At 43.6% G+C, this 119,163-nt stretch overlaps 2 protein-coding genes and 1 long non-coding RNA gene across 11 annotated transcripts; 1 reads left to right on the plus strand and 2 right to left on the minus strand.

The window, feature by feature from the left end:
* Positions 1-33,643: 33,643 nt before the first annotated feature.
* Positions 33,644-41,104, minus strand: LOC148686927 (uncharacterized). The gene is made up of 2 exons (XR_015948227.1): positions 40,981-41,104; positions 33,644-34,290 (listed from the first exon to the last, which is right to left on the minus strand). It is a non-coding gene; the product is annotated as an uncharacterized LOC148686927 (long non-coding RNA).
* Positions 39,900-67,321, plus strand: NINJ1 (ninjurin 1). 3 transcript variants are annotated; one of them, XM_088662230.1, is made up of 5 exons: positions 40,515-40,704; positions 44,739-44,997; positions 53,517-53,748; positions 60,232-60,390; positions 63,976-67,321. In XM_088662230.1, exons 2-4 carry the CDS (start codon positions 44,974-44,976, stop codon positions 60,375-60,377), a joined length of 402 nt encoding a protein of 133 aa, XP_088518356.1. In that variant the 5' UTR covers positions 40,515-40,704; positions 44,739-44,973; the 3' UTR covers positions 60,378-60,390; positions 63,976-67,321. The 3 variants fall into 3 exon arrangements, with proteins under 3 accessions (XP_034962203.2, XP_088518356.1, XP_088518357.1); XM_088662231.1 differs by lacking the exon at positions 40,515-40,704 and adding an exon at positions 40,779-41,011; XM_035106312.3 differs by lacking the exon at positions 44,739-44,997 and having other exon boundaries at positions 39,900-40,704.
* Positions 67,322-78,078: 10,757 nt separating this feature from the next.
* CARD19 (caspase recruitment domain family member 19) lies at positions 78,079-115,670 on the minus strand. Of its 7 annotated transcripts, none has more exons than XM_035106313.3 (6): positions 115,523-115,670; positions 96,520-96,662; positions 92,350-92,503; positions 84,177-84,236; positions 80,711-80,782; positions 78,079-78,826 (listed from the first exon to the last, which is right to left on the minus strand). In XM_035106313.3, exons 1-6 carry the CDS (start codon positions 115,536-115,538, stop codon positions 78,711-78,713), a joined length of 561 nt encoding a protein of 186 aa, XP_034962204.1. In that variant the 5' UTR covers positions 115,539-115,670; the 3' UTR covers positions 78,079-78,710. The 7 variants fall into 7 exon arrangements, with proteins under 7 accessions (XP_034962204.1, XP_034962205.1, XP_034962206.1 ...); XM_035106314.3 differs by lacking the exon at positions 115,523-115,670 and adding an exon at positions 107,645-108,098; XM_035106315.3 differs by lacking the exon at positions 84,177-84,236.
* Between the last annotated feature and the right edge of the window lie 3,493 nt (positions 115,671-119,163).

The following is a 119,163-nucleotide window of genomic DNA, read 5'->3' on the forward strand; positions in this document are numbered from 1 at the left end:
GCTATAGTTCGCTATGGGTGCTGAGAGGTGTCAGAAGACCCCTATTCCCTTCCCCCGGTTACAATTTCCAGAGTGGTTTAACAGCCAGTCCCTCTTCACGTGAAACTCTGGGAACTGTAGGTCTGTGAGGAGAATAAGGGTCTCCTAACAAGTCTCAGGACCCATAGCAAACTACAGCTCCCATAATTATTTGGTGGAAGCCAGGACTGTTTAAAGTGGCACCAGGACTGAGGAGAAGCAGGTGGTTCAAAGCTCCATCCATTCACTGCAAAGCTCACAGGGCATGTGACCTTGGATTAATCACTCAAGATTGTTACAAGGCTAGGAAGCGGTGGGTGGAGGACCTTGTGTGCTGCCTTCAGCTCTTCAGAAGAAAGTGGGCAGTAAATAAACAATGAGATTCCTCACCCCACCCCTGACTTTGGGTTGATGCAGTATTTGCCTTTTTACCATGCTGTATTTCCTTGTGCTGTCTTGTCTAAATACTGTACAGCCTAGCTGTCATATGAACCATGTCTGGTATATGAACCGTGATGACGGGGGGTAGGGAGAGTGGGGGTGCATAGGAAAGAGCAAGCTTCTTTTCTCTTCTGTTTGCTGACTTGAACCGCGGCCAGATGAACGGATCTGACCAAACCCCTTCCCTCATTCTTCTTGGTTTATTCAGGAAGCAATAATTTGTCAGCAATAATTTGTCACTGGCGAAATGACATAATTGAGGACCGTGCCAGCAAATTCTCTCCGCTTGTGAAAGCTGCAGACTGTGCTCTCTGTGTTACAGCAGCTTCTCAGGGTTCAGAGCGCTAGCATAAAGGGAGAGTCCATCTTATGAACACATGAGGTTTCCATTTAAGCTCTAATGATCTAACGAAGGATTATCTGGAAGAAAATCCGATTGTCTCGAGCCCTTCAGTGTGGTAGGCGTTGAGCCAATTAATCTAGTTTATGTGTATCCTCTTATTTCTTTCCTTCACAGACTGGCTTCTTTTTTTAGTATTTGTGCAAAAGAGTGTTGGTTTTGACAACACTTGTGGTCTGAAACGCGCTCAGAGTATCGCAAATGCCGCTGCGTCACTCTGCTTGTGCATGAGATAAAATGAAATAATATAACATGAATAGGTACCGGTACTTACTAAACTAAAGCTTTGTCCTCCCTCTGTTCTCTGTGTTAATCCATGTCATGTGGGGATATATATGCAATCCTTTATTATGCTTATTCAGGGAAAAAAAGTATTGCTATGCTCAGTGGAACTTCTCCCTGGGTATGTTATATGTTATTTTTATTTATTTATCTAGGAGCTCAAGGAGGCATACATGGTCCCTCCCCCCATTTAATCCCCACAACAAGCCTGTGATCTAATAATAAGGTGGGAGGCAGTGACTGGCCCAAGGTCAACCAGTGAGCTTCATGGCCAAAGTGGAGATTTGAACCCCAATCTCTCAGGTCCTAGACTAACCCTCTAACCATACTGGCTCACACAAATGTCCATATACCAAAAACAAAACCAGCCTGAGGTTAACAGTGGTACCCCTTGGACATTCTCTGAACCTTATTGGTACCCTGCCCTTGCAATATATACTGTAGCATGCAGAGATAAGCACCAGTGTTTATTATGTGCTGTGATTATTATTTCTTGGTAGATGGTATTTAACACCAATAAAATTAGCCAAAATGTATAGAATGAGTAGTAAATCTTGCTGGAAATGTAAAGATAAAGATGGTTATTTTTATCATATGTAGTGGACATGCGAAAAAGTAAAAAGATTTTGGGAAATGATATATAATGAATTGAAAAAGATGTTTAGGTATACCTTTCCCAAAAAACCTGAAGCTTTTCTATTGGGACTGATGGGTAGAAGAAATAACAAAGGGAGATCAGAGACTATTTATGTATGCTACAACTGCGGCTAGGAGTTTATTAGCCCAAAAATGGAAACTACAAGAGACACTGACGATTGAGGAGTGGCAGACGAAAATGATTGACTATGCAGAGTTAGCAAAGTTGACCTGTGGGATCCAAAACCAGGGAGAGACCAAGTTCCAAAAGGAATGGAGTAAATTCGTGGACTATATGGAGAAGAACTGTAGAAGTTTAAAGACGCTTGCAGGACTGAAATAAATCCTACGAATTGGTTTTAACTAGATGGACTAAAAGGAACCGCGAGATAAGAGTGGGAAAGAAAACCAAATGATGGGAGGGAGGGAAGTCAAAGCTCGGCAGAGCAAAATGAACTGAGATAGGTGAATATAAGATAAAATGTAAATAAAAAAATTTTTTGTTGTTGTTTGGTTTTGTTTATCTGGAAAATTTAATAAAAATTATCTTTAAAAAAAGGATTATTATTTATTGGAAATTTATTTATTTAAAATATTTACTACCTGCTCTTCCTTGCCAAGGCAATCCTACAGACAGGTATGTTAAAATTGTGTCAAAATCCACCCTAAATATAATTCTAGACTCAGGCCTAGCCCAATGCAGTTTGCTGGCTGGCCACATTATTTTGGCACCTAAAACCAACACAACCAACCAACCAACCAAAAAACCCACAAGCACCACACCCTGGCAAGTAATTTACAATACTGTAGTAAGTAACAGACAATCTGCAGCCCTTTCATGACACCCCAGATCAGCTGCTTCACTCTTCCTAGTGGCAGACCTGAACCTGATTTCAGTTTATTTCTTTACAATTCTGGAAGAAGGATGCCAAGTTTGTAAGGCCCTGGGAAAGCTGCCATGTCCAGTCACACACATCCCAAGCTTTCCAAAGGAGAAAGAGAAAGAGTGGTATGTGTTTGTTTGTTTGTGTGTGTGTGTGTGTGTGTGTGTGTGCGCGCGCGTGCGTGTGCATGTGTGCCAGACAACAGGATGGATGAGCAGTGATGACTGTGTGGTCTTCTCCCAGCTTGGTGCTGTAAAGAAAAGTAAATGGGCAAGGCACTCACCAGAACCTTTCCTACAGCAGGGATGGTGAACCTGAGGCCCTTCCAAGGCTGCTGGACTCCAGCTCCCAGCATCCCTCCCCCATTGGTCATGCTCGCTGAGGCTGATGGGACCTGGGAGTCCGACAAGATCTGGAGGGCCAGAGGGTTCCCATCTACATTACCCATAATGCCTCTGGAAGCTGACTCCAAAAACCAGCAGGGCCCAAATATATTGGTTATAATGGCAGCTGCATCCACCTGGCCCCTTTATTGTTGTGTTTTTCTAAAAGGAAGTCAGCATTAGCCATGGCAGGTCAGACCCTCTAACACTTCTCCAATGAAAATAGGGTCGTCCTATTTATTATTATTATTATTATTATTATTATTATTATTATTATTTATACCCCACCCATCTGGCTGGGTTTCCCCAGCCACTCTGGGCGGCTTCCAACAAAATATTAAAATACAATGGTCTGTTAAACATTAAACGCTTCCATAAACAGGGCTGTCTTCTAAAATTCTGGTAGTTGTTTTTCTCTTTGACATCAGGTGGGAGGGCGTTCCACAGGGCGGGTGCCACTACCAAGAAGGCCCTCTGCCTGGTTCCCTGTAACTCGGCTTCTCACAGTGAGGGAACCGCCAGAAGGCCCTCGGCACTGGACCGCAGTGTCCGGGCAGAACGAAGGGGGTGGAGACGCTCCTTCAGGTATACTGGACTGAGGCCATTTAGGGCTTTAAAGGTCAGCACCAACACTTTGAATTGTGCTCGGAAACGTACTGGGAGCCAACGTAGGTCTTTCAAGACCGATGTTATGTGGTCTCGGCGGCTGCTCCCAGTCACCAGTCTAGCTGCCGCATTCTGGATTAGTTGTAGTTTCCGGGTCACCTTCAAAGGTAGCCCCACAGAGAGCGCATCTGAATGGGTTGCCCCAGCCACTGGGCAGCTTCCAACACTTATAAAAACATAATAAAACATTGAACATTTTTTTAAACTTCCCTATACTGTAACTTCTTCAGATGTTCCAAAGGTTGTATAGTTACTTATCTCCTTGGCTTAGGGGGTCCATACTCTTCAACATCAATCTGATTTCGATGCTGCCCATTTGGTGATATCCATGTGTAGAGTTGTCTCTTGTGTTGTTGGAAGAGAGTGTTTGTGATGACCAGCTTGTTCTCTTGACAGAACTCTATTAGCCTTTGCCCTGCTTCATTTTGAACTCCAAGGCCAAACTTGCCAGTTGTTCCTTTTATCTCTTGATTCCCTACTTTAGCATTCCAATCCCCTGTAATGAGAAGAACATCCTTCTTTGGTGTCATTTCTAGAAGTTGTTGTAGGTCTTCATAGAATTGGTCAATTTCACTTTCTTCAGCACCGGTAGTTGGTGCATAAACTTGGATTACTGTGATGTTAAAAGGTCTGCCTTGGATTCGTATCGAGATCATTCTGTCATTTTTGAGATTGCATCCCATTACAGCTTTTGCCACTCTTTTGTTGACTATGAGGGCCACTCCATTTCTGCTACAGGATTCTTGCCCACAGTAGTAGATATGATAGTCACCCGAACTGAATTCGCCCATTCCCTTCCATTTTAGTTCACTGATGCCCAGGATGTCGATATTTATTCTTGTCATCTCATTTTTGACCACATCCAGCTTACCTCCACTCATGGTTCTTACATTCCAGGTTCCTATGCAATATTTTTCTTTACAGCATCGGACTTTCCTTTCGCTTCCAGGCATATCCGCAACTGAGTGTCCTTTCGGCTTTGGCCCAGCCGCTTCATCAGCTCTGAATCTACTTGTACTTGTCCTCCGCTCTTCCTCAGTAGCATGTTGGACGCCTTCCGACCTGAGGGGCTCATCTTCCAGCGTCATAACTTTTATATGCCTGTTGTCTTTGTCCATGGAGTTTTCTTGGCAGGGATACTGGAGTGGCTTGCCAGTTCCTTCTCCAGGTGGATCACGTTTAGTCAAAACTCTCCACTATGACCTGTCCATCTTGGGTGGCCCTGCATGGCATAGCTCATAGCTTCTCTGAGTTATTCAAGCCCCTTCGCCACGACAAGGCATTGATCCATGAAGGGATCACAGTGGAAGTGAGGAACAGGTTTAAGGATTTAGATTTGGTGGACAGAGTGCCTGAAGAACTATGGATGGAGGCTCGTAACATTATACAGGAGGCAGCAACGAAAACCATCCCAAGGAAAAGGAAATGCAAGAAAGCAAAATGGCTATCCAACGAGGCCTTACAAATAGCGGAGGAGAGGAGGCAAGCAAAATGCAAGGGAGATAGGGAAAGATACAGGAAACTGAATACAGATTTCCAAAAAACAGCAAGGAGAGACAAGAGGGTCTTCTTAAATGAGCAATGCAAAGAAATAGAGGAAAACAATAGAATGGGGAAAACCAGAGATCTGTTCAAGAAAATTGGAGATATGAAAGGAACATTTCGTACAAAGATTACCATAATCAAGGACAAAAGTGGTAAGGACCTAACAGAAGCAGAAGACATCAAGAAGAGGTGGCAAGAATACACAGAGGAATTATACCAGAAAGATATGGAGGTCTCATACACCCCAGGTAGTGTGGTTGCTGACCTTGAGCCAGACATCTTGGAGAGTGAAGTCAAATGGGCCTTAGAAAGCATTGCTAATAACAAGGCCAGTGGAAGTGATGATATTCCAGCTGAACTATTTAAAATTTTAAAAGATGATGCTGTTAAGGTGCTACACCCAATATGCCAGCAAGTTTGGAAAACTCAGCAATGGCCAGAGGATTGGAGAAGATCAGTCTACATCCCAATTCCAAAGAAGGGCAGTGCCAAAGAATGCTCCAACTACCGCACAATTGCGCTCATTTCACACGCTAGCAAGGTTATGCTTAAAATTCTACAAGGCAGGCTTAGGCAGTATGTGGACCGAGAACTCCCAGAAGTGCAAGCTGGATTTCGAAAGGGCAGAGGAACCAGAGACCAAATAGCAAACATGCGCTGGATTATGGAGAAAGCTAGAGAGTTCCAGAAAAACGTCTACTTCTGCTTCATTGACTATGCAAAAGCCTTTGACTGTGTCGACCACAGCAAACTATGGCAAGTTCTTAAAGAAATGGGTGTGCCTGATCACCTCATCTGTCTCCTGAGAAATCTCTATGTGGGACAAGAAGCTACAGTTAGAACTGGATATGGAACAACTGATTGGTTCAAAATTGGGAAAGGAGTACGACAAGGTTGTATATTGTCTCCCTGCTTATTTAACTTATATGCAGAATTCATCATGCGAAAGGCTGGACTAGATGAATCCCAAGCCGGAATTAAGATTGCCGGAAGAAATATCAACAACCTCAGATATGCAGATGACACAACCTTGATGGCAGAAAGCGAGGAGGAATTAAAGAACCTTTTAATGAGGGTGAAAGAGGAGAGCGCAAAATATGGTCTGAAGCTCAACATCAAAAAAACCAAGATCATGGCCACTGGTCCCATCACCTCCTGGCAAATAGAAGGGGAAGAAATGGAGGCAGTGAGAGATTTTACTTTCTTGGGCTCCTTGATCACTGCAGATGGTGACAGCAGTCACGAAATTAAAAGACGCCTGCTTCTTGGGAGAAAAGCAATGACAAACCTAGACAGCATCTTAAAAAGCAGAGACATCACTTTGCCGACAAAGGTCCGTATAGTTAAAGCTATGGTTTTCCCAGTAGTGATGTATGGAAGTGAGAGCTGGACCATAAAGAAGGCTGATCGCCGAAGAATTGATGCTTTTGAATTATGGTGCTGGAGGAGACTCTTGAGAGTCCCATGGACTGCAAGAAGATCAAACCTATCCATTCTTAAGGAAATCAGCCCTGAGTGCTCCCTGGAAGGACAGATCGTGAAGCTGAGGCTCTAATACTTTGGCCACCTCATGAGAAGAGAAGAATCCTTGGAAAAGACCCTGATGTTGGGAAAGATTGAGGGCACTAGGAGAAGGGGACGACAGAGGACGAGATGGTTGGACAGTGTTCTCGAAGCTACGAACATGAGTTTGACCAAACTGCGGGAGGCAGTGCAAGACAGGAGTGCCTGGCGTGCTATGATCCATGGGGTCACGAAGAGTCGGACACGACTAAACGACTAAACAACACTCTTCAACATTTCTCTGATGAAAATAGGGATAGCCTAAGGAAAAGTGGACATTCTAGGATCAAATCAGAAACTGGGGCGGCTTCTGTAAATTCAGGACTGTCTTTGGAAAACAGGGAGATTTGGAGGGTCTGAGGTCTTGACATTTTCCTCTGCAATCTGGATGCTGATGGAAGACCTGTCAGAAACTCTGCAGATTGCTAAAATTCACAGAGAAAGAAAACTGGCCATTTTTCATTTCCATGTTAATATATTTCAATGCGTACAATTTTATACACTGCCCTTCAACTAACATTGAAGCTAATCTAAAAATAAAATGGCTGAGTGACAAAAAAAGAGTGGGGTGGGGGAGGAAACTGGTTTGGCTGGTTAAAAGCCAGACCGACGAGCCTTGCAACATCCCCTTTCATAGCCTTTCTCTGACAATCGACTTGGCCATGATTTCGTTCTAGTGGGGAAAGCCAGTTTTATTATTTGTTTTACAACAAATTAAAATATACACCATGGTTATACAATGAAACAGATTATGCAACAGAAAAATCAGAGAACAGCAGTAAAAAAATTAATACATCCATAAAACTGAGACCAACACAGAGATCTACAGAGCATTCTCTGAGACCAACAGCCAGCCTATAACACAGTCAGAGGATTCACAAAACCTTTGGAAACAAAGAAGCCATTGTCAGGCATCTAAACACCACCGGGGGCGGGGGGGAGACACATCTCTATTAGAGGAGTCTCAGAGTTTTGGTACCACCATTGAAAAGGCCCTGCCTGCAGTAGTCATTCATTTCACTGCTAGACAATTTAGCCAAATGCATAGCATAAAGCTGTTTCATTCCCTCCCCGCTCCCCCCAAAGAAATACAGTCACAGGAGTTGGACATTTTGAGGAGATGGATGTTGCATGTTCCCCACTGGTTACTTACCTTGTAAAATCACCACGTCAGTTTTCCACTCACCATGGTTTCCCATGCCAGACTTCTGAACTAGGCAGGGGAGCTCTCCAGACATGTCAGCAGTCCAAGAGTCTAGTGCTGAGCAAGAGAGGAGCTGTCCAGACAACTACTTGGCTAAGAGCAGGTCTATGAATGCTGTTGTGTTAGCAGCTTCCAGGAAGTAACTGAGGAAACACTGTCCCGTCCTCCCTGGTTCCTCCTCCCAAGCAAGATACTAACAGGGGGATGCCTTATATTGCCATGTGAGTGCTGACTGAGACTCATTGCTGTTGCTGTTCTTCATGATCCACTGATGGCTGTGGAGCATCCAGAGTTGGAGAATGAGCCCCGCTGGGGCGAATAAAGTCCTTCAAATTGTCAGCTTCCCTGTGTGACGTAGGGCAGTGACTTAGAGCAGGGGTAGGCAACCTAAGGGCCGGGGGCCGGATGTGGCCCAATCGCCTTGTCAATCCGGCCCGCGGACGGTCCGGGAATCGGCGTGTTTTTACATGAGTAGAATATATCCTTTTATTTAAAATGCATCTCTGGGTTATTTGTGGGGCATAGGAATTTGTTCATTTCCCCTCAGAAAATATAGTCTGGCTCACCACCACGGTGGACCGGCCAACGGCTGAAAAAGGTTGCTGATCTCTGACTTAGAGGTTACCTTTGAGTCCTTTGCTTTCCCCTGTTCCTGGTTTATGCTAGATAGTAGAAAGTTTTACATACTAGACACCAAGGCTGCAATCCTAAACTCACTGAATAGAGTGGGATGTACTTTTAAAAAAACACATAAAGGTAAAGGGACCCCTGACCATTAGATCCAGTCGTGACCGACTCTGGGGTTGCGCGCTCATCTCGCATTATTGGCCGAGGGAGCCAGCGTATAGCTTCCAGGTCATGTGGCCAGCATGACAAAGTCACTTCTGGCAAACCAGAGCAGCACATGGAAACGCTGTTTACCTTCCCACTGTAGCGGTTCCTATTTATCTACTTGCATTTTGACGTGCTTTCGAACTGCTAGGTTGGCAGGAGCTGGGACCAAGCAACGGGAGCTCACCGCGTCACAGGGATTCGAACCGCCGACCTTCTGATCAGCAAGTCCCTAGGCTCAGTGGTTTAACCACAGTGCCACCTGGGTTAAACACATACAGGGTGGCAAAATAAGGAAACCAAGGAAGTGGTTTGATTTAAAAGAATGGTACGCAGCATAAAAACATTAATTCCAGTAAAACAAGTCATTCAAAGCTTTCTGAAAATTCTGTATCAGCCTAGACAGCTGATCCTCACCCAGTAAGATGTTCCAGAGATGTGTTCAAAAGGATTCATTTGCATTGCCTGAGAACTGTTGTGTGGGATACGCGCTATATTGCCATTTGGGAGACTGTGGCTGTCTGAAGGATAATGGCTTTGCTGAGATCACATAGCTGAGATAGATGAGCAGATAACATCTAGACAAATATATCACAGTCTGTTCAAACATCCCACAGTCAAGAATGGAGGCAGGATTTCTGTTGCGGTGAATTATTCATCAGTTCCCTCTCCTAAGTCCATACCACCTGCCTAGGCACATAGGGCATAAAAAGACAACTGTGACTTGCTTCGTTAGTATTAAAATACCACCACCACAAAGCGGAAACTCTTGGTGAAGGAATATGCCCATTCTTACTTCCCATTTGCCCAGGGCATACACACAGGCTGAATTAATAATCGTGCTAAATATGTTACAGAGAAGGAATTCCCTGCCAATGCTTATGTACTGACTATTCTTCTGTATTGTATTCTTCTGTATTGTTCTGCAGTGAGTGATCACATAACCACAGCTGCACTCATATTCCTACATGTTGAAAGATTTCAAGTAGTCAGTTCATGAAGAATTGTGTTCAGTGTGGCCCTTTGCACAGCCTGTGCCATCACAAATTTCTGAATTTCTTGTTTAAACATCGTCCCCAAGGTTCCTAAACAGATGTTTTATTTCATTTTATTTCAAAAATGCAGATTGGGGGAAAGCCACCCAAAGTAAGACTGACGTGAAATGAGGGCAGCAAGCCTGCAAAATTAGACTTAAGACTCTGAATTGGATGAGAGAGGGAAATGCATATAAGTGCTAAAATGTATACAAGAATAAAATGGAACATTCATCCCACAAAAGGGCTGAACATATAATAAAGATATGGATAAAGTGGCTAAAATACAATACAATAAAATCAATTAAAATGAATAAATGTTACTGCCAAATTAATTTTGTCTTGCATTATAAGTCTGTTTGAAGAGGTATGCTGTTTGTCTGTCTTTGTTCACCCATCAGCCTGTGGTGGGGGTTAGGCTGTTAGGGGTTGGATCCATAATAAGACAATACAGGTCAGCCTTCACTCTTCACGATGTCTAATGAAGTGCATGCCATGCCTGTTCAGCTGCTTTTCATGCTTAAGGATCCAGCTATCTTGGGAGTTTAATACATTGGTACTTCGGTTTAAGTACACAATTGGTTCCAGAAGTCTGTACTTAACCTGAAGCAAACTTTCCCATTGAAAGTAATGGAAAGTGGATTAAATCCGTTCCAGACGGGTCCGCAGAGTACTTAAACTGAAAGTACTCAGACCGAGGCGTACTTAAACCGAGGTATGACTCTACTGGAAAACAGTATGAACCTCGTTGCAGCTTAGCATATTTCTGCATATATTTATCCACACATGTTCCAACAACAGAGACTGGATTTATATGCAAGTAGGAAATGAAAGATCTGTCAATTTCAGTTCTCTCCATTTCCCTGTTTTCTAAACGTAAATTCCATTATCTGCTTTACTGCAGTAATTTGTATTTTTTAACAATGTTATTTTTTTAAATAAAATTCTCATCACCTTTTAGTGCAGATTTCCCCCCTGAAAAACACATTTATGTATGCAGTTTTGACTAATGTACACATTTTTGCAAGCAATTTCACCTAATATAATGCATTTTTCTATTTAATTTTCACGAATATATATTCCTTTTTATACACACTTTCCCCAAATATATTCATTTTTAAAAAATTGGTTGGGGAACTGCCATGCAAAATTCAAATAAGTTCAAATTTTGAAGGATGTCTGCGTTTTGGTTATCATGGTTTTCAGATTGTTTTGGAAAATGTGAATTTGATAGACTGATCATTCCTCCCACCCCACCCACAGCAGCAATACAAGCTTTTTCTACTGTGAAAAAGATCCTCCTGCAATTTAAATGTTTAAAAACATCAGGAAATTTTTAGTGCTGTCATCGATCAGGGTTTTAAATACTGACAGCTGGGTGATAGATAAGCATCTTTAAAGAGGTTCTGATTACAGCTATCTAGACAAGAGATGAATAAAATACAAAGTCAGATTATTGACGGACCATCTTTTCTAGTATGACTGTGTGACTATATTGACTATTGCAGCAGGATTTTGATGGCTTAAGTAAGGCTTAACTGTTGCAGTATTGACAAATACCTCCAAGCTACAAACCTGAACCTTCATGAGGAAATGAGACCCTATCCAGAACTGGTCCTATTTCCAGAACAGAAATTCTATTGTACAGAAATGCTATTTTGAGAGGGATTTTCCTTGCTTTTTGTTGCCATTGCTAGAAAAACAGATCATGATTACCAACCTGATATCTTCTTCAATTCTTTGAACAAATAAATAAAGGGGGGGGGAGATGCTTTTAAGAACTGCTGTCTTTTTCGCATTCCAATCCCTGTTCTCTTCCTTCTAAGAAAATTATATCATGCCTGCTTTGCCAATGCCAATATTTACTTCTAAAGGCCCAAGAAACTCAAACAGTTTATCCTGACTCTGTTTATTTGGGCAGCATACCCTTTTGCTGCATAATCCACCTCCCTGCAAATTCTTGGAATAAACAGCAGATTTTAATTTTGTCTTCAAAGCCTGCACCTCCTTCAAATCCTTGTTCAATAAAAACAATGTTCTTTGCATTCGTTTCAAAATGAAATGTTGTGTCACCTGGAGCACCTAATCAGTTCCTCTGATGTTAGACCAGGCTTCCTCAACCTCGGCCCTCCAGATGTTTTTGGCCTACAACTCCCATGATCCCTAGCTAACAGGACCAGTGGTCAGGGATGATGGGAATTGTAGTCTCAAAACATCTGGAGGGCCGAGGTCGAGGAAGCCTGGGTTAGACTTTCTGAGAATACATCATGAAAAGACAAAAGCAGCTCCCAAACTATGTAAATTTACCGTTGTTTTTTTAAAAAAACCATTGTTACTTAAAATATCCAGAAGAGAGAGAGAGAGCACACTGTTGTCAGGTATGCACATTTTTCTAGAATGTAGCTTTTCCAGATGTACGGTGACTTCCCCACAAATAATGTAATACCGACTGAAATATGTCAGGCGCAAATGCAGCATTTGTAACAAATGCATTTTGTGAATGTGTGCATTGTACTAGCTGTATGTGCTTTTTCTAGACAAGGGATGCCAACGCCAGATGGTCACAGAAGCCTTCCCTGGCTCCCGCCGAAGTGTCTTCTCTCATCTCCAAAACTAGGCTCAAAGGATGCATTCTATTTGGCCAATAGAATAGGTTGTGGTGTGAACTTGGTTGTGGGGTGCACACAACAGTTTCTCTGACTTCCAAGTGAGCGCCCAAAAGTTTGGCAACCCGTGCTCTAAAGCTGTTGTTGGCATCCATCTGTCTTGAGAGACAGTGGCGTGGGTCTCTGTGGGTGAAGTCAAACTACTGTGTTAGCAACACCGAAATGGTCTCCCTGGGGTGCAAGCCTGGGCAGTGTATATGGAGGTTCTGGGCTGCCCAGATGACAAGTCCCCACTCTCACCCTCGCTGATGTGGTCCAAAGGAAAGCAGAGGAATACATTTGGCACCAGCTTGGCAGCAGGAGTTGACAGAAGGTGGCATACAAGGCACTATTCAACTGTCTTAGGAACCGTCTTAGGGTTTACTCCTTAACCTTTTCTTCTCCTGAAGATTTTCTGCAAGGCAACGGAGGTTTAGGATCAGAGTTTTCCTTCTCCTAGATGGGCTACCGTCCCAGGTTGATGAGCCCCATCTGCCCCATAATTCCCTCTCCAGCACGTGCAGAAACCAACTTCTTGACCGCTGGACCTACTACTGCTTTCATCTGCTCATTCTGCCGTAGCCTGTCTTTGCATGCAAGGGAAGTCCCTAACTTACCAAGGGTTTGAGACCCATCAGCTACCTTCACCCGGTTTAGCCGGCCAACTAAGCCATTCCCACTGTCACATGCTGACAGCTTCGAGGAGCTGCAGGTGAGAGATGAGTGCAGGGTGGGAATCAAAAGCAGACAGACTACCCCAGAAACAGCATGATGTGTCCCCCACCAGAGGTACTACCCCTCCCCAAAGACCCCATACACCTTGATTATTCTTATAGGATTACAAATGTCCCCTGATTATTATGGAAAGAATATGGTGTCATCACCTGACTCCTATTGAAAGCAACAGGTCAACATACTGATAAGCAATTTACGTCCCATTAATTTCAATAGGAAGGGGATGCTACCAAGATTCTGTGGATTGGAGTCACACTCCCCAAAAACCTAATAGGCAATTCAAATATGTGATGGAGCTGTAGGTCTGCTTCTTTGAAAACATACATATGTGAAAATTGCACCCCTCATTAAACCTTTCTCCTCTTGGGAAGAATGCTTTTAGCCAACTGTCGCTGAATCTTTCTGCTGGTTCTAAGCAACTTAACATGAGGAGCCTGTTCATGAAATTGTCCGGAGATGATGCATAGCTGCCAAGTTATCCCTTTTTTTAAGGGATTTTCCCTTATGCTGGATAGGCTTCCTCGCGAGAAAAGGGAAAACTTGGCAGCTATGAGATGATGGCATGCCTGTCATTCCTCCTTTGGTTACATTTTTATTCCTCTTTCAATTCATCTTCAGTGATCCCAATTCAATGCGGCCCTGCAGGCCACTGCAGACATTCTTTTGTATGGAATAAAGGATTAGCCACAAAGCTCATTTCCATCTCCTCATTATCCTATTGTACTAAAGTCAGCTGATACCAGCTATGGATGGAAGTGAATATTTTTTTTTTAGTTTATTAGTAACATGTTTTGGACTACTTAGGAATGAAAAGGGAAAGAAAGCCAAAGAAGCATACAGGTCGCAGTTAAAACACACACACACAAAAGCACCTCTGTAAGCAAAATCTGAACAAGATTAAAAACCGGAAGTGGAGGCAGGAGAAAAGCAACACAAAACTTTTCAGAATAATCCTATGATTTAACCAAAAATGCATGGAATCTTTCTTTGTTTATTATTTCAAATGTGTAACCTGTTTGACCTTCCCAAAGTGGTTCATAATAATAAAATTACATTAAAATAATTAAGAGCAACACTATAATATACTACAGGCAGCAGCTGAAACAAACAGTGTAAAAAAAATGCCACATGCATTAAAAAGACCTTTAGATGTTTCCTGAATGCAGGTGTAGAGCAGAAATTCCTGGTTTTCTTTGGGATGGAGTTCCCATAGCTGGGGTTTGGTCAAATGAGCAGATTGTAATGCCAAAGAACAGGACCAGCCCTACCATTAGCCAAGGTAGTGAGGTGATTGACTTGGCTTAGCAGGTGCTGGGAGTCAGGCCCTGGGTTTTCCTTCTGAGTCTCCCAAACCTTAACTCTCTGTTGCCACTTGGCCTGTACTGAGCCTGGTAAACTGGGGCTAAAAAGTTAAGGAGGCATTTCATTCCTTTTTCATCAGAACAAAAAGTAGTTTCTGATTGAAACATAGATATTGTCAACCCAACTGAAAAATAAGGTATTGTAAATCCTGGAAATAATGGCCATTGTTGGCTGTACAATTGAGTTTCCAACAAGGAACATTGCCTAGATACTTGTTGAACCAAAATGTAACTGTTTTGCAGGAAACTACAGATCTGGAGGTACTCAGAAGTGATCAGTCTTCGTAGCTTTCCATATAATGGTATAATTGGACTAAACTTAGCTCTGAACAGAAATCATTTTTCAGACATTCTTCCTATTTCAGCTCAAACTTTTTGCTCTACTTCTGCTTCAACAAATGTCAGGGCCAGAAAAAACTAGGTCTTTTTTGCTGAAGTGCCCTGTGAGAATAGAATTGCACGGTGATGGCAAACCACTAAGCATGGGTAGGCAAGAGGCCAATACAGTGGTACCTTGGGTTAAGAACTTATTTCGTTCCGGAGGTCCGTTCTTAACCTGAAACTCTTCTTAACCTGAGGAACCTCTTTAGCTAATGGGGTCTTCCCGCTGCTGCCATGCCACCGCCATGCGATTTCTGTTCTCATCCTGAAGCAAAGTACTTAACCCGAGGTACTATTTCTGGGTTAGCAGAGTCTGTAACCTGAAGCGTCTGTAACCTGAGGTACCACTGTAGTAGGCTGCCACTAGAAAAGAATAAAATAGTTTAATAGTTTAAATCAGCAGTTTCCAAACGTTTTGGGGCCACCGTCTGCTTGGTTGCATAAACTCATCCCCAGTACCCCTTCTCTGTGAAAAGCCTTATTCAGAACAGTGGTTTGCATGTCCCACTGAGGAAAATAATAACACAATAACATTCAAAACAGAAACAATTAATTCATAGCTGCCAAGTTTTCCCTTTTCTCGCGAGGAAGCCTATTCAGCATAAGGGAAAATCCCTGAAAAAAAGGGATAACTTGGCAGCTATGAATTAATTGCACATTTATTCCAAATTCCATTAAAAGTATTTCATTTAATCAGCAGAATTGATGAATTTGATCAGTGATACTAGCTCTCTCCCCCCCCCCCCCCCGGATAATCCTGCCATCCCCCAAAGTGTTGATTTTTTTTTGAAGTTTTAACTAATAGAAGCTTTTTTGCAATATTTTTTTCCCAAAATAATAAAACTTTCAACAACAATAACTGTGTACAAGTCTAGTTATATAATAAAATATTCACAATTGATTTTTCACTAATGTATGCAATTTTATGCATATTTTCCCTTAATACATGCACATTGTTTGGCTGGGAAAAACTGCATCACAACATTCTGAGAAGTGTGAATTAGGTAGTTTCTCATTAAATTGCAAACAAAATCAAATTTATCCTCCATCCTTAGTTACTTACCATATCTGTATTTCTTCTGAAAAGCTCACCATATATCAGATTGTATCCTTTTTATGCTAGCAGGAGCTGGACATTTCCCCCAATTTTTGAAATTCCACACTGAACATAGTACAGTCGTACCTTGGATCCCAAATGCCTTGCGAGTCGAATGTTTTGGCTTCTGAACACTGCAAGCCTGGAAGTGAGTGTTTCAGATTGCGAACGTTCTTTGGAACCCAAATGTCCGACGGGACTTCCACGGCTTCCAATTGGCTGCAGGAGGTTTCTGCAGCCAATCAGAAGCAGTGCTGCTTTGGTTTCCAAATAATAATAATAATAATAATAATAATAATAATAATAATAATTTATACCCTGCCCATTTGGCTGGATTTCCCCAGCCACTCTGGGCAGCTTCCATCGAATATTAAAAACAATACAGCATCAAACATTAAAAACTTCCCTAAACAGGGCTGCCTTCAGTTGTCTTTTAAAATAGTTGCTTATTGCCTTGACATCTGCTGGGAGGGTGTTCCACAGGGCAGGCGCCACTACCGAGAAGGCCCTCTGCCTGGTTCCCTGTAACTTGGCTTCTCACAGTGAGGGACCGCCAGAAGACCCTCAGTGCTGGACCTCAGGCTGGACGATGGGGGTGGAGACGCTCCTTCAGGTATACAGGACCGAGGTCGTTTAGGGCTTTAAAAGTCAGCACCAACACTTGTGTTGTGCTCGGAAACATACTTCCAAATGTTTTGGAAGTCGAACGGACTTCTGAAATGGATTCCTTTCGACTTCCAAGGTACGACTGTAGTCATAAAGCGGTTGTCTGCATGCTCTACAGTGGCTTCACTGCCCTAATTTAGCTATTCATGTTCCTAATCGCATGTCTTTGGGAAGGTTTTGCAACACTGTGATACCTTTTTGGGTGGGGTGGGGGGAATGGCCTTGTAGTAGTTCTGATGAGCACTTCGCCACCTAAACCTTCAATCTATACTATAAAAGAAAAACTACAATTAGAAGAGAAGGCTAAGGAGTTCCTGCTACGGAATTATGTGCAAACCATGAAATGTATATCCGAACTGATATCATGATCATTCAATGGGCACTTATTACCCCATAAAAACAAAGCAACATCAATGAAATAGCAAATGAGCAAATACTTTTAAAAATCAAGGACAACATCCAGCAAAAACTATCCATTAATCAACCAAAATCCCAATTGCCTCGCTCTATTTGGAAGCCATGCCTACACAAGGAACCCTACACATATGGGGGCAGGATCCTATCTCTCTCCCAACCTTCCATCCAATGTCTGGGTGGGGGTGGGGACAGTGGGAGGGAGATTTGACAATGGGGCTGGCAGGCTCAGCCCGGTAATTAGAACCACATGAGGAGATAATAACCAATTAAGGCTTCATGTTTCCTGGACTCTGTTCTTCCACCCCCCCACCCCCACCCCCACAAAAAGTTAAACTAAAATTCAATGTCAACATTTGCAGTATGTGTTGTTGTTTTTTAAAAAAAGCATTATATCTGCCTTTCTAATGTAAACACACACCTCCTATTTAATTCACAGGCTTTCTTCAGTTCGAATTTACAGAGTCATGCAGGAAACACACCCGTACAGTTAATTTGTGCGTTTGCCTAGCAACCAGTCTTCTTGGTGCTCAATCCTCTGAAGAATGACAGTTTCATTAACAACTAGGTTTACAGTTCCTTTAAAAGGAAAAAAAACCCCACCACTGGTGACAGTAGAGAAAATGGAGTATATGTTCACAGGGAAGGTCATATGAAGTTTATAATGCATTTTAATTGCTGCTGTGTGAACTAAATCACCATGCCGTAACTAATGACCTAATCCTCGGTGACATCACCAATTATTATTTTTAAAAAACCTGTTCCATAGTGCACTGTTTTTTATTGCTCTGCATTAGGTCAGAATGAAAGTCTACAATATCAAGTATCCGTAGAAAGTCGTATTTTAAATGATTTGCATTTAGAAATAATTAGAGGAATTCAGAGTCACGTTCCTCTGATTGTTCTATGAGCTAAAACATTTCAGCTTGCCTGTTGGGATCATACACACCCCTTCACCACCCGTGCGCTGTTCTGCGGGTTCACACATTCCCCCCAGAGTCATTTTTTTTGGGGGGGATAAGGGGAGGAATTCCTGTTGCGCAAGAAGAAGTCCATATTTGTAGCTTGAGGGGTGGCCAACTCCCAAGAGACTGCGATCTACTCACAGAGTTATAAAATGACAGTGATCTACCCCCTTTTTGGGGGGGGGGGTTAGGTCAAAGTTGTTGAGTTTTTTTTAGGAAGGAGGAAGGCCCATTTGGGGGGGGGGTTCGGGTCAAAGTTATTGAGTTTTTTCAGGGAGGAGGTAAAATGTTGAGCTTTTTTTAGGGGGAGTCATAGTTGTTCAGCTTCTTGGGGGGGGGCAATGATCTATCAGTGATCTACAGCAGACGTCCAGTGATCTACCGGTAGATCACGATCTACCTGTTGGACATGCCTGCGGCATAGTCTTTTATTCACATGTTGAGTGTTTCCCACAGTTCCGCAGGCAATATAATTCCAGGCACTTTACTACACCCAAACATAAAACTTTTTGACACCTTCTTCCCCTTTATACGCTGCTCTAATTTTTAAAATATATTTGGGCATGGTTCTGTTTTCTGGGAGGGATAAGGAGACATTCCAACAATTGGGCAAAATTCTTGGCAAGATTAAATTGAAAACAACCAGGATTTTTTAAAAAGAAATAAATAAATCCCTGCATATGCTAAGGAACAGGCAACAAATTACAGCTTCACATATCCAACAGTGTTTTCAAAATGTCTACCTGAAAATACATATCTGTACTTTACTGAAATAAGACTGTAAAAATAGATATTATACCTTTTTGAAGCACATGACCATCATATAACAGCATGCTATTTTTCTAGCAAAGTAGTGCTTCTTTTCATCCTTCCCTCCCGCAGCCATTTACAGAGCAATCCTTCCCATTACACCAGACGGAGACATACTCTGCCACTACGCCAGCACATGCTTCTCTTAATGTAAGAGCATAAAAACATCAGGATAATGTTGCCGGATCAGGCCAGAGGCCCACCTAGCACACAGCATCCTGTTCTCATATGGCCAACCAGATGCCTATGAGAAGCAGGGCCGGCCCTACGGCCAGGCTGGGTGGTGCAGGGCGCCCGCCCGCCAGGGGGGCACTGCACAGCTGCGCCCACCCACCCACTGCGGAGCTGCACCTCCTGCAGCCGCGCTGTGCGCTGCGCCCACCAGCCTGGCTGCGCAGCTCCGCCTGCCCACTGCGCTGGGAAACGGGGCGGGGGCGCCGGAGGGATCCGTCGCACCACGGCGCCAGGGCACCAAATATACTTAAGACGGCCCTGATGAGAAGCCCACAAGCAGGAGATGATTGCAACATTTCCCTCTCAACTTGTGGTTTTGTGGAGGTAGAGCATAGCCATAGCGGCCATTTTAAAGAAATCCAAGTTGATTGCTGTCACTACATCCTGTGGGAGCGAATTCCATAGACACTGTGTGAGGAAGTTCCTACTTCCGAAAGTAGGTTTTCAGGAAGTGATGGTGGGGGATGAGTGCTCAGACCCCTGGGCTCTCACTTGTGGGGTGCCTCAGGGTGCTGTCCTCTCCCCCATGCTTTTTAACATCTACATGCAGCCGCTGGGAGAGATCATCAGGGGGTTTGGGCTGGGTGTTCATCAATATGCGGATGATACCCAGCTCTACCTCTCTTTCAAATCAGAACCAGTGAAGGCGGTGAAGGTCCTGTGTGAGTGCCTGGAGGCGGTTGGAAGTTGGATGGCGGCTAACAGATTGAGATTGAATCCTGACAAGACAGAAGTACTGTTTGTGGGGGACAGGAGGCGGGCAGGTGTGGAGGACTCCCTGGTCCTGAATGGGGTAACTGTGCCCCTGAAAGCCCAGGTGCGCAGCCTGGGAGTCATTTTGGACTCACAGCTGCCCATGGAGGCGCAGGTCAATTCTGTGTCCAGGGCATTTGGTACACAGGCTGAGACCCTATCTGCCCGTGGACTGTCTCGCCAGAGTGGTGCATGCTCTAGTTATCTCTCGCTTGGACTGCTGCAATGTGCTCTATGTGGGACTACCTTTGAAGGTGACCCAGAAACTACAACTAATCCAGAATGCGGCAGCTAGACTGGTGACTGGGAGCGGCTGCCTGAGACCACATAACACCGGTCCTGAAAGACCTACATTGGCTCCCAGTACGTTTCCGAGCACAAATCAAAGTGTTGACCTTTAAAGCCCTAAACGGCCTCGGTCGAGTATACCTGAAGGAGCGTCTCCACCCCCATCGTTCTGCCCGGGCACTGAGGTCCAGCGCCAAGGGCCTTCTGGCGGTTCCCTCGCTACGAGAAGCCAAGTTACAGGGAACCAGGCAGAGGGTCTTCTCGGTAGTGGCACCCACCCTGTGGAATGCCCTCCCACCAGAGGTCAAAGAGAACAACAATTACCAGACCTTTAGAAGGCATCTTAAGGCAGCCCTGTTTAGGGAAGCTTTTAATGTCTGATGGATTTCTGTATTTTAATATTTTGTTGGAAGCTGCCCAGAGGACGTTGCTTGGGTAAGCTCAGCTTGAAGCCAAACTATTGCTGAACAAATATAAATCCTCCACTGACACAGAGTAAAAGCATACAGCAACTTACCAAGTAATAACATTGTGTTCATGTAACCGCTTGATAACCTCATCATTGACAGCTTCCTGTCAAGTGGTGAGGAAAATCTTGCTACTCCCATGATTGCCTGGATAACTGCTGAGATTTCCCTCGCTACTTGGATGGGCAATACAGATGACCAATTTACCGAGCGGCTACATTCTCAGCATGCTAATTTGCCACACGGTAAAGCAAGAGGAAAATGGCTGACCCTCACACTGTCGTTTCAAACATTTCAACTGTCATTTTCTGCTTTCTGCGCTACCTTGATTTCATTGTGGGTCTAAAGTTGTTTTTTTCCTGGCAACATCCCCTCTCCTTAGCAGTTGAGTGACTGGTATGCCCATGTGACATGCTCCTGACCAGTGGTGGAGCTTCATGGGGGGCGGAGAGCAGGCAGGGTGGGGCTAGCGCACATCCCGGGGGTGAGGGGCGGTGCCAGCAGGGGCATGGCATGCTGCCACCAGGGGCAGGGTGCCCAGCGCAGGTGGGCAGGCAGCCGTGATGGCATCCCACTGGGATTGCGCTGCCGGGGGCAATGCACCCCCCCTGTACTCCTCTTCCTCTGCCAGTGCTCCTGACACAGGAAATCTTAAGAGCTGCCTATCATATTGTGCTGGGTCGGAATCTGTGGTTGCTGTTGGATTCTGAATCTCTTCACTCCCCATCAGGAATGATGGGAGTTGTAGTCGCAACAATATCTGGAAGGCCACAGGATTCTGTTTCAAGCCATAAGAAAGCTCTCAAAATTCACTCATGTGAATGCAACCTGGAAAGGTTATATGCCAATATTCATTATAAATTTCTTCCCTGGTTTTAACAGGCTTGATAGGACTTGGTTTTAGGCTTAGGCCCGGAATGTGCTTTTTGTTTTGTTTTTTTGTCAACAGCATTGAGTAGGGATGAAGCCAGGAAAGGGCACTGCAAAAGAAGAGGTGTAAGAAATGGTAAAAGAAAGAGAAGAGAAACAAAAAGGGTGCAGTCTCACAGAGCCATTTCCTTGGGTCGATTGTTCATTGGCATTGTAGCCTTTGCAGGAACTCCTGATAGCACATTATCTTATTGACAAGTTTCCCCTTTTCTCACGAGGAAGCCTATTCAGCATAAGGGAATTTCCCTTAAAAAAGGGAAAAACTTGACAGCTATGGTGTGAAGGCAGGGGGACAGCTCAGTGCAACTGCTGTGAAGGGGATGCTGCTGCTGCTGCTGGGGCCATATCCTGCTGCTGTCTTCACTGGCAGCAGTATAGGATGGAGTTGGAAATGGACTTGCTGTCAAAAAGCAGGTGTGCTTCTCTTTCATCTGAATATGAGAGTTAATGTCACTTCGCTTATGCTCAGCGGTCTCAAAATTATGTACATGTTGGCAGAGGCATTTGCATTCTTTGACTGAGAGAGCTTTGACTCACTTGGTGGCATTCAACTAAGTTTTGCTCCGAGTTAGATCTGTTGAAAGTAATGGGCTTCACTTGGGGCTCATCCACACTTCCGCTTGTCATGTGCCTAGAAAGCACAGGTTCAAACCGTTTTCTGTTTGTCCCACTACTTTCCCTGCGGAAAGCTGCTCATTTGCTACAATTCAGAGTTAAAGAGCGAGTTTTCCCGGGGAAAAGCAGTGAGACAAGTGCCAGTCTGGATAAGGCCCCAGTCATGTTCATTCATTTCAGTGGGTCTAACTCTAAATAAAACGTAGTTGAATGCCATCCTCTTTTAGATATAGATATCAGTGACACAAACAATGTCCTTTTTCATAGCTCATTTGAAAATACAACTATTGATGGTGCCATTATTGATGTTGTTATTAAAAACAATCAGGCTTGTGATGTGCTGTTTGGCATTTTCTTTTTACGGATCTATTGTTTAGGAACTGTGGTGATCCAAAGGCCTACAAAAGCTATCAGTATGAAAAAATGCCCTTTTTTTGCATTTTTATTTACGGGTTATTAACCTTAAAGGGAGGTACATTTGTAAGCAACAGAGGAATCTGTTTTCCTCTATTAACAAAGCACGCACACACACACACACCAAGTTGTGACAAAAACATGTCCACAGACTGCAACGGCATTGTTCACTCTCCACAGATAACACAGCTGCGGAATAAGCTTGAAAGGATTATGGACTTGTTAGCACATTGGAGACAAAAATTGATGGAACAATGGAGCAGCCAAAACAATGATAAGCAGAGGCACATTCACAGGCAGCTAGAAAGAATCAATTCACACACATGATCATATTGCCATAAAAACAGAATAATGAAGCAGAGGATTCGCTTCCCTTCCCCACTTTCCCTAATGCCAAAGGAATCTTGTTTTTGTGTACAGTGAATTAGAGTAGACTTCACTGTTCGGACTGACCGCACTTCCTCAGCAACCTGCTAGAAGGAAGAGGAGGTTTGTACATTTGAGGGGGAAGTTGTTGTTGTTAATATTACATTTATTTGTGTTAGAGCTGGAATGTTAGTCGATTCATTAGTCCAGGGGTTCCCAACAAAATTTTCTCGAGGACCCCTCATCGAGCCGCTATTGTGACAAGGACCCCCATTAATTCCTAATCCTAAAATTAAAAAGTGAGAGCCAAATTAAGAGTCTTTTTATATTTTATATTTATACGTTTTTTACAGTTACAACAGAGTCCTCCATCAGTATACAGTTAGTTTTAATTTTCAGTTCTTAATGAGATGAACCACTTTTTTACCAACGGTCCATTTTTAACTACGCGAACTGTAGCTTCCACGAAAAACGCTTTGTTTACAAACACTACTGTTTTGCAAAGAGGCAGCGCGCGCCAGGGAGGAGGGAGGGGAATGGAGAAGACAGGGTACCTGCGCAGTAGCGCACAAATGAAGCCGACGCGCACAAAGCATCTTGGGGAGGTGAGCGTTAGTAGAATGTGCACGCTGCCTCTTTGCAAAACAGTAGTGTTTGTAAAGCGCCACCTAACGGCATACAGCAGAACTACTGCCTCTATCTAATTCTAGTTTTGCGCTAGACTCTGCTCATGCAGGAAGCGGCCAAAACAAAAAAATCTGTTATCATACGAAATATATTTAATATATTTTTTATTCTAATAGCATCTTGCGGACCCCTCTGGCATAGCTCGCGGACCTCTGGGGGTCCGCGGACCACCTGTTGGGAACCACTGCATTAGTCAATTAATGAATCGGAATAATCAAGCAAAACATTTTGAGTAAAATGGTGCCCCCAACTAATGGATTCAGGACTCTTGAGTTTTTGGTTCCCCTGAAGGAGATATGGATGCAGGCTTCTCGTTTCAGCGCAGCAGAAGTCTCTTCACTAGAGCACTGGTGTCCAAGTGTATCAGATAACCTCTGCCTCAAAGCGGCTCTTTGTGCTTGTTACTACAGTCCGTCTGAAGTCAGCACACAATAGGCCCTGTGGTAAGGCTAGCTCTGTATGACGCCTTGTTTTTTGTTTTGCCTCCTTCAAGGCAGAGTTTCAGGGTTTCGTTTTGGAACTTGATCCTGTAGCACCCGTAGCACTTGTATGAGACACAAGGAAGGCACCTAGAAAATAGTCCCTTAGTCTACAGAAAATTATTGCTCGGGGGCGAGGGATGGGCAAATCTGTCAGTGTTGGTTTCTCTCGGTTTCACATTTTTCCAGTCTTAAATTTGATTCTCTGCATTTCCACAACATTTTGATTTATTTTTTTAAGTCCTCATAAAAATTCATCGCATTGTCGAATGCACTTTCCGCTAATATACACATTTCGTGCAAAGTGTTGTTTTTCCCTTATGTAAAGTGTTTTTGTATGTTATTTCCACTAATATATACATTCACATGAACATTTCACCCTGGCATTTTTGTGTGCATTACTTGGCTGGAGAATTGCATTGCAAAATTTGGAGAAATATGACTCTGGAATGATGGCTGTGTTTCAGTCAGTATACTGTTTCAGAAAGTGCAAATTCACTAAGTTCACCTCTGAGCTAGTTTTTCCACCATCCCTGTTGGGGCACAATCCACCAGCACAGGTCCCATTAAAATACATGTGCAAGAGGACCGCCATGAAGCCTTTGGGGACATAAGCTACTCTTACATTCTGTAGCGCAAGATGCAGTGCAGTAAATGGGACCTGTACAAAAAGTCAGTTCATGGAGCAAGTTTAAGGTTTTGCATGTATTTGCATGTTTATTGAAAAGTATGCACAGTCCGCTTTTCAGTTTAAATACTTTCTTGCAACCAAAGACAAATCCTTAAAATATACTGAAGGCAATAAACTATAACAATACACCAGCCTTCGCCAACCCTGCAGCTGTTGGCTGAGGCTGATGGGAGTTGCAGTCCTAAACATGTGGAAGGCATCAGCTTGGCAAAGGGTACAATACTCAAGAGGAAGAAATGCAAACAATACATGTAAGCTTTCCAGTAGCTTTTATAAAAACCTTTACAAAAACTTCTTCATATATATATATGAGAGAGAGAGAGAGAGAGAGAGAGAGAGAGAGAGAGAGAGAGAGAGAGAGAGAGAGAGAGAGAGAGAGAGATTATAAAGATAAAGTTGTTGGCGGCGGAATCCGTCTGTCTCGAGAGACAATGGAGTGCGCCTCCAAGGGCTAAGCCTGTGTTAGCAGCACTGAAGTGACCTCACTGGAGTGAAAGCAGGTGCATAGCAAGGGAGGGGCATAGGGGGTGGGCCGCCCCTAGCTTCAGTCTGGCGGCCCCTGGTCCCTGGCCCCTAGCCCACCCCTTACCTCCTCCGCCCAAGCAGGAAGCAGAGCTGCGGCAAACCGCAAACCGTGAGGTGCGTCTTGCTTGTGGTTTGCCGGCACCGCCCCCACTCGGCAGCAACCCGCTCCATATGCTTCAGCGCCAACCCGGACGGACTGCGCATCTGTGGACATGCACAGTCCATCCTGGCTGGTCCTGGCGTGTGTGTTGTGACATCCCGACGCATGCATCAGGATGCATGTGCACTGTGCAGCGACGCCCCGCCCCCAGGGGGTGCCACCCCGGGCAGCCGAGCGGCACCGTTTGCCACTGGGTGCAAGCCTGGGCAGTGGGTATGGAGGTCCTGAGCTGCCCAGATAACAAGGCCCCCCTCTTGTCCTCACTGAGATGGTCCAAAGGAAAGCAGACCAAAACGTTTGGCACCAGCTTGGCTGCAGGAGTTACCGGAAGGAGGCGAATAAGGCGCCATCCAACCATCTTAGGGACTCCACTCTGGATCTGTGTGGCATTTATCCCTTAGCCTAAGTACACAGATAAAGAGAGTAAAGAAAATAGAATTATCAGGCGTAAGACCCATACCAGCAATGTAATGAACATTATTCATGGCATTAATCGCATTGTTTGCCCTTGAGTGCAAGATTTTTCTTTCGCAAATAGAGTCCGTTCCAGATCAGGAGCTTGGGGTGAGAAGTATCATCATCATTTTTACTCAGTGTATTTCTCGACTGCCTTTCAGGATCACAGCACAATTTTCAACCTTCATATTACAACAATAAGAGCATACATAAGCTAATAACGAAACCAACTCAACAGTTAAAAACACTTGTATCAAATGCAAAGCAGAAAACAGTGTTTCAGTTTCACTGAGCAGCTCAACTCAACATGCCCCCCAGAGGCCTAAGTGAAAAGGCCATTGCAAAACTATACTAACTAAGGCAGGCATCCCCAAACTTCGGCCCTCCAGATGTTTTGGACTACAATTCCCATCTTCCCCGACCACAGGTCCTGTTAGGTAGGGATCATGGGAGTTTTAGGCCAAAACATCTGGAGGGCCACAGTTTGGGGATGCCTGAACTAAGGTATCCTATGTAGGCTGATGACTCAAGCTGTTGTGGAGAGTAAGTGGAGGATGAAAGGGATACAAGACAAGAACATAATGTGCACATTTTGCAGCTTCGTGGAATAAAAATGCCCTTTATAACTTACCAGAATTGCCCACTTAAGTTTCCATGAGATCAAAGGACCTGGCATGTGAATGGAAGAGGGGACTGTTGTAGAGGGAAGATGAAGAGTGTCTGGTGTGGTGTCTTTGTCTGAGTACTGCCCGGTCCCCTGCACAGGTAATGGTTCACTTGGCTGCAGTCCTCAGTGAGTGAGCGGCCGCTGCCAAATAAAACACCAATGTCCACATGGGAAGAAATCTATTTTCCTGCTGCAGACAGTCTTAGGTGCAGGTTTGCTCCATCTGCCCAGTGCCAGCTTTTCTCAGTCACACTGTACATCAAAGCAATCCATTAATTTTCAGGAATGCACCAGCAGTTCTGTATGGTGAAGCATTTTGGGGTCTGCAATAAGCAGGAGTTGAACTTGCTATTGCAAGTAGAAATGTTTCAACCTTTTGCCCCTCCTGCAGTCCTGGTCCAGATCAGGCCACTCTCACCTGCTGCTTGCATTGGGGAAGGGGGTTGTTCAGGTGAGGGAAGTTCCCAATGGGCACGTGTTTTTCCATGCAAACAGCAGGCATGAGGGATCAGGATCTGGAACAGGATCACAGTGGGTGCAGGGTCTAGTAGAGGTCTCGGTCCATATCAGCAGCCCTGTGCTGGCTGCTTGTAGGAAAGAAAAATATTGCATTCAAAAGCAAGCCGCATAATTAATGTGGCATGGAGTTTGGTCTTGAGTAAGGCTACATCAAAGCTAAGAGTAAGAGAAAGGCTGACAAACCTAGACAGCATCTTAAAAAGCAGAGACATCACCTGGCTGACAAAGGTCTGTATAGTTAAAGCTATGCTTTTCCCAGTATTCATGTATGGTAGTGAGAGCTGGACCATAAAGAAGGCTGATCGCCAAAGAATTGATGCTTTTGAATTATGGTGCTGGAGGAGACTCTTGAGAGTCCCATGGACTGCAAGAAGATCAAACCTATCCATTCTTAAGGAAATCAGCCCTGAGTGCTCCCTGGAAGGACAGGTCGTGAAGCTGAGGCTCCAATACTTTGGCCACCTCATGAGAAGAGAAGACTCCCTGGAAAAGACCCTGATGTTGGGAAAGATTGAGGGCACAAGGAGAAGGGGACAACAAAGGACGAGATGGTTGGATAGTGTTCTCGAAGCTACGAACATGAGTTTGACCAAACTGCGGGAGGCAGTGCAAGACAGGAGTGCCTGGCGTGCTCTGGTCCATGGGGTCACGAAGAGTCGGACACGACTAAACGACTAAACAACAACAAGGCTACATCCACACTACACATTCAAAGCACACTTATGCCTCTTTAACAATCATGGCTTCCTCCAAAGAATCCTGCAGCCAGAGGGGCAGGCTATAAATATTATTATTATTATTATTATTATTATTATTATTATTATTATTATTATTATTATTATTGAGCTACAGTTACCAGCACCCTTAACAAATGGCAATTCCCATTATTCTTGGGTCAGGGAAACCATGACTGTTAACCTGATTTATATCAGTGCTTTGGATGTACAGTCGTACCTTGGAAGTCAAATGGAATCCGTTCCAGAAGTCCGTTAGACTTCCAAAACATTCGGAAACCAAAGCGTGGCTTCCGATTGGCTGCAGGAAGCTCCTACAGCCAATCGGAAGCCACAGAAGCCCTGTTGGGCATTCGACTTCCAAAAATAGTTCACAAACCTACAGTCACTTCCGGGTTTGCGGAGTTCGGGAGCCAAAATGTTCAGGAACTAAGCTGCTCGAAAACCAAGGTTCGACTGTACATGATTCAGGACATTCTCTCGGGGGATGCTGTGGCATAGCTTCACCAGTTGCCCACAACTGTGTATACAGGATCTGAAAACTGCCCCAGGCTGCATCCTCAGCAGCACTGGTATGGATGCTGGACTGCCCTTCACACATGTCACATGACTCGCTGGCACCCTTAAACATACTGTCCCCTCCGTGTGGGGTTGCCAAGGTCTGAGGTTTGTGCCCTTTCATTTCCGCTGCCTCACAAAAGCTGCTTTTTAATCCACCAGTTTAATCCACTTTGCCCCCAAGTTATTTATTTTCCTAAAGCTCTCCTGAAGGAAACTGTAGAAACCTTTCTGAACGCCTAATTAAATTACTCACACCAAGTACCTTTCTATCAGCTGATTGGAAATCCTACCAAAAAATGTTAATATACTCAAAGAGCGTGCTATGCTCCCAGTTATGCTACTTTGTCACCCTCCTCTTAGGTTGATTATGCAGCTATTCAAGCCTCGTGTTAATCTCTTCTATATTACACGTTTAATCAATTTCACAAGTGGAGCTAAACAAACCGCCCTGACAAGCAGGAATCTTAACTGTAACCAATGCAAGCACAGGACCCTTAAGCCAGTTTTATGACGCATCATGGTGAGTCTTTGGCAAGCAGGAGAAACTATTTCGGCACCAAAGAAAGTTGTGACTGTATGGATGGAGGCCAGTTCTTTCCATCTTCCCATCAGTGAGAAAATGCCTCATTTTATTTTTATTGATCAGGGATAGATCCATGGGTATGAGCCTCCCCAGCCTTCAATCAAGTGGTGTATAATTTTTATGAAACAAACAAACAAACCTGATGCCCTCCAGATTTTGACTGGGGATAATGTTTTAGATCAAAATATCTGGAGGGCACCAGGTTGGCAATGGCAACCATCCACGGGTGTTTGGTTGACATTACCACTTAGTATGCATCCGGTGCATAAATTCCAAGTGTCCCGATTTTCCAGGGACAGTCCTGGAATTACAAAAAAAAAAAAAAAACACCATCCCAGCTTCTGATTTGATCCTGGAAAGTCTGCTTTTAAGGACTGAACACCAGGTGACTGAACACCAGCCCTGAGCGCTCACTGGAAGGACAATACTATGGCCACCTCATGAGAAGAGAAGACTCCCTGGAAAAGACCCTGATGTTGGGAAAGATTGAGGGCGCAAGGAGAAGAGGATGAGATGGTTGGACAGTGTTCTCGAAGCTACGAACATGAGTTTGACCAAACTGCGGGAGGCAGTGGAAGACAGGAGTGCCTGGCGTGCTATGCTCCATGGGGTCACGAAGAGTTGGACACGACTAAACGACTAAACAACAACAACCAGGTGACATCTAACAGTTATCCTAACATCTTTTCCTTTTGCTAAGAGGTGCTGTGGGGTGTGTATGCGTGCATGTATCTGATCTGGATTGGGGCCATGGTTCTGGGAGAGAAGGAGTCCCATCATTGTCTCCTGATGCAAATTCTCCCTGAAGTTGCTGTTAACTGTGGAGGGGGGAAACATGCAGGCACAGTAGGACTATTTGCATCTGACAGTCCTACTGTCATTCTCTTTCATCGGGGCTATCGTCCTATGCACCATTCATCATTTTATAAGCCTTTATCACATTACTTATTTATTTTCTAAACTGAAAAGACCCTGGTGCTTTGGCCTTTCCCCATGAAAGTAAGGGAAACGTGAGCTGCACCTAAAACATGTGCAGTGTTACACTGACACTGCATAGCATAGGGCAGTCAGGACTACGTATGTGAGGCCTATTGCAAGTGCTGTCTTCCTTGCTGCTGCAAGTTTATTCCATCAGTGCCATCACTGGTGCTGTGAAACGCTTCTGTGGCATTATTTCCGCTCGTTATGTTAATTGCACAGTAGACGAGCCAGAGGGCGCTATGTTCTTTAAGCTTTTTTGCTAGCACTGCAGAAGACCTTTAGAAAACGGGGGAGAGGAAAATAAAATGTTTTAAGAGAAATGAGAAGCATGCTTTTAACTTCCTCATTCTAGGGGGGGGGGGAGCTGCACAGTTGCAGGCTATCTAGTATTCGTCATGAAACACAAAGGCAATAGTCAGCCTAATAGTTTGTCAATAAAAATTGGCAAAGCTCAGTCTTCCAGAGACACAGAAAAGAACAGCCAGCTTTTTCGAAATGGGTTCCCACTCCTCAAACACCTCTAGAATTACATGACTTCTCTAAAAACGTGGGCGATAAACACAAAGTGCTGTTTGGGACTCCAAATATTTAAGCGCCAATTTTAAACCTAATAAATAAAGGTAAAGGGGCCCCTGACCATCAGGTCCAGTCGTGTCCGACTCTGGGGTCCGCTCTATAGGCCAAGGGAGCCGGCGTTTGTCCGCAGACAGCTTCCGGGTCATGTGGCCAGCATGACAAAGCTGCTTCTGGTGAACCAGAAACGCCGTTTACCTTCCCGCCGGAGCGGTCCCTATTTATCTACTTGCACTTTGATGTGCTTTTGAACTGCTAGGTGGGCAGGATCTGGGACCAAGCAACGGGAGCTCACCCCGTCGCAGGGATTCGAACCGCCGACCTTCTGATCAGCAAGCCCTAGACTCTGTGGTTTAACCCACAGCGCCATCTGGGTCCCTTATAAATAGGATTGACCTATTTAATAGGAAACCTTATAAATAGGATTGACTAAAACCCACAGTGAAGGAGATATCTTAGTTGCACACCCTCCAACATTTCTCTGATGGAAATACGGATGTCCCATTCCATAATGACGATTTTACTATTTATACCCCACACATCTTACTGGGTTACCCCAGCCACTCTGGACAGCTTCCAACATTTATAAAAACATAATAAAACATTAAACATATTTTTTTAAAATCCCTATACAGGATTGCCTTCAGAAGGCTCGAGGGTCGGACAACTCCATACCCTCCAACATTTCTCCAATGAAAATAGGGACATCCGACCTAAGGGAAAGTGGGACATTCCAGGATAAAACAGAAACCGGGACAGCTTCTGTAGATTAGGTATGTCCCTGGGAAATAGGAACACTTGGAGGGTCTGTGGTTGTAAGGGGCAGCTAGAATGTCACACAGGAGTGGGAAAGATTTTGAGGTCTCCAGAACTTTTCTTTAACTGAATGTGAAGCCAAACAAGTAGGCAGGGAGAGTGAAAAGCCAGGAGGCCTGAGGAGAAACCTCCACACTTTGCTGTTTTGTAAGAGTCCTAAGATGGTGGGGTGAGAAGTTGAATCCATTTCACGTTTAAGGGAAAATCAAATCTAACACTTTCTGAAATAATAGGGAAACCAAAACACTGCTGCCCTTCAAAATTCATGCTGCTCTGCATTTTTCAATGTGGTTCCCCAGCCAAGTAATGTTGACAAAAATCCATATGGGATAATAACATGTGCATTAAAATGCTTATATTAGTAAAAAAATTACATTCAAATGGGTTAAATTAGGGGAAACTGCCTTGCAAAAAAATGGATGTATTTGGCAAAAATGCATACAAGCCTTCGAAGGCATTTGCTGGTGACTTTTCATGAGGACTATTTAAAAAGCGAAAAGCGAAAACCCAAACTGATGTGAGCACCCCCAAGGCTCTGCTGCGCCCAGTGCAACCAAACCACTCCCACTCCCCTAAATCTGCCTCTGAAACTATGCAGAGATGGGCTGGCTGTCAATAGACTGCAGTTTTGGTCCAGGGTAGGGGATGAGACAAAAAGATGCCCCTGTTCCATGTCACGTAGTGGCTCACATACTCTTACATGCACCCTTTGCGCACACGTCTATGTTGCCGCCATTTGTTCCTAAGTAAAGTACTAAAGTAAAGTAAAGTACTAAGTAAAGGGACCCAGGTGGCGCTGTGGTTAAACCACTGAGCCTAGGGCTTGCTGATCAGAAGGTCGGCGGTTCGAATCCCTGTGACGGGGTGAGCTCCCATTGCCTGGTCCCTGCTCCTGCCCACCTAGCAGTTCGAAAACACGTCAAAGTGCAAGTAGATAAATAGGTACCGCTACAGCGGGAAGGTAAACGGTGTTTCCATGTGCTGCTCTGGTTCTCCAGAAGCGGCTTTGTCATGCTGGCCACATGACCTGGAAGCTGTACGCCGGCTCCCTCGGCCAATAATGCGAGATGAGCGCGCAACCCCAGAGTTGGTCACGACTGGACCTAATGGTCAGGGGTCCCTTTACCTTTACCTTTAAAGTACTGCACTTGAACACAGGGCTGAAACCATGTTGCTGCCCACAATGACATTGACAAGGACCCAGCAGGGTGGGGGTGCATTGCATCACTGTGTGGCGAGTGTTCAGGCCACCCTCAGGGACTCCCCCAAAATATATCTCACTGCACCTCGCCTGCCCCTTACAATGCTGGCTTGTAAACAAAGAGCCTGGCTCGCAGAATACTTTTGCCAGCACTGCACAAACGCCCTTGTTTGCCCCTTGTTTGCCACTGCTCTCTGACCGAGCGTTTTCCAGCCCCACCCCCCTTCCCATTTTGTTGACGTGAAGTGGCTGCTGGCAGGCAGCTGAAAGAGACCTTTTCTTTGAAACTAATGAAGGCTTGGATGAGCAGGCGCTCTTCCCCCTTCTCCTTTCAAAGTGCGACTTGAGTCCAGCTGATGAGTTCTCCCTGAAATCCTCTGTAGCATTGTCAAGTGCCGTCTTTTCACAGGCATCTCTTCATCCTTAAAAACGTGGAGCAGTCAAAAGGCTGCGGTGGACGGGTGGCTATTTATATATCGATATGCACTATCAACATGATGGCCCTCACAGAAACATGCTGCTGATTAAAAGAGAGCAGGCCCAGGGAAAAGAGACCGGCAAGGCAAGCACTAACGTTTGCAGGAATGCAAGTTCATGCAAGGACAACATTCCCGGGGGCAATGGCTGCTTTCTTGCTCGGAGAACAGGCTGCATTATATTGTCCTGTTAAATAAATCAAAAAGGCAGTGTCATGAAGATAAAACCCCTGCATGCGTCAGCTTTGCCACAGATGGGTCTTCTCTATATACAGTACCTGGACAGTTCAATCTGATGGGCTGCTTCTGGTTTATAAAACATGTAGCATGGTTCATTTGCTGCCTGCATGGCTTTTCTGTGTAGATAATGGCATCGACCCAACACAAGCTGAAAGGCTAACGTTGCTGGGTAAGCCATGGGAAAGAGAAGAAGCAGAATTGCGACCCCTGCCTGTGGGTATGTTTCATTTGTATCACCCAGAGGAGGGGAAAGAAAAGACTCAGTCCTCCTGGTTTTTGTTTTTATTTTATAACACAAATGAATGGTTATATAACGAAATATCTGGGTATTGTTGGAATGTAGGAGAGCTGATCCTTTGTCCTTTCAGAGGGCCAGCAGTTTGAAAAATAGACAGGGAAGAATCCATTTTATGAGATCAAAACATTGTCTCCAACATTTAAGCACCACACTCATCCCAGTTTGAAGCTGTAACTTTCGTTTTATGTTCTCAACACAATTTGATGCAGTGATGCTAAACAGAACACGAGAGAGAGGTTGCAGGAACTTGTCCCAGTAGAATCATAGAGTTGGAAGGAGACCACAAGGGCCATCCAGTCCAACCCCCTGCCAAGCAGGAAACACCATCAAAGCATTCTTGACATATGCCTGTCACTCTGCTTAAAAACCTCCAAAGAAGGGGACTCCACCACACTCCTTGGTAGCAAATTCCACTGCCAAACAGCTCTTACTGTCAGGAAGTTCTTCCTAATGTTCAGGTGGAATCTTCTTTCTTGTAGTTTGAATCCATTGCTCCGTGTCCGCTTCAGTAGCAAGTCATAGAAATGAATTTTGTGGATTTGTGTCCTATTTAGTGATCTGATAATTCTGTCCACACCACTTCAATTATATGAATTTTTTTCATTTACTGTTCCAACTGCAAAAAAAAGGAGGAAATAAGATCTGGCTTTACGTTTTAAGCAACAGCAGGAAACCCCAGTCAAGCCGAGAGAAAGGAAGGAAAGGTTTGTTGAGCAACATAGCTTGGCTTTTGCTACGGAGTGTCACAATGCATTTCTATGGAGGAGGAGAAAGAAAGTACTCGCAAAAATCCCAAACCAGGAAAGCACACAGAGGCATGACAGGAAATCCATTAAAGCAATTTGTATTCATACTCTTACAGCCCCAAGGATATATAAACTGAACTGCACAAGTGCAATAAATTTCAAGGAAAAGGTGAAAGCCCTGAAGGAACGGCAACTGTTACTGACATCAAGCGCTTGATTTGTAATCTCTGTTCCCATGTGAATCAAGGGCCCCCTCCAATTTCTTTGTATATCTATTGCTTTGTTTCTGTTGTGCATGAATGGGTGACATCCGTTTTTTCCGAGTGGGAGAGAGAGTACTGCATCACATCAAGTTTGTTTAAACTTGTGCACTTGCTTGGAATCGCCAACTTATGTAACAAGCTTTTATAATGGCCACCTAGGTCAACTTTCAACAATGTTCTTTTCATTTTGGGAATCTCTTTAGACACTTTCTCCAGCTGCAGACGATTACGATTTAAAGAAGATTTTTTAAAATCTGGAACTTGAGTTTTCAAAAGGAATAACTGGAGAACTATTTTTTACTACAGCACCATTTTCTTTCCACTAAATAACCTGTCCTTTCATAAGAGCTGTTTTCTTCGTCGGAACCTCTTCCTCCCCAAACCACTTTCTGTACGAGACAAGCAGGTGTGGAGAGAATAAAAATTATGGTTTTAAACAAAAGTAGATGTTTGAGTAAAGCAGGGGTGCAAGACCCACAAGTCTAAGGAGCCAACTCCTAGGCTTTGGCCCCCACAATAAAATATTTTAAGGAGCTGGGGCCCCCAAAGTTTATGGGCATTCCGATTCAAATAGAGTGTGTGCAGTGCATCATGTGAGCGATTATGGAGGGCAAGGCTTACCTGGGTCCCCACAATGTTTTATTCAAGTTGGCACCCCTGCCCCCAAGGTGTTGGGTTTTTTTTTAAGAAAACAAAGAAACCAGTTTTAACAAGGAGAGCTAGAATAGATGGGTATACGGTAGCATAGAAGAGAACACAACAGAGCCTTTCCAAACTCCCTTCTCGCTGTACTGTACTCAAATCTTGTTTAAAACTGCCCCTTTCCCCCCTCGGTGTCACCCCTGCTTGCTCTATGCAAACCTCTGCAATTCTTTAAAATCACCACTTCCCCCCTGTCAGTATCTCTCCATTCCTGCTTTCCTCAAATCTCTGCTGTTGTTTAAAAATACCATTTTCCTCTCAGTGTCACTCTACCCCTGCTCTCCTCAAACTTATGCCTCTGTTTTAAACAGTTATTTCCCCCCCCCTTTAAGTATTTGTCCCTTCTCGCTGTACTCAGATTTCTCTGTCGTCCATTCCTCAGCTGCCAAATGTGAGGGAGATAATAGATGCAAAGCCCTCAGTATTCCATGGTGCTTTGCTGCTGTTGTTTAAAGGCATCATTTTCCTTTCAGTTCTTTCCATCCCTGCTTTACTCAGATATCTTCCATTGCTTTTAACTACAATTCCTGCCCCCCTCAGGATTTCTCCTTTTTTGGTCCCATGCCATGGCCACTGCTGCTGTGCCTTCACCCTTGCTTCCCTGCCCTGCCCTGATTTCATGCAAATCCAGGATTGTGACATGACACTACATATAGTCCAATGTGGGGTGTTTCACTTTTATTATATATAGAGAAACTCCTCTACTACTTACTAGCCCATTCATAGGTTTTGTTTCATCAAGTTGAGCTTTTGATATGCTTCATGTTTCTAATTAACTGAGCGTGTATATATATATATATATCTTCGGACCCAGGTGGCGCTGTGGGTTAAACCACAGAGTCTAGGGCTTGCTGATCAGAAGGTCAGCGGTTCGAATCTCTGCATCGGGGGGAGCTCCCGTTGCTTGGTCCCAGCTCCTGCCCACCTAGCAGTTCGAAAGCACATCAAAGTGCAAGTAGATAAATAGAGACCACTCCGGCGGGAAGGTAAACGGCGTTTCCATGTGCTGCTCTGGTTCGCCAGAAGCAGCTTAGTCATGCTGGCCACATGACCCGGAAGCTGTCTGCGGACAAACGCTGGCCTCCTCGGCCAATACTGCGAGATGAGCGCCGCAACCCCAGAGTCGGACACGATTGGACCTGATGGTCAGGGGGCCCTTTACCTTTACCTTTATATATATATTCAGCATTTCAAATGCTATGTTAGGAAAAGATTTCATATGCGCTTTTTCTAATTTATCAACTTCAGTTTGTAGCACTTAACAGTCACCATACCCCCTTTAAAAGGATCAAAAAGTAATTGGATGTCCCTTGATAAATGTTTTGCTAGTATCTGAAACTACACCTTTTGATACCTCATGAGAATCATTTATAAGAATGAGTACATTATAAATGGTTTCATTCATAAGAATAACTTCTGGGTTCATTAATTAAAAATATTCAGTTTCCACTGGCAATCCCCTCCTTCTCCATATAATTCCATTGCTACAAGGTTATGATCGGCATGTCCACCTGTTTCAATACTGATCAGTAATACTGCTGGTGTAACCCAGATCAGATCAGCTCTTGAATACAAATCATGTAATATTGAGTGTAATGTACAATCTCTCTCTTCTGTGTTAAAGTATCTCCAAGAATCTATTAGCAATCAATCTTTCATGTTTATACATGCTTTTTCTTTTTCTTTTTGCAGGATCCTAGCTTGTTTATGTTTCCTTACAGACTTTCTCTGGCTCTGTGATCTGTCTATTTTAGGATTTAAAATGCCATTCATATCTCCTGCTAATAGGTTTTCATGTAATGCAAACTTTTAAATTTTAGTTTGATCATTATTCAGAGCACAAATTCTACCCAGTGATCCAGAGTTAATACTCACATGTGGACCAGAAAGATAAATGTTTGGTTTTAGCAATAGTTGTAAAGTGGAAACTATATTTAACCCTATTTTCAAGCAGCCCCGTCTCTACGTAACCAAAATCCTAGCACATTCACCTCCAAGAAAACTTGAGAAGAATCCACTTGCAAGGTGCAAAGAATAGCTGTTTATTTGTTTATGTGTGTGCTTTGGGAAATATTTGTCTGATCTTAATGATGTCAGAGTGTTAAATGTCAAGGTTGGAGACCTTCTGCTGTTACCATGTTGTAACCTAGGTAGCTGCTTAATGACAGGTTCTGAAAGGTACTCTCTTTTAGTATAGTAATAAGAGCGGAAGCAACCCCCATCGGCCACTAGGTGGTGCTGTTCTATATTCCTACTGCTTAGCTAAGGTTCTATGCCTTCTTGTTCTAGCTGGTGTGTTTCTTAGAAATGCTTCCATAAGGATCAGTGCTGTGCTACCGTAGAAGTCTGTGCTGTCAGTTTATCCGCCAGATATGTAATAAAGTGTTTTGTTCAAAGCCAGTATTACAGTATTTATAGATGTGGCCTAGGATTTAAGTGGACTCATTGTTATTGGTCTGGGAAACAACAGATTCTGGCTGGCTGGAGGTTCTGCTACATCAGGGGTGGCCAACTCTGAAGAGACTGCGATCTACTCACAGAGTTAAAAATTGGCAGTGATCTACCCCCCTTGGGGTGTTCAGGTCAAAGTTGTTAAGCTTTTTTAAGGGAGGAGGTAAGCCTCGTTTTTTAGGGGTTCAGGTCAGAGTTGTTGAGCTTTTCTGAAGCGGGAAAGCCCTGGGTTTTTTTTTGAGGGGGGGGGGGTGAAGGGCTAAAATGTTGAGCATTTTTTAGGGGAGCCAAAGTTGTTGAGCTTCTTTGAGGGGAGCCAGTGTTCTACCAGTGATCTACCACAGACATCCAGTGATCTACCGGTAGATCACGATCTACCTGTTGGACGTGCCTGTGCTACATGAACAAAGAACAGTAAACTCAGCTGAAGCTGAACTCCAGATATGAACCATTTACCCGAACCCTACACCATCCTAAAATGAAGGATGAGTTCCCTAAAGTTCGGCATCCCTTTATTAAATACATTTAAGCAAAGGAATGTGATTGGCAGCCGCCCTGTTCTCATGGATTCCTTTGGGAAAATATTTGTGCTTGTGAAGGAAAACTTTCTGGAACGATAATGCTACTTTGGGAATACTACCACTCCCTCCTTTCTCGCATCCTTCCTTTCTTGCTTTGATCTTTATTGTTGTTATTATGTTTTGTTTTTTGTTTTAGAAAATGAAAACAATTACAGAAAGAAAGAACAGCAAATGGAGGTTAAAAAAACATGTTGAAGATGGAGGTGTGAAATAAAGACCAGGGAAGTGAAGGTGGGCAGCTAAGTTTAGGGTCACCATTTGGCCATCATAAACTGTGTCTGGATGGAAATAGCTGAAATGTCCGCTCTTGGAGGCAGCTGTGAGACAACAATGACGATGACGGCGTGGACTTGGATGTATGGCAACCCATGTCTGTAGCGTATTTTTCAGTGGATTTGCTTAAAAATAGCTCAAAAACTTCATTATAGATTTTTGAGATTTCACAAAAAAGCGCAAAAACTTTGGAAAAATTCCCAAAGAAAGTTTTTTGTCCTGATTTTTGCCTTTGGAAATGTGGGAACCCTATTTAAGCTATTCCTTCCCGGTGTAATAATCATACTTTGTTGCTGGTGATCAGAAGGGGTAGATGTGTTAGGCTAAGAGGCTTTCTTACCAGAAAAGTGTGCAAGCAGGTTTTTAAATGCAGGTAAACTGTTAGGCCTTTCCCTTCCTGCCATTTGCCCACTCAAAATCACCTTGCACAAGCTACCTTTCTCCCTGCAAAGACAAATATATTGAGATCCCATATTTCTGGGATGCTGCCTCACATTTCTGATATGCTAAGCGAGCTGTAATCCAATAGACTCCCATCACTTCATGTGTTTAGGAAAGCACAGAAGACCTGCTGATCTCTCCCTTCTGCTGATGGTTTTCATTATTGCTTACTGTAGTTTGGTAACTTTCGGGGGTACAGGATGTTTGTGGTTTATTTTAACTAGCTTTTCGTGTTTCTGTTGTTGTGGAATTGCATTGTATTTTAATTGTACGCCACCTTGGAAGTGTTTTTTTCCTCTTTAACAATGTCATTTTAAAAGTTCAACTAACAATTAAAATAAACAAATAAATACATTTCTCCCCATGCCAAGCAAGCAAATTGTAGGTACTTTTGACTGGACAAAGGGCAAGAAGGGGTTCGGCTAAGATCATCCCACTGCTATTTCATCTGCTCCCTTATCAACCTCCGAGGCTGCTTCTCAAGTAAAATAAAAGGTGGGAGAAACTGGGTGTCAATGTGTAGCTAGGCACTACGAAGAAATATCCAGACAAAAATAACCAACATGTTAGGGTGTGTGTGTGGATTTCTTCTCGAAGATCTAGTCCAGGGGTCAGCAAACTTTTTCAGCAGGGGGCCGGTCCACCAGAATATACTTTGTTCTACTGTCAGGGTGTCTTCCATTTCGCCATGTGTGTAGGAACGTTTATAATATACTTTAGTTTAGTGCCAGAGTCGAACGTTTCCTTACACATGAATCTGTGTTATAATAAAACAAACTAGTTTACTGTCAGATTCATACAGGTTATAAAATAAACTATATGTTACATATTAGTGAGTCTTAACAACTCCTTCATAGCATCTATCAGCAGTAGCAGCCTAACTGTTCCACGGTCCTAACAAAACCGACACATAGATGACAGTTGGTCCTACATCCCACAATGAGGACTGCAGCATTGTTAAAGAGCGCGCAAAATCCACTAGGATGATTAGGGAGCCAGCTGCCGTCTCCCGCCTTTGTTGAAGGGCTTAGCCGTCCTCCTCTGGCAAGGAGGGCGGGCGCTTTCCTGGAAAATACCGAGGTATCATTCCCTGAAGTCATTCCCTGGCAAGGAGAGCCCGACACGCGCCAGGCCCAGGTTGCACCAACAGCAGCAGCAGAAGAAGAAGAAACTGCCCTTTGCAAACAGGACGGCGCCGCCCCAGCAGGCGAAAGGGAAGTACCGCGGACCGCTCACCATCTGCAGCAGCGCCCAGCCCTCGGAGGCGGGACGGGGCTCCCCCCCCCCCGCAAGGCTGCCAGGCGGGAAGGAAACCCGGCGCTCCGCTTTCTCGCTCCCTCCCTCCTCGCGCTCTCCAAAGTGCCCGTAGCCCTCAGCGCGAGCGGAGCTCCCGGGCGTAGCAAGGCGGAGGCGACGTCCTGGATTTGCGGCTCCCATTCCCGGCTGGCCAGGAAGGAAGGCAGGCGGAGAGGGCAGCTGCAGCGGCGGCGGCGGCGACATGGGATCCCCCACAGACACCCACGAGATGAATGGGCTAACCGCGGAGAACGGCGACGCGATGCCGCTCGAGCAAGTAAGGAACGCCCCGGGGGGAAGGGAGAGTGCGCGCGCGCGCGCGGAACGGCTTTGCAGTCGCCGCGGGCTATTGAGCGCTCTTGCCGCGAGTCCGGCGTCAGCAGGAGCCGGGGAGGAGCTGGCGTTTCAGCACGCCGGCCGCCGGCCGAGGCTTCCTATTAGGACGCCGTGCACCTTAGGGGGCCTTGTTTGTTTCCAGGGCGACAAAACGGGCAAAAGTCTGGGCTCTGGGAGGCAGCTGAGCGCGGGGGGGGGGGGCTTGGACCTGTCTTACCTCGCTGAAAAGCCTTTAGGAAAGCGGTGAGGTCAGTGCCAGCCTGGCTGCTGGGATTTCCCGCAAATCTCAGCCGGCCTCCCACAAATCTCGGCCTTCGGGGAAGGGCATGGAGTAAACAGCGAGGGCGGCTTCTGGGCGACGGAGGTGGGAGGGAGCCTCTGGGCCCAGGCTGGCAATAGATTTGTGTTCCCTAGTTCTGCCTGCGCTCAAAGCTGCTTTTGCCCAGTGATGACCCAGAGGGCCTGGGGCAACCCAGCCAGATGGGTGGGTTACAAATAATTAATAATAAGAGTAAGAATTGCCCATGACTGTCACAGTGAAGAGTGTTGGAAATGAAAATAGCCCGCGAGATGAGGAGCCAGTGGATAGCTTTCTTCTACTGATCTACAAAATAATGTAAACAAGTGATCAGGTGACATGTAGACTTCAGAATGAGCAGGGAACTGCATCAGGCCCAGGAGGAATTCATGTCCTGAGGGCTTGCCAACTGGAGTTTACTAGTGTCTCCCCCATGACCCACCTAGTTACCACCTTAGAGACAAAGGAGGTGTAGAGCGGTATCTGTGGCAACAGAACCTGATTTCACTGAAAGTCTGTTTTGAAGCACTGGCCCATCTACCTAGATGTTCTTCTTAAAGCAACCCTGTGGCAAAGACTAGTTCCTAAGGTTTGATTTGGTTTGATCATCTAAGAAATGGATGTTCTGTCTTTTACTGACTTGAAAAAGAGAGCACGTCCAAATTCCTTGAAATTGCATAGATGAAAATTGTTCAAGGAAGTGCCACAGTTTGCAGTGCTCGCATTTCATAGAATCATAGAAACTTAGATTTGGAAGGGATCCCAAGGGTCATCTAGTCCAACCCCTGCAATGCAGGAATCTCAGCTAAAGCATCCATGACAGGTGGCCACCCAACCTCTGCTTAAAAACAATCAAGGAAGGAGAGTCCACCACATCTTGTGGGAGTCTGTTCCACTGCCAAACAGCTCTTACTGTCAGAAAGTTTTTCCCAAACGTTTAGTCAGAATCTCCTTTCTTGTAACTTGAAGCCACTGGTTCGAGTCCTACCCTCCAGAGCAGGAGAAAACAAGCATGCTCCCTCCTCCATGTGACAGCTCTTAAGATATTTGAAGATGTCTATCATATCTCCTCTCAGTTTCCTCTTTTCCAGGCTAAACATACCCAGCTCCTTCAAGTGCTCCTCATAAGGCTTAACTTAGGTAGTTTCCAGACCCTTGATCATCTTGGTTGCCCTCCTCTGCAAACGTTCCAGCTTGTCAACAAATTTTATTATAATGCATTGGTACTGTTTGCCCTGCCCTGCCCTGCCCATTTTGTTTTGATTTTCATACAAAAGCTTACCCTGCCTCTTGTCAGATTTCCTTAGATCCAATTTCAGTTCCCTTTTCCTTTGGATGTGAGATACTGCTGAATGGGGAGCTGGCATCCAAGACTTGCTCCTTGGAGCTGTTTGTCCTGTCTGAAAAGAGCAGGAGGTCTTTTGTGCTAGGGTGCACCAGGGCTCAGCCCTGGCATTTATTTTCAGCGCCACAGCTCAAAACAACACACAACAAAGGTGGAAAAGATTCAAAACCATAGATTCAAAGGCCAAAGCTTTGGGTTACTAGTCAGCTCCTGTTTTCATCCCCTCACCCAGTTCCTCTGGCAAGTGCAGAAGACTTGGGAGAGGGAGGTGAGGATTTCTCTCATTTGTTTTGGATGTTCTCTTGTCCAAACTTTAGAAATAAACCCCTGTTTCTCTCCCAAGTCACCTGCTTTTGCCCTAGTTTGGAAGAGATTTTTTTTGGGGGGGGGGAGAGGGGTGTTCTTGTGTTGTTAGATTGGGTAAGAATACTCCCAGGAGGGGATATGTGCTGCTGGGTTCTCCTCTTCGGAAGATTTGGTGATTTGTTGAATAGATTTGTGGACACTTGAAAATGCCTCTAAGACACAGAATGCATTTCATTTACTACTGACCAACTACTGAATTCCCCCCCCCCATATCGTAGATTCAAGAGAAGGGCCTTCAGTTCATAAGCGTGGTGTTTCAAGACAGTCTCCTCTTTGTCTAAGAAAATTTAAGCATAAGGCTGATATCATCAGAGTGGGAGTTCTCATCATAACCGCCTTGAAAATGGATTATTGGCTGGTGGCAAATCCTCAAATTTTTGATTGGTTTCTTAGTTCACCTTTTCTTGGGAAACATGATTGAACTTGTAGTTTATTTTGCAACTCTAAGCAACTTTGGGTGGTAGACATTTTTTTGATACGCTTTAGTCCGGTTTCTGGTTTGGCCCTTAGACTGAGATTGCTTTATTTGCCGTGGGGAATGAGCGGTGACTGGAGGCTGAGAAGTAGTAAAATATTTTTGATTTTACTGGACCTGTCAACAGCTTTTGATCTAGAAGACCATGGCATTCCACTTGAGTACCTGATCGACCTGCCAAGAATTAGGGGACTGCTTTTAAGTGGTTCCACTTCTCTGACGGGACGGTTTCTGAGATAGCCACCGGCAGACTGTTATTTTTAGTTCTCTGCAACTATCTGCACTTAAATGGTTTTATCCCAGCCATTTTAAACATCTGTATGAAACTGTTTGTAGAGAGAGCCTGAAGTTTTGGAGTGCAATGTTAGCAGCATTCTGTTGACACTCAGATCTATATTCTTCACATCCAGGAACGCCAATCTTTGAGCATAAAATGAGATTTGGTGGTCATGGAAAATTGAATGAAAGCAAATAAGCTGACACTGAATTATTGCAAAGGAGAACTAGAAGTAGTGATGGTTTGAGACTTCTAGAATCTGTGGAGATCCACTGGTGATCACTAGAGTCGTAGCCCTAGTAGTGATCAAGTACAAATCAAGAGTATCATACTGCAGGTCATATTGCCCTAGGATAGAGTAGTACCTGTTCAGCATTCCTGAACAACTTGCGAGGTCCGTGGTACTTTAGGAATCACCTGAACCCTTATATCCAACTCTGTTGCTGAGATCATTGTTGGGGAGGCTCATCTGATGTTGACAGAAGGCACCTTCTGCATTAACTTTTAAATGTCTGCTGAAAACTTTGTTATGCTGCCAGGCTTATGCAGACAATTAGGAACATATTTTTTTTTGAAATAGCTAGCTAGTAATTTGTGGTTTTAATTTGTGAGGGGATTATGTGGTTTTATTTACAACAGTCTGTACAACAGTTGAAAACTGCTTTTTAAAATTAAATTGTGGCATGTAAGTATTATTTTTTATAAACAAACTAATTAAAAGGCAAGGGTCAAACTGGCAAGTGGTAGCCCACATACCTCCAAGCACCCTTTTCACACCCTCAAGCTCATTTTTCTTCCCATGTCCAACAAGAGTGTTTGGTGTGAAAGTAAAGAATGGACAGAGTGAGTTAAATAAATGAAGGAAGGAAGGAAGGTTTAGTTTTGCATCCCACCTGCTTCCCCCCCTGCCCCACCTAATACAATGTGTTCTGAAGGCCAGTGGTAATATTAGTTGGGCCAGAACATAATTAAACAATTAGACTTACTAGCTAACCATTTTTATTTTATATACATTTTCATAAGGGAGCTGCACACAGTTCAGTGGTTCTCCTTTGTATGAAAGCAATTACTAGCAGCACAGAACTGCTAGTCTGGTCGAATTTGACTTTCAGCAAATTACTCCATGCATGAAGGCATTAGAAAATGCCTGTGTGTCATAACATTAATCCTATGACTCAGATCCCTGTTTATATTCTCATCCTATCCAAATGTAGGTCCATGTGCAGGCACGAATACTTCCGCAACATAATAGTATGCCTACAAGCCACAGCAAGATTCTGCTGGATATGATTTTTTTGGAACATCTTCCAAGAGAATATTCCTGAGTAAATTAAGACCTTGATATATAGACAGGATATAAAACGTAAAGGCCATATTTTGAGAAACTGCCATTCATCTCAGGAAGTCTGACCCACAGATGGGAATGTTTTCACATGTGGATCTACTGTAATGCAAGGACACAACTGCACTGCTGTGAGTGTGAAATGCAGCAATTTCCCTGCAAACCTTTCCCTATTTCTTAGTACAAGAGCTTCAGGAGTACTGTTTCTGGAGTTTGCATAATCAGGATCCAAATGTCTGAATGCTTTTTTTAAAATGTTGTGTTTGCTTGAAATTCATTTCGAAAAAGGAGATTTTTAAATATATACTTGTAACTGAATGGCGCAAGTCCTCGCTATATTGAATCAAATGTTTGTTATAACAGGGTGGGGTTATTCATTGATAACCATTGAACTTTGCATTTGAAGGCCAGGTGCAGCCTTGGCATAAGCAAGTCTGTAGCTTACACTTTCTCCCATGAGGTCACAGGTGCAGGATTTGGGGGTGAGACTGTCTACATGTTACATCCTATATAATAAAGTCCCTGTGTCTCTGCATCCAGATTCCCTGTGTCCCTGTGTCCGCGCTACTGAGCATGTGCCCCACGGACACAGGGATTGGACGCAGAGACTGGACGCACACAGAGCCGGGGGGCGGAATGCGGTTCTCTCTCCCTCAACGGCTTTCCCTCCAAACTGCCGTTCCGCGCCTCGCCTCCCGATTAATGGCGCGAGGGGAAGAGGGGAAGGGACCGTGAGGGATTGAGACGCGAGCGCGCGTTCCCCGCCGCCGCCGGGGCGTTCGTGTCCCCACCGCCACCGTTCCCCACCGCCACCCCATCGCCGCATCCCAACCCCTCCCCCCCCGGCGTGTGGTGGGCTCAGCTCTGGGTGGGTTGGGAAAGGCGAGGAGAAGGAGGCTGCTTTCCCCCTTTTTTCTCTCCTACGCTCCCCCCCCCCGACGACCAGCAGCAAGCTGGTGTCACGCACACGCGCTCTCTCTCCCCCCCCACCCCTCTGCCTACCGTTTTCCTCGCGGTGCAGGGTCATAGGCAGACAGAAGCGGGGACAGCGCATGGGGGGGGAGGAAGAGCAGCCCGGGGGGGGGAGGAGATGTTTGACAGGGAGCAGGGAAGGAGGGGCGGGTGGCAGCCGCCCGCCGCCCGCCCCTCTTTCCCTGCTCCGTGAAGCATCTCCTCTGCTACCCCGTGCCTCCGCTGCGTTCAGCAAGAAGCCGGTGGCAGCGGAGGGATGCTGCTCATTCTTCCCCGCTAACCCTTCGCAAAAGCAGGGTCGAGCCCGGGGGAGGGCAGGAAGGAAAGAGGGCCCTGGCCGCCCCTACCTTCCCCCCTCCCCTGCCTAGGCATGGACCGCAGCAGCGGAGGAGGAGGAGGTGGAGCAGCGACAGAGGAGCAGCGCCAGTGGCAGCCCAGGAGAGTATCGGCACGTGTGGGTGGAGAAAAGAAGGGAGGGGGAGAGGGGGGAATGGGGGGGTGGATTGCATGTTCTAGCACCCGTTAATTTAACGGGCTTCAAGATACTAGTTCCTTATAAAACAGAAGCTGGAAATGATCTCCATGTGATGGAAGTCTTCATGTACTGTGTGCAATCATCCATCGTATAATTATTCTGTGCAGAGTTCCTGTCTCGGCACCAGCCATAATAATGTGCTGCTAGCATAAAAACACTCTGTGTAATGTGAAAGAATCAAAAGATAATTAGGTACTGTACTGGTGTGAATGGTCCATTGTGTCAAGACTGCTTCTATGTATCTTCTTTGTGATGAAGCTATTTTGTAGACATGTACTCTAGAGTGGTTCTGTACAGTTTTAAGGGCCTGACTATCTGTTACTTTAAATCTATGGTTTGGCACAGCATCAGCGTTACAACCATTAAATGTGGAAGTCTCCAGGTCACATGGGGACCATGTAGAGAAGCAGGGAAGTGGAGTATGGTCCACATTTCTTTTAGATTCTAGTCAAATATTTTAACAGGCTTTATTTATACAGTAAATGAAAATCTTCTCATTGTAGTATTTAAATCATACTTTGTTGTCGTTTAGTCGTGTCTGACTCTTTGTGACCCCATGGACCAGAGCACGCCAGGCACTCCTGTCTTCCACTGCCTCCTGTAGTTTGGTCAGACTCATGTTGGTAGCTTCAAGAACACTGTCCAACCATCTCGTCCTCTGTCGTCCCCTTCTCCTAGTGCCCTCCATCTTTCCCAACATCAAGGTCTTTTCCAGGGAGTCTTCTCTTCTTATGAGGTGGCCAAAGTATTGGAGCCTCAGCTTCAGGATCTGTCCTTCCAGTGAGCACTCAGGGCTGATTTCCTTCAGAATGGATAGGTTTGATCTGCTTGCAGTCCATGGGACTCTCAAGAGTCTCCTCCAGCACCATAATTCAAAAGCATCAATCCTTCAGCGATCAGCCTTCTTTATGGTCCAGCTCTCACTTCCATACATCACAACTGGGAAAACCATAGCTTTCACTATATGGACCTTTGTCGGCAAGGTGATGTCTCTGCTTTTTAAGATGCTGTCTAGGTTTGTCATTGCTTTTCTCCCAAGAAGCAGGTGTCTTTTAAATTTGTGACTGCTGTCACCATCTGCAGTGATCATGGAACCCAAGAAAGTAAAATCTCTCACTGCCTCCATTTCTATTTGCCAGGAGGTGATGGGACCAGTGGCCATGATCTTAGTTTTTTTGATGTTGAGCTTCAGTTAGAACTGGGTTATGGAATAACTGATTGGTTCAAAATTGGGAAAGGAGTACGACACGGCTGTATATTGTCTCCCTGGTTAATTAACTTATATGCATAATTTATCATGCAAAAGGCTGGACTGGATGAATCCCAAGCTGGAATTAAGATTGACGGAGGAAATATCAACAACCTCAGATATGCTGATGACACAACCTTGATGACAGAAAGTGAGGAGGAATTAAAGAACCTTTTAATGAGGCTGAAAGAGGAGAGCGCAAAATATGGTCTGAAGCTCAACATTAAATCATACTTTACCACAGGCCTAATAGCTTCCCTAATGCAAATTCCTATCAAGAGTCTTAAGCATTACTGAAGAATACAAAAAGATCTAAATAGAATGTGGATGTTATAAGACTTTTATTCGGAGAAGCAGTTTATTGTGTTAATTATATGTTTGAGATTTCCAATTTAATTCTAATTCTAATAAATTTGTCATATTTTCTTTTGTCATTTGCTACAAGTGAATTGTTTCTTTATGTTCCTGTTTCTTTATGTTGATCTGTACTATGTTTTTCAGACATGCTTTTGGAAAAGGTCACTGATTTCTGAAGAGGCAAAGAAACACATAGCTACGGTAGAGTTTAACTGGACATCTTAAAAGCAGTTCAGCTCTTGATTCTGTTTAAGCCAGGGCTCAACTTATAGATGACAAATATTACACAATACTTACTTAGGGCCATGCTACCTTGAGGAGCCATGTCACATCACAATAATGTAGCCCTGCCTTAGCTCTTAAATGTTCAAAGTTGGGGGAGTGAATAAGAGGCAGATGAACATGATAGTAAGAAATAGCTGCATTCCTATTTGTCTTCCAGTGTGGAATGGCAGTATTAAAGAGGGAGTCCCCTTCCCCCTTTTGCTTCTTTACCTATATTTAAATTTCTTGGTAGAGTCATCAACCAAAGACTGTGTGGAATTTTGAAAATACTGGAAAGTAGTGGAACAAGGGGGAGGAAGGTAGGAAAATTTCTCCTTGCCCCCTCTCCATTCCCCCCTTCCAATCCAATGCATGCCTCTTATATTTTTTTTAAATGGGAAAGGTATTTTCAACTCGAGGAATGATTAAGATTTTTATCGTAGAAATGATCTTGTGAATTTTTCCTGTGAGTGGTTCAAATGAACGCATTTCATTTAGGTTTTTGAAGGATCAGGTGTTAATTTTATTGGATTAAATGTTTTTAATTCTACCCTCTTAGAAAACATATGCTTGATGGGAACAGAGCGTAAGAACAATACCCAGAACAATACCCACCCACATGCCAAGATTAAAACACCACTTTTAAATGCTTAACAGATGCAAAGCTTCTAGAAGAAAAAGCAAGTTAAAAAGAGAACAAGGAAGAACCAAACAACACAGATCACAGTTTCAAAACTAATAAAATAATTCTGTACATCTCATGGTTCCAAAAACATTATAAGTAAACATGATGTCTAATCCTCCAGAAAAAAGTTAGTATTGAAATGTATGTTAGCTAATCATAGGCTTGTAATTGTGAAGACCAACATACAGCCCCAAAATAAGGAGTGAGAAATTATTTTCTTTCAGGTTGAAGTGGGCTGCTGCATTGGAGCTGCAGGGAGGCAGCTCCTCCCTGTAATATCTCCCTCAAACAAAAGTCTCGTTTCTTTTTCCCCACTACCCCACTGTTTCAGCAGTTTTGCTGCAAGCAATCAGTAATGAAAACATTTTCCTCTTCTGGGAATTAGGCAGGAGGGAGATGCCCAGCTCTGCCTCACTTCCTTAAAAAAGAGAGAGAGTACAGTATCTCAGTGCTCGACTGTGTTGCTTGTGGCATTTAATTTTATTTCACTTCTTGTCCAACAGTTAATATTTGTGTGTTTTCTTCATGTATGCACTTGTTTATCCCCAAAAGACGTCAGAAATGTATATTCCTGATAGAAAGCTGGGTAAATACTATGAAGGGTAATTTACAAATCTCTTAAAAATGCAGGGCACATTGTGTTCATGGGCCCAGAGGGGGCAGGGGGGAAAGTCAGTGTGGTGCAGTGGTTAGAGAGTTAGACTAGGGAGACCCAAATTCAAATGAGACCTACTTTGCCATGTAGCTTAATGGGTGACCTCGGATGGCCTAAGCCATCTCACAGACTGTTATCAGGATAAAGTGGATGGTGTATGCTGTCTTGAGCTGCTTGGATAATGTATAAATATACTGACAAATCAAGACCCCTGATCTCACTTTAACAAGGAGTATGCCCCACCCTACACCATCCTGAATGCACAGATGTGCAAAAAGATGGTATTCAGAATTAGGGGAATAAAAAGTGGGCGTATTTGCACAAAAACCAATGTAACTTGAAAAAAAAGTTCTAATAATGGGGTGGGTGGGATGGGGCAGTAGCAGGGAGGTGTGGAAACAAATGCATTTACTTTATATCAGGGGTCAGCAAACTTTTTCAGCAGGGGGCTGGTCCACTGTCCCTCAGACCTTGGGGGGGCGGCGGACTATATTTTGGAAAAAAATATATGAACAAATTCCTATGCCCCACAAATAACCCAGAGATGCATTTTAAATAAAAGGGCACATTCTGTTCGTGTAAAAACACACTGATTCCCAGACCATCCACAGTCCGGATTTAGAAGGCGATTGGGCCGGATCCGGCCCCCAGGCCTTAGTTTACCTACCCATGGTTTATATTAACAAGAAGACTTGTACCTCTTTAGTGAGGCAAGAAAGCAAAAATGAAGTGGAATGCTAATGGCTTGAAAAAGACAATATATTTATTTTCCAGATGGCATCATAGAAGTTTTGTTGTCTCCTGTGTTGTGTCACCCTCATCCACTGCTGTCTCTGTTCACAGATTTTTAATGTTTCTGTAATGCTTCAAAACTCTGCAAAATCTGTTTCACCAGAGTCAATAAGAGAATTTCTGCATCCTGTTCCTATGAAACAAGATAACATCTGATTTTGTCCAGCTCCTAAAACTCAACCATAAAACAATATTCTTTTCCCCCACAAGTTCTTCATAGGCTTGAAATGTTTAATGAGATTTTGCTGATCCAGGGCCAGTGTTTACCAGATGACAGTAGGATGAAAGTACACACCGCACATGTGTGCATCTTGGAAATATATGTGAAAGTTTTCTGGGTCCGGATATTGGGGTCCCCTCTTAGCCTTAGATATTTTGATTGCAGGCAAGGTCTGCCCAAGTGCGTATATTCTGCAAAAAGGTCAGAAACCTGTTTATTAAGTAAATGTTGGGAAATGCTTACCAAAATATTGCACATTGAAGTTCCACTTCCCCCACAACTCAGAGCTTCCTTGCTGGAGTAGGACCAAAAGTTCACATGGCACAGCATCATGTTCCTAGCAGTGACCAGTCTCTGCTTCAGAGAAGCCCACAAAGTTCACTACCCCAGCTCTGTTCCTTTGGCATTTAGCTCTCCCATTCCTTCTTTTTGCAGAGCCAATGCAGCTTTTGCGTCCTGCTCTTATAACTGCTTCTAATCATTTCCCGTCTCCTCTCCTAGGCCTGTCTCACCCCATCCTATTCCATTCTGCCCATCAGGAGATGTGTGCAAAGGAAGAAGTGCAAAAAAGCGAGTTCTAATGAAGAGAAAGCTCTTGCTTCTTTTCCACCTAGTGGGTCAGGGGAGGTATACCACTCCTGTTTTCCTGGTAGCCCTTAGACTAAATGCATGTGGCATTAAAGCCTCTGCCTGCCCAGGGAAAGATGCACTATCTGTGCATGCCTTTAAGAATGTGTGGGATGTTGCTGTCCTCATTCATGGAGGTCCCTGTGGAACTGACCCTGGTTTAATGGCAAAAAGATCCACTGGCAGCAGATAGGCTCCCCTCAGGACAACTTGGCTCCCATGGTCCCCTCTCCTCTCACACTCAAATGCCAAAGTTGTTCCCTCTTTGGGCAGCTGCGCATGTGCACAAGAGTGCCAGCCTGATGACAGTCATACATTTTTATGTATATAGGAAGATACTCTGAAATTAGGGCAAATTTACCCTATTAAATCATCTTTTTTCCATTAGTATGAAACACTGACTTTTATGTTTTGTAACTAGTCATATAACTTCTTTCTGCACAGAAAGTATGTTCTTGTAAACTGAAAAGCATGAGTCATACTGGGAAATTTCCACAAAAAACCCCCACACTGCACATTACATTACATTGCAGCAATACTGAAGTGTCACGCTTCTCAATGAGAGTTCCTTACCCCCAATTTAGAACTCAAATAAAAGTGACAAGAAAGGAGAAGGGCATATTAGAAGTCAGCAGGAGAAAAAACCCATCAAACTGATTTATGGTGTTAGGAAAAATCTCCAACTACATTTTACTGCAAATCTATACATGATCTGTGGTGACACAATTAACAAGCTACCGGATGCTTAATTGCACACCTTGTTAACTTTTTGCTTGGTAAACTGAAATTTACTGGCTCATGACGGAAAAGTCAATGTTCCATTTGCAATGAGCACCTGCCTTGCTACAGTGAGGGAAACAGCACTTGCCTCAAGCAGGTTGCTGATGTGCTGGTGAGGCCCACAATATCCTTTGATATCCAGATATTCAATAGGGGTAGGGGAGCAATGATTTGTGAGCAGAAGCTTCTGATCAGCCATTGTCATTTGACAGGAAGGTCTCTCTTTCAACCTGATTTTAATTCCACCCTGTGCCAGGAATTAATTTACCATGTTAATTATTAGAACAGAAATGAGATCCAAACTGCAGTTTCTTCCAAAGAAATGTCAAGACATTGGGATAGGGAAAGGATGCCTTCATGGCTGGTTATAGGAAACAGCAAGCTGGCATAGCTGCTGGGGCACAGAAGCACGTGAGAGACAGAGGGGCTGGTGGGGGGCACACTTCCCTTTGGAAAAGGCAAAGTGTGGGGACCATAGCTGCCAAGTTCTCCCTTTTTTTAAGGGAAATTCCCTTATGCTGAATAGGCTTCCTCGTGAGAAAAGGGAAAACTTGGCAGCTATGGTGGGGACAGCGAAGGAAGGGCCATCAGTCTTGGCAGGCAGGATGGGACTAGCTGACAAAGGCAAAAGTGAAACCAGTGGACATATGTGGGGGTGGTTGGGCTCACCACAGATTGGCTAGCAGGCTGAAGGCATCAGTGGCACAATGTTTGACTCTTTAGAAACCTAAGGTCTGATATAACTTACAGAAGATTTCATCAAATATCAGAAAGGACAAAGCTCACCACTACTAGGGTTGCTATACATCCTATTTGGAATACTGCAGTGTCTGGGCCGAAATCAGCAAAAATGTCCAGGAAAATCCAGCCATATGGCAGCCCATTAAAATTGCTAAATAAGCGGTTTGTGATTTTGCCAGAAAAGCTTGACAACTTTGCAAAAAAAAAAAAAGCGCACCACAACTTTTCTGTCCGGGTTTTCACTGTTTGGAATATGGCAACCCTAACTGAACTTGTTAGTGTAAAGCAAATCGTGGTAATAAACTTCATTCTGCTATTTTGATGGGGCATGTTTGGTGATTTAAAAAATAGCTACAGGCAGCAGAGTATAAAACTTATCTTTGCCAAACAGTGCAACTTTCTCCAAGTAGTTCTGAAGCTCTTCCTTCCTACAGTTAAACCAGAACTTTACATGAATGTCCATCTTACTCACTTTTTCCTAGAACATAACTTTTCGAACGGCGAAGGAGATCTGCCTGAGACAACCATGACCAGTTGGTCTTCTGTATTTATGCCACACTGTCCTGCCAGAGAACACAGAAGGGCTTATGTGGGGTTTCCCATCTCAGCACTGCTCAAAGCCAGGCCCTCTTTGTTTGCTTAGTTGAAATGTATTCTGTGCAACTTGCTTCCCATACAATGTACTTTTAAACACAGCTGTAGCTGATAGGAAACCATGACCATGCTTCTAATGCTTCCTGAATCATTACTCTTTGAAATATTGTGCCTTTCAGCCTCGAACACAATGGCTGCAGGGAAACAGACAAATTAACATCAACCATTATGCCAATAAGAAGAGTGCTGCAGAAAGTATGTTGGACATTGCCTTGCTTATGGCGAATGCATCCCAGCTCAAAGCAGTTGTGGACCAAGGACCTACCTTTTCAACCTATGTCCCACTTGTTGTCCTCATTGGCATCTCGCTCTCACTTCAGATCATAGTAGGCGTGCTTCTAATATTCCTTGGTATGTATAGTCACATGAATTTATTCTGATTTTGTGCTATTTATAGTATTCACTTCTCTGTTTAAAAAGAGGTGTGTTCATATTTTGCAAAAATGATTGTTATAATCTTGGTGTTCATTTTTCTATTTTAAGATGGGCATGTAAAAAAAAAAAACCTTTAAAAATAGCTATATCCTTCTCTTATAACAAAGTTCCTTTAAATAGTTCCATATAAGTGGATGGGTATATTATTATATTTTAGGATTATTATGTTCTTATCAGATTCTGTACACTGCATGAGAGACACAATCAATATATTTAATACATGAATAAATACAATAATATAGGACCAGTTCTCTTTGAAGAAGAATATGATTGATTAGCCCCTTTCAGATAGTCCCCTCTATGTTATTGCAATTGTGTCAATGGGGAAGGTGGAGCCATACCTGCTAGCCTAATCCATGGGTCCCTCACAGGTCGTACCCCCACACTTTGTGAGGGACATCAAGAAAGGAAAGCCGACTGCCTGCCCTGTGTGATCGGGGTTCCAATACATGAAGAAAATAGGCTTCCATCAGATTACGAACATGTGCAGGTTAGGAAATATATGTGTAAACTAGTGTATTTCAGCCCGTTCAATAATGGGCGCTAGAACATCCTGGGGTTCGGAGAAGCGCTTGCGCAGCGCTTCTCCGAACCCTGGGACCTGTCCTTGCTGTCGGCGGCACGGGGACAGGAACGGAGGAGGAGAAAGCGCTGCTTTCTCCTCCTTCCTTCCTCTCCCCCAGCCGCTGACAGGAAGGACGCGGGACACAAACGCCTACCTCGCCACCGCTGCTTCGCGGCCTCCCGCCGCTCCTCTCATGGGCCAGGGAGGGTTGTGAGGAGGCCTCCGCCGGCCTCCACCCTCGCTTCCCTGATGTGCCCTGCAGTGAGGCGGTGGAGCGGCGGTTGGAGGAGGCAGGGGAGGGGAGAGTGCGCGCGTGCAGTGTCTGCTGTCCAATCCCTGTGTCCCTGGGGCACATGCGCAGTAACCCAGGGACACACGGGACAACTGGACGCAGAGACACTTGCACTTTATTATATAGGATGCTACAGTAACTTTTGTTGGGTTATTTTGCAAGGCTGCCATGGAATTACTTACATGAAATATTTACTGAAATAAGATACTAAATATATTATACTAAATATATTCTTTTCTGAAAGCGTTCCTGAAATTTTACCATTCATGTTGTGGAAAGAAGTATCAAAAGGCTACAGTTATGACATTTGTTTCTGAGGAGTAATTTTTAGCTCAGGAAGTATATAGGAACTGTCCTTCCAAACCCTGAATTTATGTAGCCTGGACTATACTTTTCTTCCATCTGAACTATACTCTTCTTCCATGCTGAGGAAGTCATAGTCAGTATTTTAACTACTCTGTTATTTTCTCAGATCTATAAATAGTTTAATTTTGGCTTATAGCATTACAACACTATAGTCTCATTAGGAAATAAAAGTAATTGCTTCAAAAGCAAGCCTTCCAAGGTGTTGAAAAGGAAAGTAGTAAATATGGCTTGGAAGCCAAGGACTTGCGACTGGTAACGCCAAAGCTTGCATAGCCTTTCACCACAATGGGTTTATTATATAGGGTTCCCTTGGGCATCTTATCAACATCAAAATAGTTTTCTATTACAGAATGTTCCAAGGTACTTACTGCAACAGGAGATAATCAGTCACTGACCACATTTTGCTTTTACTTTTTAATAATATTTATAAACCACCAGCTCATAATAAATATCATGGTGGTATACAATTAAATACAATTATCAAACCATAAAATGCACAAGAAGTGACCAACACTGAATAAAATTCATTCTCTAATGAGGAAAACGAAAATGTTTTAAGCAGGCAACAAACTCTCAGGATTGTAGATGCTTATCTGATTGCAATAGGAACATTGTTCCAAATTACTGGTGCTACTATGCTTGGTTCACGGAGAAATGAAACAAATGTTCATCTATTTAGAATAGATAGTGTAAGATGCTGTTCCCCTCCATGTCAGCTGGTCAGGAAGGGGATAACGTTTCTGAGACACCTTGTGGAACATTGAGTTAGATCCAAATTTGCTCAGAGCAGACGTCTCTGAACCAGAATGCTCCCAAGAGCAAAAGCAGAAAGGCAGTTTTTGCCAGTTTCTCTTTCTCCATACAGCCACCTATCCTCCCTAATCGCCCCCTGCCAAAAATCCACTTTTCGCATAAGAGTGAGTCTATACCCAACCAGAGGTTTTCCTCAAATGCTGTGATTTTATATTTTGTTTGTATGAAATGAAAGCACATTATGAGGGCTTGGCTTTAAAAGGCACTTTTATGCTTTTTAAATATTATCTTAAATACATAACAAATAATGTTGGTAGAGCATGAGATTCTTAACCTCGGTGTCGTGGGTTGAAGCCCCACATTGGGCAAAAAGATTCCTGTGCACCCATCCAGTACAAAGGGCAGGGATGAAAACATTAGTTTATTGGCAGCCTCAGTTTCACCTTGAAGTTTAGCTTCAGGAATCGTTTTTCTTGATTCAGTGTGGAACAGGTTCAAATGTTGGGCTACTTTCCCCCCTACCCACACAGTGATATTGAGAGGCTTATAGGAGCAGCTCACTTTGCTTGTTATCGGGCCTGTGGTTTGTTAGTAGGCCTGTTCATTTTAGCACAGAAAGGGAAGGGAGGAAGGAAGTGGTTAGATCCGTAGCCAGAGAGATGTTTTGTACCAAATGTGGCCTGGCAGCTTCTCTTGCCAGATTCCAAGCCTATATTTTAGCAGTAGGACTCTTCCCCCTCCCCCTTTATCTGTCTTTTAAATTGCCAGAGCCCAGAGAAGTTGAAATCCTTCACCCCCATGCCCTGTATTGCCATGCTGCAAATGAGAGCATAAATTTACTTTCCTTGCTCCAAGTTGAATTGGGATTTGAGCTAAAGCGAACTATTAACCTGTTTTAAAATGCCAAGATTACCTGCCCAGATCACACTTTAAAAGAAAGAGAAAGCACACGCTCTGTATGTGGAATGTCTCCTAAAGTTCAAATTTATTCATAAGGCAACCAAATACAGACATTCATCCCATAGATTCTGTAGTACTGAAAACCCTGTAATAATTGTAAGACCTTTTTCATTTCTTGGCAGGGGGGTGAAATAGATTAGGCTACATGAAATGACAGTGGGATTGGATTACTATAATAAAATGCTTAACAATACCTGTACTTAAGAACGGTTTCAAGTTTAGCTGTATTGTGTAGTACTACAATAATGAAATAAGATTACTGCAATTCCCTCTGAAAGCTCTGAGCCTGGCCTTTACATCCCCAGTGCTGGTGAATCATCTGAAACTGGGTGATGTCTGAATGCATAAACCAGAGAGTCACACCCTGAGCTCATTGGTTTCTTTCCTGCCAGCAGCCCACCTCATTGATTAGATAGCAGGCATGGCCAAACTTGGCCCTCCAGATGTTTTGGGACTACAATTCTCATCATCCCTGACCATTGGTCCTGTTAGCTAGGGATGATGGGAGTTGTAGTCCCAAAACATCTAGAGGGCCGAGTTTGGCCATGCCTGGATTAGAGCATTACAGTATTTTATTTTTTTCTAATAGCTATGTCACAATGTTAGAAAATCATGTTGTGTAATAGTGGTCACTCTATACTGCTTGCATTTCTTGGAATCATATTATATTGTGATTTTAGAAGAAAGAGGATAGCATCCACATGATTGAGTCTGTACACCAAAGTTAATTTTAGGGCACATATTCCCACAGAGAGCAGCTCTTCCCATCATACAAGATACTGCTTTTGAAATTTTGGGGAGTTTCCAAAGCTGATAGTGATGTAATATGGGAAGTCTTCTGGTCAAATAAAGAAAAAGCTATTTCGCTGAACCTGCACATGCTTCAATCTGGCATTTCTCAACAGGTTCTTTGAATCATGGTTGATATCAGCTGCAAACTTTATTTTGAAAAGTCTTAATTTAAAATTAAGCATTTTTTTTATCATCTCCAGTCAGTTCATGGTGCTTTTCTCTGTCTCAATATGAGGCTAAGTTACCCATCCTGCTTAATGCTTTTGAAAAAAGTATATTTCTCTTCGTTGATTGAACTTTGTTACTAATATTTTTTTTTCATGGTACTTTGCTCTGTAATAGATTGATTGTGCTGTATCAACAGCTTATCACATTTGAATCCTGAAATAACTGAGCCTAGTTTCTTCCTTATTACTCCTAATTCCTCATAGAATGTGGTGTTCTGGCATTTAGGAGAGCCTGGTCTGTTGCATTGTTAGGATTTTGCTTGTGGAGAAACGTGGCTGGGTTTAATTTTGGAAGAACAGGAGGTTCACATCATATAGCACCCATGACTCACTGATTCTTTAGATTCTGCCTCATGTCTGTGCAAACATTATTTTTAAAACTCTGAATTAAATATTAAGCAATTTTACATTATTTCTAGACAAGTGAGAGCATTTTGAAAAGCAATATTTATAAAACATGAAGAATCTGTGTAGCTGGAACTTTTACTGTGCTGCTTGTTTTGTACAAGCCACTTTAAACAATTCAAAATAAGAGGAGACTTTGGTGCTCAGTCTTTGCTAATGCCAATTTCTCCCATCCATATTCTCACAATAGTTTCTGTCTCACACATTTTCATGGTAGGAAAAACAAGACAAAACCATCACTGCTCAAGTTCCCCTAGTCATCTCCTGCCTTATGGAAAATCTGCTCATGGAAGGTCATCTGAGGAGAGCCTTCACTCTCTCCGAATGTGGAGCAGTTCCTTCAGACTTCATGCAATTCTGTGCAAGAGCATGCATATTTAATACGGCCCATTTATACATTTTTCAAAACCTGGAAGTAAAAATAACACGATGCAAATTCCATCTCTCTTTTCATCCTGCTCTCTTTCCACCTCAGCCACTCAGGCAAAGAGAAAATGGAAGAAAACAGTAGGGAATGGTGTTTCACACAACTGAAGCCCGTCGCTTGCAAGTCCATGACATTTAGTTGAGCAGGTGGAAATGTTTTCTTTAGTAAAAAATAAAGCAGTAGGAAGTGAGCAGTGAGCTCATTTAGAATTCAAAGGCTGGAGAGACCAGGAAGAAACCTGTGGTAGAGGCTTTTAAATAATTGTAAGCAGCACTGCCTCTGGTAACAAGGTAGCAAGAAATGGATAAAGCAAAGCAAATGACAAAATGTCACATAAAATTAGGGAAACGCTGGAAACATTCTAGCTTGGGGTTGAAGACTTCAGGCCTGGTGCAATGAGGTTGAGAGAACGTTCTTTCACATGTGGTGGCCCTGTAAAAGGGTAAAAGAGTATTGGGAAATAATCCATAATGAATTGAAAATTTTAAAGTACTTTTCCCCCCAAAAAAATGTCAGACGAAAATCCCCAGGTGTCAAAAAAGGTCATTTATGTATGCCACTGCTGCGGCCTGGGTTTTGTTAGCCCCAAAAGGGCAAATGAGCTAGTTCCCAACTAAAGAAGAGTGGCAACTTAAACTCATGGAATATGCCCAGCTTGCAGGCCTAACATACGGAATAGAATGAGAGGACAAGAAGAACACACATTTAAAGAAGATTGGAAAAGGTTTGTTGAATATATGGGGAGGAATTGTGTACACTTGAAATCGTTGGCAGCATTAAGACAAATTCAACAGTGTAAACAAGTTTTGATGGATGTAATAATGGAATACTGAATGGTTTAGTTCAATGTAAAATATGCAGGGATTTATGATATGTAAAATGAACCATGGAAAGAGAAGGGAAGTCACTGATATTTTACGGTTGTTTAAATGAATATTTTAAATGGTAAAACATATGGTGTTCTCTTCAGACCCTGTCTTATCAAGCCATACCCCCTCACCAGGCCTCCTCCAAGCCACCCTCAAGAGCTTGAAGGTGTCCTTGAACTGTGGCAATGCTTGCCTGGATGGAGAAAAGGGACAGGTGCATGCGTGCGAGTGTGTATGTGTAGAAATCTGGCTTTTGTGGCTGGAATGTAACCCACTTATGCAAAGAAAAGTGCTCCAGCAATTGCTCCACCCACTTTTCCTCTGACTTGTGGCCTCCAAAGATTGCCAACAAAAAATATGTCCCTCAGGCTGAAAAAGGTTCCCTGGCTGTTATAGTTGATAAAGCCTAGTTTGTATGGATGATTAAAGTAACCATTTCCTTAAAAAAAAAAAAAACATTTCATTTCACCTACTACTTCAAATATTGGCCTGTGATTGCAAATTCTTTGTCAAGACAGCCACTGAAAAGCATCCAAGAATAATGTAATGTTTTGTTTTGCTTTTTTATTATTCAAATAGTTGGCACACATATCTCTCTTGAGATCTTCTGGCACACAAATTTTGTTACCTTGCCTTGCTGATATCTCCCCCCCCCAACAGAATTCAAATAATAATAACAACAAATCTTTCATATTTGTGCTCATTGGTAATATTTCTTTTATTATTCACCCCCCCCCTTGCAGTCAAATATGACCTTAATAATCCTGCAAAACATGGCAAGCTGGATGTCCTCAATAATCTGACAACTGGACTGGTGTTTATTATAGTTGTTGTGAATATCTTCATTACGGCCTTTGGAGTTCAGAAGCCGATGGACTCCAAAGTATAGGTCAAAGAAAAAGGTGAGTTCCTACTCATAATGTAGTTTCCATATTATTTTTCATCTGTGATGTGGGCCTCTGTGTCTGAGGAACATGGAAGACTCCCCAGAGCTGAGGCACTGAGGGAGTCCCTCCCTTGAATGGAGCAGCCCGTATTTCTTCCTCCTTTGGATTTTCCTCACGATAGTGTGAGTCGCCACATTTGGAGGTTGTGGCAGGCATGTAGTTTAGCATTCCATGCACAAACCTGAGTCTTCTGGGCTTTCTTTTCCCACGGTGGCTTTCCCTTCCATTTTCAGCTACCCTTGGTTTGTTATTAGGGCAAAACCCTAACAACAGAATTGTGATTATCCTAATTGTGGTGTAGGGAAACAAGACAGGCAAAAGCTTCTGAACTCTTCACAGTCCCACCAAGTTATAAGTCTGAGGCTTGTTTCTGTAATGTTAAGCTATGGTTTAGCATTGTGTTCGAAAGCAGCCACTGAATCAGGATGGGGATAAAGATTTAGAATCCAAAAAGGAAGAATAACTAGTTGTCTTTTAGCCCCTCTTTTCCCTCCCCTTGTGATAAGTGACATTCTCTCAGAAGCAGAAATGTTTTCTGTTCACTGTTGCCCATGAGTGAAAGCACATTAAAATTAATGTCCTCTATTAATATTATAATAAATAACATTTTAATGCAGTTACAAATTTGCATTAAACAACATCTGTAAGCATTAAATATGCTAAATGGAAGACTAATTCTGACGTAATGCAGTTTTAGACTGGACAGTGTTTCCCCCTGCTCAATACACTTCACCTCGTCTCTACAGGAAACCCAGCCTAGGAAATTCTGAACCACAGTTTGAACCACATATTTGTGGAAACTTAGAACTGTTTGGGATTTTTCCTCACTAGATCACTTTAAGAAAACCAATATGCCTCAAAGCACCACCCTGATTCCCTCCCCCCTCCCCCTGCTTGTAAAGGGTCAAAGTCAGCGCCTAGTTAATATAAGAAATCATTATGGAAATTCACACCTTACACAAATACTCATTTGCTACCAGTGCTGCACATTTAGCCCTTCCAAAGGCAGCAGAAAGGCAGAAGTGCAGAGCAGGCAGCGAGCTGATCAAGTATGAGAACGCTAAAGGATTGGAGTCAGCAAAGTGCTAGAAAAGCAGAACCCGGCACTGTACCACTGTGAAGGAGGAAGTGGGACAAGAGGGTGGCAAGGATCTAGACAGACAGACACTCAGAGAGACAGGGCAGCTGTGACAGGGAGACAGGCCAACCACGGGAAATGGGTGGCTCCTTGCTTACACAGTCTTCTCATTTACAGGGAGCTGGTACAATTTGGGCTCCTCCCTTGAGGGACTGTGAAAGGTGTCTCCGCACCCCTCACCCTTGTTGACACAAACGCCAACAAGTTCAGGTCATTTTGGACCAAGATGGAATTTCTAGGCCCTCTGACAGTACAGCTACTCTAAAATGTCACATTGCCTTGTCAAAATACTAGCACCAATATTTGCTGATACCATCTATCAAAGTGAAAGGAGGAGAAACCGTATTTCAGGCCGCTGAGACCACATAACACCGGTCCTGAAAGACCTACATTGGCTCCCAGTACGTTTCTGAGCACAATTCAAAGTGTTGGTGCTGACCTTTAAAGCCCTAAACGGCCTCGGTCCAGTATACCTGAAGGAGCGTCTCCACCCCATTGTTCTGCCCGGACACTGAGGTCCAGCACCGAGGGCCTTCTGGTGGTTCCCTCGCTACGAGAAGCCAAGTTACAGGGAACCAGGCAGAGGTCCTTCTCAGTAGTAGCACCCACCCTGTGGAATGCCCTCCCACCAGAGGTCAAAGAGAACAACAATTACCAGAACTTTAGAAGGCATCTCAAGGCAGCCCTGTTTAGGGAAGCTTTTAATGTTTGATGGATTTCTGTATTTTAATATTTTGTTGGAAGCTGCCCAGAGTGGCTGGGGGAACCCAGCCAGATGGGTGAGGTATAAATAATACATTATTATTATTATTATTATTATTATTATTATTATTATTATTATTATTATTATTATTATTTAGGAGGTGTTAGCTTATAAATATATTAATATATTTAATATATATTAGTATGGAAGGAGCTACTGGAGCAAATGAGTTTGGAAGGAGCTACTGGGGCACTTTGAGAGCTCTGCATTCTGGAGTGTGCCAGAAAGGGTGTGGCAAGGCTGTGGCATGCAGGAGAAAGAAAGGCATGCCGTTACCAGCAAACCTTCACAAAGTTTTATTCAGGATAACTTCCAGTGAGCATCAACATCAGGACAAGGCCCTGTTTTGATGATTCTTCATCAGCGAGGTTTCTCAGGTCTAAGTGTACCAAGTATGTTTGCTTAGACCTGAGAAACCTCTTAGACCTTTTAGACCTGAGAAACCTCGCTGATGAAGAATCATCGAAACAGGGCCTTGTCCTGATGTTGATGCTCACTGGAAGTTATCCTGAATAAAACTTTGTGAAGAATTTTTGAAATTATCCTTTCTGGCCCGAGTTCTTGTAATTTTTTGTTTACTTCTGAACTTACCAAGAACTCCAATTTCTACTGTTACCAGCAAACCTGGCAACTGCCTGAGGCAAAAAAAACCCTAGATACAGAAGCCTGGTCATGAGATGGTATCCTCATCTGAGGCAGCAGACTAATTTAGAGGGATAGGCCATCTGCATGCCCAGTATTAGAACATAAGAGGAGCCTGTTGGATCAGGCCAGTGACCCATCTAGTCCAGCATCCTGTCCTCCCTGTGGCCAACGGATGCTTGTGGGAAGCATGAAAGCAGGACCTGAGCTCAACAACACTCTGTCCACCTGCGGTATTCAGACTTCCTCCGACAGTGATGGAACATCACGGCCAGTAGCCATTGACAGCCTTATCCTCCGTGAATTTGTCTAATCTCCTTTTAAATCCACCTGGGTTGGTGGCCATCGCTGCTTCCTGTGGGAGCGAGTTGCATAGTTCCATTACATGGAGAAGTTACATGGAGAAGTAATGTCTTTTATCCCGTCTTGAATTGTCAAACATTCAGTGGCATTTGGATGTCCATGAGGTCTAGTGTAATGAGATGGAGAATAACATAGGGGAGTTGTTCCATCCCCCTGATCATTTTCATTAGTTGACAAAAAAAGACGAATGGCTGGGGAGGAACAGCTGGAGGCTGTTGCCATTACTCCCAACATCTGTTGCCTGGGTTGGTTGCTTACTCTGTCTAATGGCAGGCCCAGGCCCAACAATTCAGATTGGAAGCTCTTCATGTAGAGACCTGTTCTCTTATACTTTGTAAAATGGCATGCCCATTTCTAGTTTAAGGAAAGGGGTGGCGTCGCTGGTGCAATCTACTGGGGGGCACAGCGTGACCCAGTTGTGGGTCATGACTCACCAACTGAAGGTCAATAGTTTTATATACTTATCCTCATATTTAGCATACTCCATAGAACAGTAGGAATCAAAAAGGACTGGGAGGTCATATGGGAATTCTGGGGTGAAATGGTGAAGTAACTTCAAAAGGGAGTGTCTGTTTTACAAAATAGTCACCATTCTGCTTGCATCCTTTTAACTACTTTTCTTTTCTTTTTACAGAGACCCAAGATCTTAAATAAATGTTGGAGATGAATGTTATGAACTTGAGCCAGTATCTCTTAAATGGAAAACATGAAGAACCTGAAGCAATTCAAAAAAGCATTATTCTCTTTCAATTGAACTGTTTCTCCAGGAACTGTTATCCCATGCCTCCACTGGCAGCTCAGAATTCCTTGCTCTCTGTGCCTTACATGTTGAACAGAGAAAGAGGTGATTTCTACACTTGAAAGTATGGGCTTCACAGGAGTAGAAAGACAGCTGAAAATTCTGCACTAAAGGAAGGCAGGTTCATCTTGCAAAACTCAACTTTCTGATCCCAATATTTAACACAAATGAACTATTTTTTTGTATTTTTTTTCTTTACATAATTCTAGCTGCAAAATGTCTCATATTTGGAGCTTTTTCTCTTCTGCAAAGGCCATTATACCTCATGCTCCTTCAGAATCCAAGTGTTTCAGAGAAAAAAGGCTTCAGCCCCAGAGTTCTTTTTAGAATTAATTTGTTGTACTTCTTTCTGAGTTTTCTGAGTCCTTACAGAATTGTTGGTGTAAAACTCTACTGCTTTGAGAGCAGTATCTTAAAATGCAGTCCATAGCATACACTTCTCAGCGCAATCCCAGTTTATGATCAGTCATTTAACAGTGTTGATAGTTAATAGTAGCATGATACTTAGCTGATCACAACTCTAAAGAGATATCCCCAGCCATCCTCCAGATTTGCTCTAAGGACTGCACACATCACATTTATAAAGACATGTATGAGGGGAAATGTGTGCCCTAGCGCTCTGTTGGATGTGAAGATGGCACATGGTTGTAGACTCATGCTCACTATGGACAGGGCTTTGTGGGTTTTTTACAGCAATGTGGGGGGATATTTATTTGGATGTATAGTTTATCAGACATGAGGGCTCAGGTGGCCACTAGTTTCAGTTCTGTAAAAGAATGACAATAAAAAGAAATGATATAAGGAGATCCAGGAGAGAAAATTAAAAAGGGGGCGAACACAATATTCCCAAACCCTCTCTAAATATATACAAATAGCTTTTGTGAAATAACCCTAATTGGGGAGGAGAAAAGGCTAAAGAGTAAAGCCTACACAAATCCAAAATGGTCCCAAAGGCAGTTGGACAGTGTCTTGTATTCCCCCTTCTGGCAACTCCTGCAGCCAAGCTGGTGCCAAATGTATTGCTTTGCTTTGGACCACATCAGCAAGGCCAAGAGGAGGGTCTTGTTGTCTGGGCAGCCCAGGCCCTCCATGCAAACAGCCCGGACTTGCACCCCAGAGAGGTTTCCTTTCAGTTCTTTATTATAATAACCAAAAAGTTTCTGATTCAGACTGTGATTCTAACAATGTCGACTTACTGAAGACTTATTGAATTCAATGGGGCTTGCTCCCAGGTAAGTGGAGTTAGGATTGCAGCATTAGTCAACATTAACTCTCCACTGAAAGGCCCTCTGTCTTTTGATAGCACTTCTCGTATGATCCTTGTTGTACAACGATTTTCGCAGAGGACTTTTTAGGGGAAAGTCTTAAAGCTTTCCTCATTTTTAGTGCTTCAGGGGGGGAAAGGCCAGAGACTTTTCATTCCCAGACTCTGCATTAAAAAGGCTCTGTTCAGACCTCTCTGATTCTGCAGTGATGTACTTGAGACATCTACTTTTACTTGAGTTAACTCTCAAGTTAACTCTCAGGTTCACTCTACAAAAGCCATGGTGCATTTATTCCAGACTTTCAAAGGTAACTCTCAAATTGTAAGCAAAGGTCATCTTCAGTAGGAAAGAGTGTTATGCATTCTTACGCATCAAAATGGGCTTTAGGGCTTCTAACTCTCTGCTGGACTATCACCAGTCTCCCCCCCCCCAATGTGATTTCTTATTTTCAGTGCTTTCTTGGGTAATTCTGCATGATCACAATAAACAAAACTGTTCTTGAATATATAGGCTACTGTTGCTGGCAATTGTATGCATCACACATACTTTCTATAAGAAAATATACTCAATATTTTTCTTAATGTATTGTATGTTAGAACCTGCTCCTAAGATATAGCTATGTAATTATTGTATTCCATTATTGTTTTCATTTATTATATGTATAAATATTTAAATGTACATAGAACTTAGGGTAATTATTCAGAAAGTGTGGCATTTTCATTTATCATTTCAGTTGCTATTTCCCCCCACTGATTGTAAGAATAGCAGATCATTAGGGACAAATTTTTGGAGTGATATTCAGTGGTAGGCATCCTCAGAGTAGACCCACTGAAATTTGTATACTTGCTTAAGGTTATCGATTTCACTGTGTCTACTTTGAGGATAACTGAAGTTGGCTAACACCAAAATAATATTTATTTTTCTGTTTTGCCAGTAGGAAAATAGAGAATAAGAAGAGGTGGTTCTATTTCAGTGAAAATGGCTGGATTTTTTCCCAAAACTGTATGTTAGTGAGAAGAAGAATGTGTCGTAAGACATGCAATGTACAGTTTATTCTTGTTAGAATATAAATGTTACTTAAAGGGCTGCCGAATCAAGGACTGGTTTGGCTAACATGCATTGTGCTTTCTCAACCAATTCAGCTGCTTAAATAATGCAGCACAATATTCAACCCTTTGGCACAGTGAATGGTGTAATAAAATAAGATTTCTCATTTATAGAAGAAGTGCAATGCTTTTTTATGATCTAGGGGTAGTGCTGGTTTTTGGTGAACTTTTTCAAGTACAGAACATATAGCACTGATTTTACATATTTTTAAAGAAAGCTTTAGAAATATAGTTACTTAAACTTTTATGGCATTATGGATGCAATCTTAAAGAATACTTACTTGGAAGAGACTTTTAAGCAGATATGCTTAGGATTTGCCTTTGTCTTCCATGCTCCTACTTGGTTGCAATTAATGTGGAGTGGAGTGCACTTGTGCACATTTATTCCCGTAAGCTTAAACATGCTTTTTAACTTTTTAATATTGTGTTACGGCTGTAAGTCCTATACACATTCACCTGGAAGAAAGGCCTGTTAAACTCAATGGGACTTTCTTCTGAGTCGACATATAGAGGATAACACTGTACAGCATACAACATATACATACAATTTTTTTAAATGGGAGAAATGTGCAAGGAAGGAAGGGGAATGCTAATAACTTCCAAGCCATGGAGGACCAGATTTTTCTACCCTGAGTGCCTCACCCCAAAGCCTGTAAATGCCCACTGCTGGAGGCAGGAACTACAATGATTCGGATCCTTCTACTCAGGTTGGGATCTTTATTTTATTTTACTGCCGCTGAAACATGTTTTCCAGTGGTGAAGATGAATTTTCTTTCTCTGATAAATAAAGGCATTTTTGTTCATTGTGTATATCATTTGTTTCATTTCATTTACACTGACCTCCTGATCCATTTGCAGTACTTAAAAGATGAATCTGGTGTGAATGAGGACACCCGTGAGTGCAGGTGGAACCTCAGTTGAGTCCTCCAGGCATCTCTCTGCCCCTTGCAACTCTCCCCTGGCAAGACACCCTCACTGACCCTGCTCTGCACCCTCCTCAAGCGTTTTTGCCTGACTAGAACGTGCCATTTAACACTGACAATGCTTCTTGCTTACTTGGATGAAGAGTGCGGGGTGCTTGAGTGGGTAGAAATTAGCCTACTGTACAAATAAAATGGAATGTGCTGCTCTGTCTACATTTAGCCTCTAGCCCTGCCCACCACAAGCATGTCCCCCACCCACCCACCCCCAGAGAATGTGGCTCTTGATTTGAGAAGGGTTCATCATGCCTGGAGCCCAGTTTTATTAACCTCATCAGGGTTAACCACCTAGGGTTTAGGAACTGGCTCTTTCTGATTGACTTTCTCCACAAAGAATGGGCTGGTGACATAGAAACACATTTGCTGAGGAGAACAAAGCTTTAAAATGCTGTTACTTGTTTCCCATTCAATGAATTCTTGCCTTGCCTTTACCTTTAAACTTCTCCGTTCCCCCCACCCCATGCCAAAAACTGTGTGCTAATATGGCCCACTGAGGCATACCCCTGTTCTGTAATCCCTTCTCAGCTGACCTTGCTGACTTTACACATGATCACAGAGTTGGAAGGGACTTTGATGTCTTTCAAGCTACCCTTGCTTGATGAAGGCTGCACCTACAGAAATCCCAGCACTTCCCAAGGTATCCTGTTCCACTGTCCAACTGTCTCCTAATCCTTCATTGAGATCTGCCTCCATGTAATTTCTGCCCTTCCTTTTAACATGCCCTGCAGCTGGACATTCGACAGCAGGTTGATATAGGATATACAGCAGTTAGCAAGTCCCTCTGTGGTTGTGATTTTTTTTATATCTTCCTATTATGAAAAGTGTCAGTGCCTGGTAGCTACAGCCTGTCACAGACTGCTCTCACCTCTTAGTGATGGCATAATATGCAGTTGTGAATGTTTCCTGCACAAAGACCCTTGGCCCAGTACAATCCCCAAACTTGCCTTTATTTAAGCCAGCAATGGACTGGGGCCGGGCACAGAACAGCTGCTAAACATGCTGTGGTGCTTACCTCCTCCCCCCTATGCACACCTGGGAGAAGAACACAGACAGGTGCTTGCATGCACCTGGAACCACTGAAGCAAGGATTGGGAAATCTGTTACTAAGCTGGAAGTCGGACTAGATCAGGTATGGGGCTCCTGTGTCCCTCCAGATGTTGCTGGCAGCTGCCATCATCCTTGGCCATGATGGCTGGGGCTGATGGGGGTTGTCATTCAGCAACTTCTGGAGGGCCAAAGGTTCCCCACCTCTGGGCTAGGTAGCTGACAAAGCCCCTCCAGCCCTTATGACTTTATATGATGAAGTGAAGGTGACCAAGATTATAGGATTCGTTTCATAATCCCCACTTCCCGAATGAGCACTAAAGCTGCCACAATATGCTGCTGTTAACACTGCTAAGAAACCCCTCGTTTTACAGGAATCTGCATAGTAAGTGACTGTTTTGCTTCCCTTTGCAACTTTTTTTGTTTAATCTGGTCTCTACATTATCAGAGTTTCCACATTTGCTCCATTCCTGCTCGCTATGGCTATCTCTCATGTTCTGTTTCCTTATATCTCACTAGAATATCCCATTCAATGCCTCCCATTTCCTTTGCGTGGTCGTTTGGGGCTCATAAAACAAATTCCGACTATGGAGAAACATGCTTCAGTGGACGATTACCCAAAACGAAGCAGGTTTATCTTTTCAGCACTTCCTGCCTCAGGGGTCAATGTGCTGGTTATGGGAGGCACCATTTAGCACTATCTCTTGTCAACATGAAGTACACAAAAGTCACTATACATTTTCTTAGAATTAATGCCAAGCTAAAAGTGGCCTCCTAAATTCTGCACACACACACCCCAAAAAAATATCATTTGTAAAATGGGGATGGGGAGGAGGGTGCTGTGGCATACTGCAATTTAGGAGCAAAATCTACACATCTTTTTAATGTTGTAAATTATTTTAACTTTTTTTAATGATAATTTTAATGTTTCTTGCAAACCGCTTATGGTTTTACCACACTTAGGCAGCATATATTACTTTGGTTAAATGCAATAAACATTTTTTGTTTAGGCAGGCCTTTTCAGTAGTGGCGCCTGCCCTGTGGAACGCCCTCCCATCAGATGTCAAGGAAACAAACGACTACCGTGACTTTTAGAAGTCATCTGAAGGCAACCCTGTTTACTGTCTAATGTTTTTCCATTTTTTATGTGCTGTAGGCTGCCCAGAGTGGCTGGGGAAACCTAGTCGGATGGGCGGGGTATAAATATTATTATTATTATTATTCAGAAACTGAGGTGTTGCCCTGTTTCAAACGCTTTCACTGTTAATTTTATTTATTTTCAAATGTTTTAAAAAACAATTCTAGCATTTCTTGTAAACTGCTTAGAGGTTTTGTGACAATCAAGTGGTATATAATTGTGTTAAATCACTAAATAAAAATATCAGATTACTCTTATATCCCATTTAAAGCCTGCATAAATAGGCATTTCTAGTTGGCATTTCAACACCACCAAAGAGAGCATTTTGGTGAATAGACTTTTTTTGTGGGGAGAGGGGTGGTATGCCACATACAAGGTAACACAAGTGAAACGGCACCGTCCCTTACTTACTGCCAGCCACCTCACTTCAAGAGTGGAGGAGAGCTTTAATAGTAAGGCAGGTTCAAATGGGAACAGGTACCCCAATCTCAAGCTATTTAGGGCTTCATTGGTCAAAGTCACCACAGTGAATTGTACTGGGACAAATAAAATGGAGGTCAGCGAAGCTCTTTTAAGTATGGCAAGACACAAGCCCTGTTGCTAATACTACTTTACAGCTTTGCTACTGTGTCCTGAACTAAATGAAGTTTTGAAAACAAGTCTTCAGAGACAGGGGAGTGCCTTGCAATAATCCAGTCTAGATGTGGTGAGATCCTGTCTTGAAAGAAACAGGAAGCCTCAGCTGGCATACAAACTCCCTAAAGAAGAGTTTGGATTTGATATCCCGCTTTATCACTACCCGAAGGAGTCTCAAAGCAGCTAACAATCTCCTTTCCCTTCCTCTCCCACAACAAACACTCTGTGAGGTGGGTGGGGCTGAGAGACTTCAGAGAAGTGTGACTAGCCCAAGGTCACCCAGCAGCTGCATGTGGAGGAGCGGAGACGCGAACCCGGTCCACCAGATTACGAGTCTACCGCTCTTAACCACTACACCACACTGGCTATCGTAAAGGTATTACAGACCATGGAGAATATGCAGGAACCCATCTGTAAGGCTGGTGATTCCCTAAGACCTTTTCCACTGGTGACTGGGTGAAGCATCCTTGTTCTCAGTGAAATGTTGGGAGTGCAGCCCCCTCTGACGCTCGCTCCAATGTCTCTTACTCACCTCCACTTCTTCCATTCAGCATATATGTGCTTCCACCCCCTGAGGTTGTTATCCTGCCACAATTCAACCACCCCCACCTTTGCCTGTCTCTCCCCCCCCTTTTTTATTCCCTTCAAACTGACTAGGCTTTATTGTCACTCCAACAGTGGAGAATTATGGCTTGCATCCATTCTGTCAGATCTTCAGCTTATACCTGACTCCCCAAACCCAAACCCTAGTAAGCTTTAAATAAATGCATAAATAAAATAGTCAGCCCTGTATGAAAAAGCCTGCTATCCAGCAATGCTAATAAATACAACATACCGAAAAGCAGATTCCAAAGAGATATTATTTTCAAGATTGAATTGAGACATTTTTATTTTGCTTTTAACACAAATGTTCTTAAAGCCACACAACCATGTACAGTCAACCTTGTTTTGTTTTGTTTTTACAAAAGAAAGAAGCATTTCATAGTGCACATTACACAAACTTGGTTTTTGTTTTCTTTCGCTCACACTGGCCATACACTTAAGAATGTCATTATCAGAAATAAGTAAAAACTCCAAAGTGTCAAATGCTTTAATTTTTATTTAATTTTTTTGGAAAATTGTACACACAGAGACCCCAAAAGCTGTATAAGTGATATTTATATCTAATGTTTCTTTAAAAAATAGTAATAGACATAACCCTGGGATTCATTTTAAGAAATGGAATCTGAGCCCCAAATCAAGTCAAATACTGTAGAAGCTGCAGCAGATACCTGAGAGAATCAGAATCTGAGAGTGAAGATACTCATAACTCGTAACAGTGAGGCTTCCTTGAAAACTACATCACTGCATTCACTTAATTTATACTCAATCCTCCTAAGGGTCAAGCTCAGGGGTGGATGGGGGAGAGGCTCTGCAAATGAGCCTGTGACATCATACAATGTTGGAAAGGATCCTGAGGGTCATCTAGTCCTACCCACTGCAATGCAAGAATCTCAACTAGATCATATGTGATCACCTTCACCAAGAACACTCCCCGATCCCTATATTAAACATGAACAAATAATAGGTACAGGAAGGTTCACACGGTACTTTGATAATAAATAAAAAGTGAATAGCCTAGTTGGAGAAAAATTAGAGGATCGAATAAAAAGGCTGTGCCAGCATTTGATTTGCTAGCATGCACACCCATCATTTCGCTGCGAAGACATCCTTGCAGAGCAACTGGAGAACTTGCTGTGAATTCTGTTTTTATGTTACGACTATCTTCACCAATAGCGTATTTATTGATAGCAAAGGCATGTTTACATCAGCGTAGTGCCCTTACTCAACCTGAACTGGTGCAAATCCAACTGCAGGCCTGCCATTTAAAGATTATTCCCTTTGCATGTTCATCATGCCAAACCATCTATTCACAGGAGCTTCTCCAAGTCAGCCTATGCAACCAATGTGTGCTGAGGATGTGAGCTGAACATCCCTTTGGGGAAGTTCAGCCAGGGCTGGTCTGAAAATGCTGTAGGCCAACAATGAAGAGTTTATACAAGATTGATTCAGTTGAGTAACATTTGCCAGTCCCACTTCCGATGCACTTAAAGAGAAGCTTCAGTACAACGTGGCAAATATGAGCGGAGCTATAAGCAGGTAAAAAAATCCTGCATGCTGAAGGGATGGTGTGCAAGGCTTCCTTAGATTTTTGAAACCCGCCACCTTAATACACCAATCTGGTTGTGTGAATTCATCTTCTAAAGCTCTTTACTGTCCTCTAAAGGATTTTGATTAGAAGTTGTTGTTCTTCTAAAATGAGGCTGCATTTTACATTTTAATATTGTATTTTAATCTGCATGTTAATTAATTGCTTTTTATGTTTTATTGTAATTTTATTGGTGTGAGCCGCCCTGAGCCCGGTTTTGACTGGGGAGGGTGGGGTATAAATAAATTATTATTATTATTATTATTATTATTATTATTATTATTATTATTATTATTCTCCTTTGTAAAAAAAAGTCAGTCGGAAAACAATAGTCCAGCTCTAAAGAATTGTGAGGCACTTCATTTCATTAATAAGAACACACAACATTTTAAACAGAGCACCACTAGCGTTCAAATCCTATTTCAGATCTTATGACAGTAATCTAAAATTTAACCAGGGACAATGCAATAAACAAAACGAGTTGGTTAGGATCCTGCCTTCATTCCGCTTGAATGCACACAAACACACGTCAGTGGCAGTGCTCCTCCAGCAGCAACATGCAAGACACGGAAATTGTGCCCAGAACACAGAGCTGGCAAGCACAGCTGAGCAGCTATTCCACTGAGTTTTGTCTTTGAAAGCAAAGGGTAGCTACATTCCAGGAATACAAACCACAAACTGAGCATAATAGCAACCTTGATGCTATAGGCTAGAAATCCCTCCCAGCCTCCTAGGGTGGCCACTTGCTCAATGTTGTTGTTTTTTAAAAAAAGCATCACCAAAACAAGCCAAATTTGCATAAAACAAGAGGGTGGGTTTTTTTTCCCTAGCAATGGATGGAATAAATTAAGAAAGCATTCGCCAAAATCAGTATTAGTCCGTAGTTATGACAAAACTACACAATCAGTACATGTTAAGGTTGTCACGTATATCAGTGAGGCTCAATCTTGTCATCTGGGCAACTCAGGAGCTCCATACCTACTGCCCAGGCTTGCACCGGGAGAGGTCACTTCTGAGCTGCAATTGCAGTGGTTTGACTTCATGCACAGAGGCGCACTCCATTGTCTTGAGACAGACGGATGCCAACAACCACAAGCTTTTATGGAACACAGTCCACTTCATCAGATGCAAATGTTATCCTGAGTTACAGGAATATATAGTTGGGGCTGGTGGGGGAAAGACTTGAGGAAATAAAATCCAGAAAGTATGGACCTTTATGCTAGGTATCACTTCACCCAAAGAGTGAACCATGAATTTTGGCATTTTACTTGCATGTAGGCTACAGAAACAACATGTTAAATCTCTCACAATGCATAAAAGACCCAGGCATTTCTATGTACATCTACAACAGGGGTTCCCAACAAAATTTTCTCGAGGACCCCTCATCGAGCCGCTATTGTGACAAGGACCCCCATTAATTCCTAATCCTAAAATTAAAAAGTGAGAGCCAAATTAAGAGTCTTTTTATATTTTATATTTTATATTTATACGTTTTTTACAGTTCTTCCTCTTCATCTGTAGGCCTTTGTCGTTTTAACGAACCACTTTTTAACCAACGGTCCATTTTTAACTACGCGAACTGTAGCTTCCGCGAAAAACAACGCTTTGTTTACAAACACTACTGTTTTGCAAAGAGGTAGCACGCCCCAGGGAGGAGGGAGGGGAATGGAGAAGACAGGGTACCTGCGTAGTAGCGCACAAATGAAGCCGACGCGCACAAAGCATCTTGGGGAGGTGAGCGTTAGTAGAATTTGTAAAGCGCCACCTAACGGCATACAGCAGAACTACTGCCTCTATCTAATTCTAGTTTTGCGCTAGACTCTGCTCATACAGGAAGCGGCCAAAACAAAAAATCTGTTATCATATGAAATATATTTAATATATTTTTTATTCTAATATTCTAATAGCATCTTGCAGACCCCTCTGGCATAGCTCGTGGACCCCTGGGGGTCCCCGGACCACCTGTTGGGAACCACTGATCTACAACATCAAAATGCTTTATTTCCTGTCCCTGCAAGTAGTGGGAGAGAGAAAAATCCAGAATTCTACCTGCTCTTTAACTCTTCTTGGTATTGCTCAGAGAGAGAAAATGCAATTTCTCTTTCTAGATGCTTCTAGCATGATGGCGTGAGTTGTTTACTTTGGAATTGGTTGATATATTGGCCACATAGCCAGTGTGACACTTTAAAACTACTTTCAATCCTCGCTGGAGCCACAGCTTAACTTTCGAACCTGATTTATTTGTCTTTAACTTTGATACTAAAAGTAAACTTTGAAGCTGCTTGAGATTTCTAGGAATTCTTAGGTACACACTGCCCTGTCACAGCCTCCATTACAGCATGTTCTGAAACATAAGTAAGTAATACCCCTTTTCTAAATAAATCTCCTGATTTAACTCCTAAGGTTCCACTGGTGAAAATGTCCTATAAGCAGCCGTCTGCTCACATAATAATCCTATTAATTGAATGGGGGTGCAGTTTTCACTGATCTTCATTTTTAACTGCAGCTCTTTTGTCCCTCAAATCTTCTGGGTCTCTTGGGAGCAACATGAGAAATGGAACAGGGACGTTAAGTGAAAAATGCCATTCTGCCCCAGGAGCCTCCACAAGACCCCAGTTTCCCCCATGACTGCAAGAAGCTCTTTAGTTTCCAGACGGTCAAAATCTTACCAGTTTCCACACTAGGAATTATACTCCTGTCTCAAAATGTCTTTAAAATGACCAACGGCTAAGCACTTGACTCCTACTGCTGTGTAGAATATAAGTGGCTGACGCCTCGATTTAAAAGACATTATTTTGTAACTAAGACTCATTTATTTAATTGGAAAATCCAGGTAGCAATCAGAAACACAGCTCAGTTCACTGGTCTAATTCTTACTTTATAACATGCTCCTACACATGGGGAGTATAGGGAGATACTGTAATTTTTTTTTTAACTCTTCCATACAGATTGCCTAAATCCTAAGCAGTAATTGAACTCGTGTTTCATTTTAAATTCTATTTGCTAACATTAAATCCAAGTGCCTCTCTGTTGGCATATCTGAAACCTCAGTGTTCTTTTCAAACCACACAGGAAATACTAGGACGTAAATCTGATGAAAGGAACACAACGGTGCTTCTCTTAGCCAAGCTAAGAACAAGACTGAGTTAACAATCTAGCGTTTCTATACTGGCCTCTCTTGCAATGCATGCAAAAAGCTGCGTGTAGTTTATTGCAAAGAAATTCACATACAGCTTGTGGTGCTCCTTCTCCCTCTCGTGGTGATTCTAGGAAATGCATGTGGATGAAGCTGCTGCTGGGTGTGGTCTCAGATGTTTTTGCTCAGTCTCTTTAGGTGACAGCATAGCTGCCAAGTTATCCCTTATTTTAAGGGATTTTCCCTTATGCTGAATAGGCTTCCTCGCGAGAAAAGGGAAAACTTGGCAGCTATGGGTGACAGTGACACCTTAAATCTGATATATCTGTAAGGTAAACCCTGAAAAGAGGCTACAGCTATAGCCATCAAGTCAAATGCCTCTTCAAGTTACACAACAGTGCAGAAAACCAAATAAAACAACACAAGTGAGGCTAAGTTAAAAAACGAACAAACCCACCCATCCATCCATCATAACCTTATTGATGTCATTTTAGCTTTAAGGTCTGCCAAGCAATAGTGAAACTTGGTAAGTAAAAATGTTTTTTTCCACCTATGAATAGTGTTCTGATTTAATTTATACAAACAGCATGAAAAGCCTAACCCCAGAGCTTCCTATGGCCATTCTCCAGCTCCCCACATTTTATGGCCCCAATCATTACATTAACGAGTCTCAGACTCATTAGCTCCCCAGGGCTCCCCTTGTACACCCATGAGGAAACCAGAAGCTTCCACTCTAATTCATAACAATGGTTTAAGAAAACAGGCAAACTTCAAACTGTTGTTTATGAAATTAGGGTGTATACTTAAACCATAGTAAAGATTAGCCAGGGTTCAGGGTTTATACTCAGTGACAAACTGTGGCTAACTGAAAACAAAAAGTTCTGAACTCTGTGAGTTCACATAGCACTAAACCATAGTTTAGCATTGTGTCAGAATCAGGTCCTTAAGTAAACGAAAAGTTGCAAGAACTCGGGCCAGAAAGGATAATTTCAAAAAATTTGCAAACATACTTGGTACACTTAGACCTAAGAAACCTCGCTGATGAAGAATCATCGAAACAGGGCCTTGTCCTGATGTTGATATTTACTGGAAGTTATCCTGAATAAAACTTTGTGAATATTTTTTGAAATTATCCTTTCTGGCCCGAGTTCTTGCAACTTTTCGTTTACTTCTGGACTTTACCAAGAACTCCAATTTCTACTAGAATCAGGTCCTTAGCAAAAGAAAAAACAATAAGGTGTCAACAGTTCTATGATTGTGGCACATTAAAGAAAAAATGAATTTATTATGGCATAAGGTAACATAGACTAGAGTCCATTTCATCCGATCACGAAGTGGGCTCTAGTTCCAAAAAAGCTTATGCCATAAATAAACCTGTTAACAATACACAATACCTCTTACTGCTTTTGTTTCAACAGACTAACATAACTACCCTTCCGGAAGTCGAACGAAAACAGTCCTTAGAAACCCACAGAAAGAAGGTGGAACCTAGCAGGTAATCACTTAGGGAGGATGAGAGAATATTTGCATGTACACACACACACACACACACACACACACACACACACACACACACACACACATTTCAGACCACAAGTTATGCTTCAGTAATCTTTCTATTACTGGCCAGCTCACTGGTTTTATATGAAACTCCTGTTTCAGTGTATCTGAGGAAGTGTGCATGCACACGAAAGCTCATACTAATGGCAAACTTAGTTGGTCTCTAAGGTGCTACTGGAAGGAATTTTTTTATTTGGTTTTATATGAGTTTTCACAATTAAATGGTGCTATACAGATTCCAGAGGCACCAATTAATTTGGGTCCCACCCAGCTTCAAAAAAGCATGGGGAGGTGTGGCTTTGGTTTAGGGTTGTGTGGTTTTTTTGGGGGGGGGTCTTACTAGTAACACTGTTATAGGTATCATGAGGTACAAAAACAAAAGCTCTTAAACTGCAGAATCCACCCTCCTCAATTTAACCTTGAACATATACAGGTCAGGATTTTGGACCCTGCTAAATATCTCCCCCTTCCCCTCCTACCTTAAACAGGGCACCTGGAATCTGGCCTAGGATAGGCAGTAAATCTTGCACAGATGGACTAGCAAAAAGACAGGCGTTTGTTTTTTGAATTCTTGCATACAACGTACAGAAAGAACATGCAGTCTACCATTTAAAAGGAGGAGGAGGAGGAGGAGGAGGAGGAGGAGGAGGAGGAGGAGGAGGAGGAGGAGGAGGAGAAGAAGAAGAAGAAGAAGAAGAAGAAGAAGAAGAAGAAGAAGAAGAAGAAGAAGAAGAAGAAGAAGAAGAAGAAGAAGAAGAAGAAGAAGAAGAAGAAGAAGAAGAAGAAGAAGAGGAGGAGGAGGAAGAAAACAACCTCTATATCTGAAAAAGGTTTGGGGTTAATTTGTTTCAAGTGTTGCTCTAAAGTTTGCATATTTTTTTAAAAAAAGTTCCCTTTTCTGAATCCACCTGAGTTTACTATTTGCACATAGGATCTCCCACCATTGCTAATGGATTAACTGATGCACCAAGCATGATATCTTCTGAGGAAATTTCAACCAGCAGTAACACAAAGTTTACACTGATATTCAGTAGAATCCTTCTGTTTGTTCTCTGTGAAGCTGGGAAACTCCATGTGGATTTCATAGCTGTCTGGATAAAGATCCCCCCCCCCAAGCAGGTATTAGGGTTCAAACACTGAGCGAAAGCTCTCTGCCCATCTTGGAGAAGGAATCACTTTTTGGTATGCCTCTAGACCAGAATAGAATACAAATACAGGACATGAGAGGACTTTGCAATGACTTAGGGCACATGTTAAAAAGCTTGCATTAAAAATTCTTTTTTAAAAAATTCAAGTGATAAATAATTTAAGCTTGTACAAAAAAATAAAAACATCCACTCCCACAAGTAAAAGGCATATATAGCTGACCCTTTGAAAGCCCTTGGAAGCAGCAAATATACACTGCTGAAGCCACAGGTTAGTTATATCTTTGGTATAAGAAAATAGCATATCTTTTGACAATGTAGCTCTTCCACTGGCAGGAAAATTTCATGCTAGACTGGTGAGCCAGTTTATTCTTAGTTGTTTCTTGGTGCGTCTTCCATGTACAACATACAAATATTCCTAACATGTCTTCCTATGATGATTGGAGAGAACCCCAGTATCTTCTTGGCTCCTCCTAGGACTTTTGAATCTAGAATGAAACATGAACAGGGGGAGGGGATGGAAATAAGAAAAAAGCTGAAGTGAGTCAGATTTGCAGCCATAATGGGTTTTGTTTCCAAAAATGATATTTGACCCCCCAAAAAAAACTTGCCGGAATTTTGGCCAAGGAGAATTGCTCTATTCTATGACTTGCAAATTAAGTAACAGAAGAAATTGTGATTTGTAAAAAGAAGAGTTCTTCACCTAATTTTGAGTGACTGGTTATTTTTGTCATGAATAAAATATTTATTCAAATCACTGCTTCTGCTTAAGTCTACAATTGGCTATAAATCAACTTCACAGCTTTGACAACCAAATTGTAGGGATAATAAAAAGTTTTCCGCATGTTTTATACCAGCCTGATGATTTTGTACTATGAAGTATCTTTCCCACTGGTCTTGCCTCGTCAGGTTTGGACCCCCAAAATGCTTCGTTCTCCATATTACTAAACTCATACAGAGAGCTTCCCAAGACTAGCAATACAGGATTAAGGAATCACTGCAAAAAAAGCCCAAATAATAAGTGGGTCACGGGATTAAACAAAAAAGGAACACTTCTGTTTACAAGGCCACACACGGTAGAGCAGAGGCAGAAAGAAGTGGATTGGAAATTGCTGGTTGATCTCTGCGTAATCTGCAGTAGATCAACAAGGGTGACTCTCAGCCACCCAACAATAGACAAAAACTAACACACACACACGCCTCCCAAGATTAGGTTGCTGAAAAATAATAAATTGGGGAGGGGGGAACCGGGACCGAGGATTTTGCATGAACAAACTTACTCAGCTACTAGAGGAGCTCAGTTCTATCTAACACTGATCACCAATGGTGTGAGTCTTTGTTCAGAGGCATCCTGTTGCATAGTGGTTGAACCACTATTTAGCACCATTTCTGCTTCCATTTATTAACCCTCATCCATTCCCTCACTGACTGCAGACAGTGGTCCAAGACTCTGGGGTTGCGGCGCTCATCTCACTTTACTGGCCGAGGGAGTCGGCATATAGCATGACAAAGCCGCTTCTGGCGAACCAGAGCAGCACGCAGAAACACTGTTTACCTTCCCGTTGTAGTGGTACCTATTTATCTACTTGCACTTTGACGTGCTTTCGAATCTTGAGGTGCATGTAAAAGGCATTAAATGTATGTATGTATGTATGTAAAGCCCAGTGAAAGATTAAATAAGAACAACAGGGCCCCTCTCCCAGTAATGATCGTTCATCAGGGAAAGCAAGGCCGATTCAGTCCCCATAACCAAATCTGAACTGGAATGGATCATCAAGATAATTGGTTTCATTCCAGAATACTTGCAAGGGTTGTGCCACAAACCTCTTGATCACTTCCCCAGCCCCTCAAAGGGTGGGGGTACTTGTTCTGGCAAACCAGTGTGGGTCCTAGATGGGCTTTTTCAGAAATTGTCAGATCACCACCTCTTTCAAAATGTCCAGGGCCACAAAGATGTGTTGACCACATCCTGTATCCCCCCTCAGCAAGCCAGGATGGGTAAGTGTCATCTGTTGGCTGTGTTGCTGTAGGCACCTTGTAGACACCATCAGGCCACATCAACTGAAACTGATCCCATGACACCACACTGGAGACTGCAGTAGTGAATGCACATGTAGCGCCAAGGTATATCTTCCTCACCCAGTTTATATTTCTGACTTCTGGGCGGCTTATGAAGAACCTGTCAGTCTTGCCAAAATGTGTAGCCATGAATTATATAGCTGGGGACCCACACATCAGCCTTTCCTGGTGTGTTCTTTCATGAGCCTGATGCAAGAACACTTCCCAAACATGTTTTATGCCAAGATAAACAGGCTAACAAGACAACTACTAAACCTATCCTCTCAGAAGGGAAAAAAACGGCAAGAATTTACCTGAGTTACAGCAATACATGTAGAAGGCTAATCCTGCGGCGATGCTGAAGCAGGCAAGAAAGAATGTAGGGCCTAGAAAATTAAAAAAAACAACAACAACGACAGAGGAGGATTAAAATTATATGTTAATGGTTCATCAGTTATCATTGTTGTTACTGTGACTACAGTGATTCAAATGTAACTGGCACAATTATGTTTGCTTTGGACTTCATCTACTATAATATATAATCACCATTTCCTGCAGCAATTATTTTTTATTACAATTATTATTACCATTATGAAGGCCTCTATAGCTTGTAGCCTACTTATTTTTCTTTTTAGAAAAAAATCAATCCTCATTAAAAACTCGCAGGGCAAGAGAGGAAATTTTAGGGTTGCGTTTAACAGTGTCCTTGTATAAACTGAGCAGAATTCAACCTGAGAAATGGAATTTTCCCTTCCTCTTCTCCTGTGCACACCCCAAAAAGTGCTCTGAAGGGTTGTGGGGAACCTCTGGGGAACAACTGGTGGGATGCAGTGAGAGGAGAGGAAGGAGAAATTCTGCCTGCTCATGCAACAATGGATATACTGGTAACCCAGAAATTTTAATATCTTTTAGTCTATAAAATTAAATCAGCCTTGTTGTTAGCTACTTATTTGAATATACTAATTAAAACATTATTCAGGCAACCAAATGATTCCTATAGAAATACCACCGGGCTTCTCTATGATGACCAGAGGATAACTCAGCAGAGCACGAGATGCTTAATCTCAGAGCCATGGGTTCGAGCCCCACGCTGGGCAAAATATTCCTGCATTGAAGGGGGATGGACTAGATCATCCTTGTGGTCCCTTCCAACTCTACCATCCTGTGTTTCTCCCTTCCCGTCTCCTTAGCCTTCCTTCTACCCTTAACCACGTGAGCTTTGTGGGCAACTACTATAAGGCCGTTAACGCCTGCTATAGCGATAGAACAAAAAGGGCTTCTTTTCTCTTCCTAGCCTAATAACCCCTAATAGGCTATTTTGGGTAGAAATGAGCAGTCCCAGCATTGCCCTCCACATGCTCAAAGGCACCCTTTGCACAAAAACTACGTGCGTGAACCTTTCATTTTCCTGGGTCCTGCATCCCTGAGCCTTCAGACATATGGGTGTGCACTAGGGTGACAACTTTTTCATATTTTTTCCTCAAAAATTATTTCCTGTAGCACAAATGGATGAACTTTTGCCTATTAATGACTAAAATGAGGTATATTCCATTGAAATATTGAAAAAGGTCACGCACAAACCGTTTTTAATTTTTTTGTATGCCGTTTTACCATTTCATAAAATTGTATTAACAATTCTATATATATTTCGTATCACATTCCACAATGGGGAGTGTTCTTAGCAACATAGGGTATACAAATGTCACGCCTGCGCAAGGTAAAAGCCCCTTTTTGGGACCTCAAAACTCAGCCAGCAGACCCCGCCGGACATGCTGGGAAAAGAACCTACAGGAGAGGTAGCAAAATATCGTCCTCTAGCAGCGTCTATACTGTTACTGCAGCTAAAAAAAGCTTCCTTGTGTGTTTGATGACCCTATATAATGTTGTATATATGTGACTCTAAAGCTTGGGTTCAATTTTATATCTGCTTACAGCGACTTCAAAAATGGTCAAAAAACTGATAATTTTTTAAAAATCATTTTGTGCGTGAGGTTTTTTTTAATCAAATCTCTTTGAAAGTAAGATTTTATCTAATCTTTAATGAAAGCTCATCAAATTATGATACAGGGAAATGAGGTTGTAAAAAAGTCATCACCCTAGTGTGCACATGTAAAGGTAAAGGGGCCCCTGACCATCAGGTCCAGTCGTGTCCGACTCTGGGGTTGCGGCGCTCATCTCGCTCTATAGGCCGAGGGAGCCAGCGTTTGTCCACAGACAGCTTCCAGGTCATGTGGCCAGCATGACAAAGCTGCTTCTGGCGAACCAGAGCAGCGCATGGAAACGCTGTTTACCTATTTATCTACTTGCACTTTGATGTGCTTTCGAACTGCTAGGTGGGCAGGAGCTGGGACCGAGCAACGGGAGCTCACCCCGTTGCAGGGATTTGAACCGCTGACCTTCTGATCAGCAAGCCCTAGACTCTGTAGTTTAACCCACAGTGCCACCTGGGTCCCTTAGTGTGCACATGTGGGCTCTGTGAAAACAGCATCTCTGAATGTGTAGAGATCAAGGCAGGGTCAGTGGGTGCAGTGCTGATTGGACCCAAAATTTAACTTTTTTTTAAAAAAGGAGGTTTTAGGCTATTTCATGATGCAACGTTAACCGTAACTTCATGGCTGGTGTCCCGCCCTGCCTTCTGGCTTTAAATGTGCACAGTAAGGGCCAAAGGGAGGAGGCAAGGGCATTAAGAGGGCGGAACAGCTCGGCTGAGTGGAGCAGGCATCTCACATATTATTTGCACTGCTGCCTTAAGCTTATCCACTGCACAGATCTGCAAACTCAGAAGCTCCACAAAACAAACCCAGCAGCTGTACCAAGAAAAACCATGGGCGTTGGTTAACACTACTGTAGGCTTGCCACTTAAAAGTAGAAACTTACTGAAGCCTATGCAAATGTTTAAAAATGCCAACACACATGTGATGCAAAAGGCTGTGCCCCACTGTAGTTAGTACTTTAGAGATCAGGGACACAGTTCTCCTGTGGCATGCCCCAGTGAGATAAATGGGGTCAACAACCTCTTGCACAACGCCTGTCAATTGCAGTGGTGTCTAGATTGTTTCCTAAACTTATCCCTAGAAAACTTTGGATTTTATATTACAGTGGTACCTCGGTTTATGAACACAATTGGTTCCGGAAGTCTGTTCATAAACTGAAGCGTTCATAAACTGAAGCGAACTTTCCCATTGAAAGTAATGGAAAGTGGATTAATCCGTTCCAGATGGGTCCACGGAGTACTTAAACTGAAGCGTTCATAAACTGAAGCATGGGTGTAATTGGTTCTGGAAGTCTGTTCATAAACTGAAGCGTTCATAAACTGAAGCGAACTTTCCCATTGAAAGTAATGGAAAATGAATTAATCCGTTCCAGATGGGTCCGCGGCGTTCATAAACCGAAAATTCATAAACCGAGGTGTTTATAAACCGAGGTTCCACTGTACATAAAATGGGAAGGGGTTATGGGTTTTTCCTTGTTTTTGTTTTATTATGTATTTTTTATGTTGTGAACTGCTCTGTGTTCTTCAGATGAAGGACAGCAAGCAAATTTAATTAATAACAATCATCATCATCAGTTTGAACAACCCAGAAATTACTACTGGGGAAAAAAACTTGATTATACGTGTATACATTTCATTTATTTAAAGCCAAAGCACATGCCCACAGCAGACACACTTAGAATTAGTATCATGACATTCAATTGCAACATATATTTATATATATTTTCCTTGTTAACCTTACTGCCCAATATTGATTTAGCCAACAATACTTTACACGCATTATTTACCCCTGTCATTTAGAATACATTTCTCCTTCTCAGGGTTTATCCCTGTGGAATCTGAGGTTTCTAGAAACAAAAGCAACACACCAAAGAGTTAGTGTAATATTCAGCGCAACACACGTCTGAAGCACGTCATGCAAAATGTGAGGAAAGCAAGGACCAGTTTTCAAAGTACCGTATTTACTCGAGACTAATGCGCCATCAAATCTAATGCACACCTCAATTTTCAGAACCTTGAAACAAAAAAATAGTATTTGCCAGCAAATGTCAATGTGCCACTTAATCTAATGTGCACCTTAATTTTCGGAACGTAATTTGGCCAACAAAGGTGAGCATTAGATTCGAGTAAATACGGTAATACAATAACGTAAGATAAAATGGCTGCTAATTCCCCCATCCCAACTGACTCCCTCGTTTTAGCCAAATGCTGTTCTCGAAGCAGCAGCAAAGGTGCAGTTGTAAAAGGCGCCCATGGGTCCTGCCCCCCTCTAACTCAATTGAAACTGAGCAACCCATTCTACCCCGAGAGAGCCCATTGCACACAGGCTTCTCTACTAAGGAATTCCTGCACAGCTGACATTGCACCCCTCTGTGCGGAGGAACAGTGAAGACAGAGGAGTATTCTAGGGGAACACTCCATTCACATCAGGCTCTGGGCAGGCTTCACCCCTGGGTTTGTGATCCAAAAGTGCATCTAGATCACAACCAATATACCCCTTGTGGTTGTGCAGTCTAGGGAAAGCTCAATAATGTTGGCTTGGCTACTATTGATCTTCTCATTGGGTAACCCGTGATGAATCACAGGGGTTTCCGAATACCACTGGCATAATTAGGGCCATTGACATATGAACAAAAGGCAGTGGTAAAATACGTTGGCTTAAACATTTGTGTAGGTTGGTTTGCAAGCATAGGGCCAAAGGCAACCACCTTATCATCTTTGTGCATTTCATATACAAAGTTGGCGAATAAACAACATTTAAAAGTGGGGTGGTAGAGAACTTTCATGATAGGCTAAGTATTAAACCACATATCTATTTTCTTTCCATGCTAAATAAGTTTTAATTACAGGCAATGCCATTGTTTAAGCCTACAATTCTTGTCTTCCAAGGTCACTCAAATCTTTGTGCTCTTTACAGTCAATTGACAGCTTGTGGTATTTTCCAAGGACTTTTTTTATCCTTAGTCGCACCTGCAGATCAACCTTCATGCTGCTCTCAGGAGAAGCACTGGAGTGCTGCGCACCAGCCTGCCACATGGATCCCACCCTGCCAATTTCTGAAAATGCTTTCAAGCACACCTTTCAGCCAACATCAGGAACATCTGGTGAAGCAGGTCGCTCGGCACAACAAAGATTAATTTAGCTGCAATAACGTGAGCACTGATTTTCATTCCACTTTCACATCAAGTGTAGAAGATGCATAGCGGGATCAATGCCTGTGTTTAGAAGAATCTTGAGCAAACCTGTGTTTTTCGTTTTCTCTCAAACTGTTAAGCATTTTCCTGGCACCATTTGATAATACACTGGTTTGAATGTAGCTGGAACGTGCAATTTGTGCATTTCTCAAACATTGGTTTAAACACCAGTCGCTTTCCCCATAAACTCCTCTTCCCTCCTACTTCTTTTTCAACGCTTTTTCCCAGACCCAAGTTGGCAAAGTAAGCATGAGTCTGGAACGCTACAATAATAGGAATGGTAAAATACAGTTATGAGTGTGCATGCGATGCGGGTATAGTATTGGAGGGAAAATGGCTGGTGGGAAGGGATCCGGTGTTCCTCAAACTTGGGTCTCCAGCTGTCATTGGACTACAACTCCCATCATCCCTGACCACTGGTCTTGCTAGCTAGGGATGATGGCAGCTGTAGTCTAACAACAGCTGGAGACCCAAGTTTGAGGAACACTGGACTTTGCAGTTGTGAATTGTCTCCTTCAAATTTGAAGGCATTTTGCAACTGGGATGAAGTCCTCTGGGGTTTCATTACACACAGCTGCAGTGTAGCATATTGCTTGCTGGAAAGCATCATGCAAAAGGTTTATTTGACACAAATGGAAAATGGCCTAGAACTCTAGTTTGGAATGAAGCTACTTCACCTTTAAATATAGCCAAAAGTATCTGTTGTGACGGATCTTTTCACTTTCTTACTTGAACATGCTGCCCCACAGCTACAGATGGAATCGATTAATGTTTGTGTTCTCACAAACCTTTAAAAGTTTCCAGTACTGCATGGTTTCTGAAAGTCAGAATGGCAGAGTTCTGGAAAATACGCCGGCTTTTGAAGACAATTAACTTCTGGCTAGTTCAGCAATGTGTAATTGGCACAAAGGCTATCACTGAAGAAATATGCCCATTAGCTGTCGACTGTGGCCTTCAATTTGCAAACTGGGTTGCTAATGTATTGAGTCAAAGATTCAGATTAGCTGACACCATCCAGTTCATGATATATTTCTAATATGGGCCCTTGGTGCTAAATACATTGTCAGCTCCTGAATTAATCTTTCCCATGACACAAAAAAATATATTAAGTGAACGTAACTAGGTATTTTATAGCCACCGGTGTCAAAGACGATGACTGATCTCTCCCCATGATACTGCGGTTCAATTTCATGCACAGTGCAATCCTATGTATGCCCACATAGAAGGAAGTTTCACTCAGGTCTGTGAGCCTTGGGCTTATCCACAATTCCCTTTAATCCACACTTTCCAGGTGCTTTAAAGAAAACCTGAGTTGTCGTTTGTTGTGTTTCAGCTATAAGGAGTGGGTTTTTCTGCTTTGTGAAAAAAATGAGTGCTCTGACATAAGAGTTTTAAAAGCATGAACCAGTTCCTGGAATGTGCAGGGAAAAAGTTAAGTGTGGATAAGCCCTTACTCCCAAGTAAATGTGTGTAGGTCTTCACCTTAACAGCCCAACCCTATGCAGGTTGACTTTGAAGTAAGTTCCACTCAGCTCAATGAGGTTTGTTCCCAGGTAATTGTGGATACGATTGCAGACTTATAGCACCATCACAGTATGAGAAGCTTTATCAGAGGAGTGGCCAGCCTTTAACTCTCCAGATGTGGTTGGACTACAACTCCCATCATCCCTTTCCATTGGCCATGCTGGTTGGGAATAATGGGAGTTGGAGTCCAACAACATCTGGAGGGCTGCAGTGCAGGTTAGTCATCCCTGCTTTACAGAGTTGCAAAAACGGGAAAAGCACAAGAAAGGCATCACAATTCTGGCATGACTTCCCAGAATTCCTTTCTTCTCCATGTCTGGTGTCAATGGCTAAGGAGCTGGGCTGGCACAGGGGAAGACCAGCTTCAACTTTCTGTTCAGAGATGCCTCTTCTGTTAAATTCTTAGGCAGGCTTCCCCAAACTGCGGCCCTCCAGATGTTTTGGCCTACAACTCCCATGATCCCTAGCTAAGAGGACCAGTGGTCAGGGATGATGGGAATTGGAGTCCAAAACATCTGGAGGGCCAAAGTTTGGGGATGCCTGTTCTTAGGCGAAAACCTAAGACTTAAAATGAAGGGCACAAAGTACTGTATTTTTCCGTGTATAAGACTAGGTTCCCCCCCCTAAAAAAATAATGTCCAAAATTTGGGGGTGTCTTATACACAGGGGCCATCTCCCACCAGTTTTCTTAAATTTGAGTCCCCCAAAATAGGGGATGTCTTATACATGGGGGCGTCTTATAGACAGTATGTTTGGAGAACAAAGGTACTGTGCAGATACCCTGTTTCTCATATTTTAAGACATACCCATAAAATAAGCCATAGCAGGATTTTTAAGCATTCAAGGAATATAAGACATACCCCGAAAATAAGACATAGTGATAGGTGCAGCAGCAATGCCGGCCGTGGCAGGAGGAGAAGGAAAAAAATAAGACATCCCTTGAAAATAAGCCATAGTGTGTTTTTTTGAGGAAAAAATAAATATAAGACATGTCTTATAATATGAGAAACACGGTATGCATATAAAAGGCAGCCAAGATTGGCTGCAGCTCCCTGTTAACACCTACACCTAACATCATAAACCTGAGTTTGCTGCCACATAATGTGTAGAATGGCCCTGGGCTCACTGGATAGCCTTGGGCAAGTTTCTCTCTCTCTCTCTCTCTCTCTCTCTCTCTCTCTCTCTCTCTCTCTCTCTCTCTCTCTCTCTCTCTCTCTCTCTCTCTCTCCCTGCCTGCCTTACAGTTGTTGCTGATCTGAATTCCTTGGAGAAAGGACAGAATACAAATATGATTATTAAATCCAGCTCTGAACATATTCAGCATGTCTCAGTGGAGGAGAAAGGAAGAGCAGTCCCAGAATGCTATTTTCTAGCTGTCTATACAAGTGTTATGTCCTCTCCAGGGCAACAGAAAATTATTTCCATGTAAACCAGTACACAGGGACATAATATAGCAAGGATTGGTTCCTTCCTTGTGGCAGAGCAACCTGGTTCTACTAACCTTGAAGCCATTTTAGCAAAAGAGGTATTCCAGGAACTAAGTCTATATGATTCATGTTTTGTCTTAACCACCAGAGGAGAGGGGAGTTGGTACAACGTAGTATGTGGCTGCACAAGAGGAAAGGGCACCAAATGGATGGTAGATACTGGCTTCATTCAGATCTAACACTAAACCATGGCTTAGCATTGTTAGAACAGATCTCCACAAACCTTGGGATCACATATTCCTCCCCACTCCAATGGTGCAGCTTGAGGAGATTAGAAGTTTCTACTTCCATTTTGGATGACCCACAGTTTATGGTTCCATTTATGGACATGCTAAACTGTGGCGAATCTTAACTAGGGTTAGATGAAACAAGCCTGCTTTATAAACTATGGTTTGAAGTTAGTTTGCTTCAACAAGCCATCACTTGTTGTTTAGTCGTGTCCGACTCTTCGTGACCCCATGGACCATAGCACGCCAGGCACTCCTGTCTTGCACTGCCTCCCGCAATTTGGTCAAACTCATGTTCGTAGCTTCGAGAACACTGTCCAACCATCTTGTCCTCTGTCGTCCCCTTCTCCTAGTGCCCTCAATCTTTCCCAACATCAGGGTCTTTTCCAAGGATTCTTCTCTTCTCATGAGGTGGCCAAAGTATTGGAGCCTCAGCTTCACGATCTGTCCTTCCAGGGAGCATTCAGGGCTGATTTCCTTAAGAATGGATAGGTTTGATCTTCTTGCAGTCCATGGGACTGCAAGCCATCACTACATTTCACCATTGTTTGGATGACACAGCGAGCTGAAGTGAAAATTTCCAAATTCCTCCTTACAGCTGTGGAGAGAAGGAGAAATGAGGGGGAGCACACAAGGCAAAGGTTTACTCTTTTGATGCTACCCCATGGTTTAGTGTGGAGTCCCAATGAGACCATGATAGTGCTTCTTCACTTTGCCTGCACCATTTTGTGAATGATTTTTTTAAAGACATTCTGAGAGAATCTGTGGTCAGTGACTGTGGTGGTTGGGGCTAATAGAATATTGGGCGGGGGCTCAATAAATCAAGACCTTCAGGTATAGGGCAGTATATAAATTGAATAAATAATAATGAAACTGATAATGATAAGAATGACACCCGCTGCCCTTTCTTTTATGCCTGCTGAAGGCCTTCTGCCCCATTTTTTTTATTATGATTAACTTGGGCCTGCCCTATTCCTTTTCCCAGAATGCCTCTGGGCCCCACATGGAAGAGGACAGGGCTGTTGTAGGCCTTGGCCTTGCTTTCCAGCTGGCTGGCAACCCCAACTACCCTACAAAGGAGGGGAGGGTGCTTCTCGGTCACTGCGTGGCAGCAGAGAGTGTCCTTGGAGGTTGGGTTTTCTTTCACAAATTGTCAGCATGCCCCCAATACACAAAGGAACGCCACCATGGGGTCTAGGGGGGCTTTCGCTCTTTGCCCTCCACAGTAATCTGCATTGAAATAAAGGTGCCACAGAATGGGGAAGTTTTAAAATGCAGTTGCAGGGACAGGAGCCTCTAACTCAGGCATCCCCAAACTTCGGCCCTCCAGATGTTTTGGACTACAATTCCCATCTTCCCCGACCACTGGTCCTGTTAGCTAGGGATCATGGGAGTTGTAGGCCAAAACATCTGGAGGGCTGCAGTTTGGGGATGCCTGCTCTAACTGGACCAGGACCACAAGGAGAAATGAAGGGTTGAAGCCTTTCAACCCCTGCATGCTATCCTAGCATGAGACAGAGATACAGAGAGGCAGAGACACAGAGACTGTAGGCAGACAGCTAAGAACAACAGAACCCTGTTGGGTCACACCAAAAGCCTGTCTAGTCCGGCCTGCTGTTCTCACAGTGGCCCACCAGATTCTTATGGGAAGCTTGCAAGCAGGTTGCGAGCACAACACCACATTTCTCACTCATGATTTCCGGTAACTGGCATTCAGAGGCAGACTGCTTCTGGGGGTATAAGATAGGTAGCCTTATCCTCCATGACTTTGCCTAATCTTCCTTTAAAGCAGGCATCCCCAAACTTCGGCCCTCCAGATGTTTTGGACTACAATTCCCATCATCCCTGACCACTGGTCCTCTTAGCTAGGGATCATGGGTGTTGTAGGCCAAAACATCTGGAGGGCCGCAGTTTGGGGATGCCTGCTTTAAAGCCATTCAAATTAGCGGCTGTCACTTCATCTTGTAAGGGTAAGTTTCATAGTTTAACTTCGTGCTGCAACTTCCTTTTGTCTGTCATGAACCTTTCAGCACTGGATGCCCCCAGTTCTAGGATTAGAAAAGAGAGAGAAAAACAGCGCCCTATCCACTTTCTCCACACTGTGCATAATCTTATAGACTGTAGGAGTCACAGGGCTGAGGCACACCTTGCCTGACATCACACTGTTGTCTCTGACGTCACACTGTTGTCTCTGACCTTTGCCTCCTTTGCAGAGGCCTCACTTTCCACTTGGTAGGAACATGACATACCAGTAGAGCAGGACTCGCAAATATCAGAGGGAACATGTGTCAGCTCATGATGTAAAAGTGCATATTCTTGCTAATAAAAAAGAGCCCCTGCCAAGCTAGCAATCAGCTTGCTTATGCGCAGCTCACCTGCATCATCAACACCTGTCACGTCTCCTTCACTTCAATAGACCTTGATTATATGTGGCTCCCTCCACCCCTCGCTCCCTCACCTTTTCTCTAAACTTCACTAAATCTGTTGTCTTTCCTCCTAGGGGAGTTGCTCCAGCCTCTTGGTCATTTTCTGCACTTTTTTCACCTCACTGCGGTTTTGTTTGAGGAGCTGATGTCCCCACAAAACAGTTTTGCATGTTTCCAAATGGGCCCCCTGAAGAATATGGTATGCCTAGCATTAACAACACACGTTCACAACTGCAAAACGCTCTGAAAATGCCAGAATTGTCTAGGCCAAAAAGGACTAAATAGATTCCAGACCAGTCTAGATATAGCTGAGGTAAGTATGTCTCTAGCTGGCCAGTAACCGTTTATCTTTTTTGTCTAGAGTTGAACAGAGCACTTTTCTTGCTTAACATTCTGTCAGTTTAGAAACAAGAGTGATACAGGACTACGTATTTAAATGTAATTGGCTATTACTAATGTCTCTCAGAGATGAAGAACTGATTGTAACTGGCTATCAAGCTGGGTAAAAACAGAAATCCCCATGAAAGTTATTGGGAAATGATGTGAACCTCAGTTGATTATATGACTGGCTGATTATTTATATAGCTACATTTGCCTTTAAAATAAATATTAACAGAAAACAAAAGCCTGGACCTTGGTGATATCCCTTGTGGAAGAAAAGTTGGCCACTGCAGTTTTGAGCTGACTACATAGGAAAAAAAACCTGGACTCAAAATAATCTCACATTGATCCTGTGCAAAAGTGGGAGAAAGACCCTGGATAGAATAAAAACACTCCAAGCCAAGCACTGGATCGCTTTTCCTGGGTAACAACACCACTTTAGTCCGGAATCCAGACTTTGCAGCTCATAAAGGGAACATAAAATATCTGAAAAGGTTGCAAAGTTGCCAGATTTATTATTATATAAAACAAAGATTCAAAATTGCCAGATTGGTGTGCAAATACAACTGCAGCAGCTATAAATAAGCATTTGTCTGCCACATATAATTTGGTCAGTTTTTAGCTATATCTAAGAAACAGCACACAGAAAGTTCCATTTAGTCCCTGAAGAGGCAGCATTGTAACAGGGCACCCAAAGAAATCTGCTAGCACTCCGACTTACTTAGAATTCTTCTGCTTGGCAAGTTGTTATACAGCTGTTCAGCATTGATCTGCAAAGCACGGTAAAATTCTTGACATGGTTTGTCGCCTTCCTTCTGCAAGTGGGCTATAAGGTTTGACAGCCGACTATGAAGAGAAGCTTTGGGATTTCGGAACTGCAGGGAGGGTGGGAACATATTTATTTTAAAGAATGTGAAAAACAAACAAACACCAATGTTAAAGCAACCTCTGCCTCCCTTCGATGTTACGTGGAAGAATACAAATGTAGCTTTATATTTTTGTTTAAACGTTCTTTAGAGCGTAAGATTTTATCACAAATTGTTGATGGTGCTTCTATGTCATGAGAGTTAGCTATTCCAAAGGAGAATAAATAACAGACTTTCTCCATTGTACACAACAGGAAAAACAAGCAGCGATGTCCATCTTTCTACTATTTGTAGAAGATCTAAAAGGCTATACATTCAGCACTAAAGTGAAATCACATATAAATATTTAAATATTTTAGATATTCTTTTAATCTTATTCAGGGGTCCCCAGACTAAGGCCTGGGGGCCGGATGCAGCCCAATCGCCTTCTCAATCCGGCCTGTGGACGGTCCGGGAATCAGCATGTTTTTATATGAGTAGAATGTGTCCTTTTATTTAAAATGCATCTCTGGGTTATTTGTGGGGCATAGGAATTTGTTCATATTTTTTTTCAAAATATAGTCCGGTCCCCCACAAGGTCTGAGGGATAAACCGGCCCCCTGCTGAAAAAGTTTGCTGACCCCTGATCTTATTGGTCTTTGTTGTATGTGGCTTGTGCAAAGGGTGGCATATAAATATAAATAATATGCAAATAAGCTTTAGAAGAGGGTCAGAGGTCAGATGGACAGAGGAGGAATGGTAAAGGCCGCCTCCCCAGCTGACCCTTCCGGAAAAGAAGAAGACAGTTCAGAATTACAGCAGAGATCTGAAGGAGATCACAGCTCAGAGGATAATGAGGGGAAAGTTGGGAAATAATGGGAGAGGAGGAGGAGAAGGCAGAGCCGGAGCAGCTGGCTGACACGTTATCACTAGAAAGCATTCCAGAACCACCATCTCCTAGAATTGGCAAGCCTTAAAAATAGGAGAGAAAAGGGCTCAGAAGCAAAGGGCCCTTAGCACCAACCTTAGAAGGGATGGCGCATGAGGAAGTGGGAGAGAAGGGGAGAGGAGATTTACGCCATTATTCCGAGAGGCTGCCTTTCTAAGCCTCAGCCTGTGAACACTGAGTAAAAAGCAATTGGCAAGAACTTCCTTGTCTTATCCGTTAGAGGCAACCTACCGTGGGGGTTGGATCCTCTGACGCTTGACATCAGGCAAATTCATGAAGGGTGAGACTACCCTTGGCTACTAAGCCTGAGGGCTATGCCTTACCTGTACTGCTGGACACAGTAATGCTTCTGAATACCAGTTGCTGGGAGCCACAGGAGGGGAGAACGTTGCTGTGCTCATGTCTTGCTTGTGGGCTTCCCACAGGCGTTTGGTTGAGCACTGTGAAAACAGGATACTGGACAAGGTGGGTCACTGGCCTGATCCAGCAGGGCTCTTATGTTCTTTTTTTACGTTCTTACCAATTCCAGTTTCCAGCAAGTCAACAGCTGCCTATGAAGAGCCCTACTGGATTAAATCAAGGGCCACATCACATCCCATTTCCACAATGGCCAGACAGATAGTGCCAAGATTGGTATTCAGAAGTATTCCGCTGCCGAGCATGGAGTCTGCATAAGGATGTTCCATGGACTCGATGTATACTGATCTATGGCACAGTTCATTTGAAATTCCAGTTTGCGTACAAGAACTTTTTGGTGATCTTGATCAATGCCACACCTTCCTGGCCTCTTCAACAGAAATTCCCAGATATGCAGAGATTGGCTTAACCAGCCACAAATTGGACCAGCTCAGAAAGAAGAATCTAAGATCGCAGCCCAATGCATTTGTCAGTCATAAGCATTCGCACTTGGAAGTGAGAAAAAGATTTATCTGTTTTTACAGCGGCACACTTTTCCTTAGGAATCCAAGTTATTTCACTAGTGTGAAAATGCATACTTGTCCGTGAATGCAAAAAGAGACTGAATCTGGTGAGATGGAAAAAATTCTGTTCCTAACAGGATGTTTGGGTTGCAAATAGAGGACTACACTGCCTCATGAATATGAATGAACACATGGAAATGTTTACTGTAATTTCAGAAGAAGAGTTCAAATGCTGTAGGTGTACGATCACAGCATTTTGAGACCTGGGGCTTGTTTACATAAACATTTATGGTTTGTCTTGGAAAAAAAGCTTTAGCTTAAGGTATTAGAATAGGGTTCTATGAAGTGTGTGCCATTTTCCACCTTCTGCAAGGAATTCCCTACCTACTGAGCTTCATCACTCCTTGGACTGCAGATTGCAGCTAATTGTTAACTCTCTCCTCAAACAAGAGACAAGCATTACAACACAGAGCCCTCTTTGAGATCTTCCCTCATTCAGATTTTAGTTCAAACCAAAGAAGAACTCACATTTCTCTCCTTAACCCCCAACTGACCCTCTGCTCAAGTTCCACTCATGGGAGGAAGGAACCACGAAAGCCTGTGAAGTGCCAGGAATGCAATAATTTTTTTCTGGAGCAGTGGAGAAATGGTATTTCCCACTTCTTCTGGAACTTGGCTTAGCAGTGCAAGTGCCAGGGAGCAGGGAGGAGAAGGAGATCTCCTCACCAACAGAGCTGGAGCCACAGCTGCTGCTGCTGCTGCCGCCACTCCCATAAAGAAAGTGGAAGAAAGGAGGAGGCTAGAAGGCAGCTGGCGCAGCAATCAGACCTTATTGCACCTGATGGGATCCAGTTTAGCGCAGATATGCTGAGAATTAGCCAAGCAATTTGCCAAATGGGAGACAGTTGGAATCGCTCAGCTTATTCTAAGAAAATCTGAGAAGAACTAGAGGAGAAAGCGGTTTGCTCGTCCCTCTCTCCTCATTTGCCGTTGCATTTTCCCACTGATCTCAAAAGGATTTTCTGTTTTAAAAAACCTAAATTATTGCAGCTATTTTTATACCACTTAATCACTGACGTTTCTAAGTGGCATTGTAAGACCTTGCTGTTGGAACTGGTTTTAAACAACCAGAATTAAACAGATGGGGGATTTTTCTCTGCTCAGGTATACATGTACAGTACGAGAGAGAAAGTGTGTGTGTGTGTGCGCGCGCGCGCATGTACATATACATGAGAGGGAGAGCTATGCAGAATTATCTGCATAGGTTCACTCACTGGCCATCAGGATTGCGGTTCCTACACTTTAAAAGGGTATAATCCTATACACACTTACTTGGGAGTAAGCCTGCTTAGATTTAGCTGGACTCCCCTTTTTTTTGTTTCTACAGATGATAAAGAAGGGGTGCTTGCATTTAGAATTCTCTGCAATGGCTTTACTGATGAAGAAGAGCTGCCATTCCCCAACTTCCCTGGCAAGAGAGACTGAGTGTTAAATCACTCTGAGAGTTCATATAATCATAGAGTTGAAAGGGATCCTGAGGGTCATCTAGTCCAACCCCCTGCAATGCAGGAATCTAAACACGCGATTCCCCCATCCAATGTGAAACCATACTGGACTCTGTTTAGCTTTGCAAATCTGCTAGCAGTTGTAGCACTGTGAAGGGAACAGTGGCCATCTAACAATTCTCAGCAACAAACTACAGTAAAGTTCCCAAGATTCTCTGAGGGAAATTGTGGCTGAATGATACCACTTTAAATGTATAGTACAGAAGTCTGGGAAGTGTTTTCTGTGTGATTATTCAAGCACACACTTCACATGTAGAGTCTAAACTTGGCTCATTTTCTTATCTGCTTGAATTTATCAGGTCCACAGTTTTGGCGTGGTTTGTGTTAAGAGGAACGGTGAAGAGTGGGGAAGGGCGGATATCATGTGCGGAGAGGATTTTAAGGAAACTTAATTGCTATATACCTTAGCTGAACAGTTTTTCCTCCGGTTCCCATTGTCAGTCCTATTACAGAAGGTCCCAGAGCTGCCTTTGGCTCTCCTGGGTGCCCACCACCCCTAGTCTCAATGAGGTACCAGAAGTTTTCCATTTAAAAAACCAGCGATCCTAATCCTGGGTCAAATGAGCTACAGCAATAGCAAAGAAACACTGCAGGTGGCATTCTTTCAATTACCTTTTCTGCTTCTTTATTGGTAAGAATCTGAGGGTAAACTCTGTTCAGCTGAAGGATAATTTTGTCAACCAGCTGCTCGCTCAGCCTGCCTTTGCTCGTTAGGAATGCCATGTCCTGCCGTAAACGGTCACAGTAAGTCGGATCTACAAAACAGAAGCAACACATTTAAAACTAGGCCTCTGGTATCACAAAGCACAACTGGATGGAAGTGCCATATAATTCACATCAGCTACCAAATGTTTCACAGTAGGACATGACTTCGTGTGCACTGCCAAGCTTCAGGAACATCCTGGGAGCGCCATAAATGCTCTCAGGAACCATGAAGATGAATAATACCAGGCATCCCCAAACTTTGGCCCTCCAGATGTTATGGACTACAATTCCCATAATCCCTGACCACTGGTTCTCTTAGCTAGGGATCATGGGAGTTGTAGGCCAAAACATCTGGAGGGCCGCAGTTTGGGGATGCCTGAATAATACAAATACTGTGCCTTTATAGGGTGCATTTCACATACAATGCAATCTTTACACAAGATCTCGGATAAAACCAACTAGCCATGAGGTCTCATCAGTGGCAGCCCACCAAGACCGTGTGTGTGTGTGTGTGTGTGTGTGTGTGTAGCGAGGCATTTCCAAGTGGTTTAAATTTCAACATAGCAGCCCTCCCAGTGCACTGCAAGCTACTCTCCCATCCTGCTTGTGGTCTCATGTGTTCCTTCATGTTCCTGTACTTTACATGTGAACTCACCTCTTCCTTTTCTTTCCAGAGCCAACCATGGTCAGCATCACAGTTGCAGTTTTGCAACCATGATCAGAAGTGAGTTTACAGGAGGCTGAGCCAGGCATCCCCAACTTGGCCCTCCAGATGCGTTGGGACTACAATTCCCATCATCCCTGACCACTGGTCCTGTCAGCTAGGGATGATGGGAGTTGTAGTCCCAAAACATCTGGGCTGAGCTAATGGTTAGAAAACAAAGCTGCATATAAGCCTTGTTACCTTTGAAAATGAAAAGATACTACAGAGGAACACAGAGAGGGAGAGGGAAGACACAGACAAACTCAGTGGAGCAATAACAGAGTTGAGGAGCTCCTGATCTCCTATACATGCTTAGAAGATTGGGCAATATCACATCTGAACAGTAAAAAATGCATTTTTTAAAAGTTGGAATGCTCAATTTTTATATCTGCCTTCAAATCCTAGCCACTAAAAGGGAAACTGTGCAGTCTAACCTGACCTCAGAACAATTTCAATTGCTGTATTTTTATTGCTGCATAGCCGAGCATGGGATTTGTTTGCTAATCAGTGCTTCAAAATCCAGAGATTCTGCTATAAAAACAGCAGGATGGCCTTAACAGAGGATGATTTTGCTGTTCAGCTTTAAACCTTTCATTGCCTTCAGATTCTGTCCTCTTTTAAAATAATGTGATATTCCCCAAAAAATATTCATAAAAGCCTCCCACAATTATTGTAATAAGCAATGGCTCTTTGAGAGCCTGAGTCATTCCCATTAAAAAAAGAAAAGCTTTCTACTGGCATTGCACAACTTTTGCAATTCCGTAAGCTTCAACTGGATTTCCAGCAGACTGTTACCATTCACCCCATAAAATTAATGGTTCAAATGGCAAACAAAGCATCTTTTCCACATTGTCTCAATGCACCTCAATAAAATCCATGTGCTTGCTAAAATTCTTTTCCAGTTTTCTTTCAAGACGCAATGAGAAAGGAAGATTGAAGAGGGCGGGAGTCAGGTCAAGAGCTACGTTTTGAAAGATGCACTGAGAATACATGGGTGAGGATAAGGACAAACCGAAGACAAAGCATAGAGATGGTGACAACACAGCATATCAATGATTAGGGTTGTTTCACATAGGGCAAAATTTCCCACAACTATATTCTGTCCCCAGGGGTGAAACTAGCTGTGGCTCGCAAATTAGTCATCTCCTTCCTTCCTATGCTGTCCCCTCACCCCTCGCCCACTTTGAAACCTAGGACTCAGCTACATTAGTCAAAAAACAGTGTTTTGAATGCGTTATAAACAGTCGCTGTAGAGCACAAAACTTTTCTATGCATTTTTACATAGTGTTTTTTTCTTTTCTTATAACTATTTTTTTAAAGCGTTTCCCCCCCACCCCCTAGACTGTACACTTTTGGAGGCAGGGAACAGCCTTTTTTCCTTCCGTATGACAAAGTGTACATTTCAGAAAATCAAGAACACCTGATTCTAAATGGCCTCGGTCCAGTATACCTGAAAGAGCATCTCCACCCCCATCGTTCTGCCTGGACACTGAGGTCCAGCTCCAAGGGCCTTCTGGCGGTTCCCTCACTGCGAGAAGCCAAGTTATAGGGAACCAGGCAAAGGGCTTTTTCGGTAGTGGCACCTGCCCTGTGGAACGCCTTTCCCACCAGATGTCAAAGAGAAAAACAACTACCAGACTTTTAGAAGACACCTGATGGACTACTGTATTTCAGTATTTAGTTGGAAGCCGCCCAGAGTGGCTGGGAAAACCCAGCCAGATGGGCGGGGTATAAATACAAAATTATTATTATTAGTTATTATTATTATTATTATTATTATTATTATTATTATTATCATCATCATCATCATCATCATTATCCCTGTCGGAAACTTCCTAACATGATGATTGAAATGTCTTTGAAAAAGGCTTCATATGACATGACATGATTGTCCTTCCATATGAACTCCTCACATATTTTCATTATACGTCAAGAAAATTAGACATCAGATTCATGTACAGTGGTACCTCGGTTTAAGTACACAATTGGTTCCGGAAGTCTGTACTTAACCTGTAGCGAACTTTCCCATTGAAAGTAATAAAAAGTGGATTAATCCGTTCCAGACGGGTCCGCGGAGTACTTAAACTGAAAGTACTCAAACCGAAGCGTACTTAAACCGAGGTATGACTGTAATTTCCCTGCATTGGGCACCCAGAGTGAGATTTTAAAAATGAAACTCGTGCCGTATCACAAACTTCTTTTGACGCCACCCTAAGTTCCCTAAGACATTTGCTGTGCTGCTTAAGAAATCGAGGCCAAGGTACTCTTGGGAGTCTGGAGCTAGCGGCATAGTTCTCTAGTTCCAAGGTTTACCCATGAGAATGTCCCTTTGAACGAGGTAGAACTTGTATCTAAGACTACATACATACCATACATTTACAACACATTTAATGCACATTCCCTCTTTCAAAGAATCATGGGAACCGTAGTTTGTTAAGGGTGCTGGCTACACTGCCATTCTTTGGATTCTTTTGGGGAGGAATGTGCTTTAAATATGTGATGTGTATGTAGCATGTGAAGCTATGAATGAACAGGAAAGGCGAGCTCAGGGTAGCTTTTCTCTCTTGGCTCTCTCCAATGTCTTCTGCTACAAGTCACATGTGCAACAACATACAAGAGCATATGAGCAGCGAAGAGAGTTTACATCAGTTAAGCCTTTTAAAAATAAAATGCATTTCAGTAAACTGGAATCCTGCCTACAACTGCAGCTCTTTAAATTATGCCTCTGTTATTATCTTGAGGCTTTGTGCTGACCCATACAAATCTTGTATTTTATGCAGCACACATAATTATGCAATGTAAGCTTCTCTGGGATTTCAGGCAAGGCTCCTTTTTATTTTCTTCAATCAACGGCAAATGCAAGGCAGCATTATGTAAAGGGCGAGTCCCCGTCCCCCCCACTATGCTACCTTTCTAGAAGTTCTCTCTGCTCAAAATCCTTGCATGCAATTTAAAATGTGTTAACCTTAACCTTGGAGCATAACGATAAATGTATGGTAGTGGTAACTAGCCTTTTCAGGCCAAGTGGACACATACAGAATTCTGAAAAAGTGCTGTGAGCACTTGGTCTGTCCACCATTAGGCCTACAGATCTTCCCGTTGCAAACTTCCAAGGAACTCTACCTTCCAAAGCACAGAATTTGGATGCTTCGAATAAACACACCCCAGTCCCATCAGGTGTGCTCCTGGACCTTTCCCAGTTCCTTCAGAAATAGCTCTGAGGGTGTCAATTACTGCCATTAAAATCAGGTTTTGTCACTGACTTTATCTAGATACAACACACAAGACAATTTGCAAACAATGGCATGCCTAACACTTGGAAGATTTCTATTATTTATGAGAGCACAGAATGCAGAATCTCAAATCGTAAATAGGATTCCCATTGTAGTTTTTGTCTATTGTACGTGCCAACAGCTAAATAAAAATGTGGTGTTGTTAAAAATCATTGTAGATCAACTATTTCATTTTTCTTTCTTTGACAACTGCTCTATCACCATTAACAAAATGAGTTTTCGAAAATATCCAGCCCATAATCTTTTAATCCGGCCCTGGCTTTATTCCCTCATGAAGCTGTAACCATAGAACAGGGGTGTCAAACTCAAATTCATCGGGGGCCGCATCAGCAGTTTGGTCACCCTCAAAGGGCCGGTTGTGTCTGTAGGACTATGTGTCCACTCTTTATTATCATAAATTATTGTCACTGCATTCAATTATTATTGTTTTTTGTAATAATGTAAGCTCATTCCCGCCCCCACGCGGATCACATTCCTGCGCCGTGGCACGTGTGTGGGAGGGGATGTAAACGAGGGAAATTTGAACAAAAGGTGGGGATCGGCGGCTTCCGGGGGGGGGGGGGCTCAACTAAACCTTTGGCAGGAAGGAGAAAGCCACTGCTGGGATTAAAAACCTGCAGATGGAAAGAGGGCTTCCCTCTCCCGCCCTGCGCACACCCAAACCCCGCTAGGCAGGATGCCACACGCTGCAACCCACCCCATGCTTTGGAGAGGGGCAGGAACATGCGGTGCAGCGCCAACTCCCTGCTTTGCTTTTGCATCCTCCCTCCTCAGCGCCAGAGTCCCTTCCCCTCGCGCTGAGGGAGGGCAGCGGATTTCCCGAGGAGGAAGGCGGCGGCAGCCCCAGCGGACGTGCATCTTCGCCTCAGAGCTGCTCTTCACCCCACCCACACTGTTGTCGTCTTCGCCGCCGCCTCTCCCTACCGGGACTGCAGGCAAAGGAGGCTTGAAAACCTCCCCCCCCCAAAAAAAATTCCCCTCCCACCTACTCAAACCGCGAGGCGACTCCATCTGGAGCCCTACATCATGAGGGGCTGAGAGGAGGCGGCGGCAGAGCGGGAAGAGCAGGAACCCGTGCCGTCGCCGCCGCCTCCCTCCTGGCCGCCCCCCCAGGGAGCAGCTCTGCCGGAACTGAGAAGCCAAAGGGCGGCTCGGGGGTGGGGGGGGCAGAGCAAAAGCCAGGCACCCTCCCGAGTGTCTATGAGGAGAAAATGGGGGAAGAGGGAAGAGAAACCCGGCTCCATCAAGAGAGTGGCTGTTGCGCTTCGCCTACTTCCCCCTCAGGCTCACTCTGCGTCCCTTTCGCCCGCTCGCTCGCCCACCTCCTGGATGCAGCGAAGGAGAGGAAGGGAAGCGGTGGGCGGCGGCTCCCCAGTGCCGCCTCACTCGCTCTCGGAGACAACAGCAAAGCCCGCCAAAAAAAAATCCAGCACTGCTCCGTCCCGGCACCAACTTTGCCGGCGGCGCCTGTAGGGCTTTCCTACCTCCTCGGCGGGCTTCCTCCTCCTCCTCCTGCATCTCACTTCCCCGTCTGGCCGCTGTGCCACCGCCTCCCTCAGCCTCATTCGAAATTGAAATTCCCTGGCCAAGGCCGTCAGCACAGCTCCAGCGCCCCGGCCTCCGCCTGCAGCCCCGCCCCCGGTTTTGACCCTCGGCCAATCGCAGGCCCCAGAACTACTGTTAGCGGTTAATGTCGGCGGTGGCTACGCGGGCCACATGACGAGGTCTGGCGGGCCGGATTAGGCCCCCGGGCCTTGTGTTTGACACCCGTGCCATAGAAGATCACAGACTTTGAAATCGCTAGATGCTGAAATGAATTTGGCCTTATCTTGGACTCCGTTGTGGAAACAGATATGCAAGGTAGACTAGAGGTATTTCAATGAAACTTGACTGACATTAAAAAAAAAAATTAAGGCACTGGTATTTTTTTTATCAGAGAAAAAGAAAACAGCCTATAAAAATGACGAGGAAATAAATCCAAGGCAGAAAGGAATCTCAGCGTTTCATTGCAGTGGAGAGACGTATACAGTCCAGTACTTGCCATGCTGGAGGAATGTTTACAGAATTGCTAGCTACAGACCTGAGTTTTGTCCTGCAGCAGCCTTACCATTTTCCTATGTTCAATGCTTTGTTCACTTGTCTTACCGTATTCTCCTGTCTGCTGCAGGCTCCAGGGAGTAAAACGCCAGCAGTGAGCCCAGGGTCCCTAGTGCTGCACAATAACCTGTCACACCACCAGGGGTGTACGAAGTGGGGGTCAACGGGGGCAGGCCGACCCAGGTGCCACTCTGGGGGAGTGACAAGATGCCCCCTGTGTGCAGGGGATGTGCGCAGTCCATATGGGCGCCGTTTGCGCGCCGTTCATATGGGCTGCCTCTTGCACAGCGACCATATGGGCTGCCGCGCATGTGCACTCCTTACGGGATGCCGCACATGCGCACTCCATACGCGCTGCCCTGCCCTGGGTGCCAGAGAGGGTTCCTCCGCAAGTCACAGTAACTACGGCTTCCCCGGACTGAATGAACATCCACTCTCCCAGGGAAGAGCTTGCATCCACTTTGCTCCTAAACTCCGCAAAGCCAAGGTCTGGATTAGAGTGTTGCCTGAACGCAGTACAGTGGAACCTCGGTTTATGAACACCTCGGTTTACGAATTTTCGGTTTACGAACACCGCGGACCCATCTGGAATGGATTAATTCACTTTCCATTACTTTCAATGGGAAAGTTCGCTTCAGTTTATGAACGCTTCAGTTTATGAACAGACTTCCGGAACCAATTGTGTTCATAAACCGAGGTACCACTGTATTATGGTTAAACTCAATCTGTAGCCAAGTTTTGTTCATGGCTACAGATCTTGGTTAAAGAGGACAGAGCACCAGAGGACACACTAAGTGAAACCTTGGCTTAGCTTCTATGGGTGCTAAGAGGACCCAGAGAGGAGCAAAGTTGGCACCAGTAGGTTCATGCTAAACCATGGTTTGCCTTAGTGCTGCATGCAAACATGGCCCCTGTTGTCATCACCTTGGAGCTCTTAAAGATACACTCTGGTGGAATCTACTCACATATAAAAAACGCTGTGAAAATGGCTTTTTTTAAAAAAAGTTTTGAAAAATACATTGAATTTGGCATAGCTCATTCTCGCCATCTAGTGTCACATTTGTATATTGCACTTCACAACACATTTAAAATATTTTATTTGCAGTTGTATAGCTGAGTCCACTGTTTCCAAGGCTTGCACTCTCCACCCTTAATGCTTAGCACTTTCCTTGGCCAATTATGGCAAACTGGAGGTATATACTGTATGTATATTACCATGAACGCATTTGGGTTTGGCCTATGTAAACATGGCATAGTTGTATTTGGCATGTGTTAACATTACACTAAGTAACTGCAGGATTGCCACGTACAGGGTTTTTTTTTAAAAAAAACACATGCAAAGAGCTCATTCAACATTTAATCCAGACCTATCCCAAAACAAACTACACCCCCACAGTTTACATCGTCAAAGCAATTCAGCAATACAGAAAACAATAATGCAACTATTTTAGTACACCAAACAACAAGCAATGCTAACAAAGCAAAATGCTCATCATTTTGGCCTTCAGGCAGATTATAAAATGAGAGAAGATTACTCTTCCCACAAAGCAGACAATTATAGCACTAACAATGATTGCCGAATGACCAGGTCATTATGATAACTGCAGATGGTTTAAAACTTTCTCCCCACTTCCATTCATTCTGTTCTTGGAAAGAATCAAACAAATCCATAGTTTGGTGCAGATTCTGCAAACAGACTGAGAATTTGATTGCTGCTGGCAGCCAAACACAAAGAGGAGATCATTACAGTATATGAAAGTAATATGTTACAAAGCCATTAAGAATCAGGAGGTTTTCCAGCTATAGATTTGGAGAGCACTCTTTTTGTTTTTGTTTTGCTTCATTTATGTCCTATCTGCATGTTTTTTGGGTGTTCTCTCAGATATCCAGACACTGGAGGCAAGCAGTGGGGAATGGCTATCTTTATCTTGCTTGACTTAGGAACTGGCTTCCATTAAAGATGCTGGTATCAACTTTTAAAGCATCTTGTTTGGTTGGAGTGGTTGCCTGCTTGGTGGGAGGTGTTGCCTGCTTTTTTGGTCCCTGTTGTATTGTGTGTGTGTGTGTGTGTGTGTGTGTGTGTGTGTGTGTGTGTGTGTTCAGATTTCCTTGTGAAACTTTTTTTGTGGTGTCCACAACAGTTTCTCAGGTTTCCAAATATGCCCCCAAATCCAAAAAGGTTGCAGACCCCGAAGGGTGTGTTCAGGGGTAAACACCTGAGAGAATTCATAGAGGTGTAAACTAGCTTCCCAACTTTCCTTGGCTCCTTGGCTTCCCAAGTCAGGGGTTGGTGGGGTTGGGAGGGAACTGTATCTCTGAGGCAGACATCTGTCCTCAGAGATACAGTTCAAATACTCCACAGTTGCTTCGCATCAGGGAACAGCCGGCAGATGCTGATAAGTTTCAGTCTCCAAAGATCTAAGCTGGATTTGAAGTGATGCCTCCTAAGTGAAAGGTCAAGCAACCAGCCATGTGAAACACGCAGGCATTAGCTCGAGAAAATAGCATATCTGAAGGTCAGCGTTTAGAAATAAAGACTATACAGGGTAGCAGAATCAGCAAACCATTTCTGTTCAGGCCAAATGCATCAGTCACATAAAAAGCACTGCCTCTGATCATTGCAATCTTAGGTCTGCTTAACTTTTGTCTCACCTTCACACAAGAGCTAAAATAAATGTTTCCATCTCAAGCATCCGCATGTTCAGATTCTTCTAGCATGAGCAACTTGAGTATCACAGCTATTTTTGGAAAAGTATTTTCTACAGTCTATTATACTAACCTGGCTTGCAGTAAAAGCTGCTGTTTAATATGTATATAACAGGTTACTGTATATGTATATGTACTGTATATGTATATAACATGTTACTGTCTCAAACCTTTTACTTACACAACCAAATTATCTTGTTGTGCTTGTTGAAGCTTATAATAAAAGCTTCCTGTAGCTGTTATTGTGTGTGTGTGTTTTGTACATCTGCACAATAAGTGATTAGTAAGTCAAATATTATTGTTGTTATTAATGGCAATTCTGATGCTTTAACCAGTGGCATCACTCTGGTTGCATGATGACCAATGGCTATGAAAGCAGCATTGCAACAAGTAATGAATATGCAGCATCATTATGTGCAGAGCCTACTCCTGAATTAAATTCCACCAACCCCCCCCCATTTTTCTGTGTATAAGACTAGGTTTTTTTCCCTTTAAAATAATGTCAAGAGTGTGTGGGTGTCTTAAACACAGAGGCCATGTCCCCCCATTTTCTTAAATCAGAGTCCCCCCAAATAGGGGGCATCTTATGCATGGGGGCGTCTTATAGACGGAAAAATATTATATATTATATTATATTATGCAATTATTCATTGGGCATCTTGAGACCAAGCAACATACTGTTCAACAGATGCTACCTCAGTAGCAGGGTTGGGGAAAACCAGTGGCCCTCTAAATGTTGGATGGCTTTAAAAGAGAATTGGACAAATTCACGGAGCAGAATGACAACTAGTCATGATGGCTATATTCTGCCTCCACAGTTCAAGGCAGCAATGCTTCTGAATACCAGCTGCCAGAAGCGTCCGGCAGGCTTCCCTCTCTCCTTCTGGCCCTCCCTCCGCCCACCCTTACCACACTCGAGGCGGTTCTCCTCACAACCAGTTTGCGCTGGCTCCGCATGGGCTCGTCCTGCTCGCCCGCCGCCTGGCTTTCCTCAGGGCCATCGTGGAGGCAGGCGAGGGCTGTGCTGCCAGGGGAGCGTCTCCTCCAGTAGGGAGGAGACGCCGTGGAGGAGCCGGGCTCGGAAGCCGCCGGAGCTCTTTCCGTAGCGCACCCCGGCCTCGCCTCCACGTGGGCAGCGAGGGGCGTTCACAGCGGCGGCCGCTGGAGGTGGTCACCCCCGTCCAGCCTGCTGCCCCCCGCCCAGCCTGCCGCCCGGGGTGGCACACCCCCTGCCCCCCCCCATTCCTACACCACTGCCCAAGAGAGGAGTGCTCTTGTATTAGAATGCCGCTTCTTGGTTTCCCACAGTAATCTGGTTGGCCACTGTGGGATGCTGGCCTAGATCACTAGATTCACTGATCCAGCAGGCTCTTCTAATGTTCTTATATTATGAAAGTTTATCCAAGTAGTATTTACTTGGTTGTACAGTGTACTACACAGAGGCTGCCTCTGTTACCAGGGCTGATGACTCAGGCGGAGAAGCTGACTCACTTGGCATAAATTACTTCCATCTTTTGAAACTCCTGCTCTGCAAAAGTGCCCTGCCTTGCCCTCTGTGTTATGCTCTTCACAAGGGAACTCGGCGTTTTTTAAGCGGGTTACAATCAAGAAACTCTAAAAAACACAATGCTTGTAAACAGCTGCCGCGAGCAAACCAATGTCTAAAAGCAACCGTAACTGTGCGCAGTCCCATTAAGATCGACGCGGCTGGTAACAGGGTGTAGGATTGCAGACGTAAGACAACAAACAGAAATGCAGGTTTAAACAACTTCCTTCCAGGGGAGAGAAGCATCTCCCAACATACTGAAGGCTGTCTTTCAAAGGGAGGGTGCAAAGTTGTGCAGTGCACATTCTTCCATCGCCTTGCAAGGCAGGCAGTCGTGTGCTGACCTCCGTAGAGCTTACTTCTGAGTAAACATGCCTAAGATCGGGCTGCTTAAGAAACGCCCCGAGCTAACATGCACAACGGGCGGAAGCACTGCACGTCTGCAACCTCGCCGCGCACGCTTCCTCGGAAATAAAACGCGAGCAAGCACCCAGGGACAAGATCGGGATGCACAACGGTACGAAGAGACCTCGGCTCCAGTGCAAAAGGGGGGCGAAAGTGCTTCCTTTGTACACACACACACACCCGCCCTCCGAGGTGTCCTTGCCGCCCTGCTCTGTGCGCCCCCTGCAGCCGGGACTTGGCGGCGGCCCGCCGTCCTCTCCCTCCTCCGAGGGGCGTACGAACCTGGCATAATGGCGTCCAGCGGGAAGGAAGGTCTGCCCGGCGAGGTTGGGAAGCTTCCTCGAGCTGCCGCCGCCGCTGCCAGTCCCGCCCCTGCAAGCTCTGGCGGGCACGTCTTGCTCCTTCCTCTCGGGCAGGCAGGAGGCCTTCCGGACGCGACGCGACGCTTGCAAGCCGGCCTCGGCCACGCGGCGCTCAGGCAAAGTTGCCAGAAGGACCGCCGCGGGAGGAGCCGCCGCCCGGCTGACGAGGAGGGCAAGAAAGCGGCTTCTCCCTCGGCGGAAGAGTCGCGCGCTTTCCCTTCTCACTTGTCCGGGCAGGAGGAAAAAGAGCTGCCCCTCCATTCCCGTGCGCAGCGAGGAGCAGGGAGTTGCACACGCTGCTGCGATCCCAAGTGCTCTTGTTGGGGCTCGGGGCCCGGGGTTTCCTCCTTTCTCCTAAGCGCCAGGTTTTCCTTGGAGTTCAGCATGTTGTGGAGCAAAAGGGCAAACGGTGTGGTAAACGTAAAAAGATGAGCCTGCGCTGGATTCAGGCACACAGGGCACCAAGCCGAGGGGGCGCAAAATTGAGATAATAATAATTTTCCCAGTCACTCTGGGCAGCTCCCAACAGAATATTAAAAACAAGATAAAAGATCAAACATTTAAAACTTCCCTAAACAGGGCTGCCTGTCTTCTCAAAGTCAAATGGTTGTTTATTTCCTTGACATCTGATGGGAGGGCGTTCCACAGGGCGGGCGCCACTACCGAGAAGGCCCTCTGCCTGGTTCCCTGTAACCTCACTTTTTGTAGTGAGCGAACCGCCAGAAGGCCCTTGTAGGTGGACCTCAAGTGTCCAGGCTGAACGATGGGGGTGGAGACACTCCTTCAGGTGAGAAGATCCATACCTGAGAAAATCTCATTTGGGGATGCCAGATTTTGGCCTCACACAGGCACCATAATACAAAAGATGACCAAAGTCTGCCCCTGTATGAGCTACCAAAAAAGCTGCCTACTACCCCATTTTTTATAAACTAACAAGAAATGTTAAGTCCCCAATGTAGGCACATTGTGCACATTCAGCTTTATGCACTTGGCAAAAGGATTTAAAAATGGGCAAGGCATCCAGGAAAAAAAGACTTCAGCAATCCCACCCACTTTAGGCATGATCCCCGGAATGTAACCCCTGCCCATGTAAGATGTGGGGTTACTGTATTGAGTTTTTGCTTGGGTGTGGATGCTGAAGTTAGGCCTGAACCTAAGGGTGCTTTCTAGGCTGTCCCTACTTTCAGGTGGGATTGTGCTGGCAAATCTAAGTTGTGTGATCAAAGTTGACTTGGAGCTCTTGTGCATCGAATCCACTTCCTCGAAAGATCAAACTTTTTGCAGTAAGCAAAGTGAGGGAGAAATGCACTGGAAAGTATGGGGTTGTGCGTGCTTGCTTGCCTTTGGCACATCTCACCTCCCCGCAAGGAAATCTCTAGTGAATGCGCATTAAATCTCCCTGCAAACAAATCAGGGTAAATAAACAAATTGTCTGGAAGTGCCCGTGTTCTTTCTCAAGAATAGCAAATAAATGCTTCCTTAAAATTAAAAACAAAGATGTTAGGGAAGAATCTGATAACATGTTGTGGTCTCCCAATCTGGATAAATCAAGTTCTTCCTTCCAGAAGCAGCAACTATCTACACTTCCTACACTTCCTGAGCAGAAAACTTGTAATGCTGTTACAATGAAATGGGGGCAGAACCACACATGCCATACCAGTCCCAACTGCCACAGCCACTACACAAAACCTATGCTCACATGCAACCTCCAGAGGTGTTACACCCACTCAAAAACACTGAAAGAAATCATCTTTGACTCCCAAGTGAAGTAGTTTAGAGCCCAATTCTCCCCAGTTTATCATATTATCCCCATAATTGGGTAGACCTGAATTTACAGAGGGAAAGAATTAAGACTGGTGTTTGAGTGTAACGTCATCTGGATTACTCAAACTAAATAGGAATGCAAATGCTGTAGGTCCCATTAAAAGCAGAGGTTATAAATGGTCAATGTGTGGGGTTCAACCTCAAAGAACTTGCAAAATCTGTTAGCAATGACCTTTCTTATACTGTATAAGGGGACCTCGTGTGTGGGCTATGTCCAAAGTTGCTCTAAGTGCACTGTCATAGAAGAAAACTGGAAATCATGTGACTGCGTTTCCAAATGGTGTATGAGGATTTATTCAAATGTCATGCCTGTGGCAGGGATTATAATCTCCGCATAGACATACACACACACACACACACACAGGCTGTCACAAAGTGAGCCACCTTAGTGCAATGGATGGAGTATTTGATTCATTGTCATTCATGGGCTTACTTCTAAGTCTCCTATGTGCAGTGCTTTTTTCTTTAAAAATGTTTAGAGGTACTCTCATTTTCCTACTCATATTGATATACTGCCTCTCAGTGAGGCCAAGTTTAAGATTCACAAAATGTTTAGGGGTATGCGTACCCCTAGAAAAAAAGCACTGCTAATGTGTATTTACTTCCTAAGTGATATGCATGGAATTGCTCTGTAAAACATTTTCTGTAGTTGTAATTATTTCTTTCTAATGGTATAATTATCAAAGCTCTAAAAGGTTACATTTGTAACCAATTTGAAATGCTTAGATAGGAACAATATTGAACCGAAGGACAAAATTCTATCAGCGTTTCCATTTCCATTTCTTGTCCTGTGAATTCATGACTATAAATAAGAGTTGATGGCACATTTAATTTTCTTGTAGTTTGAACAGTGAGCATAAATTTAGACACTGAAAATTAATTGCCACTTTTGGAAACAATTAATTGTACAATTTCAAACAACATAATTTATTTTTTCACATAAATTCTCAAATTTAAAAAATTCTACATTTTTCTAATTTGCATATGCAGTTTATTATTATTATTATTATTATTAGAAACATGAGCTCATCCATTTGTGTGCAGCTAGGAGATAAAATGCATTTTGATATGTTTTGTAGTATAAAAAAGGACTTCCCTAGCTAGGATTTGATGCTGTGATTCCAGGCCCACCTTCTTGTAAGTAACCTCCATTACAAATAAGCAGGGTATAATTCCTTCTGCACTACAGTGTCTCTTTAGATACCCACAGATAGTTTGCAAAAAATGCAGATAAAAATAGAAATTTACAAATGTAAGTTTGTAAAATAAAAAAATACATATGGATTATGGCTTATATGCAAAAGTGATGCATATGCATTATTTGGTTACTGCTAAATGGGATAGGGGATGCAGGTGGCGCTGTGGGTTAAACCACTGAGCCTAGGGCTTGCCGATCAGAAGGTTGGCGGTTCGAATCCCTGCGACGGGGTGAGCTCCCGTTGCTCGGTCCCAGCTCCTGCCAACCTAGGAGTTCGAAAGCACGTCAAAGTGCAAGTAGATACAGTAAATAGGTACTGCTACAGCAGGAAGGTAAACGGCGTTTCCGTGTGCTGCTCTGGTTCACCAAAAGCGGCTTTGTCATGCTGGCCACATGACCCGGAAGCTGTACGCCGGCTCCCTCGGCCAATAACGCGAGATGAGTGCCGCAACCCCAGAGTTGGTCACGACTGGACCTAATGGTCAGGGGTCCCTTTACCTTTACCTAAATGGTATAGGCTGTGATCATAGTGTATATATGCAAACCCACAAGATTCCACTGTCTCCAAAAATACACATGCATATTTCATTGGGGTAGTGTGTTACACCCCATAGGCAACAGTGGCTAAATACAGATCTAAGATAGAAAAGCAAAAATCGCACTGATCCAGCACCCTAATTTCACTTCCTGGGCATCTGATTAGCACTGTGATAATCAGATCAACATTAAATATGGAACTAAATATTATTTTAACTACATAAAATTGACCTGTTGCTGACATGACTGACAACCTACAGCTCAGACTTCAGGATAATAAAATCAGCTGTTTTGTAAGAACCTTCTCACCTGGGAGTAAGCCCAGTGGAATTCAATGGGGCTTCCCTCTGAGCAAAGAATTGTGCTATAAGTCTGCTATTTGTCTCAGAGTTGGAAAGCGATTTGTGATCATGAGGGATGCATAACTTGATAAGGAATTTGGTCACCTTCATTCTTCAAAATGACTCCTGAGTAAACTAACCAAATGAACCACCCTGGTGTGAGTCCTTTCAGCTGAGAAAAATCCTTAGAGGTTGTAAGTTTCTGAGAACCCTAAACCATTAGGATGTACAGCAGAAGCTATTGAAGGCCCAGCAGCCAATTTGGGGGCCAAACCACATACGTGTCACCCAGGCCATTTGTATTCACAAATCCTCACAACTAGAGCTATACATGCTTTGCACTCTTAGGGCTCTTCATTGGGGCACAACACATTTTTGGACATATAATCGAGATAATGGCATTAATAAAATGTTAGGGCAGTATCAAACTAACCCCATCACTGCAAAGGATTTCTGCTTGCACAGCTGGACTCCCTCTGTGTCCTTCCCAAATATTCTCTGGAAGGTTGGCGAAAACCCCTAGAACTGACTTAGGAGGCACATGAGGGGGGAGACGAGAGGGGTAAAGTCCATAGTGCAGGCAGAAATATTTGAACGGATGGGACAAACTTGTGCTACTTTGGATACAACTCTTAATATGTTAAAAACCGTACTGAGCAGGTATTCAGACTTGTGTTTCTTTGCCAAGCCAAACAACTTTCCAGCTTATGACTGCCAAGCATGGGCATAGCCGCCATTTTTGTTAGGGGCGGCTGGACTTTGGGGGTGGGGGCAGAACCGACGGGATTGGTCAGTTAGCTAAGTACTGTGTGTTTAAAATAATTTTTATTCAATTTTTTTAAAAAAGCCAAGAAAATTGCACAACTTACATACCATACCATGGGGGAAATGAACAACAAAAACAACAACAACAACAATAAAAAAAGAAATGATATAAATGTATATAGAGATTTGTGTGAGTATAGATAATAATGTTAAAAGTGGAACAGCAAGTTAAAGAGGCTTAAAAAAATGGAAGCGATATATAAATGATTGGAAGTGATTTTTTTTCTTTTTAAAATGAATTTCTTTTATGTATGTTTTTTCTTTCTTCCTATTTCATTCTTTTTCTGTCTTCTTCTTCTGTTAGTTAAGTATTTCTATTGTTTTACAGTACATGATGGGGGGAGCTGCCCCCCTTGGCTATGCCCATGTCACCAAATGTTTAGAGATGTACTTCTCTTCTTTTACACCTCAATTGTTCTTGGCAGAAAACTCTGAATGTTCCAGAGCTGGCTTAGAGTTGTGATTTGAATATTGGGTTGCCATGCCCAAACACAACACTGACAATTATATTGCACCGGCAACCGACATGATTTGAACCACCAACCTCCCATCAGCCACAGTCAAAGCATCTGGAGAGCACCATGTTGAAGAACGCTGCCCTTACAGTATTTCAATCAGTAGCACCTTAAAGACCAACTAAGTTTTTATTTTGGTATGAGCTTTCGTGTGCATGCACACTTCTTCAGATATCTGAAGAAGTGTGCATGCACACGAAAGCTCATACCAAAATAAAAACTTAGTTGGTCTTTAAGGTGCTACTGAAGGAATTTTTTTATTTTACTTCGATCCAGACCAACACGGCTACCTACCTGTAACCAGTATTTCAATCATGAATCATTTTTAATACACATAAAATGAAAGGAAATATAGGTAAGGATCAGAGCCAAGGGCGTACCCACCACGGGGCAAGTTAGGGCAGCTGCCCTACTCTAGAAGCAGGGCTGGTGGGCAGAGGCGGAGCACAGCCCGGCGGAGCGCGAGTTCGCCATTCCCGCCGCGCCGCGCTGCACCCTCCCTCCAGCTCCCCGCCGCGCCCTCAGGCAAGGCCAAGCGCGGCGGGGAACCAGAGAGCGCGGCGGGCGGGCGGGAACGCTGAACTCGCGCTCCGCTGGGCTGGGCTCCGCCTCCGGCCACCAGCCCTGCTTCTAGGGAGGGGCACAGCCCGGCGGAGCGCGAGTTCGCCGTTCCCGCCCACTTTGTGGCCCCTCCCCTTCCGTGCCTTGGCCCCTCCCCTTGCCCCCCCCCTAGTTTTGATCCTGGGTACGCCCATGATCAGAGCCTGAACTAATCAGAAGCTCTCCTCACTTTGGCATAACTGACCATGAGAACAATGCCAGGCTTAGTTTTTCAGATGGAATGAGTTGAGCGGAGTTCACAAATTGAAATGGCAATTGGCGTTGCCACTGCGGGAGGCAGTGCAAGACAGGAGTGCCTGGCGTGCTATGGTCCATGGGGTCACGAAGAGTCGGACACGACTAAACTACTAAACAACAACAACAACAAAAATTGGTGTTGCATTAGATATTAACCCAGGCAACAACCTTAGAAACAAATAACCTCTGTTGTGTCTGCATTTCACAGACATTCTTAGATCAACATGGTAGGGCGTTTCCTTATAGCTTATGCAGTCCTCATGCTGAGTTCTCGCTGTCTCTGATGCATCAGCGGGGATGAGAAGAAGCAGTGGAAAAGTATTGTTGGGAGAGTGTGATTCATAGATTTTTGAGTTTTTGTCTACTGGTGAAAATGCTGTGGCTCGGGGATGGAAGCAGTAGAGTGTAATGTGACTGCTAGTTCTGCAGCCCAGATGTATTGCCAAAAGCACTGGTCTAGAAGCAAGGTGGGACGCAGGTGGCGCTGTGGTCTAAACCACAGAGCCTAGGGCTTGCCCATCAGAAGGTCGGCAGGTTCGAATCCCCGTGACAGGGTGAGCTCCTGTTGCTCGGTCCCTGCTCCTGCCAACCTAGCAGTTCGAAAACACGTCAAAGTGCAAGTAGATAAATAGGTACCGCTCCGGTGGGAAGGTAAACGGCGTTTCCATGCGCTGCTCTGGTTCGCCAGAAGTGGCTTTGTCATGCTGGCCACATGACCCTGTACGCTGTACGCCGGCTCCCTCGGCCAATAACGCGAGAAGAGCGCTGCAACCCCAGAGTCGGTCATGACTGGACCTAATGGTCAGGGGTCCCTTTACCTTTACCTAGTAGCAAGGCATCGCAAACACTCAAGGGAGCCCATTTAGTAACCAATGTTGACAATCATACTAGCAACCAAGGAGTTGTTGCAAACTAATGTCAATCCATGTCCTGGTGGCTAATGTGCAATAGGAATCAAGAGCAACATCTGAAGCAGCCTTGGTATGGCAGATTATGTAAGAGGGCCCTTAAAGTTTGCCATAGCTAAGGAACTGTGTGTCGCCCCCCAATAAATCCTCCATTTTACAGATAAGTTTGGGGAAAGTGCTGGGGGGGGGGTACAGTTGTACTTCCAAGCTGGCAGGAAGACACCAATGTAAATAATTTTGAAAGCAAGCCCACAGCCACCCCATGATAATATTGGTCACAGTAGCCATTCTGGAAGAATGTGCGTCTATTTTTGATCCTGAAATAAAATTATCAGTGTGGAAACCTTTCCCTTCAAGCATAATGTTTCATTCCATGTCCTTGTGATGTGCTAAATATATACTAAAATATTATGTTGCCACGTGTAGAAAACAAAAGCAGAAAGCTTTATACTGAAGAACACGTCCCAAAATATTATATTCAGTTGAAAAGGGTTACCAGACCATATGACTACTATTTTCCTGTCATCGCTGTACAGACAGATTCTTTGTTAAGGATAATGAACAGGAAGAATGACATATCCCCCAGCAATAAGAATGCAAAATACATTCACACAAAAAGGACCAAGTCTGGGTGAATCAGACTTGCAGGCAGACACTCCCTTTCCCCCCCCCAAAGTCATTTACAGCTTCTCTTGTTTTCAAAGCAAGGCTTTATGTCTTGTCTTTTTTATAAAAAAAAATCCCACCTCTTTATGAACATACGTTTAGGAAAAATAATTCACTATGACTTACATTTTCTGAAGAGCATTGTCCATGGGTTTGGCAGCTTTTCCTGCTATGGCTGAAAGAAATCCATGAAATCGGGCAAGTTGAAAATCTGTCCCTTTACTGAAGTTGCTGTCAGGAACGGAAGTTCAGTGACGACTTCGGGAGGGCGAAAAGCGAAAGTAAAATCTGAGAGCCACTTTAAGGCTTTGGCCAGCAGAGGTCTTCATTCCGCCCTTGGAAAATAAATGGATGCCCACTCTGTAAACGGTTCACAACCGAAGAAAAGGGTCACTGTGACCTGATCACATTTGTCCTTTAATATCAAGCAGCGAGGCTTTTGCAGTTTTAAAAACACTTGAGTAAAGCTATTAAATATGTATGCGCACAATCGCTTCTATTGAACTTCTCCAGCCTGTTCCAACACTTGCTTCTGCAAAAGCTGCCTTAAATGCTTAAAATGGGATGTGCCAACAGGTGTACTGGCACACACCTGTAACAAAACATTGCATGCTGTACTTCCCACAGAAGTTTTGTATTCCTGGCAGAAACGTTTTAAAAAACGACTTGCTAAGATCTGTGAAACCTTTTTACAAATTTTCCATGGCATAGTTCCAGGCATCTAAATAGCAGGACTACAATGTTTAATATAACAGATTAATCAGTTTTAAAACTATTAATCAACTTAAAAGGTGCCCCAAATTAATAAGCGTGCAGCAGATTTTTTTAAAAAAAACTTTTAAAAAGCTATATATTTAATACTTTTTTAAAATGAAGGTGGAAAGTACCATATTATTGAGCTTGCTGCTTTTTTCTCTTATGCAGGAGGAAACATCTCTTCTCAAAATATCTCAGCCATGACTCATAGACATAGAACCTTAAAGTTGGAAGGTACACGAATCCTGCCCACAGGCTCAAAGCACCAACCTTCTGGTTAACAGCCAGATGCACTTGATCCACTGAGCCCTGGGGAGGTCTAAGCATCTAAGCTTGAAAAAGTACACTTCTTGCTTCAGAAATAATGTTTACCCATATGCAACTTCAATGAATACGATAGATTAACCATGAAACTCATATGATTGACTAAATGCATTACTTATTCCTGAGGTGGGAAGGCTCTGGATCACAGCCTAATTAGGTCTAGCATCACACCCCTGATGTGATAGTACCCCTTTGTAGGTCTGGTAAAACCACAGTGTCCGATTAACCCATAAATGCATACAAACCATTCAAATAATGGACCATCCAGGGTAAAAGATATCTGGGTAGCCTAATCGCACCCTGTAGAGTTGGAAGATATCCCAAGGGTCCAACCCACTGCAACCCCCTCCCCAAGAATCTGGCCAGAGAGAGAGCACTAGTGGTGTTGAAGGTGGGCCATTCTAGAAGTACTCATTCTTTCAGTGCCTTTATAGCAGGCATCCCCAAATTGCGGCCCTCCGGATGTTTTGGCCTACAGCTCCCATGATCCCTAGTTAACAGGTCAGGGATGGTGGGAATTGTAGTCCAAAACATCTGGAGGGCCGAAGTTTGGGGAAGCCTGCTTTATGGGCTCCTGAGTCCTGTTGGAAGAGGCTTGACTCGCCGTGCTAGGACCAACAGAAAGCCAATAACATCTTGTACAGATTGTGTAGTGGGAGCTCAGAGATGGGGACTCCCCTGGAAGGATGGCTCGTCCAGGACTGGATGCTCTTTTGTGCTGCCACTGCAAAAGTGAACCCACAGGAGCTGCCTGCCGAAGTTCATTAGATGGCAAACACCGGAAGAGGTTAATTTAATGAATGGTTACAGGTAGGTAGCCGTGTTGGTCTGGATCGAAGTAAAATAAAAAAATTCCTTCAGTAGCACCTTAAAGACCAACTAAGTTTTTATTTTGGTATGAGCTTTCGTGTGCATGCACACTTCTTCAGAGATTAATGAATGGGTTCTCTTTATGTGTTGGCTTAATACTCTCTCCACTGCTTTCATCTTTCTCATGCACTTCTTTCTGATGATAAATAATTTTTACATGAGCAATAAAGCAAGCTCCAGGGGGGATAGTTATCACAAACAAAGCATATTCCCAGGCATCGCCAAATGACCTGAGTGTAGTTTATTTATATAGCTGTAAGTCTGCAGTTAATAGTATCAGATTGTTTAAATAAATTTCTGTATAGTGTTCTAATATTGTCACTTCTGTATACACCTATACCTTTAAGAAGATTGAGAAGCCTGTCCCTCCCCCCGCCCCCTAGAGACACATATATAAGACAATTAGCTTACCTCCAAATTGATCTCCACAAACTCAGGTGAGGAAACATACAACTATTTGGTGCCTTACAATTAATAATTAACAAATGTGCATTATTGTTATTTTCAGACACGATGTTTGAAAAACATAGAATTCTATTTCACAAGTTAACACGACCTCATAAATTAGGTAAGGAACCAAATGCTATAATGTGATACTATAAAACATAAGCCATGCCAATTGAGAATTTTGATGTTTTTATTTGTTTTTATTTGTTATTTTTGATATTACCAGCTGACAAAGACATCCACATCGAAACAGAGCCCTGTCCTCTTTGTTGAGTGTGGGCTTCTCCTCCTCTTCCCAGTTGTTAATGGGGCCTAGTCTTTTCTTTTTCTATTAACTCCCATTGGGAAAGGGCAATCTCCCCATAAACTTGCATGCAGAAGGGAGAAGATGCTGTATCTCAAAAACAGCTGGGGTGGGCTTTTCTTCCCCATACGAGTTAAAGTAGAGATCACACTCTCCATTAACGAGTAGAGATCGCACTCTCCATTAACTTGCATTAACTGTCAGTGCACATAGGTTTTCTTAAGGTGTATTTTCAAGCACCACCTGATCCCCACGTGGCTTAAGGCCCGCCTCCTTTTTAATGCCCTTTGCATGCATTATAAGTAAGGCTGGTGCCGTGCTGTGCCCCATGAGCGGCGATTCATTCGTGCAAAACAGCAGTACAGCAATACCTCTACCACAAATGAAAGGGGCTTCATGTGGACCATACCTTACCTTTTCTGTATCGGTTCAGCCAATGAGTCATTTCCGCTTTGAATTTCCCATCTAGAAGTATAATATGTTATAAGCATCCCTGTAGCTTCCCCCTCACTGTTCATCACTGTCTTCAAGTTCCTATGGAAGAGCCATTTGATGAGCAAAAACCCATCACAAACACTTCCCCTCCCGTGGTTTCCAGCAATTGGTTTTCTGTTCCCATCATGGCTGTCCAGGTGCCCAAGAGAAGCCTACAAGCAGAGCCTGGACACAGCAGCACTCTCCCCTTCTGCTGTTTCCAGCAACTGGTGTTCAGAAGTACGGTGCCTCCAGCAGTGAAGGGAGAACATATCCATCGGGGTTAGGAGCCACTGATAATCTCTTCCTTCACAAATTTGTCTAATCCTCTTTTAAAGCCATCCAAGATGGTGCCCAGCAATGTCTCCAAAGTTTAATTATGCAGTGTGTGAATAAATAAATAAATACCTACTAGTACTTTTCTCTGTACTGGTATTTGCATCCCTGAGCCCCCTAAATGAGTCCAGTTGAACACAGATAACATACCACACAGATAACATAATGCCTGAATTATTTTGAGCATCTGATGAAAGCTTCTGTTCATCAAAGGCTTTCAAGGGTTTGAGTTTATGAATAAGCTTTCCTTCTGTCC

The sequence above is a fragment of the Zootoca vivipara genome, chromosome 2 (genome assembly GCF_965207765.1).
Source record: "Zootoca vivipara chromosome 2, rZooViv2.hap1.1, whole genome shotgun sequence".
NCBI classification, from domain to species: Eukaryota; Metazoa; Chordata; class Lepidosauria; order Squamata; family Lacertidae; genus Zootoca; species Zootoca vivipara.

What these genes read in the sequence shown, in the direction of transcription:
- NINJ1 (XM_035106312.3), top strand. Translation starts at nt 40,630, where the DNA reads ATGGGATCCCCCACAGACACCCACGAGATGAATGGGCTAACCGCGGAG. An exon ending in ACGCGATGCCGCTCGAGCAA is followed by an intron (nt 40,705 to 53,516) that starts GTAAGGAACGCC and finishes TGTGCCTTTCAG; the next exon opens with CCTCGAACACAATGGCTGCA. An exon ending in CGTGCTTCTAATATTCCTTG is followed by an intron (nt 53,749 to 60,231) that starts GTATGTATAGTC and finishes CCCCCCTTGCAG; the next exon opens with TCAAATATGACCTTAATAAT.
- CARD19 (XM_035106313.3), bottom strand. An exon ending in GCCAAGCAGAAGAATTCTAA is followed by an intron (nt 84,237 to 92,349) that starts GTAAGTCGGAGT and finishes TTTTGTTTCTAG; the next exon opens with AAACCTCAGATTCCACAGGG. An exon ending in ATGTATTCTAAATGACAGGG is followed by an intron (nt 80,783 to 84,176) that starts GTAAATAATGCG and finishes TTAATTTTCTAG; the next exon opens with GCCCTACATTCTTTCTTGCC.